This window comes from Melozone crissalis, unplaced genomic scaffold (genome assembly GCF_028551555.1).
Source record: "Melozone crissalis strain CALT ecotype California unplaced genomic scaffold, PUWL_Pcris_2 ptg000036l_1, whole genome shotgun sequence".
NCBI classification, from domain to species: Eukaryota; Metazoa; Chordata; class Aves; order Passeriformes; family Passerellidae; genus Melozone; species Melozone crissalis.
The window spans coordinates 7,922,271-8,042,146 of record NW_026535814.1 but is presented as its reverse complement, the minus strand read 5'-3'; the positions used below and the strand labels follow the sequence as shown (position 1 = coordinate 8,042,146).

Genomic DNA, 119,876 nt, shown 5'->3' with positions numbered 1-119,876 from the left:
CTTTCTGCAAAAGATGAAAGTTTAAAAAAATTAGGAGATGTAGGGATCAACTTTTAAGGACTATAGAACGTAGAGAGCTTGGATAGTAGAGGATTGTTTAGCTTAGGATAGAGTGTTGTTAATTTAGGGAAGCTTTGAAGTAGAAATGAAAGAATTGTCATAATAAGAATTAAGCAGTGAGAGGAAAAGCTGGGCTGCAGTAGAACTGGAGCCTGCAGGCGCTCCAAGCTGTCAGCCTGAGCAGGCCACCTGCAGGACAGAATGCTGAAGATGGAGAAGCAGCGAGGGGATACTTGGTTTCAGCCCGAGTGTCAATAAAAGTCGAAAATATCCACAGTGTTGTAAGACTCCCTTCCTTGCCAGGCTGCAGCTAAGTGGACAGTCCCTTTCAGAGGCCCAAAGAACATAGGGAGGTAAGCAGCTTTGCTTACCGCAAGTGTGGCATGCCTGCGGGAAGCTGAGAGACCTACAGGTAATGAACACCGGGTAATGAGCTCCCATTCAGGACAACACTAGGAGGCAGATGTGCAGTCCTTTCTGGGCCTCTTGTCTTGAAGATGTCAGGCTGATCAGCAGCAATCACCATTTTGTTGCCACCCTCCTCTCACTATGTCACCTGTGGGACGGAATGGCATTCTCACAGCGGCATCTGGCATTTCCTCCCTGCTTCTCTTCTCCCCCCTTTTCACCCCAGACCCCCAGGGACCCTCTGGGCCAGCCTCATCCCCCACAGGGGTGTGCAACCGCCCGGGCCTCCTGCAGAGCCCCATTCCCACTCTGCTGCCTCCTTGGCCTTTTCCCACATCTGGGCCAGCCTGCTGTTGCCAGGTGTTGGAAACATGCACACACCATAGCACGCCTGTCTTTGAGCAATTTGATGCAGGAGCCCCTGCTGAGCACGGCTCCCCACCCCGGCCCTTTTCCCACCGAGCTGGGGCTCCGCTTCGCCTCCATCTGCTGGCATACGCACTGTTAGGGACTGCTCAGGGACTGGGTGCTCCTTGAAGGTTGCCCACAGGCGTGGAACTCAGGCCTGTGGGCAACCTTCAAGGAGCACCCAGTCCCTGAGCAGTCCCTAACAGCAGTCCCCATGCCTCCTACCCCTAAGGCTGCCTCAGCCTTCTGAACACAATTTTTCTTACTCTAATGGCTTCCTGTGCTTTACTTCATACTGTAAGCAGAAGCACACCGTTTTGATTGTCTTTCTTCTAGAATTAATAAAACTAAGTTGGAAATACTCCTAGATTTTGCCATTTAAAACTTGAGGCAAGTGCACAAAGTAGAGAAGCTTTCTGTGCAGCTTTTCAGTTAATTTGAGGTCTCCTTCCTCTTCACTCCCTTTCAGCACATCTGTTGATTTTCCTTTGCTCTCATCTTTTAAGCTTCATCCCTTGTCTATCGATCTGCAAAAATAGCCTGTAAATGCGACGCAAATTTACTATCCTTTGTAGTTTTCCTCTTCTGGAAAAGCTGAGGCTCGTGTGATCTTCTCCTGTGATCTAGACTTTGATTCCCATCTTGGCTCTGGCTAAGAGCAGAAGAAATGTAATTTAGTAGCTGCTAGTATGATCTGCTAGCAAAGGTCACATTTAGAGCTAAGCATGATGCTTCTCTGCCTCCGTTGAATACACATCTTTGTGTCTAGGCCTGGTGACTTCCAGGAGCACCTGGAAGCTACTGCCAAGGACAAAAGTCTCCCTCTTGCTGGTTTTGACACTGATTTGTTGGTAGGATTTTGATCTACGTCGACAGTCATCTACAGGAACTGGATCCTTGACACAAAGTGCCTTCAAGCAACATTTCTAAGCATAGTGGGCAATGAAGTCCAGATACTAATGAGTTGTGGTTTGTTTTGCCTCTGTCTAACATATGGTACACTATCCCACAACATGTCATGTTTGAGTGTTTCAGGCATTTAAAACTTAGCTTTATTCTTGTCAACACTTTTCTTTCCTCCCTTCAGAAACCTGCATGTCCAGGTACTAATTTCTTTCTCAGCTTGTTGAAAAGTTACCAGTCAGACAAGACTTGTTTCTTGACCCAGAGATGGGGCAAGCATCACCGTTAGGCCGGACGTGACATACACACGTGATCACGGTCCAAGAAGAAAAAGGTTTGTTTTTTTCATTCTGCATGTTCTCCAGCTTATACACTCTTAACAAAGCGTGATCTCAAGTCACTAACTACATCACAATAACTTCTTCTATCCAGTGGTGCAAAGCAATTAACGTCAATATAACTGGCAAAAGTTTTACAGAAATTTATGAGGCACGTATGCACATCTACTTAGGCACCTAGTCTAGCATACGCAAGTTTTCCATTATCTCTTCTAATGGGTTTCCATGCTGACAGCCTTGTCTTCTTCCTTGCTATGGATACACTCAAAAACCATCAACTGCTATTTCTTCCATGAACTCGGCTGTGCTTGCAGGCCAGCTGCCAAGCCCCTCCATAGGTCAGCATGCGCCCGCGTGTTCAAGGAGCAACTGCAGCCTACAATAGTCCTGGAAATTTATTGTCTTTGCTTTGTTTGCCATCTAAATGTCACTGAAGAAGTTAGTGACATTTTCCAAACCAGCTAGGATGCCACCTAGAAGAAGCAGACTTGCTTTCAGTCAAAGCTTTGGGGACCAAAAGTCATGTTTGCTTGCATTGCTTGAATGCTGCTTGGATTGGCGCATTTTCTGAGTTCCCCTGGGATGCCTTGAGCACTGCCTTTGTGAGTGAGGAGAATTTCCCAGGCTTTTCTTTTGCATTAGCTGTACAGAAGGTTGTCTTGCTGGGCACAAGAAAGCCCCAGAGCAGCTGCCTTTGTGAGGTCAAGCCAGAGGTGCCACGTCACAGTGCTGTCAGCACAGCGTTGTCCCGGTGCGCGCCAGGCCTGGTCGTCCAGAGCAGCTCTTCCGCTGGCTCCCTGCAGGAGGATCCTTGTGCTCAAGGAGCTCTCAGCAGACGGCCTGCACCCCGAGAGGAGTCTTGGCTTTCCCTTGGGTGGTACTCAGCGTGCAAACGCGCACAGCGCTGCCAAAATGATCGGGCAAGTCTGTGCCGCCGTTTGCACCGTCTTTTCTGTTGTCTATTCTGGCTACTACCTGACCCAGCTGACTCGTAAGTAAAGGTTTCTCCTGGGGCTGGCATCCCCCGACTTTTGCTTGGCTCTGCTCTTTATGCCGCACCAGTGGCCCAGTTTCTGTGGGAACAAAATGGCCCTGAAGGTGCCACCGCTTTGGTCAATGTCCTGCCAGCAGCATCAGCTCCAAAGGGGGCATCTGTACTGGGTGGCGCGTGCAGAGTATTTGCCATGCAACCTGCAGCGGTTGCCTTCCTTCCCCGGGAGAGTGCGTGGCAGCGGAGTCCGTCATTTCCTCGGCTTGCTGCTTCAAGCAAGACAAGCTGCAAATTGCAGACCCTGAGGGGAGATCCTCAGAAGTACTTCTACCAACTCAGTGGTTCTCTCCAGGAGTGAAGGAAAGCACCTTTTGCTCCATATTCTGCCCCTTAGAGGCCTTGGCTGCATGACTTGAGCCTTTGATGCTGTGCCAAGACTGCGATTGCCTTGGCGATGCAGCAGAAACTGCAGTGCAGGGAGGGTTTGCTACTGAGCCCAGCAGCTGTTCCTGGGCTGCTTCAGCAGGGAGCTGCCACAGGGAAGGGACCCTTTGTGGAAGCTTTGCTGGGCTATCATCTTCAGCCAAGGGATGGGAATTAGGGCATGCCATTTAAAAGAATGTATAAGGAAAATGCAGGAAAGAGAAGAGGGAAATGCAGCTTGAGCTGTTGGGCACAAGAGGAGCTCAAAGTTTTGAAGAGCAGCGGGCATTTCCAGCACCGTCTTCCTATTTCTCTCCTTGCAAAAGAGGCCCAAATGCAGACAGAGCCTCCTCTAGCGTCCTTGTTGTTCTCTTGCTTGCTGTGGGAAAGAGCTGTTGCTCCTGGAGGCATGTTGGGAAAGGGAAATGCTCTGTGTTGGGGCTGCCTTGTGCTGTGGGAGTGGCCAGCACAGGCACTTTTCTAAGGGCCTCTGGTTCCTTTTGCCTTGCTGGCTGCAGGTCACCTGACACGCGGATGGAGACATGCCTGTCCTTTGGTGAGTGGCAAAGGAAGCTGTGCCGTTGCTGGCGTGTGAGAATGGTGCAGCAATTCTGCCAGCTTGGCCTGTTGCAGCCCAGTGTGGAGTGCCGGCGTGGGAGGCTGAAGGAAAGGCCAGCTGCCCGCTGGCATCAGCAGTAGCAAAGGGAGCACTGGCTGTTTGCTGATTTTCCAGTGAAGAGCCTTTCAAGAGATGAAAGGCAAATGGGACAGCTCCGAGGCATCTTGCTGCTTCTAGGCAGCAGGGAAGCTCAAATGCACAGCAAGATGGAGTAGCAGCTCATTCAGCCAACTTCCTCGGGTTTGCGTGACTCAGAGGCCCACTTGTATCCAAGTCTATGATTTGCCCTTCTTCTGGGTCCTTTCCCAGCTCAATAGAAAGCAGCTCCTAAGGCACTGGCTTTTGCCCATCTCTCTCACTTCTGTCTGCCTGCAGGGCACAACAGCAGGGTCAGCAGCTCCTCTGGCTGCCTCTGTCATTGAGGAAGAGGCTGAAGAGGAGCAAAGGAAGATGAAGCCTTCAGCTGCTGTCCCTTCACAGCCTGAACTTGCTGAGCCAGTAAGTGACAGCTGAGCTTGGCACTGCCTTTGGTGCAGGGCCAGGCTTCCCCGTTTTGGAGCAGCCCTTGTTGCTCGTGGCGGAAGATGCTGGCGGCCGTGTGCCTGCTGAGGCGTAGTGCGGCTTCAGGCAAGCCGCGGAGCCCTGGCCAATGGGTTCTGAAGTTTGACATTTAAGCTGGGATGCTGAGAGGGTGCCAGAGTGTCTCTTGGGATCAGACAGGAGGCAGCATTCAGTGACTCTCAGTGTAGGAGTCAGCCCCTTGTGCCCGTGGTCAGTGCAGGCTGCCAGTGGTCAGCGGACAGCGCGGCCCAAATTCGCAGTTGACAGCCTTGCAGGGTACCTGGGAGACACTGGGCCCTGGAAGGGACCTGCCCTCTCCGTGGACTAATTAGCTTCAGGCTGTGCTTCCCTTCCAGCCGGTCAGAGCAGAGTTTGGAGAGGAGAATCCTCGGCAGGCCTGCACTGTAAAAGGGCCGGTGGGTCTGGGCAGGGCTGGAAGGCGGCTCCCAAGGGCCGCTCCCTAAAGGCTGCCATAGAGAAGGGAAATCCGTGAAACAGATCAGAGAAGGGACACGCTGCGGGCTTCTGAGCAGACTGTTGCGTGCCAACTCCGGGCTGATTTCATTGCCCAGGAAAAGACAGGAGGAGGAAAGCAGCAAGGCTCTGGGGCCCTGCTCTGATCTCTTTGTGGATCTTGGCAGCCCCATCGATACCTTGTTGCCAGTGTCTTGCAGAACAGCTGAAGACGTGGAGCATGGAGGTGGTCGGGAGGGGCTGGATGCCAGTAGCCTTTGGGCTTCTCCCGAAGGTGCCTTTGAGAAGGGGACATGGGAACTGCCCCAGCTGGAGAGGCCTGGCCGTGGCTGGCAGCACCTTCCCAAGGCCTTGCTTTTGCCGTGCGCTTAGGGGGGGCATGTGTGCCAGCCACCCTTCTGACGGGCAATCCTTTCTTGTCCCAGCGCAAGACAGGCTCTGCCATTCAGCCTGGTGCCGCCGGACCAGCGTGGCCTGCAGCAGCCAGCTCAACCCCCGCTGCCGGCACTTCCTGCAGCAGCGCAGCCCAGCAGCCCGAGATGAGGGAGGGCCTGAAGAGACTGAGTACGTCCGGTGCATTTCTTGTCTGCCAGAGCAGGGTGTTGTGCGCGTGTCTGGGTGTAGGCTGCGCCAGATGCTGCCCCTCGGTCTCAGAGGCACTTAGGCCTCTCTGCAGAAGGTGTTGTTGTGCTCTGAGGCAGCGCGGCAGCGCTCAGGGAGTCCCTGCTGCCTGTGAGGGCGGCTGGGCCTGCCTTGGCCCTGCCTGGGCTGCCTTGTGGGCCAAAGACAAAAGCAGAGATTGTTTCTGCTTGAGCAGAAGGCTGGCACCTAGCAAGTGACTATTGCCCAGGCAGCTGTCTGGCGCCAGCTGTTTTCTGGCTCTGGTTCTTACTCCTCCTCCGGCCCAGACACTTTGTGCCCCTGGCAGTGGACCTGCCAGTGATGGTGGGTGTGAGTGAGGAGGCTGCAAAGGCCCTTGGTTACCTCTTAGGGCCCCCTTCTTAAGGGCTCATCATTTTGGCTTATCGCGTGGGATGCTGCTCTTGAAAGAAATCAAGGCCTTCTTGGAAAGGCCACCTGATGAAAGGTGGAGAAGATGGCCCTCCCACTTGCTGGTCTCAGCAGCTGGAAGCCGAGGGACCGCAAAGGGCCCAGAGCTGCGGGCAGTGGGGCTGCCTTTGGGACGCTCTGGGCAGCGGCGTCTCTGTGTGCCAGTGAGCACCCTGCACTGCTTTTGTCTTTCAGGGAGCATCGTGAGTCCGGGCCGGCCAACAGGCAAATACACGGCATTTGAGGAACTCGGGCGAGGGTAAGCGTGACGTCAGCTCATTTTACAAAAGTGTGGACCAGGTCTTTGGCTGGTGCAATATCAAGCGTGAAGTCAGGCAAGCCCCAATCATGGTCAGGCTCTGGCTTGACCTCGTGTGGCCTGCCCGGACTGCTTGGTCAGAGCAATCCAAAGGCCTCATCAAAGACAAGTTGATGCTGGCAGTGTCTTGCTTGCAGCAGTGAGGAGCAGGAGCTGGGAAAACCCCTGCCCCTGCAGCTTTCGGGCCTGAAAGAGCACCTTGCCATCCAAGAAAGGTCAGATTGTCAAGGACAGTCTTCTGACTCAAATTGTTCTCCCTTTTTTGACACACACATGCATGCACACCCGCACAAGGAGAGAGTTCCCCTTAGGTTGTGAAATGACCTGGCAGGGCGTGCGCCTTGGAGATTTCCAGCGGCCCTTGGTCTTCATGCTGCACCTTAGTGTTCCCTCGGACAGCCTGCGCCGCATGGCAGAGGGCTGATAGGCTGAGGTGCCGTTGGCAGAAGAGATGCTGCAGCCAGGCATTTTTTCTGAGGAAGGCGTCCAGGCAGCCTGGGGAGATCTGCTACCTGGGCTTGCTTTCACTGCCAAAGGGATAAAGGTGTCTTTCTGCTGCTTTTGTCTTTCTAGGGGGTTTGGAGCTGTTTATAAAGCCCTTGACACCAGCAGCGGACAACAGGTAAAGTGCCAACAGCCCCATGCCATTTTGCAGCTCCGGAGCACTTTGCCCGCTGCTGTGAGCTCTGCTTGGAGGTTTGGGTGGCAGCTCCATGTCTGCAGCAGAGGCTGTTCCTCTGAAATGCAGTCTAGGCTCAGGGGGCAGAATGCATTTGGGCTGGCCTTTGGTGCTTCTGCTAAGCTCTGCTGTCTAGTGACAAGGCGCTTTGGCCCAGCGTGCTGCCTCATTGCACCAGCACTCGCTCCGTGCTCCTTGTGATCTCGAGCAGGGTGCGTCTTCTCAAGGTACCGATGGCCAATGTCATTGCAGGTGGCAATCAAGATCATGTCACTCGAGGAGGAGATGTCCGAGGAGCTGGCTGCCAATGAAATCCTGGCCATGAGGGACAACAGGAGTCCCAATATCGTTACCTACTTAGACAGGTTGGCATATTCTGGTGTCAATGTAGCTTTAGCTGGTGCAAGCGCAAAGAGACGATGCCCTTTGGTCACTGGCAGAGAACAGAGCTGGGGATGATTTCTCTGCTGGTCTCCAGAGCGTGGGAGGAGGTGGAGCTGCTGTTCAATAGTCTCTTGTGGCCCACGTAGCTTGGAGAGCAGCTGCAAAAACCTGGCTCAGGCCCTGGGGTGACTGAGGCTGTGCCCATTCTGTTTCTCCATGCCGTAGTTTTCTTCTTTCAGCTACCTGGTGGATGCGGAGCTCTGGCTGGCCATGGAGTTCATGGACGGCGGCACCTTGTTTGATGTGCTGAGGGCAGTGTACCTGGAGGAAGGACAGATAGGCGCTGTCTGTCGGGAGGTGAGGGATCCCGCTTGTGCTTGCCCAAGCCTGCCCGGATGCTGCTTGCCAGCTGGAGCTTAAGGAGAGCCGAGATTTCTTGCTCTCACCCTTCTTTTGCTGCTGCTGCTGCTGTTGCTGCTCTCATGCCACACAGGAGAAGAAAGAGCATGGGAAGTGTACTGCCTGCCGGTGCCCTCGCACTCCTCAGGCTCTGTTCTTGCACTCTTCCATCCTGTCTGTTGTCTGGCCTTGGTGCTCGCTCACTGGCTCAATTTCTCTTTCTTCCTCTTCTCAGCTTTGCCTGGGAATGTTTGCCTGGAGCCTGTCTGTCTGTCCTACATTGCTTGCCACTGGAAGGCAGCATGCGGGTGGCAGAATTTCAAGCTAAGGGCAAAGAGCTGTCCTCAGCTTCAAAGGATAGCATTGCAGCCTGGATGGCGATGCATTCTGGAACAGCTCGAAGGTGCTGCTGTCACCAGCAGCTTCCTCTTCTGCTGCCACTAGGCTTCCCCAAAATTCTTTACCGTGCCGCCTCCCAGCCAAAGGTGACGCGCTTCCTACCCAAGGCCGGTGGAACTTTTGGGAGCCCAGGTGCCTTTGCTTGGAAATCTAGAAAAAACTTCCAAGAGTGTTGAAGCAGCAAGCTCTTCATGATGACAGCAGCGTGATGTTTCGCCCTGGCTCACAATTCCCTGAGAAAGCCGCCAATCCCGTTGAGCTCTTTCCTTGCGGGTGGGATGAAATCAGATCCTGCACGTTAACTTTCCCTCCCTCCTTCTTCTCTCTCAGTGCCTGCAAGGACTGCATTTCCTTCATTGCCGCCAAGTCATCCACAGAGACATCAAAAGTTGCAACGTCCTTGTGAGCACGGACGGATCCGTCAAGTTGGGTGGGTGTCCCTGCTGGGCTGCAGCATGTCCAGCATATGCCGTGCGCTTGCATTTTGGTGACGGCCACTGGGGCAGAAGCGCGGCTTGGCCAGTGCGTGAATCGTCAGGGTGTTTTTGAAGCGGCCGATGCCTTATTTGCCTGGCTCCAGGCACGTGGAAAGAGGGCTCAGCTGCTTTTTCAGCTAGATTCAGCATGGCCTGGTCAGGCTTGGAGTGGGCAATGGTTTTGGCCGCTTTGCCAGTGGTAGCTGGCTTTGACAGGCTTTGTTTTTGTCCTCAGGTGACTTTGGCCTCTGTGCTCAGCTCAGCCCTGAGCACAGCAAGCGCAGCTCCAGCGTCGGCACTCCCAGCTGGATGGCACCGGAGGTGGTGAGAGGAGAAGCCTACGGCCCCAAAGTGGACATCTGGTCCCTGGGGATCATGGGGCTGGAAATGGTGGAAGGGGAAGCTCCTTACCAGCGGGAAGCCCGTCTCCGGGTAAGGTGCAGCTTAGCAAGAGGGCTCTGTGTGGAGAGAGCTGTGTGTGGCTAGCAAAGGAGCAGGTGGAGTGTCCTCTTGCATCCATGTGCTGTAGGTTTTTGAACTGCTAGAAAGGAACGGGCCCCCAAAACTGCAGAACCCCAGGCACCACTCGGCTCTCCTGCGCGACTTCCTCCGCTGCTGCCTGCAGGCAGATGAGGACAGGCGCTGGTCTGCCCAGGAGCTCCTACAGGTAAGGAAAAGCAAAGGGGCAAAAAGGCCTGGCAGCTGAGGACACCTGCATGAAGGGATGAGGAGGAGGAGTGTGGGCCACGTGGCACAGAAAGCTGCCAGGACAGGAAGGCGCAAGGTGACATGCTGCCCTCGGTGCTCGATGTGTGTCTTGCTGATAGCCAGGGAATCCTGCTTGAGCCCGCGAGGATGTGATCCTGGAAAGTAAGAGTTCCTTTCTTTGTTCTTTTTCCTCTGGGCAGCATCCCTTTGTGACCTCAGGCGATCCTGCCTCCAGCCTGGCTGCTCTGATCATCTCAGCCAAGCGAGTGCAGGAAGACTGGAGAGGAGACACCTGCGCCTGAGGAGGCCCTGATGCCCCGCCAGCCGAGAGGAGGGAAAAGGGGATGCGTCATCTTTAGGCCGAGCTTCAGCCATCCCCCGAGTTTGAAGAGGAGCTGTGCTGTAGATAGGAAACACGAGAGTGTAAATATTTGCTCAGTTTAGCTCTTAGGTTAGCTGTTAGGTTAGCTGTTAGGTTAGCTGTTAGGTTAGGTTAGGTTAGGTTAGGTTAGGTTAGGTTAGGTTGGGTTAGATATGTTGTTAGGTTCAATTTAAAGCTCTGTTGTTTTTCTTTCTGCAAAAGATGAAAGTTTAAAAAAATTAGGAGATGTAGGGATCAACTTTTAAGGACTATAGAACGTAGAGAGCTTGGATAGTAGAGGATTGTTTAGCTTAGGATAGAGTGTTGTTAATTTAGGGAAGCTTTGAAGTAGAAATGAAAGAATTGTCATAATAAGAATTAAGCAGTGAGAGGAAAAGCTGGGCTGCAGTAGAACTGGAGCCTGCAGGCGCTCCAAGCTGTCAGCCTGAGCAGGCCACCTGCAGGACAGAATGCTGAAGATGGAGAAGCAGCGAGGGGATACTTGGTTTCAGCCCGAGTGTCAATAAAAGTCGAAAATATCCACAGTGTTGTAAGACTCCCTTCCTTGCCAGGCTGCAGCTAAGTGGACAGTCCCTTTCAGAGGCCCAAAGAACATAGGGAGGTAAGCAGCTTTGCTTACCGCAAGTGTGGCATGCCTGCGGGAAGCTGAGAGACCTACAGGTAATGAACACCGGGTAATGAGCTCCCATTCAGGACAACACTAGGAGGCAGATGTGCAGTCCTTTCTGGGCCTCTTGTCTTGAAGATGTCAGGCTGATCAGCAGCAATCACCATTTTGTTGCCACCCTCCTCTCACTATGTCACCTGTGGGACGGAATGGCATTCTCACAGCGGCATCTGGCATTTCCTCCCTGCTTCTCTTCTCCCCCCTTTTCACCCCAGACCCCCAGGGACCCTCTGGGCCAGCCTCATCCCCCACAGGGGTGTGCAACCGCCCGGGCCTCCTGCAGAGCCCCATTCCCACTCTGCTGCCTCCTTGGCCTTTTCCCACATCTGGGCCAGCCTGCTGTTGCCAGGTGTTGGAAACATGCACACACCATAGCACGCCTGTCTTTGAGCAATTTGATGCAGGAGCCCCTGCTGAGCACGGCTCCCCACCCTGGCTCTTTTCCCACCGAGCTGGGGCTCCGCTTCGCCTCCATCTGCTGGCATACGCACTGTTAGGGACTGCTCAGGGACTGGGTGCTCCTTGAAGGTTGCCCACAGGCGTGGAACTCAGGCCTGTGGGCAACCTTCAAGGAGCACCCAGTCCCTGAGCAGTCCCTAACAGCAGTCCCCATGCCTCCTACCCCTAAGGCTGCCTCAGCCTTCTGAACACAATTTTTCTTACTCTAATGGCTTCCTGTGCTTTACTTCATACTGTAAGCAGAAGCACACCGTTTTGATTGTCTTTCTTCTAGAATTAATAAAACTAAGTTGGAAATACTCCTAGATTTTGCCATTTAAAACTTGAGGCAAGTGCACAAAGTAGAGAAGCTTTCTGTGCAGCTTTTCAGTTAATTTGAGGTCTCCTTCCTCTTCACTCCCTTTCAGCACATCTGTTGATTTTCCTTTGCTCTCATCTTTTAAGCTTCATCCCTTGTCTATCGATCTGCAAAAATAGCCTGTAAATGCGACGCAAATTTACTATCCTTTGTAGTTTTCCTCTTCTGGAAAAGCTGAGGCTCGTGTGATCTTCTCCTGTGATCTAGACTTTGATTCCCATCTTGGCTCTGGCTAAGAGCAGAAGAAATGTAATTTAGTAGCTGCTAGTATGATCTGCTAGCAAAGGTCACATTTAGAGCTAAGCATGATGCTTCTCTGCCTCCGTTGAATACACATCTTTGTGTCTAGGCCTGGTGACTTCCAGGAGCACCTGGAAGCTACTGCCAAGGACAAAAGTCTCCCTCTTGCTGGTTTTGACACTGATTTGTTGGTAGGATTTTGATCTACGTCGACAGTCATCTACAGGAACTGGATCCTTGACACAAAGTGCCTTCAAGCAACATTTCTAAGCATAGTGGGCAATGAAGTCCAGATACTAATGAGTTGTGGTTTGTTTTGCCTCTGTCTAACATATGGTACACTATCCCACAACATGTCATGTTTGAGTGTTTCAGGCATTTAAAACTTAGCTTTATTCTTGTCAACACTTTTCTTTCCTCCCTTCAGAAACCTGCATGTCCAGGTACTAATTTCTTTCTCAGCTTGTTGAAAAGTTACCAGTCAGACAAGACTTGTTTCTTGACCCAGAGATGGGGCAAGCATCACCGTTAGGCCGGACGTGACATACACACGTGATCACGGTCCAAGAAGAAAAAGGTTTGTTTTTTTCATTCTGCATGTTCTCCAGCTTATACACTCTTAACAAAGCGTGATCTCAAGTCACTAACTACATCACAATAACTTCTTCTATCCAGTGGTGCAAAGCAATTAACGTCAATATAACTGGCAAAAGTTTTACAGAAATTTATGAGGCACGTATGCACATCTACTTAGGCACCTAGTCTAGCATACGCAAGTTTTCCATTATCTCTTCTAATGGGTTTCCATGCTGACAGCCTTGTCTTCTTCCTTGCTATGGATACACTCAAAAACCATCAACTGCTATTTCTTCCATGAACTCGGCTGTGCTTGCAGGCCAGCTGCCAAGCCCCTCCATAGGTCAGCATGCGCCCGCGTGTTCAAGGAGCAACTGCAGCCTACAATAGTCCTGGAAATTTATTGTCTTTGCTTTGTTTGCCATCTAAATGTCACTGAAGAAGTTAGTGACATTTTCCAAACCAGCTAGGATGCCACCTAGAAGAAGCAGACTTGCTTTCAGTCAAAGCTTTGGGGACCAAAAGTCATGTTTGCTTGCATTGCTTGAATGCTGCTTGGATTGGCGCATTTTCTGAGTTCCCCTGGGATGCCTTGAGCACTGCCTTTGTGAGTGAGGAGAATTTCCCAGGCTTTTCTTTTGCATTAGCTGTACAGAAGGTTGTCTTGCTGGGCACAAGAAAGCCCCAGAGCAGCTGCCTTTGTGAGGTCAAGCCAGAGGTGCCACGTCACAGTGCTGTCAGCACAGCGTTGTCCCGGTGCGCGCCAGGCCTGGTCGTCCAGAGCAGCTCTTCCGCTGGCTCCCTGCAGGAGGATCCTTGTGCTCAAGGAGCTCTCAGCAGACGGCCTGCACCCCGAGAGGAGTCTTGGCTTTCCCTTGGGTGGTACTCAGCGTGCAAACGCGCACAGCGCTGCCAAAATGATCGGGCAAGTCTGTGCCGCCGTTTGCACCGTCTTTTCTGTTGTCTATTCTGGCTACTACCTGACCCAGCTGACTCGTAAGTAAAGGTTTCTCCTGGGGCTGGCATCCCCCGACTTTTGCTTGGCTCTGCTCTTTATGCCGCACCAGTGGCCCAGTTTCTGTGGGAACAAAATGGCCCTGAAGGTGCCACCGCTTTGGTCAATGTCCTGCCAGCAGCATCAGCTCCAAAGGGGGCATCTGTACTGGGTGGCGCGTGCAGAGTATTTGCCATGCAACCTGCAGCGGTTGCCTTCCTTCCCCGGGAGAGTGCGTGGCAGCGGAGTCCGTCATTTCCTCGGCTTGCTGCTTCAAGCAAGACAAGCTGCAAATTGCAGACCCTGAGGGGAGATCCTCAGAAGTACTTCTACCAACTCAGTGGTTCTCTCCAGGAGTGAAGGAAAGCACCTTTTGCTCCATATTCTGCCCCTTAGAGGCCTTGGCTGCATGACTTGAGCCTTTGATGCTGTGCCAAGACTGCGATTGCCTTGGCGATGCAGCAGAAACTGCAGTGCAGGGAGGGTTTGCTACTGAGCCCAGCAGCTGTTCCTGGGCTGCTTCAGCAGGGAGCTGCCACAGGGAAGGGACCCTTTGTGGAAGCTTTGCTGGGCTATCATCTTCAGCCAAGGGATGGGAATTAGGGCATGCCATTTAAAAGAATGTATAAGGAAAATGCAGGAAAGAGAAGAGGGAAATGCAGCTTGAGCTGTTGGGCACAAGAGGAGCTCAAAGTTTTGAAGAGCAGCGGGCATTTCCAGCACCGTCTTCCTATTTCTCTCCTTGCAAAAGAGGCCCAAATGCAGACAGAGCCTCCTCTAGCGTCCTTGTTGTTCTCTTGCTTGCTGTGGGAAAGAGCTGTTGCTCCTGGAGGCATGTTGGGAAAGGGAAATGCTCTGTGTTGGGGCTGCCTTGTGCTGTGGGAGTGGCCAGCACAGGCACTTTTCTAAGGGCCTCTGGTTCCTTTTGCCTTGCTGGCTGCAGGTCACCTGACACGCGGATGGAGACATGCCTGTCCTTTGGTGAGTGGCAAAGGAAGCTGTGCCGTTGCTGGCGTGTGAGAATGGTGCAGCAATTCTGCCAGCTTGGCCTGTTGCAGCCCAGTGTGGAGTGCCGGCGTGGGAGGCTGAAGGAAAGGCCAGCTGCCCGCTGGCATCAGCAGTAGCAAAGGGAGCACTGGCTGTTTGCTGATTTTCCAGTGAAGAGCCTTTCAAGAGATGAAAGGCAAATGGGACAGCTCCGAGGCATCTTGCTGCTTCTAGGCAGCAGGGAAGCTCAAATGCACAGCAAGATGGAGTAGCAGCTCATTCAGCCAACTTCCTCGGGTTTGCGTGACTCAGAGGCCCACTTGTATCCAAGTCTATGATTTGCCCTTCTTCTGGGTCCTTTCCCAGCTCAATAGAAAGCAGCTCCTAAGGCACTGGCTTTTGCCCATCTCTCTCACTTCTGTCTGCCTGCAGGGCACAACAGCAGGGTCAGCAGCTCCTCTGGCTGCCTCTGTCATTGAGGAAGAGGCTGAAGAGGAGCAAAGGAAGATGAAGCCTTCAGCTGCTGTCCCTTCACAGCCTGAACTTGCTGAGCCAGTAAGTGACAGCTGAGCTTGGCACTGCCTTTGGTGCAGGGCCAGGCTTCCCCGTTTTGGAGCAGCCCTTGTTGCTCGTGGCGGAAGATGCTGGCGGCCGTGTGCCTGCTGAGGCGTAGTGCGGCTTCAGGCAAGCCGCGGAGCCCTGGCCAATGGGTTCTGAAGTTTGACATTTAAGCTGGGATGCTGAGAGGGTGCCAGAGTGTCTCTTGGGATCAGACAGGAGGCAGCATTCAGTGACTCTCAGTGTAGGAGTCAGCCCCTTGTGCCCGTGGTCAGTGCAGGCTGCCAGTGGTCAGCGGACAGCGCGGCCCAAATTCGCAGTTGACAGCCTTGCAGGGTACCTGGGAGACACTGGGCCCTGGAAGGGACCTGCCCTCTCCGTGGACTAATTAGCTTCAGGCTGTGCTTCCCTTCCAGCTGGTCAGAGCAGAGTTTGGAGAGGAGAATCCTCGGCAGGCCTGCACTGTAAAAGGGCCGGTGGGTCTGGGCAGGGCTGGAAGGCGGCTCCCAAGGGCCGCTCCCTAAAGGCTGCCATAGAGAAGGGAAATCCGTGAAACAGATCAGAGAAGGGACACGCTGCGGGCTTCTGAGCAGACTGTTGCGTGCCAACTCCGGGCTGATTTCATTGCCCAGGAAAAGACAGGAGGAGGAAAGCAGCAAGGCTCTGGGGCCCTGCTCTGATCTCTTTGTGGATCTTGGCAGCCCCATCGATACCTTGTTGCCAGTGTCTTGCAGAACAGCTGAAGACGTGGAGCATGGAGGTGGTCGGGAGGGGCTGGATGCCAGTAGCCTTTGGGCTTCTCCCGAAGGTGCCTTTGAGAAGGGGACATGGGAACTGCCCCAGCTGGAGAGGCCTGGCCGTGGCTGGCAGCACCTTCCCAAGGCCTTGCTTTTGCCGTGCGCTTAGGGGGGGCATGTGTGCCAGCCACCCTTCTGACGGGCAATCCTTTCTTGTCCCAGCGCAAGACAGGCTCTGCCATTCAGCCTGGTGCCGCCGGACCAGCGTGGCCTGCAGCAGCCAGCTCAACCCCCGCTGCCGGCACTTCCTGCAGCAGCGCAGCCCAGCAGCCCGAGATGAGGGAGGGCCTGAAGACACTGAGTACGTCCGGTGCATTTCTTGTCTGCCAGAGCAGGGTGTTGTGCGCGTGTCTGGGTGTAGGCTGCGCCAGATGCTGCCCCTCGGTCTCAGAGGCACTTAGGCCTCTCTGCAGAAGGTGTTGTTGTGCTCTGAGGCAGCGCGGCAGCGCTCAGGGAGTCCCTGCTGCCTGTGAGGGCGGCTGGGCCTGCCTTGGCCCTGCCTGGGCTGCCTTGTGGGCCAAAGACAAAAGCAGAGATTGTTTCTGCTTGAGCAGAAGGCTGGCACCTAGCAAGTGACTATTGCCCAGGCAGCTGTCTGGCGCCAGCTGTTTTCTGGCTCTGGTTCTTACTTCTCCTCCGGCCCAGACACTTTGTGCCCCTGGCAGTGGACCTGCCAGTGATGGTGGGTGTGAGTGAGGAGGCTGCAAAGGCCCTTGGTTACCTCTTAGGGCCCCCTTCTTAAGGGCTCATCATTTTGGCTTATCGCGTGGGATGCTGCTCTTGAAAGAAATCAAGGCCTTCTTGGAAAGGCCACCTGATGAAAGGTGGAGAAGATGGCCCTCCCACTTGCTGGTCTCAGCAGCTGGAAGCCGAGGGACCGCAAAGGGCCCAGAGCTGCGGGCAGTGGGGCTGCCTTTGGGACGCTCTGGGCAGCGGCGTCTCTGTGTGCCAGTGAGCACCCTGCACTGCTTTTGTCTTTCAGGGAGCATCGTGAGTCCGGGCCGGCCAACAGGCAAATACACGGCATTTGAGGAACTCGGGCGAGGGTAAGCGTGACGTCAGCTCATTTTACAAAAGTGTGGACCAGGTCTTTGGCTGGTGCAATATCAAGCGTGAAGTCAGGCAAGCCCCAATCATGGTCAGGCTCTGGCTTGACCTCGTGTGGCCTGCCCGGACTGCTTGGTCAGAGCAATCCAAAGGCCTCATCAAAGACAAGTTGATGCTGGCAGTGTCTTGCTTGCAGCAGTGAGGAGCAGGAGCTGGGAAAACCCCTGCCCCTGCAGCTTTCGGGCCTGAAAGAGCACCTTGCCATCCAAGAAAGGTCAGATTGTCAAGGACAGTCTTCTGACTCAAATTGTTCTCCCTTTTTTGACACACACATGCATGCACACCCGCACAAGGAGAGAGTTCCCCTTAGGTTGTGAAATGACCTGGCAGGGCGTGCGCCTTGGAGATTTCCAGCGGCCCTTGGTCTTCATGCTGCACCTTAGTGTTCCCTCGGACAGCCTGCGCCGCATGGCAGAGGGCTGATGGGCTGAGGTGCCGTTGGCAGAAGAGATGCTGCAGCCAGGCATTTTTTCTGAGGAAGGCGTCCAGGCAGCCTGGGGAGATCTGCTACCTGGGCTTGCTTTCACTGCCAAAGGGATAAAGGTGTCTTTCTGCTGCTTTTGTCTTTCTAGGGGGTTTGGAGCTGTTTATAAAGCCCTTGACACCAGCAGCGGACAACAGGTAAAGTGCCAACAGCCCCATGCCATTTTGCAGCTCCGGAGCGCTTTGCCCGCTGCTGTGAGCTCTGCTTGGAGGTTTGGGTGGCAGCTCCATGTCTGCAGCAGAGGCTGTTCCTCTGAAATGCAGTCTAGGCTCAGGGGGCAGAATGCATTTGGGCTGGCCTTTGGTGCTTCTGCTAAGCTCTGCTGTCTAGTGACAAGGCGCTTTGGCCCAGCGTGCTGCCTCATTGCACCAGCACTCGCTCCGTGCTCCTTGTGATCTCGAGCAGGGTGCGTCTTCTCAAGGTACCGGTGGCCAATGTCATTGCAGGTGGCAATCAAGATCATGTCACTCGAGGAGGAGATGTCCGAGGAGCTGGCTGCCAATGAAATCCTGGCCATGAGGGACAACAGGAGTCCCAATATCGTTACCTACTTAGACAGGTTGGCATATTCTGGTGTCAATGTAGCTTTAGCTGGTGCAAGCGCAAAGAGACGATGCCCTTTGGTCACTGGCAGAGAACAGAGCTGGGGATGATTTCTCTGCTGGTCTCCAGAGCGTGGGAGGAGGTGGAGCTGCTGTTCAATAGTCTCTTGTGGCCCACGTAGCTTGGAGAGCAGCTGCAAAAACCTGGCTCAGGCCCTGGGGTGACTGAGGCTGTGCCCATTCTGTTTCTCCATGCCGTAGTTTTCTTCTTTCAGCTACCTGGTGGATGCGGAGCTCTGGCTGGCCATGGAGTTCATGGACGGCGGCACCTTGTTTGATGTGCTGAGGGCAGTGTACCTGGAGGAAGGACAGATAGGCGCTGTCTGTCGGGAGGTGAGGGATCCCGCTTGTGCTTGCCCAAGCCTGCCCGGATGCTGCTTGCCAGCTGGAGCTTAAGGAGAGCCGAGATTTCTTGCTCTCACCCTTCTTTTGCTGCTGCTGCTGCTGTTGCTGCTCTCATGCCACACAGGAGAAGAAAGAGCATGGGAAGTGTACTGCCTGCCGGTGCCCTCGCACTCCTCAGGCTCTGTTCTTGCACTCTTCCATCCTGTCTGTTGTCTGGCCTTGGTGCTCGCTCACTGGCTCAATTTCTCTTTCTTCCTCTTCTCAGCTTTGCCTGGGAATGTTTGCCTGGAGCCTGTCTGTCTGTCCTACATTGCTTGCCACTGGAAGGCAGCATGCGGGTGGCAGAATTTCAAGCTAAGGGCAAAGAGCTGTCCTCAGCTTCAAAGGATAGCATTGCAGCCTGGATGGCGATGCATTCTGGAACAGCTCGAAGGTGCTGCTGTCACCAGCAGCTTCCTCTTCTGCTGCCACTAGGCTTCCCCAAAATTCTTTACCGTGCCGCCTCCCAGCCAAAGGTGACGCGCTTCCTACCCAAGGCCGGTGGAACTTTTGGGAGCCCAGGTGCCTTTGCTTGGAAATCTAGAAAAAACTTCCAAGAGTGTTGAAGCAGCAAGCTCTTCATGATGACAGCAGCGTGATGTTTCGCCCTGGCTCACAATTCCCTGAGAAAGCCGCCAATCCCGTTGAGCTCTTTCCTTGCGGGTGGGATGAAATCAGATCCTGCACGTTAACTTTCCCTCCCTCCTTCTTCTCTCTCAGTGCCTGCAAGGACTGCATTTCCTTCATTGCCGCCAAGTCATCCACAGAGACATCAAAAGTTGCAACGTCCTTGTGAGCACGGACGGATCCGTCAAGTTGGGTGGGTGTCCCTGCTGGGCTGCAGCATGTCCAGCATATGCCGTGCGCTTGCATTTTGGTGACGGCCACTGGGGCAGAAGCGCGGCTTGGCCAGTGCGTGAATCGTCAGGGTGTTTTTGAAGCGGCCGATGCCTTATTTGCCTGGCTCCAGGCACGTGGAAAGAGGGCTCAGCTGCTTTTTCAGCTAGATTCAGCATGGCCTGGTCAGGCTTGGAGTGGGCAATGGTTTTGGCCGCTTTGCCAGTGGTAGCTGGCTTTGACAGGCTTTGTTTTTGTCCTCAGGTGACTTTGGCCTCTGTGCTCAGCTCAGCCCTGAGCACAGCAAGCGCAGCTCCAGCGTCGGCACTCCCAGCTGGATGGCACCGGAGGTGGTGAGAGGAGAAGCCTACGGCCCCAAAGTGGACATCTGGTCCCTGGGGATCATGGGGCTGGAAATGGTGGAAGGGGAAGCTCCTTACCAGCGGGAAGCCCGTCTCCGGGTAAGGTGCAGCTTAGCAAGAGGGCTCTGTGTGGAGAGAGCTGTGTGTGGCTAGCAAAGGAGCAGGTGGAGTGTCCTCTTGCATCCATGTGCTGTAGGTTTTTGAACTGCTAGAAAGGAACGGGCCCCCAAAACTGCAGAACCCCAGGCACCACTCGGCTCTCCTGCGCGACTTCCTCCGCTGCTGCCTGCAGGCAGATGAGGACAGGCGCTGGTCTGCCCAGGAGCTCCTACAGGTAAGGAAAAGCAAAGGGGCAAAAAGGCCTGGCAGCTGAGGACACCTGCATGAAGGGATGAGGAGGAGGAGTGTGGGCCACGTGGCACAGAAAGCTGCCAGGACAGGAAGGCGCAGGGTGACATGCTGCCCTCGGTGCTCGATGTGTGTCTTGCTGATAGCCAGGGGATCCTGCTTGAGCCCGCGAGGATGTGATCCTGGAAAGTAAGAGTTCCTTTCTTTGTTCTTTTTCCTCTGGGCAGCATCCCTTTGTGACCTCAGGCGATCCTGCCTCCAGCCTGGCTGCTCTGATCATCTCAGCCAAGCGAGTGCAGGAAGACTGGAGAGGAGACACCTGCGCCTGAGGAGGCCCTGATGCCCCGCCAGCCGAGAGGAGGGAAAAGGGGATGCGTCATCTTTAGGCCGAGCTTCAGCCATCCCCCGAGTTTGAAGAGGAGCTGTGCTGTAGATAGGAAACACGATAGTGTAAATATTTGCTCAGTTTAGCTCTTAGGTTAGCTGTTAGGTTAGCTGTTAGGTTAGCGGTTAGGTTAGGTTAGGTTAGGTTAGGTTAGGTTAGGTTAGGTTGGGTTAGATATGTTGTTAGGTTCAATTTAAAGCTCTGTTGTTTTTCTTTCTGCAAAAGATGAAAGTTTAAAAAAATTAGGAGATGTAGGGATCAACTTTTAAGGACTATAGAACGTAGAGAGCTTGGATAGTAGAGGATTGTTTAGCTTAGGATAGAGTGTTGTTAATTTAGGGAAGCTTTGAAGTAGAAATGAAAGAATTGTCATAATAAGAATTAAGCAGTGAGAGGAAAAGCTGGGCTGCAGTAGAACTGGAGCCTGCAGGCGCTCCAAGCTGTCAGCCTGAGCAGGCCACCTGCAGGACAGAATGCTGAAGATGGAGAAGCAGCGAGGGGATACTTGGTTTCAGCCCGAGTGTCAATAAAAGTCGAAAATATCCACAGTGTTGTAAGACTCCCTTCCTTGCCAGGCTGCAGCTAAGTGGACAGTCCCTTTCAGAGGCCCAAAGAACATAGGGAGGTAAGCAGCTTTGCTTACCGCAAGTGTGGCATGCCTGCGGGAAGCTGAGAGACCTACAGGTAATGAACACCGGGTAATGAGCTCCCATTCAGGACAACACTAGGAGGCAGATGTGCAGTCCTTTCTGGGCCTCTTGTCTTGAAGATGTCAGGCTGATCAGCAGCAATCACCATTTTGTTGCCACCCTCCTCTCACTATGTCACCTGTGGGACGGAATGGCATTCTCACAGCGGCATCTGGCATTTCCTCCCTGCTTCTCTTCTCCCCCCTTTTCACCCCAGACCCCCAGGGACCCTCTGGGCCAGCCTCATCCCCCACAGGGGTGTGCAACCGCCCGGGCCTCCTGCAGAGCCCCATTCCCACTCTGCTGCCTCCTTGGCCTTTTCCCACATCTGGGCCAGCCTGCTGTTGCCAGGTGTTGGAAACATGCACACACCATAGCACGCCTGTCTTTGAGCAATTTGATGCAGGAGCCCCTGCTGAGCACGGCTCCCCACCCCGGCCCTTTTCCCACCGAGCTGGGGCTCCGCTTCGCCTCCATCTGCTGGCATACGCACTGTTAGGGACTGCTCAGGGACTGGGTGCTCCTTGAAGGTTGCCCACAGGCGTGGAACTCAGGCCTGTGGGCAACCTTCAAGGAGCACCCAGTCCCTGAGCAGTCCCTAACAGCAGTCCCCATGCCTCCTACCCCTAAGGCTGCCTCAGCCTTCTGAACACAATTTTTCTTACTCTAATGGCTTCCTGTGCTTTACTTCATACTGTAAGCAGAAGCACACCGTTTTGATTGTCTTTCTTCTAGAATTAATAAAACTAAGTTGGAAATACTCCTAGATTTTGCCATTTAAAACTTGAGGCAAGTGCACAAAGTAGAGAAGCTTTCTGTGCAGCTTTTCAGTTAATTTGAGGTCTCCTTCCTCTTCACTCCCTTTCAGCACATCTGTTGATTTTCCTTTGCTCTCATCTTTTAAGCTTCATCCCTTGTCTATCGATCTGCAAAAATAGCCTGTAAATGCGACGCAAATTTACTATCCTTTGTAGTTTTCCTCTTCTGGAAAAGCTGAGGCTCGTGTGATCTTCTCCTGTGATCTAGACTTTGATTCCCATCTTGGCTCTGGCTAAGAGCAGAAGAAATGTAATTTAGTAGCTGCTAGTATGATCTGCTAGCAAAGGTCACATTTAGAGCTAAGCATGATGCTTCTCTGCCTCCGTTGAATACACATCTTTGTGTCTAGGCCTGGTGACTTCCAGGAGCACCTGGAAGCTACTGCCAAGGACAAAAGTCTCCCTCTTGCTGGTTTTGACACTGATTTGTTGGTAGGATTTTGATCTACGTCGACAGTCATCTACAGGAACTGGATCCTTGACACAAAGTGCCTTCAAGCAACATTTCTAAGCATAGTGGGCAATGAAGTCCAGATACTAATGAGTTGTGGTTTGTTTTGCCTCTGTCTAACATATGGTACACTATCCCACAACATGTCATGTTTGAGTGTTTCAGGCATTTAAAACTTAGCTTTATTCTTGTCAACACTTTTCTTTCCTCCCTTCAGAAACCTGCATGTCCAGGTACTAATTTCTTTCTCAGCTTGTTGAAAAGTTACCAGTCAGACAAGACTTGTTTCTTGACCCAGAGATGGGGCAAGCATCACCGTTAGGCCAGACGTGACATACACACGTGATCACGGTCCAAGAAGAAAAAGGTTTGTTTTTTTCATTCTGCATGTTCTCCAGCTTATACACTCTTAACAAAGCGTGATCTCAAGTCACTAACTACATCACAATAACTTCTTCTATCCAGTGGTGCAAAGCAATTAACGTCAATATAACTGGCAAAAGTTTTACAGAAATTTATGAGGCACGTATGCACATCTACTTAGGCACCTAGTCTAGCATACGCAAGTTTTCCATTATCTCTTCTAATGGGTTTCCATGCTGACAGCCTTGTCTTCTTCCTTGCTATGGATACACTCAAAAACCATCAACTGCTATTTCTTCCATGAACTCGGCTGTGCTTGCAGGCCAGCTGCCAAGCCCCTCCATAGGTCAGCATGCGCCCGCGTGTTCAAGGAGCAACTGCAGCCTACAATAGTCCTGGAAATTTATTGTCTTTGCTTTGTTTGCCATCTAAATGTCACTGAAGAAGTTAGTGACATTTTCCAAACCAGCTAGGATGCCACCTAGAAGAAGCAGACTTGCTTTCAGTCAAAGCTTTGGGGACCAAAAGTCATGTTTGCTTGCATTGCTTGAATGCTGCTTGGATTGGCGCATTTTCTGAGTTCCCCTGGGATGCCTTGAGCACTGCCTTTGTGAGTGAGGAGAATTTCCCAGGCTTTTCTTTTGCATTAGCTGTACAGAAGGTTGTCTTGCTGGGCACAAGAAAGCCCCAGAGCAGCTGCCTTTGTGAGGTCAAGCCAGAGGTGCCACGTCACAGTGCTGTCAGCACAGCGTTGTCCCGGTGCGCGCCAGGCCTGGTCGTCCAGAGCAGCTCTTCCGCTGGCTCCCTGCAGGAGGATCCTTGTGCTCAAGGAGCTCTCAGCAGACGGCCTGCACCCCGAGAGGAGTCTTGGCTTTCCCTTGGGTGGTACTCAGCGTGCAAACGCGCACAGCGCTGCCAAAATGATCGGGCAAGTCTGTGCCGCCGTTTGCACCGTCTTTTCTGTTGTCTATTCTGGCTACTACCTGACCCAGCTGACTCGTAAGTAAAGGTTTCTCCTGGGGCTGGCATCCCCCGACTTTTGCTTGGCTCTGCTCTTTATGCCGCACCAGTGGCCCAGTTTCTGTGGGAACAAAATGGCCCTGAAGGTGCCACCGCTTTGGTCAATGTCCTGCCAGCAGCATCAGCTCCAAAGGGGGCATCTGTACTGGGTGGCGCGTGCAGAGTATTTGCCATGCAACCTGCAGCGGTTGCCTTCCTTCCCCGGGAGAGTGCGTGGCAGCGGAGTCCGTCATTTCCTCGGCTTGCTGCTTCAAGCAAGACAAGCTGCAAATTGCAGACCCTGAGGGGAGATCCTCAGAAGTACTTCTACCAACTCAGTGGTTCTCTCCAGGAGTGAAGGAAAGCACCTTTTGCTCCATATTCTGCCCCTTAGAGGCCTTGGCTGCATGACTTGAGCCTTTGATGCTGTGCCAAGACTGCGATTGCCTTGGCGATGCAGCAGAAACTGCAGTGCAGGGAGGGTTTGCTACTGAGCCCAGCAGCTGTTCCTGGGCTGCTTCAGCAGGGAGCTGCCACAGGGAAGGGACCCTTTGTGGAAGCTTTGCTGGGCTATCATCTTCAGCCAAGGGATGGGAATTAGGGCATGCCATTTAAAAGAATGTATAAGGAAAATGCAGGAAAGAGAAGAGGGAAATGCAGCTTGAGCTGTTGGGCACAAGAGGAGCTCAAAGTTTTGAAGAGCAGCGGGCATTTCCAGCACCGTCTTCCTATTTCTCTCCTTGCAAAAGAGGCCCAAATGCAGACAGAGCCTCCTCTAGCGTCCTTGTTGTTCTCTTGCTTGCTGTGGGAAAGAGCTGTTGCTCCTGGAGGCATGTTGGGAAAGGGAAATGCTCTGTGTTGGGGCTGCCTTGTGCTGTGGGAGTGGCCAGCACAGGCACTTTTCTAAGGGCCTCTGGTTCCTTTTGCCTTGCTGGCTGCAGGTCACCTGACACGCGGATGGAGACATGCCTGTCCTTTGGTGAGTGGCAAAGGAAGCTGTGCCGTTGCTGGCGTGTGAGAATGGTGCAGCAATTCTGCCAGCTTGGCCTGTTGCAGCCCAGTGTGGAGTGCCGGCGTGGGAGGCTGAAGGAAAGGCCAGCTGCCCGCTGGCATCAGCAGTAGCAAAGGGAGCACTGGCTGTTTGCTGATTTTCCAGTGAAGAGCCTTTCAAGAGATGAAAGGCAAATGGGACAGCTCCGAGGCATCTTGCTGCTTCTAGGCAGCAGGGAAGCTCAAATGCACAGCAAGATGGAGTAGCAGCTCATTCAGCCAACTTCCTCGGGTTTGCGTGACTCAGAGGCCCACTTGTATCCAAGTCTATGATTTGCCCTTCTTCTGGGTCCTTTCCCAGCTCAATAGAAAGCAGCTCCTAAGGCACTGGCTTTTGCCCATCTCTCTCACTTCTGTCTGCCTGCAGGGCACAACAGCAGGGTCAGCAGCTCCTCTGGCTGCCTCTGTCATTGAGGAAGAGGCTGAAGAGGAGCAAAGGAAGATGAAGCCTTCAGCTGCTGTCCCTTCACAGCCTGAACTTGCTGAGCCAGTAAGTGACAGCTGAGCTTGGCACTGCCTTTGGTGCAGGGCCAGGCTTCCCCGTTTTGGAGCAGCCCTTGTTGCTCGTGGCGGAAGATGCTGGCGGCCGTGTGCCTGCTGAGGCGTAGTGCGGCTTCAGGCAAGCCGCGGAGCCCTGGCCAATGGGTTCTGAAGTTTGACATTTAAGCTGGGATGCTGAGAGGGTGCCAGAGTGTCTCTTGGGATCAGACAGGAGGCAGCATTCAGTGACTCTCAGTGTAGGAGTCAGCCCCTTGTGCCCGTGGTCAGTGCAGGCTGCCAGTGGTCAGCGGACAGCGCGGCCCAAATTCGCAGTTGACAGCCTTGCAGGGTACCTGGGAGACACTGGGCCCTGGAAGGGACCTGCCCTCTCCGTGGACTAATTAGCTTCAGGCTGTGCTTCCCTTCCAGCTGGTCAGAGCAGAGTTTGGAGAGGAGAATCCTCGGCAGGCCTGCACTGTAAAAGGGCCGGTGGGTCTGGGCAGGGCTGGAAGGCGGCTCCCAAGGGCCGCTCCCTAAAGGCTGCCATAGAGAAGGGAAATCCGTGAAACAGATCAGAGAAGGGACACGCTGCGGGCTTCTGAGCAGACTGTTGCGTGCCAACTCCGGGCTGATTTCATTGCCCAGGAAAAGACAGGAGGAGGAAAGCAGCAAGGCTCTGGGGCCCTGCTCTGATCTCTTTGTGGATCTTGGCAGCCCCATCGATACCTTGTTGCCAGTGTCTTGCAGAACAGCTGAAGACGTGGAGCATGGAGGTGGTCGGGAGGGGCTGGATGCCAGTAGCCTTTGGGCTTCTCCCGAAGGTGCCTTTGAGAAGGGGACATGGGAACTGCCCCAGCTGGAGAGGCCTGGCCGTGGCTGGCAGCACCTTCCCAAGGCCTTGCTTTTGCCGTGCGCTTAGGGGGGGCATGTGTGCCAGCCACCCTTCTGACGGGCAATCCTTTCTTGTCCCAGCGCAAGACAGGCTCTGCCATTCAGCCTGGTGCCGCCGGACCAGCGTGGCCTGCAGCAGCCAGCTCAACCCCCGCTGCCGGCACTTCCTGCAGCAGCGCAGCCCAGCAGCCCGAGATGAGGGAGGGCCTGAAGACACTGAGTACGTCCGGTGCATTTCTTGTCTGCCAGAGCAGGGTGTTGTGCGCGTGTCTGGGTGTAGGCTGCGCCAGATGCTGCCCCTCGGTCTCAGAGGCACTTAGGCCTCTCTGCAGAAGGTGTTGTTGTGCTCTGAGGCAGCGCGGCAGCGCTCAGGGAGTCCCTGCTGCCTGTGAGGGCGGCTGGGCCTGGCTTGGCCCTGCCTGGGCTGCCTTGTGGGCCAAAGACAAAAGCAGAGATTGTTTCTGCTTGAGCAGAAGGCTGGCACCTAGCAAGTGACTATTGCCCAGGCAGCTGTCTGGCGCCAGCTGTTTTCTGGCTCTGGTTCTTACTTCTCCTCCGGCCCAGACACTTTGTGCCCCTGGCAGTGGACCTGCCAGTGATGGTGGGTGTGAGTGAGGAGGCTGCAAAGGCCCTTGGTTACCTCTTAGGGCCCCCTTCTTAAGGGCTCATCATTTTGGCTTATCGCGTGGGATGCTGCTCTTGAAAGAAATCAAGGCCTTCTTGGAAAGGCCACCTGATGAAAGGTGGAGAAGATGGCCCTCCCACTTGCTGGTCTCAGCAGCTGGAAGCCGAGGGACCGCAAAGGGCCCAGAGCTGCGGGCAGTGGGGCTGCCTTTGGGACGCTCTGGGCAGCGGCGTCTCTGTGTGCCAGTGAGCACCCTGCACTGCTTTTGTCTTTCAGGGAGCATCGTGAGTCCGGGCCGGCCAACAGGCAAATACACGGCATTTGAGGAACTCGGGCGAGGGTAAGCGTGACGTCAGCTCATTTTACAAAAGTGTGGACCAGGTCTTTGGCTGGTGCAATATCAAGCGTGAAGTCAGGCAAGCCCCAATCATGGTCAGGCTCTGGCTTGACCTCGTGTGGCCTGCCCGGACTGCTTGGTCAGAGCAATCCAAAGGCCTCATCAAAGACAAGTTGATGCTGGCAGTGTCTTGCTTGCAGCAGTGAGGAGCAGGAGCTGGGAAAACCCCTGCCCCTGCAGCTTTCGGGCCTGAAAGAGCACCTTGCCATCCAAGAAAGGTCAGATTGTCAAGGACAGTCTTCTGACTCAAATTGTTCTCCCTTTTTTGACACACACATGCATGCACACCCGCACAAGGAGAGAGTTCCCCTTAGGTTGTGAAATGACCTGGCAGGGCGTGCGCCTTGGAGATTTCCAGCGGCCCTTGGTCTTCATGCTGCACCTTAGTGTTCCCTCGGACAGCCTGCGCCGCATGGCAGAGGGCTGATGGGCTGAGGTGCCGTTGGCAGAAGAGATGCTGCAGCCAGGCATTTTTTCTGAGGAAGGCGTCCAGGCAGCCTGGGGAGATCTGCTACCTGGGCTTGCTTTCACTGCCAAAGGGATAAAGGTGTCTTTCTGCTGCTTTTGTCTTTCTAGGGGGTTTGGAGCTGTTTATAAAGCCCTTGACACCAGCAGCGGACAACAGGTAAAGTGCCAACAGCCCCATGCCATTTTGCAGCTCCGGAGCGCTTTGCCCGCTGCTGTGAGCTCTGCTTGGAGGTTTGGGTGGCAGCTCCATGTCTGCAGCAGAGGCTGTTCCTCTGAAATGCAGTCTAGGCTCAGGGGGCAGAATGCATTTGGGCTGGCCTTTGGTGCTTCTGCTAAGCTCTGCTGTCTAGTGACAAGGCGCTTTGGCCCAGCGTGCTGCCTCATTGCACCAGCACTCGCTCCGTGCTCCTTGTGATCTCGAGCAGGGTGCGTCTTCTCAAGGTACCGGTGGCCAATGTCATTGCAGGTGGCAATCAAGATCATGTCACTCGAGGAGGAGATGTCCGAGGAGCTGGCTGCCAATGAAATCCTGGCCATGAGGGACAACAGGAGTCCCAATATCGTTACCTACTTAGACAGGTTGGCATATTCTGGTGTCAATGTAGCTTTAGCTGGTGCAAGCGCAAAGAGACGATGCCCTTTGGTCACTGGCAGAGAACAGAGCTGGGGATGATTTCTCTGCTGGTCTCCAGAGCGTGGGAGGAGGTGGAGCTGCTGTTCAATAGTCTCTTGTGGCCCACGTAGCTTGGAGAGCAGCTGCAAAAACCTGGCTCAGGCCCTGGGGTGACTGAGGCTGTGCCCATTCTGTTTCTCCATGCCGTAGTTTTCTTCTTTCAGCTACCTGGTGGATGCGGAGCTCTGGCTGGCCATGGAGTTCATGGACGGCGGCACCTTGTTTGATGTGCTGAGGGCAGTGTACCTGGAGGAAGGACAGATAGGCGCTGTCTGTCGGGAGGTGAGGGATCCCGCTTGTGCTTGCCCAAGCCTGCCCGGATGCTGCTTGCCAGCTGGAGCTTAAGGAGAGCCGAGATTTCTTGCTCTCACCCTTCTTTTGCTGCTGCTGCTGCTGTTGCTGCTCTCATGCCACACAGGAGAAGAAAGAGCATGGGAAGTGTACTGCCTGCCGGTGCCCTCGCACTCCTCAGGCTCTGTTCTTGCACTCTTCCATCCTGTCTGTTGTCTGGCCTTGGTGCTCGCTCACTGGCTCAATTTCTCTTTCTTCCTCTTCTCAGCTTTGCCTGGGAATGTTTGCCTGGAGCCTGTCTGTCTGTCCTACATTGCTTGCCACTGGAAGGCAGCATGCGGGTGGCAGAATTTCAAGCTAAGGGCAAAGAGCTGTCCTCAGCTTCAAAGGATAGCATTGCAGCCTGGATGGCGATGCATTCTGGAACAGCTCGAAGGTGCTGCTGTCACCAGCAGCTTCCTCTTCTGCTGCCACTAGGCTTCCCCAAAATTCTTTACCGTGCCGCCTCCCAGCCAAAGGTGACGCGCTTCCTACCCAAGGCCGGTGGAACTTTTGGGAGCCCAGGTGCCTTTGCTTGGAAATCTAGAAAAAACTTCCAAGAGTGTTGAAGCAGCAAGCTCTTCATGATGACAGCAGCGTGATGTTTCGCCCTGGCTCACAATTCCCTGAGAAAGCCGCCAATCCCGTTGAGCTCTTTCCTTGCGGGTGGGATGAAATCAGATCCTGCACGTTAACTTTCCCTCCCTCCTTCTTCTCTCTCAGTGCCTGCAAGGACTGCATTTCCTTCATTGCCGCCAAGTCATCCACAGAGACATCAAAAGTTGCAACGTCCTTGTGAGCACGGACGGATCCGTCAAGTTGGGTGGGTGTCCCTGCTGGGCTGCAGCATGTCCAGCATATGCCGTGCGCTTGCATTTTGGTGACGGCCACTGGGGCAGAAGCGCGGCTTGGCCAGTGCGTGAATCGTCAGGGTGTTTTTGAAGCGGCCGATGCCTTATTTGCCTGGCTCCAGGCACGTGGAAAGAGGGCTCAGCTGCTTTTTCAGCTAGATTCAGCATGGCCTGGTCAGGCTTGGAGTGGGCAATGGTTTTGGCCGCTTTGCCAGTGGTAGCTGGCTTTGACAGGCTTTGTTTTTGTCCTCAGGTGACTTTGGCCTCTGTGCTCAGCTCAGCCCTGAGCACAGCAAGCGCAGCTCCAGCGTCGGCACTCCCAGCTGGATGGCACCGGAGGTGGTGAGAGGAGAAGCCTACGGCCCCAAAGTGGACATCTGGTCCCTGGGGATCATGGGGCTGGAAATGGTGGAAGGGGAAGCTCCTTACCAGCGGGAAGCCCGTCTCCGGGTAAGGTGCAGCTTAGCAAGAGGGCTCTGTGTGGAGAGAGCTGTGTGTGGCTAGCAAAGGAGCAGGTGGAGTGTCCTCTTGCATCCATGTGCTGTAGGTTTTTGAACTGCTAGAAAGGAACGGGCCCCCAAAACTGCAGAACCCCAGGCACCACTCGGCTCTCCTGCGCGACTTCCTCCGCTGCTGCCTGCAGGCAGATGAGGACAGGCGCTGGTCTGCCCAGGAGCTCCTACAGGTAAGGAAAAGCAAAGGGGCAAAAAGGCCTGGCAGCTGAGGACACCTGCATGAAGGGATGAGGAGGAGGAGTGTGGGCCACGTGGCACAGAAAGCTGCCAGGACAGGAAGGCGCAGGGTGACATGCTGCCCTCGGTGCTCGATGTGTGTCTTGCTGATAGCCAGGGGATCCTGCTTGAGCCCGCGAGGATGTGATCCTGGAAAGTAAGAGTTCCTTTCTTTGTTCTTTTTCCTCTGGGCAGCATCCCTTTGTGACCTCAGGCGATCCTGCCTCCAGCCTGGCTGCTCTGATCATCTCAGCCAAGCGAGTGCAGGAAGACTGGAGAGGAGACACCTGCGCCTGAGGAGGCCCTGATGCCCCGCCAGCCGAGAGGAGGGAAAAGGGGATGCGTCATCTTTAGGCCGAGCTTCAGCCATCCCCCGAGTTTGAAGAGGAGCTGTGCTGTAGATAGGAAACACGATAGTGTAAATATTTGCTCAGTTTAGCTCTTAGGTTAGCTGTTAGGTTAGCTGTTAGGTTAGCGGTTAGGTTAGGTTAGGTTAGGTTAGGTTAGGTTAGGTTAGGTTGGGTTAGATATGTTGTTAGGTTCAATTTAAAGCTCTGTTGTTTTTCTTTCTGCAAAAGATGAAAGTTTAAAAAAATTAGGAGATGTAGGGATCAACTTTTAAGGACTATAGAACGTAGAGAGCTTGGATAGTAGAGGATTGTTTAGCTTAGGATAGAGTGTTGTTAATTTAGGGAAGCTTTGAAGTAGAAATGAAAGAATTGTCATAATAAGAATTAAGCAGTGAGAGGAAAAGCTGGGCTGCAGTAGAACTGGAGCCTGCAGGCGCTCCAAGCTGTCAGCCTGAGCAGGCCACCTGCAGGACAGAATGCTGAAGATGGAGAAGCAGCGAGGGGATACTTGGTTTCAGCCCGAGTGTCAATAAAAGTCGAAAATATCCACAGTGTTGTAAGACTCCCTTCCTTGCCAGGCTGCAGCTAAGTGGACAGTCCCTTTCAGAGGCCCAAAGAACATAGGGAGGTAAGCAGCTTTGCTTACCGCAAGTGTGGCATGCCTGCGGGAAGCTGAGAGACCTACAGGTAATGAACACCGGGTAATGAGCTCCCATTCAGGACAACACTAGGAGGCAGATGTGCAGTCCTTTCTGGGCCTCTTGTCTTGAAGATGTCAGGCTGATCAGCAGCAATCACCATTTTGTTGCCACCCTCCTCTCACTATGTCACCTGTGGGACGGAATGGCATTCTCACAGCGGCATCTGGCATTTCCTCCCTGCTTCTCTTCTCCCCCCTTTTCACCCCAGACCCCCAGGGACCCTCTGGGCCAGCCTCATCCCCCACAGGGGTGTGCAACCGCCCGGGCCTCCTGCAGAGCCCCATTCCCACTCTGCTGCCTCCTTGGCCTTTTCCCACATCTGGGCCAGCCTGCTGTTGCCAGGTGTTGGAAACATGCACACACCATAGCACGCCTGTCTTTGAGCAATTTGATGCAGGAGCCCCTGCTGAGCACGGCTCCCCACCCCGGCCCTTTTCCCACCGAGCTGGGGCTCCACTTCGCCTCCATCTGCTGGCATACGCACTGTTAGGGACTGCTCAGGGCCTGGGTGCTCCTTGAAGGTTGCCCACAGGCGTGGAACTCAGGCCTGTGGGCAACCTTCAAGGAGCACCCAGTCCCTGAGCAGTCCCTAACAGCAGTCCCCATGCCTCCTACCCCTAAGGCTGCCTCAGCCTTCTGAACACAATTTTTCTTACTCTAATGGCTTCCTGTGCTTTACTTCATACTGTAAGCAGAAGCACACCGTTTTGATTGTCTTTCTTCTAGAATTAATAAAACTAAGTTGGAAATACTCCTAGATTTTGCCATTTAAAACTTGAGGCAAGTGCACAAAGTAGAGAAGCTTTCTGTGCAGCTTTTCAGTTAATTTGAGGTCTCCTTCCTCTTCACTCCCTTTCAGCACATCTGTTGATTTTCCTTTGCTCTCATCTTTTAAGCTTCATCCCTTGTCTATCGATCTGCAAAAATAGCCTGTAAATGCGACGCAAATTTACTATCCTTTGTAGTTTTCCTCTTCTGGAAAAGCTGAGGCTCGTGTGATCTTCTCCTGTGATCTAGACTTTGATTCCCATCTTGGCTCTGGCTAAGAGCAGAAGAAATGTAATTTAGTAGCTGCTAGTATGATCTGCTAGCAAAGGTCACATTTAGAGCTAAGCATGATGCTTCTCTGCCTCCGTTGAATACACATCTTTGTGTCTAGGCCTGGTGACTTCCAGGAGCACCTGGAAGCTACTGCCAAGGACAAAAGTCTCCCTCTTGCTGGTTTTGACACTGATTTGTTGGTAGGATTTTGATCTACGTCGACAGTCATCTACAGGAACTGGATCCTTGACACAAAGTGCCTTCAAGCAACATTTCTAAGCATAGTGGGCAATGAAGTCCAGATACTAATGAGTTGTGGTTTGTTTTGCCTCTGTCTAACATATGGTACACTATCCCACAACATGTCATGTTTGAGTGTTTCAGGCATTTAAAACTTAGCTTTATTCTTGTCAACACTTTTCTTTCCTCCCTTCAGAAACCTGCATGTCCAGGTACTAATTTCTTTCTCAGCTTGTTGAAAAGTTACCAGTCAGACAAGACTTGTTTCTTGACCCAGAGATGGGGCAAGCATCACCGTTAGGCCGGACGTGACATACACACGTGATCACGGTCCAAGAAGAAAAAGGTTTGTTTTTTTCATTCTGCATGTTCTCCAGCTTATACACTCTTAACAAAGCGTGATCTCAAGTCACTAACTACATCACAATAACTTCTTCTATCCAGTGGTGCAAAGCAATTAACGTCAATATAACTGGCAAAAGTTTTACAGAAATTTATGAGGCACGTATGCACATCTACTTAGGCACCTAGTCTAGCATACGCAAGTTTTCCATTATCTCTTCTAATGGGTTTCCATGCTGACAGCCTTGTCTTCTTCCTTGCTATGGATACACTCAAAAACCATCAACTGCTATTTCTTCCATGAACTCGGCTGTGCTTGCAGGCCAGCTGCCAAGCCCCTCCATAGGTCAGCATGCGCCCGCGTGTTCAAGGAGCAACTGCAGCCTACAATAGTCCTGGAAATTTATTGTCTTTGCTTTGTTTGCCATCTAAATGTCACTGAAGAAGTTAGTGACATTTTCCAAACCAGCTAGGATGCCACCTAGAAGAAGCAGACTTGCTTTCAGTCAAAGCTTTGGGGACCAAAAGTCATGTTTGCTTGCATTGCTTGAATGCTGCTTGGATTGGCGCATTTTCTGAGTTCCCCTGGGATGCCTTGAGCACTGCCTTTGTGAGTGAGGAGAATTTCCCAGGCTTTTCTTTTGCATTAGCTGTACAGAAGGTTGTCTTGCTGGGCACAAGAAAGCCCCAGAGCAGCTGCCTTTGTGAGGTCAAGCCAGAGGTGCCACGTCACAGTGCTGTCAGCACAGCGTTGTCCCGGTGCGCGCCAGGCCTGGTCGTCCAGAGCAGCTCTTCCGCTGGCTCCCTGCAGGAGGATCCTTGTGCTCAAGGAGCTCTCAGCAGACGGCCTGCACCCCGAGAGGAGTCTTGGCTTTCCCTTGGGTGGTACTCAGCGTGCAAACGCGCACAGCGCTGCCAAAATGATCGGGCAAGTCTGTGCCGCCGTTTGCACCGTCTTTTCTGTTGTCTATTCTGGCTACTACCTGACCCAGCTGACTCGTAAGTAAAGGTTTCTCCTGGGGCTGGCATCCCCCGACTTTTGCTTGGCTCTGCTCTTTATGCCGCACCAGTGGCCCAGTTTCTGTGGGAACAAAATGGCCCTGAAGGTGCCACCGCTTTGGTCAATGTCCTGCCAGCAGCATCAGCTCCAAAGGGGGCATCTGTACTGGGTGGCGCGTGCAGAGTATTTGCCATGCAACCTGCAGCGGTTGCCTTCCTTCCCCGGGAGAGTGCGTGGCAGCGGAGTCCGTCATTTCCTCGGCTTGCTGCTTCAAGCAAGACAAGCTGCAAATTGCAGACCCTGAGGGGAGATCCTCAGAAGTACTTCTACCAACTCAGTGGTTCTCTCCAGGAGTGAAGGAAAGCACCTTTTGCTCCATATTCTGCCCCTTAGAGGCCTTGGCTGCATGACTTGAGCCTTTGATGCTGTGCCAAGACTGCGATTGCCTTGGCGATGCAGCAGAAACTGCAGTGCAGGGAGGGTTTGCTACTGAGCCCAGCAGCTGTTCCTGGGCTGCTTCAGCAGGGAGCTGCCACAGGGAAGGGACCCTTTGTGGAAGCTTTGCTGGGCTATCATCTTCAGCCAAGGGATGGGAATTAGGGCATGCCATTTAAAAGAATGTATAAGGAAAATGCAGGAAAGAGAAGAGGGAAATGCAGCTTGAGCTGTTGGGCACAAGAGGAGCTCAAAGTTTTGAAGAGCAGCGGGCATTTCCAGCACCGTCTTCCTATTTCTCTCCTTGCAAAAGAGGCCCAAATGCAGACAGAGCCTCCTCTAGCGTCCTTGTTGTTCTCTTGCTTGCTGTGGGAAAGAGCTGTTGCTCCTGGAGGCATGTTGGGAAAGGGAAATGCTCTGTGTTGGGGCTGCCTTGTGCTGTGGGAGTGGCCAGCACAGGCACTTTTCTAAGGGCCTCTGGTTCCTTTTGCCTTGCTGGCTGCAGGTCACCTGACACGCGGATGGAGACATGCCTGTCCTTTGGTGAGTGGCAAAGGAAGCTGTGCCGTTGCTGGCGTGTGAGAATGGTGCAGCAATTCTGCCAGCTTGGCCTGTTGCAGCCCAGTGTGGAGTGCCGGCGTGGGAGGCTGAAGGAAAGGCCAGCAGTAGCAAAGGGAGCACTGGCTGTTTGCTGATTTTCCAGTGAAGAGCCTTTCAAGAGATGAAAGGCAAATGGGACAGCTCCGAGGCATCTTGCTGCTTCTAGGCAGCAGGGAAGCTCAAATGCACAGCAAGATGGAGTAGCAGCTCATTCAGCCAACTTCCTCGGGTTTGCGTGACTCAGAGGCCCACTTGTATCCAAGTCTATGATTTGCCCTTCTTCTGGGTCCTTTCCCAGCTCAATAGAAAGCAGCTCCTAAGGCACTGGCTTTTGCCCATCTCTCTCACTTCTGTCTGCCTGCAGGGCACAACAGCAGGGTCAGCAGCTCCTCTGGCTGCCTCTGTCATTGAGGAAGAGGCTGAAGAGGAGCAAAGGAAGATGAAGCCTTCAGCTGCTGTCCCTTCACAGCCTGAACTTGCTGAGCCAGTAAGTGACAGCTGAGCTTGGCACTGCCTTTGGTGCAGGGCCAGGCTTCCCCGTTTTGGAGCAGCCCTTGTTGCTCGTGGCGGAAGATGCTGGCGGCCGTGTGCCTGCTGAGGCGTAGTGCGGCTTCAGGCAAGCCGCGGAGCCCTGGCCAATGGGTTCTGAAGTTTGACATTTAAGCTGGGATGCTGAGAGGGTGCCAGAGTGTCTCTTGGGATCAGACAGGAGGCAGCATTCAGTGACTCTCAGGAGTCAGCCCCTTGTGCCCGTGGTCAGTGCAGGCTGCCAGTGGTCAGCGGACAGCGCGGCCCAAATTCGCAGTTGACAGCCTTGCAGGGTACCTGGGAGACACTGGGCCCTGGAAGGGACCTGCCCTCTCCGTGGACTAATTAGCTTCAGGCTGTGCTTCCCTTCCAGCCGGTCAGAGCAGAGTTTGGAGAGGAGAATCCTCGGCAGGCCTGCACTGTAAAAGGGCCGGTGGGTCTGGGCAGGGCTGGAAGGCGGCTCCCAAGGGCCGCTCCCTAAAGGCTGCCATAGAGAAGGGAAATCCGTGAAACAGATCAGAGAAGGGACACGCTGCGGGCTTCTGAGCAGACTGTTGCGTGCCAACTCCGGGCTGATTTCATTGCCCAGGAAAAGACAGGAGGAGGAAAGCAGCAAGGCTCTGGGGCCCTGCTCTGATCTCTTTGTGGATCTTGGCAGCCCCATCGATACCTTGTTGCCAGTGTCTTGCAGAACAGCTGAAGACGTGGAGCATGGAGGTGGTCGGGAGGGGCTGGATGCCAGTAGCCTTTGGGCTTCTCCCGAAGGTGCCTTTGAGAAGGGGACATGGGAACTGCCCCAGCTGGAGAGGCCTGGCCGTGGCTGGCAGCACCTTCCCAAGGCCTTGCTTTTGCCGTGCGCTTAGGGGGGGCATGTGTGCCAGCCACCCTTCTGACGGGCAATCCTTTCTTGTCCCAGCGCAAGACAGGCTCTGCCATTCAGCCTGGTGCCGCCGGACCAGCGTGGCCTGCAGCAGCCAGCTCAACCCCCGCTGCCGGCACTTCCTGCAGCAGCGCAGCCCAGCAGCCCGAGATGAGGGAGGGCCTGAAGACACTGAGTACGTCCGGTGCATTTCTTGTCTGCCAGAGCAGGGTGTTGTGCGCGTGTCTGGGCGTAGGCTGCGCCAGATGCTGCCCCTCGGTCTCAGAGGCACTTAGGCCTCTCTGCAGAAGGTGTTGTTGTGCTCTGAGGCAGCGCGGCAGCGCTCAGGGAGTCCCTGCTGCCTGTGAGGGCGGCTGGGCCTGGCTTGGCCCTGCCTGGGCTGCCTTGTGGGCCAAAGACAAAAGCAGAGATTGTTTCTGCTTGAGCAGAAGGCTGGCACCTAGCAAGTGACTATTGCCCAGGCAGCTGTCTGGCGCCAGCTGTTTTCTGGCTCTGGTTCTTACTCCTCCTCCGGCCCAGACACTTTGTGCCCCTGGCAGTGGACCTGCCAGTGATGGTGGGTGTGAGTGAGGAGGCTGCAAAGGCCCTTGGTTACCTCTTAGGGCCCCCTTCTTAAGGGCTCATCATTTTGGCTTATCGCGTGGGATGCTGCTCTTGAAAGAAATCAAGGCCTTCTTGGAAAGGCCACCTGATGAAAGGTGGAGAAGATGGCCCTCCCACTTGCTGGTCTCAGCAGCTGGAAGCCGAGGGACCGCAAAGGGCCCAGAGCTGCGGGCAGTGGGGCTGCCTTTGGGACGCTCTGGGCAGCGGCGTCTCTGTGTGCCAGTGAGCGCCCTGCACTGCTTTTGTCTTTCAGGGAGCATCGTGAGTCCGGGCCGGCCAACAGGCAAATACACGGCATTTGAGGAACTCGGGCGAGGGTAAGCGTGACGTCAGCTCATTTTACAAAAGTGTGGACCAGGTCTTTGGCTGGTGCAATATCAAGCGTGAAGTCAGGCAAGCCCCAATCATGGTCAGGCTCTGGCTTGACCTCGTGTGGCCTGCCCGGACTGCTTGGTCAGAGCAATCCAAAGGCCTCATCAAAGACAAGTTGATGCTGGCAGTGTCTTGCTTGCAGCAGTGAGGAGCAGGAGCTGGGAAAACCCCTGCCCCTGCAGCTTTCGGGCCTGAAAGAGCACCTTGCCATCCAAGAAAGGTCAGATTGTCAAGGACAGTCTTCTGACTCAAATTGTTCTCCCTTTTTTGACACACACATGCATGCACACCCGCACAAGGAGAGAGTTCCCCTTAGGTTGTGAAATGACCTGGCAGGGCGTGCGCCTTGGAGATTTCCAGCGGCCCTTGGTCTTCATGCTGCACCTTAGTGTTCCCTCGGACAGCCTGCGCCGCATGGCAGAGGGCTGATGGGCTGAGGTGCCGTTGGCAGAAGAGATGCTGCAGCCAGGCATTTTTTCTGAGGAAGGCGTCCAGGCAGCCTGGGGAGATCTGCTACCTGGGCTTGCTTTCACTGCCAAAGGGATAAAGGTGTCTTTCTGCTGCTTTTGTCTTTCTAGGGGGTTTGGAGCTGTTTATAAAGCCCTTGACACCAGCAGCGGACAACAGGTAAAGTGCCAACAGCCCCATGCCATTTTGCAGCTCCGGAGCGCTTTGCCCGCTGCTGTGAGCTCTGCTTGGAGGTTTGGGTGGCAGCTCCATGTCTGCAGCAGAGGCTGTTCCTCTGAAATGCAGTCTAGGCTCAGGGGGCAGAATGCATTTGGGCTGGCCTTTGGTGCTTCTGCTAAGCTCTGCTGTCTAGTGACAAGGCGCTTTGGCCCAGCGTGCTGCCTCATTGCACCAGCACTCGCTCCGTGCTCCTTGTGATCTCGAGCAGGGTGCGTCTTCTCAAGGTACCGGTGGCCGATGTCATTGCAGGTGGCAATCAAGATCATGTCACTCGAGGAGGAGATGTCCGAGGAGCTGGCTGCCAATGAAATCCTGGCCATGAGGGACAACAGGAGTCCCAATATCGTTACCTACTTAGACAGGTTGGCATATTCTGGTGTCAATGTAGCTTTAGCTGGTGCAAGCGCAAAGAGACGATGCCCTTTGGTCACTGGCAGAGAACAGAGCTGGGGATGATTTCTCTGCTGGTCTCCAGAGCGTGGGAGGAGGTGGAGCTGCTGTTCAATAGTCTCTTGTGGCCCACGTAGCTTGGAGAGCAGCTGCAAAAACCTGGCTCAGGCCCTGGGGTGACTGAGGCTGTGCCCATTCTGTTTCTCCATGCCGTAGTTTTCTTCTTTCAGCTACCTGGTGGATGCGGAGCTCTGGCTGGCCATGGAGTTCATGGACGGCGGCACCTTGTTTGATGTGCTGAGGGCAGTGTACCTGGAGGAAGGACAGATAGGCGCTGTCTGTCGGGAGGTGAGGGATCCCGCTTGTGCTTGCCCAAGCCTGCCCGGATGCTGCTTGCCAGCTGGAGCTTAAGGAGAGCCGAGATTTCTTGCTCTCACCCTTCTTTTGCTGCTGCTGCTGCTGTTGCTGCTCTCATGCCACACAGGAGAAGAAAGAGCATGGGAAGTGTACTGCCTGCCGGTGCCCTCGCACTCCTCAGGCTCTGTTCTTGCACTCTTCCATCCTGTCTGTTGTCTGGCCTTGGTGCTCGCTCACTGGCTCAATTTCTCTTTCTTCCTCTTCTCAGCTTTGCCTGGGAATGTTTGCCTGGAGCCTGTCTGTCTGTCCTACATTGCTTGCCACTGGAAGGCAGCATGCGGGTGGCAGAATTTCAAGCTAAGGGCAAAGAGCTGTCCTCAGCTTCAAAGGATAGCATTGCAGCCTGGATGGCGATGCATTCTGGAACAGCTCGAAGGTGCTGCTGTCACCAGCAGCTTCCTCTTCTGCTGCCACTAGGCTTCCCCAAAATTCTTTACCGTGCCGCCTCCCAGCCAAAGGTGACGCGCTTCCTACCCAAGGCCGGTGGAACTTTTGGGAGCCCAGGTGCCTTTGCTTGGAAATCTAGAAAAAACTTCCAAGAGTGTTGAAGCAGCAAGCTCTTCATGATGACAGCAGCGTGATGTTTCGCCCTGGCTCACAATTCCCTGAGAAAGCCGCCAATCCCGTTGAGCTCTTTCCTTGCGGGTGGGATGAAATCAGATCCTGCACGTTAACTTTCCCTCCCTCCTTCTTCTCTCTCAGTGCCTGCAAGGACTGCATTTCCTTCATTGCCGCCAAGTCATCCACAGAGACATCAAAAGTTGCAACGTCCTTGTGAGCACGGACGGATCCGTCAAGTTGGGTGGGTGTCCCTGCTGGGCTGCAGCATGTCCAGCATATGCCGTGCGCTTGCATTTTGGTGACGGCCACTGGGGCAGAAGCGCGGCTTGGCCAGTGCGTGAATCGTCAGGGTGTTTTTGAAGCGGCCGATGCCTTATTTGCCTGGCTCCAGGCACGTGGAAAGAGGGCTCAGCTGCTTTTTCAGCTAGATTCAGCATGGCCTGGTCAGGCTTGGAGTGGGCAATGGTTTTGGCCGCTTTGCCAGTGGTAGCTGGCTTTGACAGGCTTTGTTTTTGTCCTCAGGTGACTTTGGCCTCTGTGCTCAGCTCAGCCCTGAGCACAGCAAGCGCAGCTCCAGCGTCGGCACTCCCAGCTGGATGGCACCGGAGGTGGTGAGAGGAGAAGCCTACGGCCCCAAAGTGGACATCTGGTCCCTGGGGATCATGGGGCTGGAAATGGTGGAAGGGGAAGCTCCTTACCAGCGGGAAGCCCGTCTCCGGGTAAGGTGCAGCTTAGCAAGAGGGCTCTGTGTGGAGAGAGCTGTGTGTGGCTAGCAAAGGAGCAGGTGGAGTGTCCTCTTGCATCCATGTGCTGTAGGTTTTTGAACTGCTAGAAAGGAACGGGCCCCCAAAACTGCAGAACCCCAGGCACCACTCGGCTCTCCTGCGCGACTTCCTCCGCTGCTGCCTGCAGGCAGATGAGGACAGGCGCTGGTCTGCCCAGGAGCTCCTACAGGTAAGGAAAAGCAAAGGGGCAAAAAGGCCTGGCAGCTGAGGACACCTGCATGAAGGGATGAGGAGGAGGAGTGTGGGCCACGTGGCACAGAAAGCTGCCAGGACAGGAAGGCGCAGGGTGACATGCTGCCCTCGGTGCTCGATGTGTGTCTTGCTGATAGCCAGGGGATCCTGCTTGAGCCCGCGAGGATGTGATCCTGGAAAGTAAGAGTTCCTTTCTTTGTTCTTTTTCCTCTGGGCAGCATCCCTTTGTGACCTCAGGCGATCCTGCCTCCAGCCTGGCTGCTCTGATCATCTCAGCCAAGCGAGTGCAGGAAGACTGGAGAGGAGACACCTGCGCCTGAGGAGGCCCTGATGCCCCGCCAGCCGAGAGGAGGGAAAAGGGGATGCGTCATCTTTAGGCCGAGCTTCAGCCATCCCCCGAGTTTGAAGAGGAGCTGTGCTGTAGATAGGAAACACGATAGTGTAAATATTTGCTCAGTTTAGCTCTTAGGTTAGCTGTTAGGTTAGCTGTTAGGTTAGCGGTTAGGTTAGGTTAGGTTAGGTTAGGTTAGGTTAGGTTAGGTTGGGTTAGATATGTTGTTAGGTTCAATTTAAAGCTCTGTTGTTTTTCTTTCTGCAAAAGATGAAAGTTTAAAAAAATTAGGAGATGTAGGGATCAACTTTTAAGGACTATAGAACGTAGAGAGCTTGGATAGTAGAGGATTGTTTAGCTTAGGATAGAGTGTTGTTAATTTAGGGAAGCTTTGAAGTAGAAATGAAAGAATTGTCATAATAAGAATTAAGCAGTGAGAGGAAAAGCTGGGCTGCAGTAGAACTGGAGCCTGCAGGCGCTCCAAGCTGTCAGCCTGAGCAGGCCACCTGCAGGACAGAATGCTGAAGATGGAGAAGCAGCGAGGGGATACTTGGTTTCAGCCCGAGTGTCAATAAAAGTCGAAAATATCCACAGTGTTGTAAGACTCCCTTCCTTGCCAGGCTGCAGCTAAGTGGACAGTCCCTTTCAGAGGCCCAAAGAACATAGGGAGGTAAGCAGCTTTGCTTACCGCAAGTGTGGCATGCCTGCGGGAAGCTGAGAGACCTACAGGTAATGAACACCGGGTAATGAGCTCCCATTCAGGACAACACTAGGAGGCAGATGTGCAGTCCTTTCTGGGCCTCTTGTCTTGAAGATGTCAGGCTGATCAGCAGCAATCACCATTTTGTTGCCACCCTCCTCTCACTATGTCACCTGTGGGACGGAATGGCATTCTCACAGCGGCATCTGGCATTTCCTCCCTGCTTCTCTTCTCCCCCCTTTTCACCCCAGACCCCCAGGGACCCTCTGGGCCAGCCTCATCCCCCACAGGGGTGTGCAACCGCCCGGGCCTCCTGCAGAGCCCCATTCCCACTCTGCTGCCTCCTTGGCCTTTTCCCACATCTGGGCCAGCCTGCTGTTGCCAGGTGTTGGAAACATGCACACACCATAGCACGCCTGTCTTTGAGCAATTTGATGCAGGAGCCCCTGCTGAGCACGGCTCCCCACCCCGGCCCTTTTCCCACCGAGCTGGGGCTCCACTTCGCCTCCATCTGCTGGCATACGCACTGTTAGGGACTGCTCAGGGCCTGGGTGCTCCTTGAAGGTTGCCCACAGGCGTGGAACTCAGGCCTGTGGGCAACCTTCAAGGAGCACCCAGTCCCTGAGCAGTCCCTAACAGCAGTCCCCATGCCTCCTACCCCTAAGGCTGCCTCAGCCTTCTGAACACAATTTTTCTTACTCTAATGGCTTCCTGTGCTTTACTTCATACTGTAAGCAGAAGCACACCGTTTTGATTGTCTTTCTTCTAGAATTAATAAAACTAAGTTGGAAATACTCCTAGATTTTGCCATTTAAAACTTGAGGCAAGTGCACAAAGTAGAGAAGCTTTCTGTGCAGCTTTTCAGTTAATTTGAGGTCTCCTTCCTCTTCACTCCCTTTCAGCACATCTGTTGATTTTCCTTTGCTCTCATCTTTTAAGCTTCATCCCTTGTCTATCGATCTGCAAAAATAGCATGTAAATGCGACGCAAATTTACTATCCTTTGTAGTTTTCCTCTTCTGGAAAAGCTGAGGCTCGTGTGATCTTCTCCTGTGATCTAGACTTTGATTCCCATCTTGGCTCTGGCTAAGAGCAGAAGAAATGTAATTTAGTAGCTGCTAGTATGATCTGCTAGCAAAGGTCACATTTAGAGCTAAGCATGATGCTTCTCTGCCTCCGTTGAATACACATCTTTGTGTCTAGGCCTGGTGACTTCCAGGAGCACCTGGAAGCTCCTGCCAAGGACAAAAGTCTCCCTCTTGCTGGTTTTGACACTGATTTGTTGGTAGGATTTTGATCTACGTCGACAGTCATCTACAGGAACTGGATCCTTGACACAAAGTGCCTTCAAGCAACATTTCTAAGCATAGTGGGCAATGAAGTCCAGATACTAATGAGTTGTGGTTTGTTTTGCCTCTGTCTAACATATGGTACACTATCCCACAACATGTCATGTTTGAGTGTTTCAGGCATTTAAAACTTAGCTTTATTCTTGTCAACACTTTTCTTTCCTCCCTTCAGAAACCTGCATGTCCAGGTACTAATTTCTTTCTCAGCTTGTTGAAAAGTTACCAGTCAGACAAGACTTGTTTCTTGACCCAGAGATGGGGCAAGCATCACCGTTAGGCCGGACGTGGCATACACACGTGATCACGGTCCAAGAAGAAAAAGGTTTGTTTTTTTCATTCTGCATGTTCTCCAGCTTATACACTCTTAACAAAGCATGATCTCAAGTCACTAACTACATCACAATAACTTCTTCTATCCAGTGGTGCAAAGCAATTAACGTCAATATAACTGGCAAAAGTTTTACAGAAATTTATGAGGCACGTATGCACATCTACTTAGGCACCTAGTCTAGCATACGCAAGTTTTCCATTATCTCTTCTAATGGGTTTCCATGCTGACAGCCTTGTCTTCTTCCTTGCTATGGATACACTCAAAAACCATCAACTGCTATTTCTTCCATGAACTCGGCTGTGCTTGCAGGCCAGCTGCCAAGCCCCTCCATAGGTCAGCATGCGCCCGCGTGTTCAAGGAGCAACTGCAGCCTACAATAGTCCTGGAAATTTATTGTCTTTGCTTTGTTTGCCATCTAAATGTCACTGAAGAAGTTAGTGACATTTTCCAAACCAGCTAGGATGCCACCTAGAAGAAGCAGACTTGCTTTCAGTCAAAGCTTTGGGGACCAAAAGTCATGTTTGCTTGCATTGCTTGAATGCTGCTTGGATTGGCGCATTTTCTGAGTTCCCCTGGGATGCCTTGAGCACTGCCTTTGTGAGTGAGGAGAATTTCCCAGGCTTTTCTTTTGCATTAGCTGTACAGAAGGTTGTCTTGCTGGGCACAAGAAAGCCCCAGAGCAGCTGCCTTTGTGAGGTCAAGCCAGAGGTGCCACGTCACAGTGCTGTCAGCACAGCGTTGTCCCGGTGCGCGCCAGGCCTGGTCGTCCAGAGCAGCTCTTCCGCTGGCTCCCTGCAGGAGGATCCTTGTGCTCAAGGAGCTCTCAGCAGACGGCCTGCACCCCGAGAGGAGTCTTGGCTTTCCCTTGGGTGGTACTCAGCGTGCAAACGCGCACAGCGCTGCCAAAATGATCGGGCAAGTCTGTGCCGCCGTTTGCACCATCTTTTCTGTTGTCTATTCTGGCTACTACCTGACCCAGCTGACTCGTAAGTAAAGGTTTCTCCTGGGGCTGGCATCCCCCGACTTTTGCTTGGCTCTGCTCTTTATGCCGCACCAGTGGCCCAGTTTCTGTGGGAACAAAATGGCCCTGAAGGTGCCACCGCTTTGGTCAATGTCCTGCCAGCAGCATCAGCTCCAAAGGGGGCATCTGTACTGGGTGGCGCGTGCAGAGTATTTGCCATGCAACCTGCAGCGGTTGCCTTCCTTCCCCGGGAGAGTGCGTGGCAGCGGAGTCCGTCATTTCCTCGGCTTGCTGCTTCAAGCAAGACAAGCTGCAAATTGCAGACCCTGAGGGGAGATCCTCAGAAGTACTTCTACCAACTCAGTGGTTCTCTCCAGGAGTGAAGGAAAGCACCTTTTGCTCCATATTCTGCCCCTTAGAGGCCTTGGCTGCATGACTTGAGCCTTTGATGCTGTGCCAAGACTGCGATTGCCTTGGCGATGCAGCAGAAACTGCAGTGCAGGGAGGGTTTGCTACTGAGCCCAGCAGCTGTTCCTGGGCTGCTTCAGCAGGGAGCTGCCACAGGGAAGGGACCCTTTGTGGAAGCTTTGCTGGGCTATCATCTTCAGCCAAGGGATGGGAATTAGGGCATGCCATTTAAAAGAATGTATAAGAAAAATGCAGGAAAGAGAAGAGGGAAATGCAGCTTGAGCTGTTGGGCACAAGAGGAGCTCAAAGTTTTGAAGAGCAGCGGGCATTTCCAGCACCGTCTTCCTATTTCTCTCCTTGCAAAAGAGGCCCAAATGCAGACAGAGCCTCCTCTAGCGTCCTGGTTGTTCTCTTGCTTGCTGTGGGAAAGAGCTGTTGCTCCTGGAGGCATGTTGGGAAAGGGAAATGCTCTGTGTTGGGGCTGCCTTGTGCTGTGGGAGTGGCCAGCACAGGCACTTTTCTAAGGGCCTCTGGTTCCTTTTGCCTTGCTGGCTGCAGGTCACCTGACACGCGGATGGAGACATGCCTGTCCTTTGGTGAGTGGCAAAGGAAGCTGTGCCGTTGCTGGCGTGTGAGAATGGTGCAGCAATTCTGCCAGCTTGGCCTGTTGCAGCCCAGTGTGGAGTGCCGGCGTGGGAGGCTGAAGGAAAGGCCAGCTGCCCGCTGGCATCAGCAGTAGCAAAGGGAGCACTGGCTGTTTGCTGATTTTCCAGTGAAGAGCCTTTCAAGAGATGAAAGGCAAATGGGACAGCTCCGAGGCATCTTGCTGCTTCTAGGCAGCAGGGAAGCTCAAATGCACAGCAAGATGGAGTAGCAGCTCATTCAGCCAACTTCCTCGGGTTTGCGTGACTCAGAGGCCCACTTGTATCTAAGTCTATGATTTGCCCTTCTTCTGGGTCCTTTCCCAGCTCAATAGAAAGCAGCTCCTAAGGCACTGGCTTTTGCCCATCTCTCTCACTTCTGTCTGCCTGCAGGGCACAACAGCAGGGTCAGCAGCTCCTCTGGCTGCCTCTGTCATTGAGGAAGAGGCTGAAGAGGAGCAAAGGAAGATGAAGCCTTCAGCTGCTGTCCCTTCACAGCCTGAACTTGCTGAGCCAGTAAGTGACAGCTGAGCTTGGCACTGCCTTTGGTGCAGGGCCAGGCTTCCCCGTTTTGGAGCAGCCCTTGTTGCTCGTGGCGGAAGATGCTGGCGGCCGTGTGCCTGCTGAGGCGTAGTGCGGCTTCAGGCAAGCCGCAGAGCCCTGGCCAATGGGTTCTGAAGTTTGACATTTAAGCTGGGATGCTGAGAGGGTGCCAGAGTGTCTCTTGGGATCAGACAGGAGGCAGCATTCAGTGACTCTCAGTGTAGGAGTCAGCCCCTTGTGCCCATGGTCAGTGCAGGCTGCCAGTGGTCAGCGGACAGCGCGGCCCAAATTCGCAGTTGACAGCCTTGCAGGGTACCTGGGAGACACTGGGCCCTGGAAGGGACCTGCCCTCTCCGTGGACTAATTAGCTTCAGGCTGTGCTTCCCTTCCAGCCGGTCAGAGCAGAGTTTGGAGAGGAGAATCCTCGGCAGGCCTGCACTGTAAAAGGGCCGGTGGGTCTGGGCAGGGCTGGAAGGCGGCTCCCAAGGGCCGCTCCCTAAAGGCTGCCATAGAGAAGGGAAATCCGTGAAACAGATCAGAGAAGGGACACGCTGCGGGCTTCTGAGCAGACTGTTGCGTGCCAACTCCGGGCTGATTTCATTGCCCAGGAAAAGACAGGAGGAGGAAAGCAGCAAGGCTCTGGGGCCCTGCTCTGATCTCTTTGTGGATCTTGGCAGCCCCATCGATACCTTGTTGCCAGTGTCTTGCAGAACAGCTGAAGACGTGGAGCATGGAGGTGGTCGGGAGGGGCTGGATGCCAGTAGCCTTTGGGCTTCTCCCGAAGGTGCCTTTGAGAAGGGGACATGGGAACTGCCCCAGCTGGAGAGGCCTGGCCGTGGCTGGCAGCACCTTCCCAAGGCCTTGCTTTTGCCGTGCGCTTAGGGGGGGCATGTGTGCCAGCCACCCTTCTGACGGGCAATCCTTTCTTGTCCCAGCGCAAGACAGGCTCTGCCATTCAGCCTGGTGCCGCCGGACCAGCGTGGCCTGCAGCAGCCAGCTCAACCCCCGCTGCCGGCACTTCCTGCAGCAGCGCAGCCCAGCAGCCCGAGATGAGGGAGGGCCTGAAGACACTGAGTACGTCCGGTGCATTTCTTGTCTGCCAGAGCAGGGTGTTGTGCGCGTGTCTGGGCGTAGGCTGCGCCAGATGCTGCCCCTCGGTCTCAGAGGCACTTAGGCCTCTCTGCAGAAGGTGTTGTTGTGCTCTGAGGCAGCGCGGCAGCGCTCAGGGAGTCCCTGCTGCCTGTGAGGGCGGCTGGGCCTGGCTTGGCCCTGCCTGGGCTGCCTTGTGGGCCAAAGACAAAAGCAGAGATTGTTTCTGCTTGAGCAGAAGGCTGGCACCTAGCAAGTGACTATTGCCCAGGCAGCTGTCTGGCGCCAGCTGTTTTCTGGCTCTGGTTCTTACTCCTCCTCCGGCCCAGACACTTTGTGCCCCTGGCAGTGGACCTGCCAGTGATGGTGGGTGTGAGTGAGGAGGCTGCAAAGGCCCTTGGTTACCTCTTAGGGCCCCCTTCTTAAGGGCTCATCATTTTGGCTTATCGCGTGGGATGCTGCTCTTGAAAGAAATCAAGGCCTTCTTGGAAAGGCCACCTGATGAAAGGTGGAGAAGATGGCCCTCCCACTTGCTGGTCTCAGCAGCTGGAAGCCGAGGGACCGCAAAGGGCCCAGAGCTGCGGGCAGTGGGGCTGCCTTTGGGACGCTCTGGGCAGCGGCGTCTCTGTGTGCCAGTGAGCGCCCTGCACTGCTTTTGTCTTTCAGGGAGCATCGTGAGTCCGGGCCGGCCAACAGGCAAATACACGGCATTTGAGGAACTCGGGCGAGGGTAAGCGTGACGTCAGCTCATTTTACAAAAGTGTGGACCAGGTCTTTGGCTGGTGCAATATCAAGCGTGAAGTCAGGCAAGCCCCAATCATGGTCAGGCTCTGGCTTGACCTCGTGTGGCCTGCCCGGACTGCTTGGTCAGAGCAATCCAAAGGCCTCATCAAAGACAAGTTGATGCTGGCAGTGTCTTGCTTGCAGCAGTGAGGAGCAGGAGCTGGGAAAACCCCTGCCCCTGCAGCTTTCGGGCCTGAAAGAGCACCTTGCCATCCAAGAAAGGTCAGATTGTCAAGGACAGTCTTCTGACTCAAATTGTTCTCCCTTTTTTGACACACACATGCATGCACACCCGCACAAGGAGAGAGTTCCCCTTAGGTTGTGAAATGACCTGGCAGGGCGTGCGCCTTGGAGATTTCCAGCGGCCCTTGGTCTTCATGCTGCACCTTAGTGTTCCCTCGGACAGCCTGCGCCGCATGGCAGAGGGCTGATGGGCTGAGGTGCCGTTGGCAGAAGAGATGCTGCAGCCAGGCATTTTTTCTGAGGAAGGCGTCCAGGCAGCCTGGGGAGATCTGCTACCTGGGCTTGCTTTCACTGCCAAAGGGATAAAGGTGTCTTTCTGCTGCTTTTGTCTTTCTAGGGGGTTTGGAGCTGTTTATAAAGCCCTTGACACCAGCAGCGGACAACAGGTAAAGTGCCAACAGCCCCATGCCATTTTGCAGCTCCGGAGCGCTTTGCCCGCTGCTGTGAGCTCTGCTTGGAGGTTTGGGTGGCAGCTCCATGTCTGCAGCAGAGGCTGTTCCTCTGAAATGCAGTCTAGGCTCAGGGGGCAGAATGCATTTGGGCTGGCCTTTGGTGCTTCTGCTAAGCTCTGCTGTCTAGTGACAAGGCGCTTTGGCCCAGCGTGCTGCCTCATTGCACCAGCACTCGCTCCGTGCTCCTTGTGATCTCGAGCAGGGTGCGTCTTCTCAAGGTACCGGTGGCCGATGTCATTGCAGGTGGCAATCAAGATCATGTCACTCGAGGAGGAGATGTCCGAGGAGCTGGCTGCCAATGAAATCCTGGCCATGAGGGACAACAGGAGTCCCAATATCGTTACCTACTTAGACAGGTTGGCATATTCTGGTGTCAATGTAGCTTTAGCTGGTGCAAGCGCAAAGAGACGATGCCCTTTGGTCACTGGCAGAGAACAGAGCTGGGGATGATTTCTCTGCTGGTCTCCAGAGCGTGGGAGGAGGTGGAGCTGCTGTTCAATAGTCTCTTGTGGCCCACGTAGCTTGGAGAGCAGCTGCAAAAACCTGGCTCAGGCCCTGGGGTGACTGAGGCTGTGCCCATTCTGTTTCTCCATGCCGTAGTTTTCTTCTTTCAGCTACCTGGTGGATGCGGAGCTCTGGCTGGCCATGGAGTTCATGGACGGCGGCACCTTGTTTGATGTGCTGAGGGCAGTGTACCTGGAGGAAGGACAGATAGGCGCTGTCTGTCGGGAGGTGAGGGATCCCGCTTGTGCTTGCCCAAGCCTGCCCGGATGCTGCTTGCCAGCTGGAGCTTAAGGAGAGCCGAGATTTCTTGCTCTCACCCTTCTTTTGCTGCTGCTGCTGCTGTTGCTGCTCTCATGCCACACAGGAGAAGAAAGAGCATGGGAAGTGTACTGCCTGCCGGTGCCCTCGCACTCCTCAGGCTCTGTTCTTGCACTCTTCCATCCTGTCTGTTGTCTGGCCTTGGTGCTCGCTCACTGGCTCAATTTCTCTTTCTTCCTCTTCTCAGCTTTGCCTGGGAATGTTTGCCTGGAGCCTGTCTGTCTGTCCTACATTGCTTGCCACTGGAAGGCAGCATGCGGGTGGCAGAATTTCAAGCTAAGGGCAAAGAGCTGTCCTCAGCTTCAAAGGATAGCATTGCAGCCTGGATGGCGATGCATTCTGGAACAGCTCGAAGGTGCTGCTGTCACCAGCAGCTTCCTCTTCTGCTGCCACTAGGCTTCCCCAAAATTCTTTACCGTGCCGCCTCCCAGCCAAAGGTGACGCGCTTCCTACCCAAGGCCGGTGGAACTTTTGGGAGCCCAGGTGCCTTTGCTTGGAAATCTAGAAAAAACTTCCAAGAGTGTTGAAGCAGCAAGCTCTTCATGATGACAGCAGCGTGATGTTTCGCCCTGGCTCACAATTCCCTGAGAAAGCCGCCAATCCCGTTGAGCTCTTTCCTTGCGGGTGGGATGAAATCAGATCCTGCACGTTAACTTTCCCTCCCTCCTTCTTCTCTCTCAGTGCCTGCAAGGACTGCATTTCCTTCATTGCCGCCAAGTCATCCACAGAGACATCAAAAGTTGCAACGTCCTTGTGAGCACGGACGGATCCGTCAAGTTGGGTGGGTGTCCCTGCTGGGCTGCAGCATGTCCAGCATATGCCGTGCGCTTGCATTTTGGTGACGGCCACTGGGGCAGAAGCGCGGCTTGGCCAGTGCGTGAATCGTCAGGGTGTTTTTGAAGCGGCCGATGCCTTATTTGCCTGGCTCCAGGCACGTGGAAGGAGAGCTCAGCTGCTTTTTCAGCTAGATTCAGCATGGCCTGGTCAGGCTTGGAGTGGGCAATGGTTTTGGCCGCTTTGCCAGTGGTAGCTGGCTTTGACAGGCTTTGTTTTTGTCCTCAGGTGACTTTGGCCTCTGTGCTCAGCTCAGCCCTGAGCACAGCAAGCGCAGCTCCAGCGTCGGCACTCCCAGCTGGATGGCACCGGAGGTGGTGAGAGGAGAAGCCTACGGCCCCAAAGTGGACATCTGGTCCCTGGGGATCATGGGGCTGGAAATGGTGGAAGGGGAAGCTCCTTACCAGCGGGAAGCCCGTCTCCGGGTAAGGTGCAGCTTAGCAAGAGGGCTCTGTGTGGAGAGAGCTGTGTGTGGCTAGCAAAGGAGCAGGTGGAGTGTCCTCTTGCATCCATGTGCTGTAGGTTTTTGAACTGCTAGAAAGGAACGGGCCCCCAAAACTGCAGAACCCCAGGCACCACTCGGCTCTCCTGCGCGACTTCCTCCGCTGCTGCCTGCAGGCAGATGAGGACAGGCGCTGGTCTGCCCAGGAGCTCCTACAGGTAAGGAAAAGCAAAGGGGCAAAAAGGCCTGGCAGCTGAGGACACCTGCATGAAGGGATGAGGAGGAGGAGTGTGGGCCACGTGGCACAGAAAGCTGCCAGGACAGGAAGGCGCAGGGTGACATGCTGCCCTCGGTGCTCGATGTGTGTCTTGCTGGTAGCCAGGGAATCCTGCTTGAGCCCGCGAGGATGTGATCCTGGAAAGTAAGAGTTCCTTTCTTTGTTCTTTTTCCTCTGGGCAGCATCCCTTTGTGACCTCAGGCGATCCTGCCTCCAGCCTGGCTGCTCTGATCATCTCAGCCAAGCGAGTGCAGGAAGACTGGAGAGGAGACACCTGCGCCTGAGGAGGCCCTGATGCCCCGCCAGCCGAGAGGAGGGAAAAGGGGATGCGTCATCTTTAGGCCGAGCTTCAGCCATCCCCCGAGTTTGAAGAGGAGCTGTGCTGTAGATAGGAAACACGATAGTGTAAATATTTGCTCAGTTTAGCTCTTAGGTTAGCTGTTAGGTTAGCTGTTAGGTTAGCGGTTAGGTTAGGTTAGGTTAGGTTAGGTTAGGTTAGGTTGGGTTAGATATGTTGTTAGGTTCAATTTAAAGCTCTGTTGTTTTTCTTTCTGCAAAAGATGAAAGTTTAAAAAAATTAGGAGATGTAGGGATCAACTTTTAAGGACTATAGAACGTAGAGAGCTTGGATAGTAGAGGATTGTTTAGCTTAGGATAGAGTGTTGTTAATTTAGGGAAGCTTTGAAGTAGAAATGAAAGAATTGTCATAATAAGAATTAAGCAGTGAGAGGAAAAGCTGGGCTGCAGTAGAACTGGAGCCTGCAGGCGCTCCAAGCTGTCAGCCTGAGCAGGCCACCTGCAGGACAGAATGCTGAAGATGGAGAAGCAGCGAGGGGATACTTGGTTTCAGCCCGAGTGTCAATAAAAGTCGAAAATATCCACAGTGTTGTAAGACTCCCTTCCTTGCCAGGCTGCAGCTAAGTGGACAGTCCCTTTCAGAGGCCCAAAGAACATAGGGAGGTAAGCAGCTTTGCTTACCGCAAGTGTGGCATGCCTGCGGGAAGCTGAGAGACCTACAGGTAATGAACACCGGGTAATGAGCTCCCATTCAGGACAACACTAGGAGGCAGATGTGCAGTCCTTTCTGGGCCTCTTGTCTTGAAGATGTCAGGCTGATCAGCAGCAATCACCATTTTGTTGCCACCCTCCTCTCACTATGTCACCTGTGGGACGGAATGGCATTCTCACAGCGGCATCTGGCATTTCCTCCCTGCTTCTCTTCTCCCCCCTTTTCACCCCAGACCCCCAGGGACCCTCTGGGCCAGCCTCATCCCCCACAGGGGTGTGCAACCGCCCGGGCCTCCTGCAGAGCCCCATTCCCACTCTGCTGCCTCCTTGGCCTTTTCCCACATCTGGGCCAGCCTGCTGTTGCCAGGTGTTGGAAACATGCACACACCATAGCACGCCTGTCTTTGAGCAATTTGATGCAGGAGCCCCTGCTGAGCACGGCTCCCCACCCCGGCCCTTTTCCCACCGAGCTGGGGCTCCACTTCGCCTCCATCTGCTGGCATACGCACTGTTAGGGACTGCTCAGGGACTGGGTGCTCCTTGAAGGTTGCCCACAGGCGTGGAACTCAGGCCTGTGGGCAACCTTCAAGGAGCACCCAGTCCCTGAGCAGTCCCTAACAGCAGTCCCCATGCCTCCTACCCCTAAGGCTGCCTCAGCCTTCTGAACACAATTTTTCTTACTCTAATGGCTTCCTGTGCTTTACTTCATACTGTAAGCAGAAGCACACCGTTTTGATTGTCTTTCTTCTAGAATTAATAAAACTAAGTTGGAAATACTCCTAGATTTTGCCATTTAAAACTTGAGGCAAGTGCACAAAGTAGAGAAGCTTTCTGTGCAGCTTTTCAGTTAATTTGAGGTCTCCTTCCTCTTCACTCCCTTTCAGCACATCTGTTGATTTTCCTTTGCTCTCATCTTTTAAGCTTCATCCCTTGTCTATCGATCTGCAAAAATAGCATGTAAATGCGACGCAAATTTACTATCCTTTGTAGTTTTCCTCTTCTGGAAAAGCTGAGGCTCGTGTGATCTTCTCCTGTGATCTAGACTTTGATTCCCATCTTGGCTCTGGCTAAGAGCAGAAGAAATGTAATTTAGTAGCTGCTAGTATGATCTGCTAGCAAAGGTCACATTTAGAGCTAAGCATGATGCTTCTCTGCCTCCGTTGAATACACATCTTTGTGTCTAGGCCTGGTGACTTCCAGGAGCACCTGGAAGCTACTGCCAAGGACAAAAGTCTCCCTCTTGCTGGTTTTGACACTGATTTGTTGGTAGGATTTTGATCTACGTCGACAGTCATCTACAGGAACTGGATCCTTGACACAAAGTGCCTTCAAGCAACATTTCTAAGCATAGTGGGCAATGAAGTCCAGATACTAATGAGTTGTGGTTTGTTTTGCCTCTGTCTAACATATGGTACACTATCCCACAACATGTCATGTTTGAGTGTTTCAGGCATTTAAAACTTAGCTTTATTCTTGTCAACACTTTTCTTTCCTCCCTTCAGAAACCTGCATGTCCAGGTACTAATTTCTTTCTCAGCTTGTTGAAAAGTTACCAGTCAGACAAGACTTGTTTCTTGACCCAGAGATAGGGCAAGCATCACCGTTAGGCCGGACGTGGCATACACACGTGATCACGGTCCAAGAAGAAAAAGGTTTGTTTTTTTCATTCTGCATGTTCTCCAGCTTATACACTCTTAACAAAGCGTGATCTCAAGTCACTAACTACATCACAATAACTTCTTCTATCCAGTGGTGCAAAGCAATTAACGTCAATATAACTGGCAAAAGTTTTACAGAAATTTATGAGGCACGTATGCACATCTACTTAGGCACCTAGTCTAGCATACGCAAGTTTTCCATTATCTCTTCTAATGGGTTTCCATGCTGACAGCCTTGTCTTCTTCCTTGCTATGGATACACTCAAAAACCATCAACTGCTATTTCTTCCATGAACTCGGCTGTGCTTGCAGGCCAGCTGCCAAGCCCCTCCATAGGTCAGCATGCGCCCGCGTGTTCAAGGAGCAACTGCAGCCTACAATAGTCCTGGAAATTTATTGTCTTTGCTTTGTTTGCCATCTAAATGTCACTGAAGAAGTTAGTGACATTTTCCAAACCAGCTAGGATGCCACCTAGAAGAAGCAGACTTGCTTTCAGTCAAAGCTTTGGGGACCAAAAGTCATGTTTGCTTGCATTGCTTGAATGCTGCTTGGATTGGCGCATTTTCTGAGTTCCCCTGGGATGCCTTGAGCACTGCCTTTGTGAGTGAGGAGAATTTCCCAGGCTTTTCTTTTGCATTAGCTGTACAGAAGGTTGTCTTGCTGGGCACAAGAAAGCCCCAGAGCAGCTGCCTTTGTGAGGTCAAGCCAGAGGTGCCACGTCACAGTGCTGTCAGCACAGCGTTGTCCCGGTGCGCGCCAGGCCTGGTCGTCCAGAGCAGCTCTTCCGCTGGCTCCCTGCAGGAGGATCCTTGTGCTCAAGGAGCTCTCAGCAGACGGCCTGCACCCCGAGAGGAGTCTTGGCTTTCCCTTGGGTGGTACTCAGCGTGCAAACGCGCACAGCGCTGCCAAAATGATCGGGCAAGTCTGTGCCGCCGTTTGCACCGTCTTTTCTGTTGTCTATTCTGGCTACTACCTGACCCAGCTGACTCGTAAGTAAAGGTTTCTCCTGGGGCTGGCATCCCCCGACTTTTGCTTGGCTCTGCTCTTTATGCCGCACCAGTGGCCCAGTTTCTGTGGGAACAAAATGGCCCTGAAGGTGCCACCGCTTTGGTCAATGTCCTGCCAGCAGCATCAGCTCCAAAGGGGGCATCTGTACTGGGTGGCGCGTGCAGAGTATTTGCCATGCAACCTGCAGCGGTTGCCTTCCTTCCCCGGGAGAGTGCGTGGCAGCGGAGTCCGTCATTTCCTCGGCTTGCTGCTTCAAGCAAGACAAGCTGCAAATTGCAGACCCTGAGGGGAGATCCTCAGAAGTACTTCTACCAACTCAGTGGTTCTCTCCAGGAGTGAAGGAAAGCACCTTTTGCTCCATATTCTGCCCCTTAGAGGCCTTGGCTGCATGACTTGAGCCTTTGATGCTGTGCCAAGACTGCGATTGCCTTGGCGATGCAGCAGAAACTGCAGTGCAGGGAGGGTTTGCTACTGAGCCCAGCAGCTGTTCCTGGGCTGCTTCAGCAGGGAGCTGCCACAGGGAAGGGACCCTTTGTGGAAGCTTTGCTGGGCTATCATCTTCAGCCAAGGGATGGGAATTAGGGCATGCCATTTAAAAGAATGTATAAGAAAAATGCAGGAAAGAGAAGAGGGAAATGCAGCTTGAGCTGTTGGGCACAAGAGGAGCTCAAAGTTTTGAAGAGCAGCGGGCATTTCCAGCACCGTCTTCCTATTTCTCTCCTTGCAAAAGAGGCCCAAATGCAGACAGAGCCTCCTCTAGCGTCCTTGTTGTTCTCTTGCTTGCTGTGGGAAAGAGCTGTTGCTCCTGGAGGCATGTTGGGAAAGGGAAATGCTCTGTGTTGGGGCTGCCTTGTGCTGTGGGAGTGGCCAGCACAGGCACTTTTCTAAGGGCCTCTGGTTCCTTTTGCCTTGCTGGCTGCAGGTCACCTGACACGCGGATGGAGACATGCCTGTCCTTTGGTGAGTGGCAAAGGAAGCTGTGCCGTTGCTGGCGTGTGAGAATGGTGCAGCAATTCTGCCAGCTTGGCCTGTTGCAGCCCAGTGTGGAGTGCCGGCGTGGGAGGCTGAAGGAAAGGCCAGCTGCCCGCTGGCATCAGCAGTAGCAAAGGGAGCACTGGCTGTTTGCTGATTTTCCAGTGAAGAGCCTTTCAAGAGATGAAAGGCAAATGGGACAGCTCCGAGGCATCTTGCTGCTTCTAGGCAGCAGGGAAGCTCAAATGCACAGCAAGATGGAGTAGCAGCTCATTCAGCCAACTTCCTCGGGTTTGCGTGACTCAGAGGCCCACTTGTATCTAAGTCTATGATTTGCCCTTCTTCTGGGTCCTTTCCCAGCTCAATAGAAAGCAGCTCCTAAGGCACTGGCTTTTGCCCATCTCTCTCACTTCTGTCTGCCTGCAGGGCACAACAGCAGGGTCAGCAGCTCCTCTGGCTGCCTCTGTCATTGAGGAAGAGGCTGAAGAGGAGCAAAGGAAGATGAAGCCTTCAGCTGCTGTCCCTTCACAGCCTGAACTTGCTGAGCCAGTAAGTGACAGCTGAGCTTGGCACTGCCTTTGGTGCAGGGCCAGGCTTCCCCGTTTTGGAGCAGCCCTTGTTGCTCGTGGCGGAAGATGCTGGCGGCCGTGTGCCTGCTGAGGCGTAGTGCGGCTTCAGGCAAGCCGCGGAGCCCTGGCCAATGGGTTCTGAAGTTTGACATTTAAGCTGGGATGCTGAGAGGGTGCCAGAGTGTCTCTTGGGATCAGACAGGAGGCAGCATTCAGTGACTCTCAGTGTAGGAGTCAGCCCCTTGTGCCCGTGGTCAGTGCAGGCTGCCAGTGGTCAGCGGACAGCGCGGCCCAAATTCGCAGTTGACAGCCTTGCAGGGTACCTGGGAGACACTGGGCCCTGGAAGGGACCTGCCCTCTCCGTGGACTAATTAGCTTCAGGCTGTGCTTCCCTTCCAGCCGGTCAGAGCAGAGTTTGGAGAGGAGAATCCTCGGCAGGCCTGCACTGTAAAAGGGCCGGTGGGTCTGGGCAGGGCTGGAAGGCGGCTCCCAAGGGCCGCTCCCTAAAGGCTGCCATAGAGAAGGGAAATCCGTGAAACAGATCAGAGAAGGGACACGCTGCGGGCTTCTGAGCAGACTGTTGCGTGCCAACTCCGGGCTGATTTCATTGCCCAGGAAAAGACAGGAGGAGGAAAGCAGCAAGGCTCTGGGGCCCTGCTCTGATCTCTTTGTGGATCTTGGCAGCCCCATCGATACCTTGTTGCCAGTGTCTTGCAGAACAGCTGAAGACGTGGAGCATGGAGGTGGTCGGGAGGGGCTGGATGCCAGTAGCCTTTGGGCTTCTCCCGAAGGTGCCTTTGAGAAGGGGACATGGGAACTGCCCCAGCTGGAGAGGCCTGGCCGTGGCTGGCAGCACCTTCCCAAGGCCTTGCTTTTGCCGTGCGCTTAGGGGGGGCATGTGTGCCAGCCACCCTTCTGACGGGCAATCCTTTCTTGTCCCAGCGCAAGACAGGCTCTGCCATTCAGCCTGGTGCCGCCGGACCAGCGTGGCCTGCAGCAGCCAGCTCAACCCCCCCTGCCGGCACTTCCTGCAGCAGCGCAGCCCAGCAGCCCGAGATGAGGGAGGGCCTGAAGACACTGAGTACGTCCGGTGCATTTCTTGTCTGCCAGAGCAGGGTGTTGTGCGCGTGTCTGGGTGTAGGCTGCGCCAGATGCTGCCCCTCGGTCTCAGAGGCACTTAGGCCTCTCTGCAGAAGGTGTTGTTGTGCTCTGAGGCAGCGCGGCAGCGCTCAGGGAGTCCCTGCTGCCTGTGAGGGCGGCTAGGCCTGGCTTGGCCCTGCCTGGGCTGCCTTGTGGGCCAAAGACAAAAGCAGAGATTGTTTCTGCTTGAGCAGAAGGCTGGCACCTAGCAAGTGACTATTGCCCAGGCAGCTGTCTGGCGCCAGCTGTTTTCTGGCTCTGGTTCTTACTCCTCCTCCGGCCCAGACACTTTGTGCCCCTGGCAGTGGACCTGCCAGTGATGGTGGGTGTGAGTGAGGAGGCTGCAAAGGCCCTTGGTTACCTCTTAGGGCCCCCTTCTTAAGGGCTCATCATTTTGGCTTATCGCGTGGGATGCTGCTCTTGAAAGAAATCAAGGCCTTCTTGGAAAGGCCACCTGATGAAAGGTGGAGAAGATGGCCCTCCCACTTGCTGGTCTCAGCAGCTGGAAGCCGAGGGACCGCAAAGGGCCCAGAGCTGCGGGCAGTGGGGCTGCCTTTGGGACGCTCTGGGCAGCGGCGTCTCTGTGTGCCAGTGAGCGCCCTGCACTGCTTTTGTCTTTCAGGGAGCATCGTGAGTCCGGGCCGGCCAACAGGCAAATACACGGCATTTGAGGAACTCGGGCGAGGGTAAGCGTGACGTCAGCTCATTTTACAAAAGTGTGGACCAGGTCTTTGGCTGGTGCAATATCAAGCGTGAAGTCAGGCAAGCCCCAATCATGGTCAGGCTCTGGCTTGACCTCGTGTGGCCTGCCCGGACTGCTTGGTCAGAGCAATCCAAAGGCCTCATCAAAGACAAGTTGATGCTGGCAGTGTCTTGCTTGCAGCAATGAGGAGCAGGAGCTGGGAAAACCCCTGCCCCTGCAGCTTTCGGGCCTGAAAGAGCACCTTGCCATCCAAGAAAGGTCAGATTGTCAAGGACAGTCTTCTGACTCAAATTGTTCTCCCTTTTTTTGACACACACATGCATGCACACCCGCACAAGGAGAGAGTTCCCCTTAGGTTGTGAAATGACCTGGCAGGGCGTGCGCCTTGGAGATTTCCAGCGGCCCTTGGTCTTCATGCTGCACCTTAGTGTTCCCTCGGACAGCCTGCGCCGCATGGCAGAGGGCTGATGGGCTGAGGTGCCGTTGGCAGAAGAGATGCTGCAGCCAGGCATTTTTTCTGAGGAAGGCGTCCAGGCAGCCTGGGGAGATCTGCTACCTGGGCTTGCTTTCACTGCCAAAGGGATAAAGGTGTCTTTCTGCTGCTTTTGTCTTTCTAGGGGGTTTGGAGCTGTTTATAAAGCCCTTGACACCAGCAGCGGACAACAGGTAAAGTGCCAACAGCCCCATGCCATTTTGCAGCTCCGGAGCGCTTTGCCCGCTGCTGTGAGCTCTGCTTGGAGGTTTGGGTGGCAGCTCCATGTCTGCAGCAGAGGCTGTTCCTCTGAAATGCAGTCTAGGCTCAGGGGGCAGAATGCATTTGGGCTGGCCTTTGGTGCTTCTGCTAAGCTCTGCTGTCTAGTGACAAGGCGCTTTGGCCCAGCGTGCTGCCTCATTGCACCAGCACTCGCTCCGTGCTCCTTGTGATCTCGAGCAGGGTGCGTCTTCTCAAGGTACCGATGGCCAATGTCATTGCAGGTGGCAATCAAGATCATGTCACTCGAGGAGGAGATGTCCGAGGAGCTGGCTGCCAATGAAATCCTGGCCATGAGGGACAACAGGAGTCCCAATATCGTTACCTACTTAGACAGGTTGGCATATTCTGGTGTCAATGTAGCTTTAGCTGGTGCAAGCGCAAAGAGACGATGCCCTTTGGTCACTGGCAGAGAACAGAGCTGGGGATGATTTCTCTGCTGGTCTCCAGAGCGTGGGAGGAGGTGGAGCTGCTGTTCAATAGTCTCTTGTGGCCCACGTAGCTTGGAGAGCAGCTGCAAAAACCTGGCTCAGGCCCTGGGGTGACTGAGGCTGTGCCCATTCTGTTTCTCCATGCCGTAGTTTTCTTCTTTCAGCTACCTGGTGGATGCGGAGCTCTGGCTGGCCATGGAGTTCATGGACGGCGGCACCTTGTTTGATGTGCTGAGGGCAGTGTACCTGGAGGAAGGACAGATAGGCGCTGTCTGTCGGGAGGTGAGGGATCCCGCTTGTGCTTGCCCAAGCCTGCCCGGATGCTGCTTGCCAGCTGGAGCTTAAGGAGAGCCGAGATTTCTTGCTCTCACCCTTCTTTTGCTGCTGCTGCTGCTGTTGCTGCTCTCATGCCACACAGGAGAAGAAAGAGCATGGGAAGTGTACTGCCTGCCGGTGCCCTCGCACTCCTCAGGCTCTGTTCTTGCACTCTTCCATCCTGTCTGTTGTCTGGCCTTGGTGCTCGCTCACTGGCTCAATTTCTCTTTCTTCCTCTTCTCAGCTTTGCCTGGGAATGTTTGCCTGGAGCCTGTCTGTCTGTCCTACATTGCTTGCCACTGGAAGGCAGCATGCGGGTGGCAGAATTTCAAGCTAAGGGCAAAGAGCTGTCCTCAGCTTCAAAGGATAGCATTGCAGCCTGGATGGCGATGCATTCTGGAACAGCTCGAAGGTGCTGCTGTCACCAGCAGCTTCCTCTTCTGCTGCCACTAGGCTTCCCCAAAATTCTTTACCGTGCCGCCTCCCAGCCAAAGGTGACGCGCTTCCTACCCAAGGCCGGTGGAACTTTTGGGAGCCCAGGTGCCTTTGCTTGGAAATCTAGAAAAAACTTCCAAGAGTGTTGAAGCAGCAAGCTCTTCATGATGACAGCAGCGTGATGTTTCGCCCTGGCTCACAATTCCCTGAGAAAGCCGCCAATCCCGTTGAGCTCTTTCCTTGCGGGTGGGATGAAATCAGATCCTGCACGTTAACTTTCCCTCCCTCCTTCTTCTCTCTCAGTGCCTGCAAGGACTGCATTTCCTTCATTGCCGCCAAGTCATCCACAGAGACATCAAAAGTTGCAACGTCCTTGTGAGCACGGACGGATCCGTCAAGTTGGGTGGGTGTCCCTGCTGGGCTGCAGCATGTCCAGCATATGCTGTGCGCTTGCATTTTGGTGACGGCCACTGGGGCAGAAGCGCGGCTTGGCCAGTGCGTGAATCGTCAGGGTGTTTTTGAAGCGGCCGATGCCTTATTTGCCTGGCTCCAGGCACGTGGAAAGAGGGCTCAGCTGCTTTTTCAGCTAGATTCAGCATGGCCTGGTCAGGCTTGGAGTGGGCAATGGTTTTGGCCGCTTTGCCAGTGGTAGCTGGCTTTGACAGGCTTTGTTTTTGTCCTCAGGTGACTTTGGCCTCTGTGCTCAGCTCAGCCCTGAGCACAGCAAGCGCAGCTCCAGCGTCGGCACTCCCAGCTGGATGGCACCGGAGGTGGTGAGAGGAGAAGCCTACGGCCCCAAAGTGGACATCTGGTCCCTGGGGATCATGGGGCTGGAAATGGTGGAAGGGGAAGCTCCTTACCAGCGGGAAGCCCGTCTCCGGGTAAGGTGCAGCTTAGCAAGAGGGCTCTGTGTGGAGAGAGCTGTGTGTGGCTAGCAAAGGAGCAGGTGGAGTGTCCTCTTGCATCCATGTGCTGTAGGTTTTTGAACTGCTAGAAAGGAACGGGCCCCCAAAACTGCAGAACCCCAGGCACCACTCGGCTCTCCTGCGCGACTTCCTCCGCTGCTGCCTGCAGGCAGATGAGGACAGGCGCTGGTCTGCCCAGGAGCTCCTACAGGTAAGGAAAAGCAAAGGGGCAAAAAGGCCTGGCAGCTGAGGACACCTGCATGAAGGGATGAGGAGGAGGAGTGTGGGCCACGTGGCACAGAAAGCTGCCAGGACAGGAAGGCGCAGGGTGACATGCTGCCCTCGGTGCTCGATGTGTGTCTTGCTGGTAGCCAGGGAATCCTGCTTGAGCCCGCGAGGATGTGATCCTGGAAAGTAAGAGTTCCTTTCTTTGTTCTTTTTCCTCTGGGCAGCATCCCTTTGTGACCTCAGGCGATCCTGCCTCCAGCCTGGCTGCTCTGATCATCTCAGCCAAGCGAGTGCAGGAAGACTGGAGAGGAGACACCTGCGCCTGAGGAGGCCCTGATGCCCCGCCAGCCGAGAGGAGGGAAAAGGGGATGCGTCATCTTTAGGCCGAGCTTCAGCCATCCCCCGAGTTTGAAGAGGAGCTGTGCTGTAGATAGGAAACACGATAGTGTAAATATTTGCTCAGTTTAGCTCTTAGGTTAGCTGTTAGGTTAGCTGTTAGGTTAGCTGTTAGGTTAGGTTAGGTTAGGTTAGGTTAGGTTAGGTTAGGTTGGGTTAGATATGTTGTTAGGTTCAATTTAAAGCTCTGTTGTTTTTCTTTCTGCAAAAGATGAAAGTTTAAAAAAATTAGGAGATGTAGGGATCAACTTTTAAGGACTATAGAACGTAGAGAGCTTGGATAGTAGAGGATTGTTTAGCTTAGGATAGAGTGTTGTTAATTTAGGGAAGCTTTGAAGTAGAAATGAAAGAATTGTCATAATAAGAATTAAGCAGTGAGAGGAAAAGCTGGGCTGCAGTAGAACTGGAGCCTGCAGGCGCTCCAAGCTGTCAGCCTGAGCAGGCCACCTGCAGGACAGAATGCTGAAGATGGAGAAGCAGCGAGGGGATACTTGGTTTCAGCCCGAGTGTCAATAAAAGTCGAAAATATCCACAGTGTTGTAAGACTCCCTTCCTTGCCAGGCTGTAGCTAAGTGGACAGTCCCTTTCAGAGGCCCAAAGAACATAGGGAGGTAAGCAGCTTTGCTTACCGCAAGTGTGGCATGCCTGCGGGAAGCTGAGAGACCTACAGGTAATGAACACCGGGTAATGAGCTCCCATTCAGGACAACACTAGGAGGCAGATGTGCAGTCCTTTCTGGGCCTCTTGTCTTGAAGATGTCAGGCTGATCAGCAGCAATCACCATTTTGTTGCCACCCTCCTCTCACTATGTCACCTGTGGGACGGAATGGCATTCTCACAGCGGCATCTGGCATTTCCTCCCTGCTTCTCTTCTCCCCCCTTTTCACCCCAGACCCCCAGGGACCCTCTGGGCCAGCCTCATCCCCCACAGGGGTGTGCAACCGCCCGGGCCTCCTGCAGAGCCCCATTCCCACTCTGCTGCCTCCTTGGCCTTTTCCCACATCTGGGCCAGCCTGCTGTTGCCAGGTGTTGGAAACATGCACACACCATAGCACGCCTGTCTTTGAGCAATTTGATGCAGGAGCCCCTGCTGAGCACGGCTCCCCACCCCGGCCCTTTTCCCACCGAGCTGGGGCTCCGCTTCGCCTCCATCTGCTGGCATACGCACTGTTAGGGACTGCTCAGGGACTGGGTGCTCCTTGAAGGTTGCCCACAGGCGTGGAACTCAGGCCTGTGGGCAACCTTCAAGGAGCACCCAGTCCCTGAGCAGTCCCTAACAGCAGTCCCCATGCCTCCTACCCCTAAGGCTGCCTCAGCCTTCTGAACACAATTTTTCTTACTCTAATGGCTTCCTGTGCTTTACTTCATACTGTAAGCAGAAGCACACCGTTTTGATTGTCTTTCTTCTAGAATTAATAAAACTAAGTTGGAAATACTCCTAGATTTTGCCATTTAAAACTTGAGGCAAGTGCACAAAGTAGAGAAGCTTTCTGTGCAGCTTTTCAGTTAATTTGAGGTCTCCTTCCTCTTCACTCCCTTTCAGCACATCTGTTGATTTTCCTTTGCTCTCATCTTTTAAGCTTCATCCCTTGTCTATCGATCTGCAAAAATAGCATGTAAATGCGACGCAAATTTACTATCCTTTGTAGTTTTCCTCTTCTGGAAAAGCTGAGGCTCGTGTGATCTTCTCCTGTGATCTAGACTTTGATTCCCATCTTGGCTCTGGCTAAGAGCAGAAGAAATGTAATTTAGTAGCTGCTAGTATGATCTGCTAGCAAAGGTCACATTTAGAGCTAAGCATGATGCTTCTCTGCCTCCGTTGAATACACATCTTTGTGTCTAGGCCTGGTGACTTCCAGGAGCACCTGGAAGCTACTGCCAAGGACAAAAGTCTCCCTCTTGCTGGTTTTGACACTGATTTGTTGGTAGGATTTTGATCTACGTCGACAGTCATCTACAGGAACTGGATCCTTGACACAAAGTGCCTTCAAGCAACATTTCTAAGCATAGTGGGCAATGAAGTCCAGATACTAATGAGTTGTGGTTTGTTTTGCCTCTGTCTAACATATGGTACACTATCCCACAACATGTCATGTTTGAGTGTTTCAGGCATTTAAAACTTAGCTTTATTCTTGTCAACACTTTTCTTTCCTCCCTTCAGAAACCTGCATGTCCAGGTACTAATTTCTTTCTCAGCTTGTTGAAAAGTTACCAGTCAGACAAGACTTGTTTCTTGACCCAGAGATGGGGCAAGCATCACCGTTAGGCCGGACGTGGCATACACACGTGATCACGGTCCAAGAAGAAAAAGGTTTGTTTTTTTCATTCTGCATGTTCTCCAGCTTATACACTCTTAACAAAGCGTGATCTCAAGTCACTAACTACATCACAATAACTTCTTCTATCCAGTGGTGCAAAGCAATTAACGTCAATATAACTGGCAAAAGTTTTACAGAAATTTATGAGGCACGTATGCACATCTACTTAGGCACCTAGTCTAGCATACGCAAGTTTTCCATTATCTCTTCTAATGGGTTTCCATGCTGACAGCCTTGTCTTCTTCCTTGCTATGGATACACTCAAAAACCATCAACTGCTATTTCTTCCATGAACTCGGCTGTGCTTGCAGGCCAGCTGCCAAGCCCCTCCATAGGTCAGCATGCGCCCGCGTGTTCAAGGAGCAACTGCAGCCTACAATAGTCCTGGAAATTTATTGTCTTTGCTTTGTTTGCCATCTAAATGTCACTGAAGAAGTTAGTGACATTTTCCAAACCAGCTAGGATGCCACCTAGAAGAAGCAGACTTGCTTTCAGTCAAAGCTTTGGGGACCAAAAGTCATGTTTGCTTGCATTGCTTGAATGCTGCTTGGATTGGCGCATTTTCTGAGTTCCCCTGGGATGCCTTGAGCACTGCCTTTGTGAGTGAGGAGAATTTCCCAGGCTTTTCTTTTGCATTAGCTGTACAGAAGGTTGTCTTGCTGGGCACAAGAAAGCCCCAGAGCAGCTGCCTTTGTGAGGTCAAGCCAGAGGTGCCACGTCACAGTGCTGTCAGCACAGCGTTGTCCCGGTGCGCGCCAGGCCTGGTCGTCCAGAGCAGCTCTTCCGCTGGCTCCCTGCAGGAGGATCCTTGTGCTCAAGGAGCTCTCAGCAGACGGCCTGCACCCCGAGAGGAGTCTTGGCTTTCCCTTGGGTGGTACTCAGCGTGCAAACGCGCACAGCGCTGCCAAAATGATCGGGCAAGTCTGTGCCGCCGTTTGCACCGTCTTTTCTGTTGTCTATTCTGGCTACTACCTGACCCAGCTGACTCGTAAGTAAAGGTTTCTCCTGGGGCTGGCATCCCCCGACTTTTGCTTGGCTCTGCTCTTTATGCCGCACCAGTGGCCCAGTTTCTGTGGGAACAAAATGGCCCTGAAGGTGCCACCGCTTTGGTCAATGTCCTGCCAGCAGCATCAGCTCCAAAGGGGGCATCTGTACTGGGTGGCGCGTGCAGAGTATTTGCCATGCAACCTGCAGCGGTTGCCTTCCTTCCCCGGGAGAGTGCGTGGCAGCGGAGTCCGTCATTTCCTCGGCTTGCTGCTTCAAGCAAGACAAGCTGCAAATTGCAGACCCTGAGGGGAGATCCTCAGAAGTACTTCTACCAACTCAGTGGTTCTCTCCAGGAGTGAAGGAAAGCACCTTTTGCTCCATATTCTGCCCCTTAGAGGCCTTGGCTGCATGACTTGAGCCTTTGATGCTGTGCCAAGACTGCGATTGCCTTGGCGATGCAGCAGAAACTGCAGTGCAGGGAGGGTTTGCTACTGAGCCCAGCAGCTGTTCCTGGGCTGCTTCAGCAGGGAGCTGCCACAGGGAAGGGACCCTTTGTGGAAGCTTTGCTGGGCTATCATCTTCAGCCAAGGGATGGGAATTAGGGCATGCCATTTAAAAGAATGTATAAGAAAAATGCAGGAAAGAGAAGAGGGAAATGCAGCTTGAGCTGTTGGGCACAAGAGGAGCTCAAAGTTTTGAAGAGCAGCGGGCATTTCCAGCACCGTCTTCCTATTTCTCTCCTTGCAAAAGAGGCCCAAATGCAGACAGAGCCTCCTCTAGCGTCCTTGTTGTTCTCTTGCTTGCTGTGGGAAAGAGCTGTTGCTCCTGGAGGCATGTTGGGAAAGGGAAATGCTCTGTGTTGGGGCTGCCTTGTGCTGTGGGAGTGGCCAGCACAGGCACTTTTCTAAGGGCCTCTGGTTCCTTTTGCCTTGCTGGCTGCAGGTCACCTGACACGCGGATGGAGACATGCCTGTCCTTTGGTGAGTGGCAAAGGAAGCTGTGCCGTTGCTGGCGTGTGAGAATGGTGCAGCAATTCTGCCAGCTTGGCCTGTTGCAGCCCAGTGTGGAGTGCCGGCGTGGGAGGCTGAAGGAAAGGCCAGCTGCCCGCTGGCATCAGCAGTAGCAAAGGGAGCACTGGCTGTTTGCTGATTTTCCAGTGAAGAGCCTTTCAAGAGATGAAAGGCAAATGGGACAGCTCCGAGGCATCTTGCTGCTTCTAGGCAGCAGGGAAGCTCAAATGCACAGCAAGATGGAGTAGCAGCTCATTCAGCCAACTTCCTCGGGTTTGCGTGACTCAGAGGCCCACTTGTATCTAAGTCTATGATTTGCCCTTCTTCTGGGTCCTTTCCCAGCTCAATAGAAAGCAGCTCCTAAGGCACTGGCTTTTGCCCATCTCTCTCACTTCTGTCTGCCTGCAGGGCACAACAGCAGGGTCAGCAGCTCCTCTGGCTGCCTCTGTCATTGAGGAAGAGGCTGAAGAGGAGCAAAGGAAGATGAAGCCTTCAGCTGCTGTCCCTTCACAGCCTGAACTTGCTGAGCCAGTAAGTGACAGCTGAGCTTGGCACTGCCTTTGGTGCAGGGCCAGGCTTCCCCGTTTTGGAGCAGCCCTTGTTGCTCGTGGCGGAAGATGCTGGCGGCCGTGTGCCTGCTGAGGCGTAGTGCGGCTTCAGGCAAGCCGCAGAGCCCTGGCCAATGGGTTCTGAAGTTTGACATTTAAGCTGGGATGCTGAGAGGGTGCCAGAGTGTCTCTTGGGATCAGACAGGAGGCAGCATTCAGTGACTCTCAGTGTAGGAGTCAGCCCCTTGTGCCCGTGGTCAGTGCAGGCTGCCAGTGGTCAGCGGACAGCGCGGCCCAAATTCGCAGTTGACAGCCTTGCAGGGTACCTGGGAGACACTGGGCCCTGGAAGGGACCTGCCCTCTCCGTGGACTAATTAGCTTCAGGCTGTGCTTCCCTTCCAGCCGGTCAGAGCAGAGTTTGGAGAGGAGAATCCTCGGCAGGCCTGCACTGTAAAAGGGCCGGTGGGTCTGGGCAGGGCTGGAAGGCGGCTCCCAAGGGCCGCTCCCTAAAGGCTGCCATAGAGAAGGGAAATCCGTGAAACAGATCAGAGAAGGGACACGCTGCGGGCTTCTGAGCAGACTGTTGCGTGCCAACTCCGGGCTGATTTCATTGCCCAGGAAAAGACAGGAGGAGGAAAGCAGCAAGGCTCTGGGGCCCTGCTCTGATCTCTTTGTGGATCTTGGCAGCCCCATCGATACCTTGTTGCCAGTGTCTTGCAGAACAGCTGAAGACGTGGAGCATGGAGGTGGTCGGGAGGGGCTGGATGCCAGTAGCCTTTGGGCTTCTCCCGAAGGTGCCTTTGAGAAGGGGACATGGGAACTGCCCCAGCTGGAGAGGCCTGGCCGTGGCTGGCAGCACCTTCCCAAGGCCTTGCTTTTGCCGTGCGCTTAGGGGGGGCATGTGTGCCAGCCACCCTTCTGACGGGCAATCCTTTCTTGTCCCAGCGCAAGACAGGCTCTGCCATTCAGCCTGGTGCCGCCGGACCAGCGTGGCCTGCAGCAGCCAGCTCAACCCCCGCTGCCGGCACTTCCTGCAGCAGCGCAGCCCAGCAGCCCGAGATGAGGGAGGGCCTGAAGACACTGAGTACGTCCGGTGCATTTCTTGTCTGCCAGAGCAGGGTGTTGTGCGCGTGTCTGGGTGTAGGCTGCGCCAGATGCTGCCCCTCGGTCTCAGAGGCACTTAGGCCTCTCTGCAGAAGGTGTTGTTGTGCTCTGAGGCAGCGCGGCAGCGCTCAGGGAGTCCCTGCTGCCTGTGAGGGCGGCTGGGCCTGGCTTGGCCCTGCCTGGGCTGCCTTGTGGGCCAAAGACAAAAGCAGAGATTGTTTCTGCTTGAGCAGAAGGCTGGCACCTAGCAAGTGACTATTGCCCAGGCAGCTGTCTGGCGCCAGCTGTTTTCTGGCTCTGGTTCTTACTCCTCCTCCGGCCCAGACACTTTGTGCCCCTGGCAGTGGACCTGCCAGTGATGGTGGGTGTGAGTGAGGAGGCTGCAAAGGCCCTTGGTTACCTCTTAGGGCCCCCTTCTTAAGGGCTCATCATTTTGGCTTATCGCGTGGGATGCTGCTCTTGAAAGAAATCAAGGCCTTCTTGGAAAGGCCACCTGATGAAAGGTGGAGAAGATGGCCCTCCCACTTGCTGGTCTCAGCAGCTGGAAGCCGAGGGACCGCAAAGGGCCCAGAGCTGCGGGCAGTGGGGCTGCCTTTGGGACGCTCTGGGCAGCGGCGTCTCTGTGTGCCAGTGAGCACCCTGCACTGCTTTTGTCTTTCAGGGAGCATCGTGAGTCCGGGCCGGCCAACAGGCAAATACACGGCATTTGAGGAACTCGGGCGAGGGTAAGCGTGACGTCAGCTCATTTTACAAAAGTGTGGACCAGGTCTTTGGCTGGTGCAATATCAAGCGTGAAGTCAGGCAAGCCCCAATCATGGTCAGGCTCTGGCTTGACCTCGTGTGGCCTGCCCGGACTGCTTGGTCAGAGCAATCCAAAGGCCTCATCAAAGACAAGTTGATGCTGGCAGTGTCTTGCTTGCAGCAATGAGGAGCAGGAGCTGGGAAAACCCCTGCCCCTGCAACTTTCGGGCCTGAAAGAGCACCTTGCCATCCAAGAAAGGTCAGATTGTCAAGGACAGTCTTCTGACTCAAATTGTTCTCCCTTTTTTGACACACACATGCATGCACACCCGCACAAGGAGAGAGTTCCCCTTAGGTTGTGAAATGACCTGGCAGGGCGTGCGCCTTGGAGATTTCCAGCGGCCCTTGGTCTTCATGCTGCACCTTAGTGTTCCCTCGGACAGCCTGCGCCGCATGGCAGACGGCTGATGGGCTGAGGTGCCGTTGGCAGAAGAGATGCTGCAGCCAGGCATTTTTTCTGAGGAAGGCGTCCAGGCAGCCTGGGGAGATCTGCTACCTGGGCTTGCTTTCACTGCCAAAGGGATAAAGGTGTCTTTCTGCTGCTTTTGTCTTTCTAGGGGGTTTGGAGCTGTTTATAAAGCCCTTGACACCAGCAGCGGACAACAGGTAAAGTGCCAACAGCCCCATGCCATTTTGCAGCTCCGGAGCGCTTTGCCCGCTGCTGTGAGCTCTGCTTGGAGGTTTGGGTGGCAGCTCCATGTCTGCAGCAGAGGCTGTTCCTCTGAAATGCAGTCTAGGCTCAGGGGGCAGAATGCATTTGGGCTGGCCTTTGGTGCTTCTGCTAAGCTCTGCTGTCTAGTGACAAGGCGCTTTGGCCCAGCGTGCTGCCTCATTGCACCAGCACTCGCTCCGTGCTCCTTGTGATCTCGAGCAGGGTGCGTCTTCTCAAGGTACCGGTGGCCAATGTCATTGCAGGTGGCAATCAAGATCATGTCACTCGAGGAGGAGATGTCCGAGGAGCTGGCTGCCAATGAAATCCTGGCCATGAGGGACAACAGGAGTCCCAATATCGTTACCTACTTAGACAGGTTGGCATATTCTGGTGTCAATGTAGCTTTAGCTGGTGCAAGCGCAAAGAGACGATGCCCTTTGGTCACTGGCAGAGAACAGAGCTGGGGATGATTTCTCTGCTGGTCTCCAGAGCGTGGGAGGAGGTGGAGCTGCTGTTCAATAGTCTCTTGTGGCCCACGTAGCTTGGAGAGCAGCTGCAAAAACCTGGCTCAGGCCCTGGGGTGACTGAGGCTGTGCCCATTCTGTTTCTCCATGCCGTAGTTTTCTTCTTTCAGCTACCTGGTGGATGCGGAGCTCTGGCTGGCCATGGAGTTCATGGACGGCGGCACCTTGTTTGATGTGCTGAGGGCAGTGTACCTGGAGGAAGGACAGATAGGCGCTGTCTGTCGGGAGGTGAGGGATCCCGCTTGTGCTTGCCCAAGCCTGCCCGGATGCTGCTTGCCAGCTGGAGCTTAAGGAGAGCCGAGATTTCTTGCTCTCACCCTTCTTTTGCTGCTGCTGCTGCTGTTGCTGCTCTCATGCCACACAGGAGAAGAAAGAGCATGGGAAGTGTACTGCCTGCCGGTGCCCTCGCACTCCTCAGGCTCTGTTCTTGCACTCTTCCATCCTGTCTGTTGTCTGGCCTTGGTGCTCGCTCACTGGCTCAATTTCTCTTTCTTCCTCTTCTCAGCTTTGCCTGGGAATGTTTGCCTGGAGCCTGTCTGTCTGTCCTACATTGCTTGCCACTGGAAGGCAGCATGCGGGTGGCAGAATTTCAAGCTAAGGGCAAAGAGCTGTCCTCAGCTTCAAAGGATAGCATTGCAGCCTGGATGGCGATGCATTCTGGAACAGCTCGAAGGTGCTGCTGTCACCAGCAGCTTCCTCTTCTGCTGCCACTAGGCTTCCCCAAAATTCTTTACCGTGCCGCCTCCCAGCCAAAGGTGACGCGCTTCCTACCCAAGGCCGGTGGAACTTTTGGGAGCCCAGGTGCCTTTGCTTGGAAATCTAGAAAAAACTTCCAAGAGTGTTGAAGCAGCAAGCTCTTCATGATGACAGCAGCGTGATGTTTCGCCCTGGCTCACAATTCCCTGAGAAAGCCGCCAATCCCGTTGAGCTCTTTCCTTGCGGGTGGGATGAAATCAGATCCTGCACGTTAACTTTCCCTCCCTCCTTCTTCTCTCTCAGTGCCTGCAAGGACTGCATTTCCTTCATTGCCGCCAAGTCATCCACAGAGACATCAAAAGTTGCAACGTCCTTGTGAGCACGGACGGATCCGTCAAGTTGGGTGGGTGTCCCTGCTGGGCTGCAGCATGTCCAGCATATGCCATGCGCTTGCATTTTGGTGACAGCCACTGGGGCAGAAGCGCGGCTTGGCCAGTGCGTGAATCGTCAGGGTGTTTTTGAAGCGGCCGATGCCTTATTTGCCTGGCTCCAGGCACGTGGAAGGAGAGCTCAGCTGCTTTTTCAGCTAGATTCAGCATGGCCTGGTCAGGCTTGGAGTGGGCAATGGTTTTGGCCGCTTTGCCAGTGGTAGCTGGCTTTGACAGGCTTTGTTTTTGTCCTCAGGTGACTTTGGCCTCTGTGCTCAGCTCAGCCCTGAGCACAGCAAGCGCAGCTCCAGCGTCGGCACTCCCAGCTGGATGGCACCGGAGGTGGTGAGAGGAGAAGCCTACGGCCCCAAAGTGGACATCTGGTCCCTGGGGATCATGGGGCTGGAAATGGTGGAAGGGGAAGCTCCTTACCAGCGGGAAGCCCGTCTCCGGGTAAGGTGCAGCTTAGCAAGAGGGCTCTGTGTGGAGAGAGCTGTGTGTGGCTAGCAAAGGAGCAGGTGGAGTGTCCTCTTGCATCCATGTGCTGTAGGTTTTTGAACTGCTAGAAAGGAACGGGCCCCCAAAACTGCAGAACCCCAGGCACCACTCGGCTCTCCTGCGCGACTTCCTCCGCTGCTGCCTGCAGGCAGATGAGGACAGGCGCTGGTCTGCCCAGGAGCTCCTACAGGTAAGGAAAAGCAAAGGGGCAAAAAGGCCTGGCAGCTGAGGACACCTGCATGAAGGGATGAGGAGGAGGAGTGTGGGCCACGTGGCACAGAAAGCTGCCAGGACAGGAAGGCGCAGGGTGACATGCTGCCCTCGGTGCTCGATGTGTGTCTTGCTGATAGCCAGGGAATCCTGCTTGAGCCCGCGAGGATGTGATCCTGGAAAGTAAGAGTTCCTTTCTTTGTTCTTTTTCCTCTGGGCAGCATCCCTTTGTGACCTCAGGCGATCCTGCCTCCAGCCTGGCTGCTCTGATCATCTCAGCCAAGCGAGTGCAGGAAGACTGGAGAGGAGACACCTGCGCCTGAGGAGGCCCTGATGCCCCGCCAGCCGAGAGGAGGGAAAAGGGGATGCGTCATCTTTAGGCCGAGCTTCAGCCATCCCCCGAGTTTGAAGAGGAGCTGTGCTGTAGATAGGAAACACGATAGTGTAAATATTTGCTCAGTTTAGCTCTTAGGTTAGCTGTTAGGTTAGCTGTTAGGTTAGCTGTTAGGTTAGGTTAGGTTAGGTTAGGTTAGGTTAGGTTAGGTTGGGTTAGATATGTTGTTAGGTTCAATTTAAAGCTCTGTTGTTTTTCTTTCTGCAAAAGATGAAAGTTTAAAAAAATTAGGAGATGTAGGGATCAACTTTTAAGGACTATAGAACGTAGAGAGCTTGGATAGTAGAGGATTGTTTAGCTTAGGATAGAGTGTTGTTAATTTAGGGAAGCTTTGAAGTAGAAATGAAAGAATTGTCATAATAAGAATTAAGCAGTGAGAGGAAAAGCTGGGCTGCAGTAGAACTGGAGCCTGCAGGCGCTCCAAGCTGTCAGCCTGAGCAGGCCACCTGCAGGACAGAATGCTGAAGATGGAGAAGCAGCGAGGGGATACTTGGTTTCAGCCCGAGTGTCAATAAAAGTCGAAAATATCCACAGTGTTGTAAGACTCCCTTCCTTGCCAGGCTGTAGCTAAGTGGACAGTCCCTTTCAGAGGCCCAAAGAACATAGGGAGGTAAGCAGCTTTGCTTACCGCAAGTGTGGCATGCCTGCGGGAAGCTGAGAGACCTACAGGTAATGAACACCGGGTAATGAGCTCCCATTCAGGACAACACTAGGAGGCAGATGTGCAGTCCTTTCTGGGCCTCTTGTCTTGAAGATGTCAGGCTGATCAGCAGCAATCACCATTTTGTTGCCACCCTCCTCTCACTATGTCACCTGTGGGACGGAATGGCATTCTCACAGCGGCATCTGGCATTTCCTCCCTGCTTCTCTTCTCCCCCCTTTTCACCCCAGACCCCCAGGGACCCTCTGGGCCAGCCTCATCCCCCACAGGGGTGTGCAACCGCCCGGGCCTCCTGCAGAGCCCCATTCCCACTCTGCTGCCTCCTTGGCCTTTTCCCACATCTGGGCCAGCCTGCTGTTGCCAGGTGTTGGAAACATGCACACACCATAGCACGCCTGTCTTTGAGCAATTTGATGCAGGAGCCCCTGCTGAGCACGGCTCCCCACCCCGGCCCTTTTCCCACCGAGCTGGGGCTCCGCTTCGCCTCCATCTGCTGGCATACGCACTGTTAGGGACTGCTCAGGGACTGGGTGCTCCTTGAAGGTTGCCCACAGGCGTGGAACTCAGGCCTGTGGGCAACCTTCAAGGAGCACCCAGTCCCTGAGCAGTCCCTAACAGCAGTCCCCATGCCTCCTACCCCTAAGGCTGCCTCAGCCTTCTGAACACAATTTTTCTTACTCTAATGGCTTCCTGTGCTTTACTTCATACTGTAAGCAGAAGCACACCGTTTTGATTGTCTTTCTTCTAGAATTAATAAAACTAAGTTGGAAATACTCCTAGATTTTGCCATTTAAAACTTGAGGCAAGTGCACAAAGTAGAGAAGCTTTCTGTGCAGCTTTTCAGTTAATTTGAGGTCTCCTTCCTCTTCACTCCCTTTCAGCACATCTGTTGATTTTCCTTTGCTCTCATCTTTTAAGCTTCATCCCTTGTCTATCGATCTGCAAAAATAGCCTGTAAATGCGACGCAAATTTACTATCCTTTGTAGTTTTCCTCTTCTGGAAAAGCTGAGGCTCGTGTGATCTTCTCCTGTGATCTAGACTTTGATTCCCATCTTGGCTCTGGCTAAGAGCAGAAGAAATGTAATTTAGTAGCTGCTAGTATGATCTGCTAGCAAAGGTCACATTTAGAGCTAAGCATGATGCTTCTCTGCCTCCGTTGAATACACATCTTTGTGTCTAGGCCTGGTGACTTCCAGGAGCACCTGGAAGCTCCTGCCAAGGACAAAAGTCTCCCTCTTGCTGGTTTTGACACTGATTTGTTGGTAGGATTTTGATCTACGTCGACAGTCATCTACAGGAACTGGATCCTTGACACAAAGTGCCTTCAAGCAACATTTCTAAGCATAGTGGGCAATGAAGTCCAGATACTAATGAGTTGTGGTTTGTTTTGCCTCTGTCTAACATATGGTACACTATCCCACAACATGTCATGTTTGAGTGTTTCAGGCATTTAAAACTTAGCTTTATTCTTGTCAACACTTTTCTTTCCTCCCTTCAGAAACCTGCATGTCCAGGTACTAATTTCTTTCTCAGCTTGTTGAAAAGTTACCAGTCAGACAAGACTTGTTTCTTGACCCAGAGATGGGGCAAGCATCACCGTTAGGCCGGACGTGGCATACACACGTGATCACGGTCCAAGAAGAAAAAGGTTTGTTTTTTTCATTCTGCATGTTCTCCAGCTTATACACTCTTAACAAAGCGTGATCTCAAGTCACTAACTACATCACAATAACTTCTTCTATCCAGTGGTGCAAAGCAATTAACGTCAATATAACTGGCAAAAGTTTTACAGAAATTTATGAGGCACGTATGCACATCTACTTAGGCACCTAGTCTAGCATACGCAAGTTTTCCATTATCTCTTCTAATGGGTTTCCATGCTGACAGCCTTGTCTTCTTCCTTGCTATGGATACACTCAAAAACCATCAACTGCTATTTCTTCCATGAACTCGGCTGTGCTTGCAGGCCAGCTGCCAAGCCCCTCCATAGGTCAGCATGCGCCCGCGTGTTCAAGGAGCAACTGCAGCCTACAATAGTCCTGGAAATTTATTGTCTTTGCTTTGTTTGCCATCTAAATGTCACTGAAGAAGTTAGTGACATTTTCCAAACCAGCTAGGATGCCACCTAGAAGAAGCAGACTTGCTTTCAGTCAAAGCTTTGGGGACCAAAAGTCATGTTTGCTTGCATTGCTTGAATGCTGCTTGGATTGGCGCATTTTCTGAGTTCCCCTGGGATGCCTTGAGCACTGCCTTTGTGAGTGAGGAGAATTTCCCAGGCTTTTCTTTTGCATTAGCTGTACAGAAGGTTGTCTTGCTGGGCACAAGAAAGCCCCAGAGCAGCTGCCTTTGTGAGGTCAAGCCAGAGGTGCCACGTCACAGTGCTGTCAGCACAGCGTTGTCCCGGTGCGCGCCAGGCCTGGTCGTCCAGAGCAGCTCTTCCGCTGGCTCCCTGCAGGAGGATCCTTGTGCTCAAGGAGCTCTCAGCAGACGGCCTGCACCCCGAGAGGAGTCTTGGCTTTCCCTTGGGTGGTACTCAGCGTGCAAACGCGCACAGCGCTGCCAAAATGATCGGGCAAGTCTGTGCCGCCGTTTGCACCGTCTTTTCTGTTGTCTATTCTGGCTACTACCTGACCCAGCTGACTCGTAAGTAAAGGTTTCTCCTGGGGCTGGCATCCCCCGACTTTTGCTTGGCTCTGCTCTTTATGCCGCACCAGTGGCCCAGTTTCTGTGGGAACAAAATGGCCCTGAAGGTGCCACCGCTTTGGTCAATGTCCTGCCAGCAGCATCAGCTCCAAAGGGGGCATCTGTACTGGGTGGCGCGTGCAGAGTATTTGCCATGCAACCTGCAGCGGTTGCCTTCCTTCCCCGGGAGAGTGCGTGGCAGCGGAGTCCGTCATTTCCTCGGCTTGCTGCTTCAAGCAAGACAAGCTGCAAATTGCAGACCCTGAGGGGAGATCCTCAGAAGTACTTCTACCAACTCAGTGGTTCTCTCCAGGAGTGAAGGAAAGCACCTTTTGCTCCATATTCTGCCCCTTAGAGGCCTTGGCTGCATGACTTGAGCCTTTGATGCTGTGCCAAGACTGCGATTGCCTTGGCGATGCAGCAGAAACTGCAGTGCAGGGAGGGTTTGCTACTGAGCCCAGCAGCTGTTCCTGGGCTGCTTCAGCAGGGAGCTGCCACAGGGAAGGGACCCTTTGTGGAAGCTTTGCTGGGCTATCATCTTCAGCCAAGGGATGGGAATTAGGGCATGCCATTTAAAAGAATGTATAAGGAAAATGCAGGAAAGAGAAGAGGGAAATGCAGCTTGAGCTGTTGGGCACAAGAGGAGCTCAAAGTTTTGAAGAGCAGCGGGCATTTCCAGCACCGTCTTCCTATTTCTCTCCTTGCAAAAGAGGCCCAAATGCAGACAGAGCCTCCTCTAGCGTCCTTGTTGTTCTCTTGCTTGCTGTGGGAAAGAGCTGTTGCTCCTGGAGGCATGTTGGGAAAGGGAAATGCTCTGTGTTGGGGCTGCCTTGTGCTGTGGGAGTGGCCAGCACAGGCACTTTTCTAAGGGCCTCTGGTTCCTTTTGCCTTGCTGGCTGCAGGTCACCTGACACGCGGATGGAGACATGCCTGTCCTTTGGTGAGTGGCAAAGGAAGCTGTGCCGTTGCTGGCGTGTGAGAATGGTGCAGCAATTCTGCCAGCTTGGCCTGTTGCAGCCCAGTGTGGAGTGCCGGCGTGGGAGGCTGAAGGAAAGGCCAGCTGCCCGCTGGCATCAGCAGTAGCAAAGGGAGCACTGGCTGTTTGCTGATTTTCCAGTGAAGAGCCTTTCAAGAGATGAAAGGCAAATGGGACAGCTCCGAGGCATCTTGCTGCTTCTAGGCAGCAGGGAAGCTCAAATGCACAGCAAGATGGAGTAGCAGCTCATTCAGCCAACTTCCTCGGGTTTGCGTGACTCAGAGGCCCACTTGTATCTAAGTCTATGATTTGCCCTTCTTCTGGGTCCTTTCCCAGCTCAATAGAAAGCAGCTCCTAAGGCACTGGCTTTTGCCCATCTCTCTCACTTCTGTCTGCCTGCAGGGCACAACAGCAGGGTCAGCAGCTCCTCTGGCTGCCTCTGTCATTGAGGAAGAGGCTGAAGAGGAGCAAAGGAAGATGAAGCCTTCAGCTGCTGTCCCTTCACAGCCTGAACTTGCTGAGCCAGTAAGTGACAGCTGAGCTTGGCACTGCCTTTGGTGCAGGGCCAGGCTTCCCCGTTTTGGAGCAGCCCTTGTTGCTCGTGGCGGAAGATGCTGGCGGCCGTGTGCCTGCTGAGGCGTAGTGCGGCTTCAGGCAAGCCGCAGAGCCCTGGCCAATGGGTTCTGAAGTTTGACATTTAAGCTGGGATGCTGAGAGGGTGCCAGAGTGTCTCTTGGGATCAGACAGGAGGCAGCATTCAGTGACTCTCAGTGTAGGAGTCAGCCCCTTGTGCCCGTGGTCAGTGCAGGCTGCCAGTGGTCAGCGGACAGCGCGGCCCAAATTCGCAGTTGACAGCCTTGCAGGGTACCTGGGAGACACTGGGCCCTGGAAGGGACCTGCCCTCTCCGTGGACTAATTAGCTTCAGGCTGTGCTTCCCTTCCAGCCGGTCAGAGCAGAGTTTGGAGAGGAGAATCCTCGGCAGGCCTGCACTGTAAAAGGGCCGGTGGGTCTGGGCAGGGCTGGAAGGCGGCTCCCAAGGGCCGCTCCCTAAAGGCTGCCATAGAGAAGGGAAATCCGTGAAACAGATCAGAGAAGGGACACGCTGCGGGCTTCTGAGCAGACTGTTGCGTGCCAACTCCGGGCTGATTTCATTGCCCAGGAAAAGACAGGAGGAGGAAAGCAGCAAGGCTCTGGGGCCCTGCTCTGATCTCTTTGTGGATCTTGGCAGCCCCATCGATACCTTGTTGCCAGTGTCTTGCAGAACAGCTGAAGACGTGGAGCATGGAGGTGGTCGGGAGGGGCTGGATGCCAGTAGCCTTTGGGCTTCTCCCGAAGGTGCCTTTGAGAAGGGGACATGGGAACTGCCCCAGCTGGAGAGGCCTGGCCGTGGCTGGCAGCACCTTCCCAAGGCCTTGCTTTTGCCGTGCGCTTAGGGGGGGCATGTGTGCCAGCCACCCTTCTGACGGGCAATCCTTTCTTGTCCCAGCGCAAGACAGGCTCTGCCATTCAGCCTGGTGCCGCCGGACCAGCGTGGCCTGCAGCAGCCAGCTCAACCCCCCCTGCCGGCACTTCCTGCAGCAGCGCAGCCCAGCAGCCCGAGATGAGGGAGGGCCTGAAGACACTGAGTACGTCCGGTGCATTTCTTGTCTGCCAGAGCAGGGTGTTGTGCGCGTGTCTGGGTGTAGGCTGCGCCAGATGCTGCCCCTCGGTCTCAGAGGCACTTAGGCCTCTCTGCAGAAGGTGTTGTTGTGCTCTGAGGCAGCGCGGCAGCGCTCAGGGAGTCCCTGCTGCCTGTGAGGGCGGCTGGGCCTGGCTTGGCCCTGCCTGGGCTGCCTTGTGGGCCAAAGACAAAAGCAGAGATTGTTTCTGCTTGAGCAGAAGGCTGGCACCTAGCAAGTGACTATTGCCCAGGCAGCTGTCTGGCGCCAGCTGTTTTCTGGCTCTGGTTCTTACTCCTCCTCCGGCCCAGACACTTTGTGCCCCTGGCAGTGGACCTGCCAGTGATGGTGGGTGTGAGTGAGGAGGCTGCAAAGGCCCTTGGTTACCTCTTAGGGCCCCCTTCTTAAGGGCTCATCATTTTGGCTTATCGCGTGGGATGCTGCTCTTGAAAGAAATCAAGGCCTTCTTGGAAAGGCCACCTGATGAAAGGTGGAGAAGATGGCCCTCCCACTTGCTGGTCTCAGCAGCTGGAAGCCGAGGGACCGCAAAGGGCCCAGAGCTGCGGGCAGTGGGGCTGCCTTTGGGACGCTCTGGGCAGCGGCGTCTCTGTGTGCCAGTGAGCACCCTGCACTGCTTTTGTCTTTCAGGGAGCATCGTGAGTCCGGGCCGGCCAACAGGCAAATACACGGCATTTGAGGAACTCGGGCGAGGGTAAGCGTGACGTCAGCTCATTTTACAAAAGTGTGGACCAGGTCTTTGGCTGGTGCAATATCAAGCGTGAAGTCAGGCAAGCCCCAATCATGGTCAGGCTCTGGCTTGACCTCGTGTGGCCTGCCCGGACTGCTTGGTCAGAGCAATCCAAAGGCCTCATCAAAGACAAGTTGATGCTGGCAGTGTCTTGCTTGCAGCAATGAGGAGCAGGAGCTGGGAAAACCCCTGCCCCTGCAACTTTCGGGCCTGAAAGAGCACCTTGCCATCCAAGAAAGGTCAGATTGTCAAGGACAGTCTTCTGACTCAAATTGTTCTCCCTTTTTTTGACACACACATGCATGCACACCCGCACAAGGAGAGAGTTCCCCTTAGGTTGTGAAATGACCTGGCAGGGCGTGCGCCTTGGAGATTTCCAGCGGCCCTTGGTCTTCATGCTGCACCTTAGTGTTCCCTCGGACAGCCTGCGCCGCATGGCAGAGGGCTGATGGGCTGAGGTGCCGTTGGCAGAAGAGATGCTGCAGCCAGGCATTTTTTCTGAGGAAGGCGTCCAGGCAGCCTGGGGAGATCTGCTACCTGGGCTTGCTTTCACTGCCAAAGGGATAAAGGTGTCTTTCTGCTGCTTTTGTCTTTCTAGGGGGTTTGGAGCTGTTTATAAAGCCCTTGACACCAGCAGCGGACAACAGGTAAAGTGCCAACAGCCCCATGCCATTTTGCAGCTCCGGAGCGCTTTGCCCGCTGCTGTGAGCTCTGCTTGGAGGTTTGGGTGGCAGCTCCATGTCTGCAGCAGAGGCTGTTCCTCTGAAATGCAGTCTAGGCTCAGGGGGCAGAATGCATTTGGGCTGGCCTTTGGTGCTTCTGCTAAGCTCTGCTGTCTAGTGACAAGGCGCTTTGGCCCAGCGTGCTGCCTCATTGCACCAGCACTCGCTCCGTGCTCCTTGTGATCTCGAGCAGGGTGCGTCTTCTCAAGGTACCGGTGGCCAATGTCATTGCAGGTGGCAATCAAGATCATGTCACTCGAGGAGGAGATGTCCGAGGAGCTGGCTGCCAATGAAATCCTGGCCATGAGGGACAACAGGAGTCCCAATATCGTTACCTACTTAGACAGGTTGGCATATTCTGGTGTCAATGTAGCTTTAGCTGGTGCAAGCGCAAAGAGACGATGCCCTTTGGTCACTGGCAGAGAACAGAGCTGGGGATGATTTCTCTGCTGGTCTCCAGAGCGTGGGAGGAGGTGGAGCTGCTGTTCAATAGTCTCTTGTGGCCCACGTAGCTTGGAGAGCAGCTGCAAAAACCTGGCTCAGGCCCTGGGGTGACTGAGGCTGTGCCCATTCTGTTTCTCCATGCCGTAGTTTTCTTCTTTCAGCTACCTGGTGGATGCGGAGCTCTGGCTGGCCATGGAGTTCATGGACGGCGGCACCTTGTTTGATGTGCTGAGGGCAGTGTACCTGGAGGAAGGACAGATAGGCGCTGTCTGTCGGGAGGTGAGGGATCCCGCTTGTGCTTGCCCAAGCCTGCCCGGATGCTGCTTGCCAGCTGGAGCTTAAGGAGAGCCGAGATTTCTTGCTCTCACCCTTCTTTTGCTGCTGCTGCTGCTGTTGCTGCTCTCATGCCACACAGGAGAAGAAAGAGCATGGGAAGTGTACTGCCTGCCGGTGCCCTCGCACTCCTCAGGCTCTGTTCTTGCACTCTTCCATCCTGTCTGTTGTCTGGCCTTGGTGCTCGCTCACTGGCTCAATTTCTCTTTCTTCCTCTTCTCAGCTTTGCCTGGGAATGTTTGCCTGGAGCCTGTCTGTCTGTCCTACATTGCTTGCCACTGGAAGGCAGCATGCGGGTGGCAGAATTTCAAGCTAAGGGCAAAGAGCTGTCCTCAGCTTCAAAGGATAGCATTGCAGCCTGGATGGCGATGCATTCTGGAACAGCTCGAAGGTGCTGCTGTCACCAGCAGCTTCCTCTTCTGCTGCCACTAGGCTTCCCCAAAATTCTTTACCGTGCCGCCTCCCAGCCAAAGGTGACGCGCTTCCTACCCAAGGCCGGTGGAACTTTTGGGAGCCCAGGTGCCTTTGCTTGGAAATCTAGAAAAAACTTCCAAGAGTGTTGAAGCAGCAAGCTCTTCATGATGACAGCAGCGTGATGTTTCGCCCTGGCTCACAATTCCCTGAGAAAGCCGCCAATCCCGTTGAGCTCTTTCCTTGCGGGTGGGATGAAATCAGATCCTGCACGTTAACTTTCCCTCCCTCCTTCTTCTCTCTCAGTGCCTGCAAGGACTGCATTTCCTTCATTGCCGCCAAGTCATCCACAGAGACATCAAAAGTTGCAACGTCCTTGTGAGCACGGACGGATCCGTCAAGTTGGGTGGGTGTCCCTGCTGGGCTGCAGCATGTCCAGCATATGCCGTGCGCTTGCATTTTGGTGACAGCCACTGGGGCAGAAGCGCGGCTTGGCCAGTGCGTGAATCGTCAGGGTGTTTTTGAAGCGGCCGATGCCTTATTTGCCTGGCTCCAGGCACGTGGAAGGAGAGCTCAGCTGCTTTTTCAGCTAGATTCAGCATGGCCTGGTCAGGCTTGGAGTGGGCAATGGTTTTGGCCGCTTTGCCAGTGGTAGCTGGCTTTGACAGGCTTTGTTTTTGTCCTCAGGTGACTTTGGCCTCTGTGCTCAGCTCAGCCCTGAGCACAGCAAGCGCAGCTCCAGCGTCGGCACTCCCAGCTGGATGGCACCGGAGGTGGTGAGAGGAGAAGCCTACGGCCCCAAAGTGGACATCTGGTCCCTGGGGATCATGGGGCTGGAAATGGTGGAAGGGGAAGCTCCTTACCAGCGGGAAGCCCGTCTCCGGGTAAGGTGCAGCTTAGCAAGAGGGCTCTGTGTGGAGAGAGCTGTGTGTGGCTAGCAAAGGAGCAGGTGGAGTGTCCTCTTGCATCCATGTGCTGTAGGTTTTTGAACTGCTAGAAAGGAACGGGCCCCCAAAACTGCAGAACCCCAGGCACCACTCGGCTCTCCTGCGCGACTTCCTCCGCTGCTGCCTGCAGGCAGATGAGGACAGGCGCTGGTCTGCCCAGGAGCTCCTACAGGTAAGGAAAAGCAAAGGGGCAAAAAGGCCTGGCAGCTGAGGACACCTGCATGAAGGGATGAGGAGGAGGAGTGTGGGCCACGTGGCACAGAAAGCTGCCAGGACAGGAAGGCGCAGGGTGACATGCTGCCCTCGGTGCTCGATGTGTGTCTTGCTGATAGCCAGGGAATCCTGCTTGAGCCCGCGAGGATGTGATCCTGGAAAGTAAGAGTTCCTTTCTTTGTTCTTTTTCCTCTGGGCAGCATCCCTTTGTGACCTCAGGCGATCCTGCCTCCAGCCTGGCTGCTCTGATCATCTCAGCCAAGCGAGTGCAGGAAGACTGGAGAGGAGACACCTGCGCCTGAGGAAGCCCTGATGCCCCGCCAGCCGAGAGGAGGGAAAAGGGGATGCGTCATCTTTAGGCCGAGCTTCAGCCATCCCCCGAGTTTGAAGAGGAGCTGTGCTGTAGATAGGAAACACGATAGTGTAAATATTTGCTCAGTTTAGCTCTTAGGTTAGCTGTTAGGTTAGCTGTTAGGTTAGCGGTTAGGTTAGGTTAGGTTAGGTTAGGTTAGGTTGGGTTAGATATGTTGTTAGGTTCAATTTAAAGCTCTGTTGTTTTTCTTTCTGCAAAAGATGAAAGTTTAAAAAAATTAGGAGATGTAGGGATCAACTTTTAAGGACTATAGAACGTAGAGAGCTTGGATAGTAGAGGATTGTTTAGCTTAGGATAGAGTGTTGTTAATTTAGGGAAGCTTTGAAGTAGAAATGAAAGAATTGTCATAATAAGAATTAAGCAGTGAGAGGAAAAGCTGGGCTGCAGTAGAACTGGAGCCTGCAGGCGCTCCAAGCTGTCAGCCTGAGCAGGCCACCTGCAGGACAGAATGCTGAAGATGGAGAAGCAGCGAGGGGATACTTGGTTTCAGCCCGAGTGTCAATAAAAGTCGAAAATATCCACAGTGTTGTAAGACTCCCTTCCTTGCCAGGCTGCAGCTAAGTGGACAGTCCCTTTCAGAGGCCCAAAGAACATAGGGAGGTAAGCAGCTTTGCTTACCGCAAGTGTGGCATGCCTGCGGGAAGCTGAGAGACCTACAGGTAATGAACACCGGGTAATGAGCTCCCATTCAGGACAACACTAGGAGGCAGATGTGCAGTCCTTTCTGGGCCTCTTGTCTTGAAGATGTCAGGCTGATCAGCAGCAATCACCATTTTGTTGCCACCCTCCTCTCACTATGTCACCTGTGGGACGGAATGGCATTCTCACAGCGGCATCTGGCATTTCCTCCCTGCTTCTCTTCTCCCCCCTTTTCACCCCAGACCCCCAGGGACCCTCTGGGCCAGCCTCATCCCCCACAGGGGTGTGCAACCGCCCGGGCCTCCTGCAGAGCCCCATTCCCACTCTGCTGCCTCCTTGGCCTTTTCCCACATCTGGGCCAGCCTGCTGTTGCCAGGTGTTGGAAACATGCACACACCATAGCACGCCTGTCTTTGAGCAATTTGATGCAGGAGCCCCTGCTGAGCACGGCTCCCCACCCCGGCCCTTTTCCCACCGAGCTGGGGCTCTGCTTCGCCTCCATCTGCTGGCATACGCACTGTTAGGGACTGCTCAGGGACTGGGTGCTCCTTGAAGGTTGCCCACAGGCGTGGAACTCAGGCCTGTGGGCAACCTTCAAGGAGCACCCAGTCCCTGAGCAGTCCCTAACAGCAGTCCCCATGCCTCCTACCCCTAAGGCTGCCTCAGCCTTCTGAACACAATTTTTCTTACTCTAATGGCTTCCTGTGCTTTACTTCATACTGTAAGCAGAAGCACACCGTTTTGATTGTCTTTCTTCTAGAATTAATAAAACTAAGTTGGAAATACTCCTAGATTTTGCCATTTAAAACTTGAGGCAAGTGCACAAAGTAGAGAAGCTTTCTGTGCAGCTTTTCAGTTAATTTGAGGTCTCCTTCCTCTTCACTCCCTTTCAGCACATCTGTTGATTTTCCTTTGCTCTCATCTTTTAAGCTTCATCCCTTGTCTATCGATCTGCAAAAATAGCATGTAAATGCGACGCAAATTTACTATCCTTTGTAGTTTTCCTCTTCTGGAAAAGCTGAGGCTCGTGTGATCTTCTCCTGTGATCTAGACTTTGATTCCCATCTTGGCTCTGGCTAAGAGCAGAAGAAATGTAATTTAGTAGCTGCTAGTATGATCTGCTAGCAAAGGTCACATTTAGAGCTAAGCATGATGCTTCTCTGCCTCCGTTGAATACACATCTTTGTGTCTAGGCCTGGTGACTTCCAGGAGCACCTGGAAGCTCCTGCCAAGGACAAAAGTCTCCCTCTTGCTGGTTTTGACACTGATTTGTTGGTAGGATTTTGATCTACGTCGACAGTCATCTACAGGAACTGGATCCTTGACACAAAGTGCCTTCAAGCAACAACATTTCTAAGCATAGTGGGCAATGAAGTCCAGATACTAATGAGTTGTGGTTTGTTTTGCCTCTGTCTAACATATGGTACACTATCCCACAACATGTCATGTTTGAGTGTTTCAGGCATTTAAAACTTAGCTTTATTCTTGTCAACACTTTTCTTTCCTCCCTTCAGAAACCTGCATGTCCAGGTACTAATTTCTTTCTCAGCTTGTTGAAAAGTTACCAGTCAGACAAGACTTGTTTCTTGACCCAGAGATAGGGCAAGCATCACCGTTAGGCCGGACGTGGCATACACACGTGATCACGGTCCAAGAAGAAAAAGGTTTGTTTTTTTCATTCTGCATGTTCTCCAGCTTATACACTCTTAACAAAGCGTGATCTCAAGTCACTAACTACATCACAATAACTTCTTCTATCCAGTGGTGCAAAGCAATTAACGTCAATATAACTGGCAAAAGTTTTACAGAAATTTATGAGGCACGTATGCACATCTACTTAGGCACCTAGTCTAGCATACGCAAGTTTTCCATTATCTCTTCTAATGGGTTTCCATGCTGACAGCCTTGTCTTCTTCCTTGCTATGGATACACTCAAAAACCATCAACTGCTATTTCTTCCATGAACTCGGCTGTGCTTGCAGGCCAGCTGCCAAGCCCCTCCATAGGTCAGCATGCGCCCGCGTGTTCAAGGAGCAACTGCAGCCTACAATAGTCCTGGAAATTTATTGTCTTTGCTTTGTTTGCCATCTAAATGTCACTGAAGAAGTTAGTGACATTTTCCAAACCAGCTAGGATGCCACCTAGAAGAAGCAGACTTGCTTTCAGTCAAAGCTTTGGGGACCAAAAGTCATGTTTGCTTGCATTGCTTGAATGCTGCTTGGATTGGCGCATTTTCTGAGTTCCCCTGGGATGCCTTGAGCACTGCCTTTGTGAGTGAGGAGAATTTCCCAGGCTTTTCTTTTGCATTAGCTGTACAGAAGGTTGTCTTGCTGGGCACAAGAAAGCCCCAGAGCAGCTGCCTTTGTGAGGTCAAGCCAGAGGTGCCACGTCACAGTGCTGTCAGCACAGCGTTGTCCCGGTGCGCGCCAGGCCTGGTCGTCCAGAGCAGCTCTTCCGCTGGCTCCCTGCAGGAGGATCCTTGTGCTCAAGGAGCTCTCAGCAGACGGCCTGCACCCCGAGAGGAGTCTTGGCTTTCCCTTGGGTGGTACTCAGCGTGCAAACGCGCACAGCGCTGCCAAAATGATCGGGCAAGTCTGTGCCGCCGTTTGCACCGTCTTTTCTGTTGTCTATTCTGGCTACTACCTGACCCAGCTGACTCGTAAGTAAAGGTTTCTCCTGGGGCTGGCATCCCCCGACTTTTGCTTGGCTCTGCTCTTTATGCCGCACCAGTGGCCCAGTTTCTGTGGGAACAAAATGGCCCTGAAGGTGCCACCGCTTTGGTCAATGTCCTGCCAGCAGCATCAGCTCCAAAGGGGGCATCTGTACTGGGTGGCGCGTGCAGAGTATTTGCCATGCAACCTGCAGCGGTTGCCTTCCTTCCCCGGGAGAGTGCGTGGCAGCGGAGTCCGTCATTTCCTCGGCTTGCTGCTTCAAGCAAGACAAGCTGCAAATTGCAGACCCTGAGGGGAGATCCTCAGAAGTACTTCTACCAACTCAGTGGTTCTCTCCAGGAGTGAAGGAAAGCACCTTTTGCTCCATATTCTGCCCCTTAGAGGCCTTGGCTGCATGACTTGAGCCTTTGATGCTGTGCCAAGACTGCGATTGCCTTGGCGATGCAGCAGAAACTGCAGTGCAGGGAGGGTTTGCTGCTGAGCCCAGCAGCTGTTCCTGGGCTGCTTCAGCAGGGAGCTGCCACAGGGAAGGGACCCTTTGTGGAAGCTTTGCTGGGCTATCATCTTCAGCCAAGGGATGGGAATTAGGGCATGCCATTTAAAAGAATGTATAAGGAAAATGCAGGAAAGAGAAGAGGGAAATGCAGCTTGAGCTGTTGGGCACAAGAGGAGCTCAAAGTTTTGAAGAGCGGCGGGCATTTCCAGCACCGTCTTCCTATTTCTCTCCTTGCAAAAGAGGCCCAAATGCAGACAGAGCCTCCTCTAGCGTCCTTGTTGTTCTCTTGCTTGCTGTGGGAAAGAGCTGTTGCTCCTGGAGGCATGTTGGGAAAGGGAAATGCTCTGTGTTGGGGCTGCCTTGTGCTGTGGGAGTGGCCAGCACAGGCACTTTTCTAAGGGCCTCTGGTTCCTTTTGCCTTGCTGGCTGCAGGTCACCTGACACGCGGATGGAGACATGCCTGTCCTTTGGTGAGTGGCAAAGGAAGCTGTGCCGTTGCTGGCGTGTGAGAATGGTGCAGCAATTCTGCCAGCTTGGCCTGTTGCAGCCCAGTGTGGAGTGCCGGCGTGGGAGGCTAAAGGAAAGGCCAGCTGCCCGCTGGCATCAGCAGTAGCAAAGGGAGCACTGGCTGTTTGCTGATTTTCCAGTGAAGAGCCTTTCAAGAGATGAAAGGCAAATGGGACAGCTCCGAGGCATCTTGCTGCTTCTAGGCAGCAGGGAAGCTCAAATGCACAGCAAGATGGAGTAGCAGCTCATTCAGCCAACTTCCTCGGGTTTGCGTGACTCAGAGGCCCACTTGTATCCAAGTCTATGATTTGCCCTTCTTCTGGGTCCTTTCCCAGCTCAATAGAAAGCAGCTCCTAAGGCACTGGCTTTTGCCCATCTCTCTCACTTCTGTCTGCCTGCAGGGCACAACAGCAGGGTCAGCAGCTCCTCTGGCTGCCTCTGTCATTGAGGAAGAGGCTGAAGAGGAGCAAAGGAAGATGAAGCCTTCAGCTGCTGTCCCTTCACAGCCTGAACTTGCTGAGCCAGTAAGTGACAGCTGAGCTTGGCACTGCCTTTGGTGCAGGGCCAGGCTTCCCCGTTTTGGAGCAGCCCTTGTTGCTCGTGGCGGAAGATGCTGGCGGCCGTGTGCCTGCTGAGGCGTAGTGCGGCTTCAGGCAAGCCGCAGAGCCCTGGCCAATGGGTTCTGAAGTTTGACATTTAAGCTGGGATGCTGAGAGGGTGCCAGAGTGTCTCTTGGGATCAGACAGGAGGCAGCATTCAGTGACTCTCAGTGTAGGAGTCAGCCCCTTGTGCCCGTGGTCAGTGCAGGCTGCCAGTGGTCAGCGGACAGCGCGGCCCAAATTCGCAGTTGACAGCCTTGCAGGGTACCTGGGAGACACTGGGCCCTGGAAGGGACCTGCCCTCTCCGTGGACTAATTAGCTTCAGGCTGTGCTTCCCTTCCAGCCGGTCAGAGCAGAGTTTGGAGAGGAGAATCCTCGGCAGGCCTGCACTGTAAAAGGGCCGGTGGGTCTGGGCAGGGCTGGAAGGCGGCTCCCAAGGGCCGCTCCCTAAAGGCTGCCATAGAGAAGGGAAATCCGTGAAACAGATCAGAGAAGGGACACGCTGCGGGCTTCTGAGCAGACTGTTGCGTGCCAACTCCGGGCTGATTTCATTGCCCAGGAAAAGACAGGAGGAGGAAAGCAGCAAGGCTCTGGGGCCCTGCTCTGATCTCTTTGTGGATCTTGGCAGCCCCATCGATACCTTGTTGCCAGTGTCTTGCAGAACAGCTGAAGACGTGGAGCATGGAGGTGGTCGGGAGGGGCTGGATGCCAGTAGCCTTTGGGCTTCTCCCGAAGGTGCCTTTGAGAAGGGGACATGGGAACTGCCCCAGCTGGAGAGGCCTGGCCGTGGCTGGCAGCACCTTCCCAAGGCCTTGCTTTTGCCGTGCGCTTAGGGGGGGCATGTGTGCCAGCCACCCTTCTGACGGGCAATCCTTTCTTGTCCCAGCGCAAGACAGGCTCTGCCATTCAGCCTGGTGCCGCCGGACCAGCGTGGCCTGCAGCAGCCAGCTCAACCCCCGCTGCCGGCACTTCCTGCAGCAGCGCAGCCCAGCAGCCCGAGATGAGGGAGGGCCTGAAGACACTGAGTACGTCCGGTGCATTTCTTGTCTGCCAGAGCAGGGTGTTGTGCGCGTGTCTGGGTGTAGGCTGCGCCAGATGCTGCCCCTCGGTCTCAGAGGCACTTAGGCCTCTCTGCAGAAGGTGTTGTTGTGCTCTGAGGCAGCGTGGCAGCGCTCAGGGAGTCCCTGCTGCCTGTGAGGGCGGCTAGGCCTGGCTTGGCCCTGCCTGGGCTGCCTTGTGGGCCAAAGACAAAAGCAGAGATTGTTTCTGCTTGAGCAGAAGGCTGGCACCTAGCAAGTGACTATTGCCCAGGCAGCTGTCTGGCGCCAGCTGTTTTCTGGCTCTGGTTCTTACTCCTCCTCCGGCCCAGACACTTTGTGCCCCTGGCAGTGGACCTGCCAGTGATGGTGGGTGTGAGTGAGGAGGCTGCAAAGGCCCTTGGTTACCTCTTAGGGCCCCCTTCTTAAGGGCTCATCATTTTGGCTTATCGCGTGGGATGCTGCTCTTGAAAGAAATCAAGGCCTTCTTGGAAAGGCCACCTGATGAAAGGTGGAGAAGATGGCCCTCCCACTTGCTGGTCTCAGCAGCTGGAAGCCGAGGGACCGCAAAGGGCCCAGAGCTGCGGGCAGTGGGGCTGCCTTTGGGACGCTCTGGGCAGCGGCGTCTCTGTGTGCCAGTGAGCGCCCTGCACTGCTTTTGTCTTTCAGGGAGCATCGTGAGTCCGGGCCGGCCAACAGGCAAATACACGGCATTTGAGGAACTCGGGCGAGGGTAAGCGTGACGTCAGCTCATTTTACAAAAGTGTGGACCAGGTCTTTGGCTGGTGCAATATCAAGCGTGAAGTCAGGCAAGCCCCAATCATGGTCAGGCTCTGGCTTGACCTCGTGTGGCCTGCCCGGACTGCTTGGTCAGAGCAATCCAAAGGCCTCATCAAAGACAAGTTGATGCTGGCAGTGTCTTGCTTGCAGCAGTGAGGAGCAGGAGCTGGGAAAACCCCTGCCCCTGCAGCTTTCGGGCCTGAAAGAGCACCTTGCCATCCAAGAAAGGTCAGATTGTCAAGGACAGTCTTCTGACTCAAATTGTTCTCCCTTTTTTGACACACACATGCATGCACACCCGCACAAGGAGAGAGTTCCCCTTAGGTTGTGAAATGACCTGGCAGGGCGTGCGCCTTGGAGATTTCCAGCGGCCCTTGGTCTTCATGCTGCACCTTAGTGTTCCCTCGGACAGCCTGCGCCGCATGGCAGAGGGCTGATGGGCTGAGGTGCCGTTGGCAGAAGAGATGCTGCAGCCAGGCATTTTTTCTGAGGAAGGCGTCCAGGCAGCCTGGGGAGATCTGCTACCTGGGCTTGCTTTCACTGCCAAAGGGATAAAGGTGTCTTTCTGCTGCTTTTGTCTTTCTAGGGGGTTTGGAGCTGTTTATAAAGCCCTTGACACCAGCAGCGGACAACAGGTAAAGTGCCAACAGCCCCATGCCATTTTGCAGCTCCGGAGCGCTTTGCCCGCTGCTGTGAGCTCTGCTTGGAGGTTTGGGTGGCAGCTCCATGTCTGCAGCAGAGGCTGTTCCTCTGAAATGCAGTCTAGGCTCAGGGGGCAGAATGCATTTGGGCTGGCCTTTGGTGCTTCTGCTAAGCTCTGCTGTCTAGTGACAAGGCGCTTTGGCCCAGCGTGCTGCCTCATTGCACCAGCACTCGCTCCGTGCTCCTTGTGATCTCGAGCAGGGTGCGTCTTCTCAAGGTACCGGTGGCCAATGTCATTGCAGGTGGCAATCAAGATCATGTCACTCGAGGAGGAGATGTCCGAGGAGCTGGCTGCCAATGAAATCCTGGCCATGAGGGACAACAGGAGTCCCAATATCGTTACCTACTTAGACAGGTTGGCATATTCTGGTGTCAATGTAGCTTTAGCTGGTGCAAGCGCAAAGAGACGATGCCCTTTGGTCACTGGCAGAGAACAGAGCTGGGGATGATTTCTCTGCTGGTCTCCAGAGCGTGGGAGGAGGTGGAGCTGCTGTTCAATAGTCTCTTGTGGCCCACGTAGCTTGGAGAGCAGCTGCAAAAACCTGGCTCAGGCCCTGGGGTGACTGAGGCTGTGCCCATTCTGTTTCTCCATGCCGTAGTTTTCTTCTTTCAGCTACCTGGTGGATGCGGAGCTCTGGCTGGCCATGGAGTTCATGGACGGCGGCACCTTGTTTGATGTGCTGAGGGCAGTGTACCTGGAGGAAGGACAGATAGGCGCTGTCTGTCGGGAGGTGAGGGATCCCGCTTGTGCTTGCCCAAGCCTGCCCGGATGCTGCTTGCCAGCTGGAGCTTAAGGAGAGCCGAGATTTCTTGCTCTCACCCTTCTTTTGCTGCTGCTGCTGCTGTTGCTGCTCTCATGCCACACAGGAGAAGAAAGAGCATGGGAAGTGTACTGCCTGCCGGTGCCCTCGCACTCCTCAGGCTCTGTTCTTGCACTCTTCCATCCTGTCTGTTGTCTGGCCTTGGTGCTCGCTCACTGGCTCAATTTCTCTTTCTTCCTCTTCTCAGCTTTGCCTGGGAATGTTTGCCTGGAGCCTGTCTGTCTGTCCTACATTGCTTGCCACTGGAAGGCAGCATGCGGGTGGCAGAATTTCAAGCTAAGGGCAAAGAGCTGTCCTCAGCTTCAAAGGATAGCATTGCAGCCTGGATGGCGATGCATTCTGGAACAGCTCGAAGGTGCTGCTGTCACCAGCAGCTTCCTCTTCTGCTGCCACTAGGCTTCCCCAAAATTCTTTACCGTGCCGCCTCCCAGCCAAAGGTGACGCGCTTCCTACCCAAGGCCGGTGGAACTTTTGGGAGCCCAGGTGCCTTTGCTTGGAAATCTAGAAAAAACTTCCAAGAGTGTTGAAGCAGCAAGCTCTTCATGATGACAGCAGCGTGATGTTTCGCCCTGGCTCACAATTCCCTGAGAAAGCCGCCAATCCCGTTGAGCTCTTTCCTTGCGGGTGGGATGAAATCAGATCCTGCACGTTAACTTTCCCTCCCTCCTTCTTCTCTCTCAGTGCCTGCAAGGACTGCATTTCCTTCATTGCCGCCAAGTCATCCACAGAGACATCAAAAGTTGCAACGTCCTTGTGAGCACGGACGGATCCGTCAAGTTGGGTGGGTGTCCCTGCTGGGCTGCAGCATGTCCAGCATATGCCGTGCGCTTGCATTTTGGTGACGGCCACTGGGGCAGAAGCGCGGCTTGGCCAGTGCGTGAATCGTCAGGGTGTTTTTGAAGCGGCCGATGCCTTATTTGCCTGGCTCCAGGCACGTGGAAAGAGGGCTCAGCTGCTTTTTCAGCTAGATTCAGCATGGCCTGGTCAGGCTTGGAGTGGGCAATGGTTTTGGCCGCTTTGCCAGTGGTAGCTGGCTTTGACAGGCTTTGTTTTTGTCCTCAGGTGACTTTGGCCTCTGTGCTCAGCTCAGCCCTGAGCACAGCAAGCGCAGCTCCAGCGTCGGCACTCCCAGCTGGATGGCACCGGAGGTGGTGAGAGGAGAAGCCTACGGCCCCAAAGTGGACATCTGGTCCCTGGGGATCATGGGGCTGGAAATGGTGGAAGGGGAAGCTCCTTACCAGCGGGAAGCCCGTCTCCGGGTAAGGTGCAGCTTAGCAAGAGGGCTCTGTGTGGAGAGAGCTGTGTGTGGCTAGCAAAGGAGCAGGTGGAGTGTCCTCTTGCATCCATGTGCTGTAGGTTTTTGAACTGCTAGAAAGGAACGGGCCCCCAAAACTGCAGAACCCCAGGCACCACTCGGCTCTCCTGCGCGACTTCCTCCGCTGCTGCCTGCAGGCAGATGAGGACAGGCGCTGGTCTGCCCAGGAGCTCCTACAGGTAAGGAAAAGCAAAGGGGCAAAAAGGCCTGGCAGCTGAGGACACCTGCATGAAGGGATGAGGAGGAGGAGTGTGGGCCACGTGGCACAGAAAGCTGCCAGGACAGGAAGGCGCAGGGTGACATGCTGCCCTCGGTGCTCGATGTGTGTCTTGCTGATAGCCAGGGGATCCTGCTTGAGCCCGCGAGGATGTGATCCTGGAAAGTAAGAGTTCCTTTCTTTGTTCTTTTTCCTCTGGGCAGCATCCCTTTGTGACCTCAGGCGATCCTGCCTCCAGCCTGGCTGCTCTGATCATCTCAGCCAAGCGAGTGCAGGAAGACTGGAGAGGAGACACCTGCGCCTGAGGAGGCCCTGATGCCCCGCCAGCCGAGAGGAGGGAAAAGGGGATGCGTCATCTTTAGGCCGAGCTTCAGCCATCCCCCGAGTTTGAAGAGGAGCTGTGCTGTAGATAGGAAACACGATAGTGTAAATATTTGCTCAGTTTAGCTCTTAGGTTAGCTGTTAGGTTAGCTGTTAGGTTAGCGGTTAGGTTAGGTTAGGTTAGGTTAGGTTAGGTTAGGTTAGGTTGGGTTAGATATGTTGTTAGGTTCAATTTAAAGCTCTGTTGTTTTTCTTTCTGCAAAAGATGAAAGTTTAAAAAAATTAGGAGATGTAGGGATCAACTTTTAAGGACTATAGAACGTAGAGAGCTTGGATAGTAGAGGATTGTTTAGCTTAGGATAGAGTGTTGTTAATTTAGGGAAGCTTTGAAGTAGAAATGAAAGAATTGTCATAATAAGAATTAAGCAGTGAGAGGAAAAGCTGGGCTGCAGTAGAACTGGAGCCTGCAGGCGCTCCAAGCTGTCAGCCTGAGCAGGCCACCTGCAGGACAGAATGCTGAAGATGGAGAAGCAGCGAGGGGATACTTGGTTTCAGCCCGAGTGTCAATAAAAGTCGAAAATATCCACAGTGTTGTAAGACTCCCTTCCTTGCCAGGCTGCAGCTAAGTGGACAGTCCCTTTCAGAGGCCCAAAGAACATAGGGAGGTAAGCAGCTTTGCTTACCGCAAGTGTGGCATGCCTGCGGGAAGCTGAGAGACCTACAGGTAATGAACACCGGGTAATGAGCTCCCATTCAGGACAACACTAGGAGGCAGATGTGCAGTCCTTTCTGGGCCTCTTGTCTTGAAGATGTCAGGCTGATCAGCAGCAATCACCATTTTGTTGCCACCCTCCTCTCACTATGTCACCTGTGGGACGGAATGGCATTCTCACAGCGGCATCTGGCATTTCCTCCCTGCTTCTCTTCTCCCCCCTTTTCACCCCAGACCCCCAGGGACCCTCTGGGCCAGCCTCATCCCCCACAGGGGTGTGCAACCGCCCGGGCCTCCTGCAGAGCCCCATTCCCACTCTGCTGCCTCCTTGGCCTTTTCCCACATCTGGGCCAGCCTGCTGTTGCCAGGTGTTGGAAACATGCACACACCATAGCACGCCTGTCTTTGAGCAATTTGATGCAGGAGCCCCTGCTGAGCACGGCTCCCCACCCCGGCCCTTTTCCCACCGAGCTGGGGCTCCACTTCGCCTCCATCTGCTGGCATACGCACTGTTAGGGACTGCTCAGGGCCTGGGTGCTCCTTGAAGGTTGCCCACAGGCGTGGAACTCAGGCCTGTGGGCAACCTTCAAGGAGCACCCAGTCCCTGAGCAGTCCCTAACAGCAGTCCCCATGCCTCCTACCCCTAAGGCTGCCTCAGCCTTCTGAACACAATTTTTCTTACTCTAATGGCTTCCTGTGCTTTACTTCATACTGTAAGCAGAAGCACACCGTTTTGATTGTCTTTCTTCTAGAATTAATAAAACTAAGTTGGAAATACTCCTAGATTTTGCCATTTAAAACTTGAGGCAAGTGCACAAAGTAGAGAAGCTTTCTGTGCAGCTTTTCAGTTAATTTGAGGTCTCCTTCCTCTTCACTCCCTTTCAGCACATCTGTTGATTTTCCTTTGCTCTCATCTTTTAAGCTTCATCCCTTGTCTATCGATCTGCAAAAATAGCCTGTAAATGCGACGCAAATTTACTATCCTTTGTAGTTTTCCTCTTCTGGAAAAGCTGAGGCTCGTGTGATCTTCTCCTGTGATCTAGACTTTGATTCCCATCTTGGCTCTGGCTAAGAGCAGAAGAAATGTAATTTAGTAGCTGCTAGTATGATCTGCTAGCAAAGGTCACATTTAGAGCTAAGCATGATGCTTCTCTGCCTCCGTTGAATACACATCTTTGTGTCTAGGCCTGGTGACTTCCAGGAGCACCTGGAAGCTACTGCCAAGGACAAAAGTCTCCCTCTTGCTGGTTTTGACACTGATTTGTTGGTAGGATTTTGATCTATGTCGACAGTCATCTACAGGAACTGGATCCTTGACACAAAGTGCCTTCAAGCAACATTTCTAAGCATAGTGGGCAATTTAGTCGAGATGCTAATGAGTTGTGGTTTGTTTTGCCTCTGCCTAACATATGGTACACTATCCCACAACATGTCATGTTTGAGTGTTTCAGGCATTTAAAACTTAGCTTTATTCTTGTCAACACTTTTCTTTCCTCCCTTCAGAAACCTGCATGTCCAGGTACTAATTTCTTTCTCAGCTTGTTGAAAAGTTACCAGTCAGACAAGACTTGTTTCTTGACCCAGAGATGAGGTAATTGTGAGGCATTTGACAAATTGAATTTTTTTTAGTCTTATGAGAATGGTTAGACCATGCAGACGTTATAATTCACGCTATCACAACTAGAATCTTACTCTTTCTCAGTTATAATACAATATAAGCTTTTCTTGTCCTATTTTGCTTTTTCTTATTCCATGCTATAGGTGCCTGCAAACCAATCATCTAGAACTCGTCCTCATGGTTCTGTATACAGTGCATACTTCATAGTTGTATTTCTCTTAATTATCTAGTCCTATTTGCAAGGGTATCTTTTGAAACTTTTTTCTAACTCCATTTCTCTCCCAACAATATATATCCTATTCAGTGGCATTTCTAATTCAGCATTTCTTGTCTCAAGGTACTCATTTGTAGGTGCATACTGTGTAGGCCTTCTGTCAGGCCCTGAGAACTGTCTTCCATTTCCCGCATTTACCAATATACAAGTTTTTTGCTTTAGAGTCCGCCTCTGAAATCAAAAATAAACACCTATCATGTAATTTCAAGATCTGAAGGGTAGTGTATGTTGGGATGGGGAGAGAGGGAAGAAGGGAAATAATCTAAAAGTAAACTAAATTTTAAAATGAGGCCCTCATCTAATATTCCAGTATTTGGATATGAAACTAACTCTCCTCCTTTCTTTGATCAAAGCCAAAAAAAAAATTTGTTTCTTTCATGTTATGAGCTACACAGAGGATTTCTGGAACTTATCCGTGAATTTGCCAAGGCTTGCTATTTCCTTGAGGTCCCTTGTCTTCCTGAGAATGTGGCACCTTTTTGAGTATAAATATAGCAGCTGGAAAAATTCTCTTTCTTCCTTGTTTTCCTTCTAGGAATTCTTTGGAGGATCTACAAGCTAATCTCTGAGAATCCTCTTTAGTTTTGGATTCAGCAGGCCCAGCCTTGGGTCATAAGATGCCTACTGTTAATTTCTTGGTATTAGGGAGTTGTGACCGTGTTCACAGGGGTCCGAGGAAGAGGTAAGAGATGAGGATCTGACTCCATGTTTCAGAAGGCTTGATTTATTATTTTATGATACATATTATATTAAAACTATACTAAAAGAGTAGAATAAAGGATTTCATCAGAAGGCTAGCTAAGAATAGAAAAAGAAGGAATCATAACAACGGCTTGTGTCTCGGATAGAAAGTCCAAGCCAGCTGACTGTGATTGGCCCTTAATTAGAAACAACCACCATGGGCCCATCAAAGATCCACCTGTTGCATTCCACAGAAGCAGATAACCATTGTTTGCATGTTGTTCCTGAGGCCTCTCAGCTTCTCAGAAGGACAAATACTAAGAAAAGGATTTTTAATAAAAGATGTCTGTGACAGGGAGCAGTGTTTGTTTTGTATCATTCTGATCTAAAATGGAAGCCTTGAACTGAAAAAGAATTTAAAAGTCTTAGTGCAAAGTCAGTGACTTGAAAGTTAGTGACTTCAAGTGGAGTCACTGCTTGCCATCCCAAATACCCACTTTGCAGACATTCAGGCTCAGAAGTGTTTATTTTTATTACCTGGCCACACTTTATCTAGTTGTAAGAATTTATCTTTTTGTTTAATTTTTAAGGTATATATATGAAGTATATATACCATATATATATATATATATATACACTCTATCTATAGTATATATAGTATATAGTATGTATACTATATACTATGTATCTCTCTGCTAGAGATCCACAATCCATCTGAATTTTCATTTGGTGGTGTGTTTTACGTGTGACTCCACTGTGTCGTGATAACTGGAAAAAACACACCTTTTCCTCTTACCTGTCTGTCGTGGTTTGACCGGAAATGGGACATCTGGGATATTTTGTTTTGCTGTGATTACCAATGGGTAATTGGAATTTAAGATGGGCACTTAGTTTGACCAGTGGGACATTTGGATCCGCCTCTTGAGACTACGAACTCAAGGGGTTAAAAGCAGGGCTCTTGGCCTTCGGAGCCCTCTTGGGATTTCCGGCGTGAAGAAGTCTCTCCCCCGGCCCAGTTTCTGGCTGGGCTGGGGGAGGGGAGAGCCACGTGGGCCATCTACGGTAGGCCCGGGTTCGGAGGAAGGGTGGCAGACCCTTGAGCGACCAGTTTATTCCCCCCCCCCCCAGAGAATGCAGCCCGTGCTCGAACTGTATATCTTGAAACTTGATATCATGTGCCGGCAGGCAGCACGGCTGGGAGGAGAAAGGGGGGGGGGGGGGGCAGCGGGCAGTCCGGCCGCCTGGGAGAACTTTTAACCCTTTGGGGAATGAAGGCTTCGCAGAACATTGCCTTTCCTGGGAAAGGGACAGGAGTGGAAGATGAAGGAAGAAAATTAGGCCAGTAAGGAGGGTCTGGCAAAGGGAGAAGAGAGATGTTGAAGGAATGGAGGAAGATGGAGTGGCAGGTTTTGCTGGACTCTTTTTTGTTGTATTTCCATGGACTGTTTCCTGGTGAGGCAGAGGCTGTATTGCAGGGGGAAGCGGAGGCTCGGCGTCAAGAGAGTTTGGTTTTGAGACCCCTCGGCCCCAGGGGGTATAGAAGACATGGGGGGGACAGAGGTCCCAGGATTGTGACTGTACTCTGCTTGGAACGAGACGAGGCATTCTTAAAAGGCCCTGAAGGCAGGCCCCTGCCCCATCCCATGCCAGGTGGTGAGAGCACCTCGGCATGGAAAGGAGATGTCACGAGGTAGCAAGATACCGGGCGGATTGCTGATTGTGACAAGAAGTCCGTGGCACAAGGAAGGACTCCGTCTATCCCTTATGAGCTGAAGATTTGATTTTTTTTTCCAAAGGGTGGTGCCAGACCGAGTGTGGATAATTTTTTGGGAAATGTAAATGTGTTTGGGAATTTGGTGGGAGGAGGATAAGGAAGTGTTTCTGTGTAGTTCTCATTCTCCTTGGTTTTTTCCCTGTGTGTGTGTAGGTTAGTAATTGTGTGTGTAGTTTAGTAATTGTGTGTGTAGTTTAGTTAATAAACTTCTCTTTATGTTTAAGTTGGAGCCTGCTTTGCTTATTTCCTGGCCACATCTCACAGCAGATATCAGGTAAAAGGTATATTTATGGGGGCCTTGGCTTTGCCAGGCCTAAACCATAACATTGTTTGGTTTCCCCTGACCGGGAATCGAATTTTAAGAGAGTGATGGGATGAAGCTGTGAGATGGGACCAAAGAGGAATAAGAACAAAGCATGTATTAAGTGGGTTTTTTTTTTTTTCTGTGTAGAAATGTTTTGTAATTTATTTAATAGTTTTAGTGTTTGTAGTCTCAAGAGGCGAAGGGTGGAATGTCGTGGTTTGACCGGAAATGGGACATCTGGGATATTTTGTTTTGCTGTGATTACCAATGGGTAATTGGAATTTAAGATGGGCACTTAGTTTGACCAGTGGGACATTTGGATCCGCCTCTTGAGACTACGAACTCAAGGGGTTAAAAGCAGGGCTCTTGGCCTTCGGAGCCCTCTTGGGATTTCCGGCGTGAAGAAGTCTCTCCCCCGGCCCAGTTTCTGGCTGGGCTGGGGGAGGGGAGAGCCACGTGGGCCATCTACGGTAGGCCCGGGTTCGGAGGAAGGGTGGCAGACCCTTGAGCGACCAGTTTATTCCCCCCCCCCCCAGAGAATGCAGCCCGTGCTCGAACTGTATATCTTGAAACTTGATATCATGTGCCGGCAGGCAGCACGGCTGGGAGGAGAAAGGGGGGGGGGGGGCAGCGGGCAGTCCGGCCGCCTGGGAGAACTTTTAACCCTTTGGGGAATGAAGGCTTCGCAGAACATTGCCTTTCCTGGGAAAGGGACAGGAGTGGAAGATGAAGGAAGAAAATTAGGCCAGTAAGGAGGGTCTGGCAAAGGGAGAAGAGAGATGTTGAAGGAATGGAGGAAGATGGAGTGGCAGGTTTTGCTGGACTCTTTTTTGTTGTATTTCCATGGACTGTTTCCTGGTGAGGCAGAGGCTGTATTGCAGGGGGAAGCGGAGGCTCGGCGTCAAGAGAGTTTGGTTTTGAGACCCCTCGGCCCCAGGGGGTATAGAAGACATGGGGGGGACAGAGGTCCCAGGATTGTGACTGTACTCTGCTTGGAACGAGACGAGGCATTCTTAAAAGGCCCTGAAGGCAGGCCCCTGCCCCATCCCATGCCAGGTGGTGAGAGCACCTCGGCATGGAAAGGAGATGTCACGAGGTAGCAAGATACCGGGCGGATTGCTGATTGTGACAAGAAGTCCGTGGCACAAGGAAGGACTCCGTCTATCCCTTATGAGCTGAAGATTTGATTTTTTTTTCCAAAGGGTGGTGCCAGACCGAGTGTGGATAATTTTTTGGGAAATGTAAATGTGTTTGGGAATTTGGTGGGAGGAGGATAAGGAAGTGTTTCTGTGTAGTTCTCATTCTCCTTGGTTTTTTCCCTGTGTGTGTGTAGGTTAGTAATTGTGTGTGTAGTTTAGTAATTGTGTGTGTAGTTTAGTTAATAAACTTCTCTTTATGTTTAAGTTGGAGCCTGCTTTGCTTATTTCCTGGCCACATCTCACAGCAGATATCAGGTAAAAGGTATATTTATGGGGGCCTTGGCTTTGCCAGGCCTAAACCATAACACTGTCAGTGTAATAAAGTCTTCATCCTTTGTGTCCCAACACATGGAGAATTGAATCCTAGCTGAAACTTAGCAGAGTGAAAAGTACACAAATGATTGCTTTATTCAAATCCAAATTCCATTTTATATGACTCCTGATTTTCTTTTTTTTTTTCCTAGTAAGTTCTCTTACAAATGTCATAATTGCTGCTATAAACCATGAATATGTACAATTTAGTTTTGCATTTAGGTATGATGAATGATAAAGGCAGACCAAAGGAATGTACCAAATATTAGAACAAAAGAATATCAAGATAGTTTCACTCCCTTTTATGCCCTTGTTGCTAACAATATTGGCTTGATACATTCTTAAGTATACCCCATTCTGCTTCTTTTTGATTGGTGTATAAATACATGGCAAGAAAAGTGGTTTCCCAGCCTTTTAGAAATAAAAACTTTTCCCATAAAGATTTTGGGATGTTCACTTCTTTTTCTTTTTCTTTTTCTTTTTCTTTTTCTTTTTCTTTTTCTTTTTCTTTTTCTTTTTCTTTTTCTTTTTCTTTTTCTTTTTCTTTTTCTTTCTCTTTCTCTTTCTTTTTCTCTTTCTCTTTTTCTTTTTCTTTTTCTTTTTCTTTTTCTTTTTCTTTTTCTTTTTCTTTCTCTTTCTCTTTCTCTTTTTCTTTTTCTTTTTCTTTTTCTTTTTCTTTTTTTTTTCTTTCTCTTTTTCTTTTACTTCTCTTTTTCTTTTTAATTTTATTTTATTTTTCTTTTCTATTCGTTATGCATGACTTAATGGAAAACCAATGAGAAGAATCCATTTCATCAGTGTTGGAAGCCAACTTGATGGGGTGAAATCTGGGAGTTCCCTTGGCTGATTCTGGAGAGCAAACAGGACTCATGTGTATCCATATAATTTTATTTCAGAGCCTTTTCTTCAAAATTATTTCTTTTTTTTTAACTCATATTTAGGCATAGGTTAGGTTCCTCGGGTGGTGGGCTACAAGGAAGAATTTCCTTCTGCCACAGGAGTCAGTGTTCCTGCTGCCTCACCTTCCCCCTCTCCTTTCCCTGCAGCATGGTGGAACCTCTGGAACCACTGTGCCAAGGAACAGCCCAACTGCCCAACGGCCACAAACTGCCCAACTGCCCAACGGCTGCAGCGCTGCGCCTGTCACCCTGTGGCCCCACTGCTCCTACAGCACTCTAGGGCTGTGTTTGTTCTCACATCTCTCTGGGTGTTGACAAAGTTTGTGTCTCCAACAGAAAGGTCTCAGCATGGACCATAGGAAGGTACTTGTATACTTTTAAGTAAAGAGGAGAGCTTTCCTCTACACATCGAATGTTTAACAAATGCAAGCACTGCATAATTTTAAGATGGCAATCTTGTAATTGCTCAAATGAGAAAAGTTTTTCATTTCTTCTTTCACCTAGAATAAAAATGATGGAGAAAAGAAGAGGAGTTTTTAGTGCAAAACAGTGCTCCAACTCTTGAGTCACCTTCCATTGTAGCTGTAGCAGAGCGCAGTAACCATCAATCCACTGTCATTGTCTCTGGGAGTCTGCCACCAAATCAAGAAGGGAAACAAAGCACCACAAATGAAATGCATGGCATGGCAGAGGCACAGAATACTGCAGGGCAGATGCAAGATCTCCAGTCTCACCAAAATATTTCTTCAAAAGATTTTGATGCCAGGGTCAGCTCCAGTAGTGGTAATCAATCAGAGCCAGAGCATGCTGAAAATGGTAAAGGAAAGGGTAAAAAGAACTGTCTTCAACCTAAGCTACTTTCATTTTACCATTGCGCATGTATCTTCATTCTGTTATAGTTTTGCTGCTGGGAAGTGAATTTTTGCAGGAAATAGTAGCCTACTGTCTACTTCAAATGTGTGGAAAAGGTGCAATCATCTAGTGAAAAAAAATACAACTGCCAGGAAGTTTCTTGGTCTTTTGTTAGGAATTGTGATGGTTTCAATGAGGAAAAAAGTATATAAGAATGATGTTTTATACTGGACTTGAAAAGAAAGGCCCAGAACAATCTGTAATACAGAGTGTAAGGAATATTTCTTGTAGCAAGATGAAAGCATTTTGAGTGCCCTGCTTATAAGTAGAAGATGCTGTTTCTTGCACAAAACCTGATTCTCTGTAAGCTATTTAATTTGTGGGAGAAAGTGCTGTTATTGCATGTTTGGGAAACCATTGCTCCTTGTGAAGTTAAGGTTTTGAAAAATGGAAGTCAAGCTGATATCAAACATTGACCTTCTTAGCTGGGTTTCACATTCATGTGATTTTGAGATTCATCCTGAGACCACCAGAGAGAAGAGGACAATAAACACAACCAACACTTGTGCACATGATGTCAGTGTATTGCTGCCTGCATTTTAACTGCTGGCAAGGCTGGATTCAAAAGCTTTTTTGTGAAAGTGACTGGCTCTTTTGCTGTTCATCAAAAATACAGATGCGTTCACTGTGCTGTAGTGCCTGAAAAACACTGAGGAAGAAAATGCTTGCCTGACTATACTCCTTGTTTTTTTCATTGCAACAGACTTCAGTTAACAATTAGCTGAATTTCCTCAAAATGCCCTGAAGGTGTGTTACTATAATTCATCTGGAAATGTTGCTCTAAAAGAATGCAATAAAATGTGTTTCGTTCAACAAAGGCAAGAGTTTGAACGAGGTCAATAGGCAGCCATCAAAAAACATATCTCTATCGATTTGTTAATTGCAGATGTATATACTTGGAGAAAAATGCAGAGAAATGCAGGCTTTTTTTTAATTGTTGTTGTTGTTATTTCCATTTCTTTCTACTTTTTGGGGTCTTTTTCCTCCTTTATAGTGTTTAGAGGACAAAAAACCCTTCAAAATGCTCAGGGAAGAGACAGCTCCTCCAAAAAGCAGAAAACAAACCTCAAAAGATCTGTGAACATCAAAAAGAAGAATAAAAGTAGTAAGTACAGCAGCTCAGTTGTGAAATAAAATGTGTGAAAGTACCATTTGTTTGAAATGAATATTAAAAAAGGTGAGTAGGAGCTAGGACGTAATAATCAGTCTTGCAAAGTTTTTTAAAGACTATATAGCTCCATAAATAGAAACATGTGGATAATTTTGGCACCTACATGAACACATTACAGTGCCTCTTTGCCTTATTTTCTGATGCAGGCAATTTATTTATGGCTGTGATTCTAAAGCAATAAGTGCACTGCTGTCGTGATCCAGTTGGAGAGTAGAGTGGACTATGGCTATACGAACCTTGAGCAGCTGGATCGTATTCAAGAATCTCCTTCCAGGAAGTGTGTCCCTACCCTACCTCCCTATGTTCACCCACACACACATTCAGTTAAACACCGGCCAGTTTTTGGGATGGATTGTGGAGCCACAGTCTCCTACTTTTATCAGCCTTCTAGGTCTGTAGGACTATGGTTCCCATAAATCCACAGAACAGATCTGAGTCTACGTGCACAACAACTAACTGGCTGGTGTTTCCAGTGCAAGGGTTCCCTTTCCCAGCATGCCAGAATTAGTGGGCTCCCATTACAGACAGGACCCGGTTTGAGGTCCTGTCCCTGGGCACCCATGGTGTAGAGAGCTGTGTGCCAAGCTGCTACACCAGGATGGATTCTGTCATGTTAGAGTAAGACAGGTCCTGGTAAGCTTTGGGTTGGGTGGGAAAGTTGCTTTGTTTTGTAACAATCTACCTTCCCACAGGAAAATGTGGGCAAAGTGGAGAGAGGGAATCTGATCTAAAAGAACATGATAGTCATTTGCCCAAAGGTTGCAAATGGAGTTTTCAAGTGTGTAAGTATCTTTTTTGAAACATGCCTCTTGTGGTCTTGTGGCATACTATAAGAAGGCTTTTGGAATTTTCTGGTTTTGAGCGTTTTTTAATTCTAAAATCACTCCATCCCCAGTTTGCCTAATTTTGCCATACATCCTGATAGTTTTCCTTTCTTGCTGTTTTACTCCTTGTTCTCTGTTTCTTGCTCAACCACTAAGATTTTAAATTTTTAAATCTTCCCCTTCCATTTTGCCGTAATGAACCAAGGCTTGTTTAGTATTTCTTGTAAGAAGAAGTTTCAGTGTGTTTGTGTCAGGCAAGATAGCGATAATAAACAGTAGTTGCTGTTTCTCAGCTTTGCTGCCTGCTACCTCAAAGTACATCACTAAGATTTGAGTACCTTCCCGTTCATAGAAGCCTCAGAAGGCTTGGGAACTACTGCAATGCAATAATTAACAGAAATTGTTTAACTTGCAGCTGACTTGCAAAATTTGAGTAGCACCGAGAGCATAACAGTTCTCCAAGCAAAAATGCAGGAAATCCAGAAACGCTACCGGCTGCTGAAAGCTGAGTTGGCTGCCATTGACCGGACAAAGCGTTTAAAGAAAAAAAAAAGAGGTGGAAAGTAAGTGCTGGGTACTAAAATACATCTTTAGAGAGCTAACTTGCATGTCATCTTACTAAGGTTTTTACAAGAGTTGGGTAATCTTTAGGGAGATTACTGCTGTTAGTATGTTTATGCTTACTGTTCTTCTGAAAACAGTGGATACAGTTATTTATGACCTTTAGAAGGTCCAGATCAGATACCCAATGATGATGTAAGGGGAGAAACATGAACAAGGCAGTCATTCTAGTTATTTCTGTTAAGGCAGAACTATTTTATACAGGAAACAATATACAGAAAAAAAAAAAAAAAACCTTTTCTAAGCAGCAAAGAAAGAATGGGTTTTAATAACTTTTTATTTTTTGTCAAGTGAGATACATTTCCTGTAGCATTGCCTGTGTGCTTAGGCACTTAGGATTTTCATCTTCCTTTCTCAAGCTGTTTTTCTCTGCTTCAATAAGGTGTGAGATAAGCATGTTTCCTTTATATATATTCCAAAGCTATAGTTTCAAGGATACAAGTAATATTCTAAAATTATACTTCACAAGGTTATTATTGCAGAGCTTTTTATGGATTAAATGCAAGCAAAAAGCAACATCCTTAACACTTTAGTTCCAATGCTCCTAAATCAACCAGGGTTAATTGCAAACAAGAGATAGATTCAAAAGATAGGTTCTTTTTCCATGCTTTATTTCCCTCAGTTATTATTAGAATTCACAGCTCTCCCATTGTCAGGGCCCACACATTTCGCATTCACAAATACACACGTTGCCTGTTTGTACCTGACACGAAACACAGCTTTGTATTTTACACCAAGAGCAAGGAAAAGGGACTCTATTCTGGAGAGAAGGAGTTTGTCCAGTCAAGAAAATGTGGCAAAGGGAGCTGTCTAATATTGTTTATTATCCAGGTTGGTTTTTTTTCCCATGGAATTGCTTCTTTTCATATACCCTCTGACATTAGTATTGTTGCTGTTACCATTTGGTTTTGTATCTCATTGCTGTTTCAAGTAAGTTGTTCTTATCTTAACCAGTGACCATTGCCTTTCATGTCTCCAATACTCCTCTCCAGCATGCTGCAGCAGCATGGGGGAGCAAGAGAGAACAGTGTGTAGTTTGGTAAAGTCTCAGTGGGGGCACTGAACTAGAGAGTATCATTCCTAAACCACAAAAGCCTTATTTGTGTCCCAGTGTAGGGCTTGAAGGGTTGAGATAATAACAGATCTGGCCAGTGTGAGCTGGAAACGATTTGATCTAAGCATTAGTTGTATTAGGTACAGAGCCAGTGGTCACAATGCTGCTGGGTCTACTCATGTGCGTGTGCTACCTAACTCCATGGTGGGTGGAGCATGACTGGGTGCCACCAAAGCCTCTCTATCATCCCCTCTGCAGCTAGACAGGAGAGAGAAAATATAACAAAAGGTTCATGAGCTGAGGACCAGGAGAGATCACTCACCAAATACTGTCACAGGCAAAACCAGCTAGAATTAGGGATATTAATGGAATTTATTACTAACAAAATCAGAGAAGGATAATAAGAAAAAAAACAAAAACACCTTCCTCCCACCTCTTCCACCTTCCCAGCTCTATGTCCTTCCCTTCAGCATCACAGGGAGACAGGGAATGGACAGTTCAGTTAGTTCATTGTGTGTTTCTGCTGCTGCTCAGGGAGAGGCATCCTTCTTCTGCTCCAGCATGAGGTCCCTCCCACTGGAGACAGTTCTCCATGAACTCCTCCAATGTGAGTCTATCCCGTCAACAACAGTTCTTCACAAACTGCTGCAACAGGGATTACTCTTCCACTGTGTATTTCAAGAACAGGCTGCTCTAGCATGGATCCTCCAAAGGGTCACACGTCCTGCCAGGAAATCTGCTCCAGCACGGGTTCCTCTCTCCATGGGTCTGTAGGTCCCTGTCAGGAACCTGCTTCAGCACAGGCCTCCCATGAATTCACAGCCTCTTCTTGGCATTCACCTGAGCCTGGCACTCCTCTGCAGACTGCAGGTGGATCACAACTCCCCACCTCCTTCCCCGCTTACCTTGGTGTCTGCAGAGTTGTTCCTCTCAAATATTCTTCTGCTCTTCTCTGGCCACAGTTGCATCTGTGCAAAAAGGTTTTTTTTTCCCTTCTTCTTGAATATGTTTTTGCAGAGTCATTACCGTGAGTTCTGATTGGCCCAGCCTTGTCTAGTGACACACCTGTCCTGGATCTAGCTGGCATTGTCTCTGCCAGACAGCAAGGAAGGTTCCAGCAGCCTCTTACAGAAGCCATCCCTGTATCCCTCCCAGTACCAAAATAGAAACTAAATACGTTTCCATATATGTACTGTGTGCCCATTGTGTTTCTTTTTCAAAGCATGGAGAGGGATCAGGATTGCTCCGTTGCACTCTCTGATATTAGCTCATAACATGATAATATCAAGGGTCATTTGGGATCTGAATTCAGTGTTGCTCTCCTACCCTTACCTAAGGTGCTACCCTTGGGAGCCAATTATTAAAAGCATCCAGAGAGAGGAAAGAGGAGGATGATTTTCCCCAACCTTTTGCCTCCGTTTACCCCTTCATGCCTATTACAACAGCTTTTAAGAATTCTGAATTCCCTTTGGATGTTAAGGAAAGTATGTTCTTATTGCTAGGTCTGCTAGGTCTGCTCAGTGCAGTGCACACCATATTTAGAGCCAAGAAAGATTTCTAGGGAGCTTATTCAGAGATCTGCCCTGAAGTAGGATAGTAATGAGGGGCATAGAATGTAGAAGGACACGAGCCAGTGTTGGGAGGACTTCTCCAATAGTTTAGCAGTTCACCCATGAACAACTACATGGGTAGTTTAGGTTATCACTTTAACAACCTGATAAAGTGGTGAAATATGTCAAAGCTCCAGAGAGGCACGAACTTACACAATGCATTCTGTCCTGGCTACTGTTTACTGGACACTGCTCAACAGCAGACATCATTCCCAGGGGTGGAGAAAGGAAGCAGACCAGCAGGCACCATGGCCACACAAACTGCTGCTGAACCAGAGGAACAACCAGTAGCAGTCGACCCTATACAGAAAAAGAAATCCAACATATAATCAGTTGACTGCATGAGGGATGAAGAGGAAGCAGAGCCCTCAAAACAAGAGGAAGAGGCAGGGCCAGAGATAATCACCCAATCCCAGTCCTCAGGTGAGCTATGAGATATACAAATAGATTTCAGCCTCTAGTCAGGAGAGCCCCTGGTGGTCTGGCTGGTCTAATTCTGGAATGCCATGGCCCTTGATATGAAACTGGATGGCGGTGAAGCCAAGAAGCTGGGATCTCTGTCCTGGAATATGGGCATTGACAAGATGATTGGGAAGAGCACAGAAACTCTCAGCCACTGGAGACAGTTTGTGTCAAGTGTGAGGGAAAGGTATTCTCTCAAGGATGATCTTACCTGGTCTCTCAGAGGACCCTTTGCTGTGGGATTGCTGAGGGTTGAAGAACAACAGGTACTGAGGGCTACTACAACAGTGCATTGTTGGCAATACCACACCAACCAGGACTCTGTGACCCCCATGCAGGAGATGATTTGAGAGATGGAGAGCCAGGGAGTGGTCAGCAAGATCCGCTGGCCCTTTACTAGTCCTATAAGGCCAATGTGTAAGCTCAATGGAGAGTGGAGACTGACAATAGACTGTTGCCACAGGGGTGGAAACACAGCCCCGCTATTTGCCATGGGCTGATCCAGGCTGTACTAGAAAAAGGCAAGGCTCCAGAACACTTTCAGTACATCAATGATATTATATGGGGCAACACAGCAAAGGAGGTTCTTGAGAAAGGGGAGAAGAAAATCCAGATCCTTCTGAAGGCTGGTTTTGCCACAAAGCAAAGAAAACTCAATGGATCTGCCCAGGAAATTCAGCTTTTAGAAGTAAAATGGCAAGAGGGATGTCATCAGATTACAATGGATGTGGTAAACAAACAAGCAGCTATGTACCCACCAACCAGCAGAAAGCAAGCGCAGGTTTTCCTAGCCCCTACAGGTTTGTGGAGGATGCATGTTATAGATTACAGTCAGATTGTAAGCCGTCTCAATATTATGTGACATGGAAGAAGAATAATTTAAATATATTATTCTTTAAATAATAATTTAAAGAAGAATTAATTTAAAATTAATAATTTAATTTTAATAATTAAAAGCCTGAAAAATAACAGGCTTTTGAATGATCTAAACAGGAGATTCTTCATGCAGTAACCTTTGGGCCAGTCAGGATAGGAGCACATGTGAAAAATTTGCTCTACACTGCAGATAGGGAGAATAGTCTTTCCTGGAGTCTCTGGCAAAAAGTAGCCAGGGAGACTTCAGGATGACCAGCGGGGTTCTGGACTCAGAGATACAAGAGATGTATGGTGTGTTATACCCCACATGAAAAAGAGATCCTGCAGCTTATGAAGGGTTTTGAGGTGCTTTGGAAGTGATTGGCACCCAAGCACAGCTCCTCCTGGCACCCTGACTGCCAGTGCTGGGCTGGATGTTTAAAAGAAAGTCCCTGCCACTGCCACATATCATGGCAGTGATGCTACATGGAGTAAGTGAGTTGTGATGATCACTCAGCAAGCTCAATAGGAAATACCAGTCACCTAGGAATGTTGGAAATCAAGGAAGCCAAACATTTTGGACTATCATCATCAGAGGAGGACGAAAAGGTGATGTACTGAGGAGGCTCCATTGTATAATCAGCTACCAGAAAAAGGAAAACGGCCTCACCATTGACAGCTCCTGCCATATTGTTGCAGTGTGATGTCATGGTTTGCCTCAGATACCCCAGGTTCCTCCCTGATAATTCTCTGCCAGGTGTGTCAATCATCCATCCTTTCCACACCCTGACCCCTGCTGAGTGCTGTCTGTCAATCTTGGCATTCCAGAAGGGACGTCCAGTGATCGGCAGAGTTCAAAAGATGCCTCCACCTCTGGAGGACATTGGGCCATCCAGGTGCCATTTGTCCCTTAAGACTTCCCCCCCCTACCTGGTTGGTGGGATCCCTACCCCTTCCCACCCCTTCTCCCCGGGGTTAAAAGGAACAGCAGCAACACAGTTCAGGGAGTTCTGTTGGAGCTGTTGCTGGGTTCAGAGGCCTGTGGGCCAGGAATAAAGCTCTGGATCAAAGCCCTCCAGCAGAACCCGCCTCCTTTTCCTTCACCATTGCCTTGAAGCTTCTCTGCCAAAGGTAAACCTGAGCTCCTGCAAGCCTGGACTTGGCTTCAAGTGCCCAGCTGCAGCATCCAGCTAGCCAAAGGTGTCTGTGAGGTGAAAGCACCACAGTTGCTGCCTTTTGGTCAAGCAGCAGGGGCCAGACAAGGTCAGGCAGGTCCCATTTGTTTATATTGGTATTATTATTCCAATACCATATCTTGGGGATAAATCAAAAATAGGAAGCTGCTATATGGAGTACTACATGGCAAGTTGCAGAAGCTACTACACAACAAGGTGGATCAAGTAAATTTGCAGACCTGAAAGCCATCCAGATGGCTTTAGATATCACTAAACAAGAGACATGGTCAGTGCCCTTCCTCTACACTGACCACTGAACACTATGTAGGGGTGGGTGGATCAATGGAAAAATAGAAACTTTAGTAGAACAGAGGTTAACCTGTCTGGGCTGCCGAAGATTGACAAGACGTCACTGCTTGGAGAGAAAAGCTGGCTGTAAAAGCACATCACATAGATGTGCTTTTACATGCAGCTGTGAGCTGGGCTACTGAAGAACATCACAACAATGGACAGGTGGATTGGGTTGCCAAGATCAAAGTGTCTCAGGTGGATCTGAACTGGGAACATAAGGGTGAATTATTTCTGGCTCATTGGGCCCATGATGCTTCAGGTCATCAGAGAAGAGATGTAACAATACAGACGGGCTCGGGACTGAGGGGTGGACTTAACCACGGACACTATCTTCCAGATTACCCTTAGCTGTGAAACATGTACTGCAATCAAGCAGGCCTAGTAAAGCCTCTGTGGTATGGGGAACAATGCCCAAAATACACATATGGGAAGCCCTGGCTAGTTAGACTACACTTCCACAAACCAGTGAAGGCAAGCGCTATGTGCTGACAGGGGTGGAATCCACCATGGGGTGACTGGAGATGTACCCTGTGCCCAAACACCATCTTGGGCCCTGAAAAGCAAGGCCTGTGGTGATGTGGAGCCCCAGAAAAAGCTGAGTCAGACAAGACAGTGGGATTAATTTCAAAAGTAGTGTCATAGACCCCTGGGCCAGAGAGCACTGTAGAATTGAGTAGGTGTCATATTTCTTACTGTGCATCAGCCTCTGGCATGGTCAAAAAACTGTGCACAGTTTGGGAGAGCCTCAGTGGGGCACTGAACTGAGGAGTAACATTCCTAAATCATGACAATACACCAGTGCTTACTGAAGGAAAAACATTTTAACTGCTTATTAATCCTTATAACCTGTGTTTTCTTCTTCCTGTGCAGGGGCTGCTGCCACATCAAGTTCTTCACCAAATGGAATGCCAGGGGAATGCAGGTGACAGGAGGAATTGCCAAATCCCTTTGCACTTAATGGCTGCTGCAGGCCACTCTTTTTAATCAGTACTGAAAACAAAATATGAGGATCCATTAAAAGAAGCACACAAAACCAACCAACCACCCAAGCCAAATACTGACTAATGTTTATAGGTTTGAATTAGATTTAAAAAAGTTACCCTGGGTTTTGAGAACCCATTAATTGGGATAAAACTGCAGTACTTTGCCATACTTAAATGTATTTTTAAATTTTGTTTAAATACATTATAAAAAAAAAAGAAAACAGCTAAAAAATTAAGTATCAGTATTAAGTACTGATGTATGAAGATTGCATTCAATCTGCTTGAAGTATTTTTTCATAATGGATTAAACAGGTATATTTATGTATTTTCTTGTAACTGTTTTCCTGTGAAAACAACAAATATTTCATTTGTGATGCCTATTTTGAGCTTCTAGAAGGCTTCAAGAGAATGTGACCTTATATAAGTTTATAGAAAAAAGTCATGAAAGACATATTAGGTTTTGCAGAAAATGGAGAGCTATTCAATATATTGTACAAATATAAGCAAAGATCTCTGAAATAAAATGGCACAGTTTTTGAATTCCTGATTTTGTTTCTAATAGTTCAATTAACTAACCATAGTGTCTTCATGAAAATGACATCAAGCTACAGAATCTGTTGATAAATAATTAATTCAGATCCATTCTCTCTTTTAGCAGAAAGCAAAAGTGTGGTCCAGCATTAATGCAACACCTGTCAAAACAAAGCTGAATTTTGATTCCTGTTCATTATGGTAGTTTGAAAATGTCAAAGCAAGCTCCTAAAAATATTTGCTGAGTCCTTGAATCACCTGCCTTGAGGTCAGATTGGTTGGAATTGAAACTGGAATAAATATTCTAGTGTTCTCTGCTTACATTGTGTCTGACTGTATTTTAATTGACCAAAATATTGTTACACCTGCTAAAGGACACCTTACTGATGAGACTGCTAAAATACAATGGTAAGCTTTGGAAGCACTGACTGTGTTAAGCATTACCAGTGACCTGGGACAGACAGGAATCATTGTAAAAATTTCAGTGAGGATATTATACTCAAAACAGAATGAGCAAGTATTCTCAGAAGGGAACTTTCTCCATGCTAAGACAGCCAGGTAGTAGAACTAAAGATCACTACAACCAGTGCTATCCTAAAGAAAAACAGAAAGCAATGCAAACATAAATCTGAAGAGAATCACTACTGTGCATGTCATAACCACAAAGTTATTTAACCTGACAATTATCTTGCCCTAAACTTAAAGCCTCATTTAGTTTTCCATCTTTTTAAAGTCTAAGGTTATTATTTTAAGTTACCTACATGTGGTGGCATCCTGAATAGTATTCTGGAGAAGATCAGTGCCCACAAGAAGGCAGTGCAGTGTAATTAAGTGCTTGGATTTCTAGGGGAGGAAGAACAAAAACCATCACTACTTACTTACTGATTGGACAAGTTTATTAGCTGTGCTTCCAAAGCAACAGGCTACAGGAATAATGAATGCAAAGCAAACTAAATGCACCTGGAATACTTTGTATTCTCAGCTGACAGTGGAAAAATGTTTCATCTTAGAAAGGACTAACAGTACTTTGCGCGCACAAACCGTCTTTAGGAGGATCTCTGCAGACCTGAGTCAGGAATTGAAATGTCTTCTGAAGATCTAAGCACTCTTTCTGGAGTAGGTAGAACAAAACACAGCTAATCAAGCAAAAACTGAGGCAGTGTCAATTTGCTTGGGTTTTTTCAAGGCAACAAACAAGATGTTTGTGCTGTCAGAGTAACAGCTGCCTTTGAGTTAAGATCTACTCTTCTTCTCTCAGAAGCATGACTGTTTTCAAAACACTGAATGAAGTAGAAATCAAGTGCATACAAACTGGACAACTGGAACAAAACCAAAATATTATTCAACTATAGCCCAACACAGTAGTTCTGATCTGACTAGAAATCTTTGAAATGTTCTCATTTCTTGTGAAAAGACTCAAATGATTTCTAGGAAAGTGCTTGAGGCAAACACCCACAGATGATGCTTCAATCAAATCAAAGTTTAAAAAAAAAGTATCTTTTTATAATGCATGTATTAAAAAAAGCTGGAGGAAGAAATGGAGACGGAAAGGAAAAAAGCAAACACATTCAGGGAGTAATGGTATAGCTTGCTAGGACACAATCCAAACACAGATCACTTATTCAGAACACGTGAGCCAGAAGCAACACTCCCGCTGTGAGAGAAGAGGGACTCCCTCTCCCTTTTAACAGGCTACAGCAAGAGCTTGTCACTGCTTTGTGAGATCACACCAGCTAGCAAAAGGCAGCTTTTCTGTCAGATTAAGGCAAAAAGATCTAGTACAGCAGCTTCCTTGCAGAATCTTGCTCTTGAGCCCCCTTCTTCAACTTTCTCACTTCTGGTCACGGGAAGAAAAAGCACATCCTGTCCACAGGAGCCCATGCTGCATCCACCTTGTCTACAGTGACAGCAACCACCTGTGATTCCTCTCCAAAGATATTTACATATAGAAGCCAGCTGAGAGGTGTATTATGGAAGCATAAGCTACACTGGGAGCATGGCATCATAACAAAACAGCAATTACTTACAAAAGTTATCCTAAAATAGTAGCTTGCAATATCTGTACACTTATATATCACAGGAAAACAGATGGAGAAACAAGACTCCTGTTTACTCTAAAATAATTGTTCCAAACTACTCAAGCAGCCACAGGCACCTCCCACTCTCAGTATACATGTCATCATTGAGTGGTGAAAGCAGAGTCACCGCTGACACCAGTGAGAAGTTTTAACACCAGCCTTGGGGATTTTTAACCCCACAACATGAAGCACGTCAGGTCTGGCTGTTCTCACTTGCCAAATGCCATTGCAGGGCCTCTGCTGTAAGGAAGGATATCAGCTGACAAAATGGTCCACAAGAGCTGAACCTCAAGGCCAGCAGAACCAAAGGCTGCTGACAATGGCCACGTGTCCTTGGAAATGGGGAGTTCCATGTGCCAGGCTGGCCGGGATGTCACTGAGGAGCAGGACACGGAGGGATTTCAAAATGGACACAGGTAGGGAATGCCCTGCCCTGTCCCATCACTGATTCTGCTCATTTCCAAGTGCAGATAGGAGCACCCCACCAACCCCAGTAGCTGCAGCTATGTAAATCAAGGCCTGAGGGAGCACTCTGGTTTTCCTTAAGTAACCAGTTGGCACTCCTGGAAAAAAGACATGGTGCTAAGGACAGCTACTGCCTTGAACCCTGCTGTCTTCCTCAATCCTTCTGTAAGGAATCAGCATCTCAAATCAAATTGGGACAGCTTGGGGAGCATCCAGTTTCCTGCTGAAGTAGCAATAATGCACTGCAAAGCTCACAGGTTCATAAAAGCCCAGGAGACGGACGAGCAGACCAAACTGCTAGAGAGGTGGCAGAACAAAGCATCTTGTTGGCAATTCTTTCCAAAGTTGTGAACCTTTCCAAATCACATACAGAACACCATGATGAAAACATTCCACAAAATCCTTAAATGTCTAATTTGGTCCTGAAGGGTGGTAGGTATCAAGAAATCAACACGTTAGGGTGCCTCAAGCAATAATGAACCAAACTGGAGAAGACAAACATAAAGAAACCCATTGGGGTATTGAAGGTACAGTAGACAATTTGGTAAGGCAGCTACTTAGTGTTAGGTTGACAGGGACTGTGACAACTGAAATGTAAAATCTGCTTACAGATCAATGCACAGTTTTACAAAAGACTGCCTTTTTGGATCCCAAAACAGGGAAGTAGTACCAGATATTAATGACAAGGACATTTTTCTGAGTTAAGAAGAAGTAAATATAAATACTTATTGGGTTTAATGGACACATTTTCTGCATGGCCAGAGGCTTTTCCTTGTCACACCAACAAAGCTAGAGAAATACCTCCAGTTAAAAATAAAAATACTACTAAGATTAAGGATTCCTTTTGGGTTGCCAGTGGATAGAGATTCTCCTTTCATAGCTGAAACTGTACAAAATTTATGAAAAATGTCCCAGTTAATTGAAACTTATTCAGCCCATGGAGGTCTTACCCTAGCAGCAAGATTGACAGAGCAAATCAGAGCCTACAAAGACAAATGAGTAACATTTTCCAGGAAACCTCACTAAAGTGACCAAAAGTTATTTCCCTGCCACTGTTGAGAATCAGAATTCCAGTGGCTTTTAAAGAAAAAGTCATCCCACATGAAATGCTCTCTGGAAGACAATACCAAATTACAATCCTTTCTAGAGAAAGTTATGTGGTAGGAAATAAGAATTTAAGTCCCTTTTTACCATCTTTGTGAAAAGTGCTCTCATCTCTGCAGAAATTTTGTGTATGAGCATCACTGATGACTCTGGATGCTAAGGTACATTCTCATTAACCTGTGGACTGTGTCTTATGTCACAAAGCACAACAACAAGGCACTTAAAGTAGAAAGGACCATTTCAAGTACTCCTAAACACTGTTCCAGCAGTAAAAGGGGATGGGACCAGTGCATTCATGCATCTTCCCCCAAGGGCAGCTTGCCCCAACACACAAGAAACTGGAAGGGAAAATAGAGTCAGCCGGGAATATGAAGATTAGACTTGTTAAAGCATGGAAATATAACTTCTTTATGCAGTATAAAATTAGCTAGAAGAAATTCCATTAAAAGCAAGATAGGTCATGAAGGGGTAGCTATTAAAAATCCTCACTCTCAGCCCACCCTCACCCACAGCATTCCTGCATGCTCTGTCAACCAGCAGCCACCACCAGGCCAAGGGGAGGCTCCCCAGCACAATTCACCCCATGTGCCCCACGGCAGCGTTCCTGGGGCTGCTGCACTGCAGAGCTGCAGCAGCAACCCCTGACCCTGGCAAAAATGGACCCAAATTTCAGGGCTTAAGAGGTGACATTTTAATGAACTTCACTTGACGGAGAACAGAAAGGCAACGATGGCTCAGGTGTTCAATCAGAAAACACTTGAAAATCTCTCAGGTAGGGAATTACCATCATTGCATGGAGACAACTGAGAATTTGTAGAATCCTCTCTAAGGAAGAAAGGGGCATTCAAAGCCCCCTGTGAGTGTTCCCAAACATTTTCCTGCCTCAGACAATTTCATATTCTTCCCCAAAAGAATGTTAAGGTTTTTCTGGTCACAAGTCTACCGTTTAAGCTAAATAAATAAATGGCAGAAAACTTAGGAAAAGGTTTTTTTTCCAAGTTCCCAGAGATCTGTAAAGGAATCAAGATCTGTGTCTCTCTAGAAAGGCTGGTTGAGACAGACTGGTTTAAATATGCAAAGAAATGGACAGCATTTCCATAGGGCCACTTGAACCCAATTTCTCTTTAAAACCCATTGAAGTACCTTGACTCCAACACCACTCCACGTATTTTACAAAACTCTTGCAAAGATCTGGATATTCCTTGGCTCACTGACAAGGGAAGGCCATGACTTAAAATCTGTTTTGAGAGCTGCTTCAGATGACAGCTGAGAGCAGCTCATGTGCACTCCTCTGTAACCCTCCAAACCAAAGGGATTTGCTGACAGACTTGTCCAAACTTCAATGTCTTTCACCACTTAGGCAAAGATTTTGCATAAACAAGAAAAAGGTCAAAAAACACCCCAAAACTTATAAAGAATTTCCATCAGCCAAAATCGATTCTTAAAATGTGCATAACTTCATAGCACATGTAGTGGTCTTCCACCCCCTACTGATAAATTTATCTCAGTGGACAAACTTAAGACTTGAAGAACAGAATTGACAGAAGAAATCCACTCCAAATATCATAGAAGCAACAATGAGAGAAGGACTTATAAATAGTGAGATTTCTTTATTGTTAACATTCAACACTATCATCTTTTGACTTCTTAAACTTACTAAACTTCTTGGAATTAATCCAACATTTTAAGAAATATTCTACGGCTCAGTGCTAACATAACCTACTGTTCAATGCTAACTTAAAAAATCCTAAAACCTAATCTTCTTGTAAAAATAAAAAATTCAGAGTTAGCAGATGTCACGAGGCTGAAGCAGATGTCTGGTGCCAGTACTCCACTCACTGCTGGTCAAATTCAGAAATGCGCCTCTGAATATGGGCCAGCTTTTTGTGGAGGTACAGGCACCTGCTCTTCATTTCAGAGTAGCTGGGGCTACCCTGTGAAGGAGAAAGCAAAATTAGGGCATGCAAACACTTCCGCAGAGTCTAGAGTCTGATGTCCTTTGCTTTAAAAAAGCCTTGAGGCAGACTCAGCAGTTACTGTGGCCCTGCAGCTCTGGTGTCACACGTACCTGTTGTAACTGCTGATAATCGGCTAGGATTTGATGACGCAGCCTCTACAAGAAAATAAACATGAGGAATGTTTCTCCACCAGCATGAAATGCAAACTTTGGTAAAACACTAAAAGTTCATTCAGTCTAACTCTGGACATTTTCTTCTCTGTCAGCCACCATTCTTCTGGGACATTTGCAAGAACAAATCTCCCTCAACCAGCATCACCCAAGATCTGCAATTAAGCCTCTCAATAGCCAACAGAAGGAGCCCATGCTCTAAGACTCTGCTTGGGACACCTCTCCCCTTACTGTTTCTTCATAGACAGCTCAAAATAGGCATTTTGGGGCAAGTCTTGCAAAAATCAGACCCAGCCCAAGCAGTGTCTGAGCATATATGCCAATTCTGCAGGTTCCCATTGTTTCTCTGAGCAGTTGCAGGGAATCAAAAACACTGCTGTGCTGTGATGATGAAGCACAGCCTTCATGGTTTTGTCCTTCTTTACCTGATAGGCTTCAGAGCCTGGAGTCAGAGACTTCCATTGCTCCTGAAACTGTCTGAACTTCTTTGTGGTCTTGTCAATCAGAGAATGTAAATTCCGGTATTCCTCATACTCTGCATTGAATTCATCCTTGTAGCGCTGGCGTTGCTCCAAGGACACAATGGCTACGTATTTTCTAATGGGAAAAAATGAGGCCATTTTTCTATGAGTGAACTCTAAGAGAACATTCCAGTATGTTTCTAGTCCACAAAACACATGTGTAATATTACACCAAGCACAGGGTAATGCCAAACACAGACACCCAAGCTTTGAGTCTGATGCTCTGGGGCTGACAGTTTCTACTTTCAAGCTCATGTGCTTCAAGAGAATGCAGTCAGGTAACTCTAGGAATCTGTCACATTTCAATGACACTTAGTTACTAATAGTTTACATTGTGGAGGTTTTCTTCATTAGTAAGTGGAGCACACTTAGAAATCATTTCCTTTAATTTCAAATGTTAAAGGACAAACAAACCCAGCAGCCTCAGGAAGAGGAGATACATTACTAAATTAGAATCTCTTCCTCTGTAGGAAAAGCTTAAATTAGTTACATTTACTTGTGACAATACATCTGTAAAACATATTTGTCAGGGACTACATTTATGGAGTTGAGTGCACAGAGTTGGACTTTTGAGCTATATTCTATACTGTCTAACACCAAAGCAGTGTTAATGATAATATATGATTCTTCTAGTGGACAGCAGTTGCGTCACTGACCATGGAACTGAGGCATTTGTAACACAGCCACAAAAACAATCTCTATATCAGTCTGATACTACAACTACTACCCAAACGGCATCTGCACCTAAAGAGGGCAAATTCATTAATGCTTAAAGCCACTGATGGGAGTCAAATATTCTTCAATCCCTTCTCCCTCAAATCAACAGGCGTGAGGTTTATCAAACTCAAGATACAAATCCAATTGAAATGGCAATGAGAAGAATTGATGCCACTTCCCAACACTCTCACACCAATACTTCTGCTCCTCTGGGCCTGAAGATCTTGTTCTTTTTGGATGACAAAAACACCTTTCACATGGGAATAAATAATTCAAACCGTCCTGAGATTAATATTTACAAGCAGTAAATCCTCAACAAGATGAAGTTCAGTCCCAAGACAGAAAACAGTTTGTGCCAAGGATGCATCCCAGGCCAGATACACCTGATGAGTGTGCAGGATGAGTTTGAAAAGAAAACTACAGATGCCTTGCAACATTTTGGGAGGCACCGGAGCAATGTGAGCCAGGGCCCTGCCACACCTGCTCCAAAGGCCGCAGCTGCCCCAGAGCCCCAGAGCTGCAGGAGGCCTGACTGCCCTTGACAACATCCCTGCTCTCACACAAGCTGGCAGCAACGTCCAGTCCTTTATACCACACACACACACAGACGCACACACACACACACTCTCACACACACACACGCACACACACACACACACACACACACACACTCTCTCACACACTTCTCCCTCCTCCCCTGCACTGCAAATTCGATGAGGGGATGCAGCACCACTGCTGCAGCTGAGCCTGTGCAACTGCACTGCAGGAAGGGAGGAAGGGAGGGTCCGCCCGGGCCTAACCCGCCTCGGTGTTCATCTCTGCTCTGAGCTTTCCAGACCCAAATAAATCTGCTCAAACTCATCCTTTTAGCGCAGGAAAGAGCTGGAGACTGCATCCCACTGAGAGTGGCAAGAGTTAATGGCTACTTTGCTCACCTCAAGTAGTCTTGTTGGTCGCTTATTGCAGAGCATGCGGAGGCAATGGAAGTTCTCTCCTTTCTTGTTCCTGCAGAGAAGCAGAATTTTGACACCTGTCACCAGGAGATCTTCAAAAGGTCAAAAGAACCCCATTGGATAGTCTTGAAAAAGTCCTTCAGTGTTCTTCTCATAGCAAATTACTCAGAAGGATTAACAGCTTTTAACAGTAGGGCACATAAGACCTTCTCCAAAGTAGCCCTGCCTGGGGGGTAGATAGAGGGAATGGCCACTGTATTCTACAGGTTGTGGATTCCCACAGTGTTATCCCCAGCTCAGCTTTTCCTATTTGAGGCATGAGGCGGCATCTGCACAGCCATCTGCACAGTCACGCAGAAAATTATGCAGCTTCAAAAGACAACAGCTTGAGAGAAATCAACGTCGAGGTTCCAACAAAAAAGAAAGAAGAAAGCTTTCTTTTACTACCATGTTTCTAGCCCCACTTCCCTGCTAATTCCAGAGGCCCACAGTTCCGATGAGAGCCTGCACTCTTGTCAGCAGGAAAGCCAATTCCATTCTATAGGGCTTACTGGCACTAAGACTCCAATACCCAGCAGTCAAAACTCAGTGCTTCTCATTAATGTGGCAGGATGGGGCAGGAAACAGCTCTGCATTTGTGACTTGCCCTTTGCCTCTTGGGAAGCATTGCACACGTAACCTCGAAGCCCTCTTTCCTAAGAAATGTGGAAGAATTACCATGATAATAAACAGAAGTGCCATAAGGAAAAGTCAGCTGAAACAGGAAGGAATACTCAGGAGCTTGGAAATCTCTCTCTGCTTTCTATTTCAGGTTTTGTGTCAAGCATAAAAATCCCACATATTCCTTTCCATTCCTTATCAGCTTCCATTGCCATTGTTTACATAAAGTAATTTTGTTAAAACTCAGCCATTCTTGACAATTTCTAAGCTACCTGAGCTTCAATTCTTGAGGAAAGAGCTGTTTGTGATCGTCCACTTGCTTTTGTTGATTTTAGTTGCATAGCAGAAGTATAAAAAGGAAGTGTAAAAGTCGTAATACAACTGGACAGAAATACCAATAGTCACTGTATGTTCAATGCAACTTGGAAGAACAGCTTTGCTGTGAGCATTTCATTTCCAAAAGTGCATTTCCTCTCATGGCTCAGTCCATATGAAAGCTTCCTAAGCCCCAACTTGAAACACAGAACATATTTTTCCTTCATAGCTGGGCAGAATTTGGGAACTGGTTCTTCAAGAAAGCTGCTCATGTGTTTATAGATTCAAGCAGAAATCCTTCCAAAGGCATTCCAAGGTTTGCAGGGACCGTGTGTATGTCCAGAAGAAATGTGGAAAGACCATCTCAAAGCACCTGTTTCTACAAGCACACCACCATTTGCAAGAGGCATCTGCACACTCCAAACCTGCCTCCAGGCTAAACTCAACTTGTAATTTGCAAGGTCAACCTCCAAAAGGGACAACCCCCAGATTTAACAAAGCAACTGAACTCTGCCCTGCTGGCTGTGTACCTGTCATCAGAAATCAAGTGTTCTTTATGTGTTTCTGTTTAGCTTTTCAATGTTTTTTTCAGTATGTACTACTTCCACAGCTTTTGAAAAATGAAATTCTGCAGCAGGGATGGAGAGAAAACTCCCAGCCCAGTTAAAAGTAGAACTCCAGGAAACCACAGCCTAGGTTTTGCAGCTTTTGCAGTTTCCATGAAAAGGCTGAGTTTAATGAACAACCATGGAATCACTGAGATTTGATCAACATGCTTCAGTCAACCAGTTTGCATTACATGTTTGACAGGTTTTTGCCTTCAGCATGCAGTCTTGAAAATCTGCTGATTGAAAAAGTGCAGTCTCCGTCAACACTTGTCATTTTACTAGAAATCAGATGGAAAGAAAAATAATCCATTTCCTCTGGTGTCTGGCTCTTCCTTTTAACCAGCTTCTCCCAAAAGAAACCTATTTCAAATTCATTTGTTCTTGATTGGTTTTGCACTACTTTGAGAGAAAATTTCTAAAAATCTATGTACTTTTAGAGAAGGTTCCAGCAGCACAAGTTCTGGGCTTTGCTGTTTTTACCTTTTAAACCAAGAGTTACAATGTAACATAATGGGGAAAAAAATAAAAAAGTCTTGATTTTTCATGACCATCCAGCAGAGAGAATGGTATAGCAGTCATGTAGAGCAGTGCCTTCATGTATCCAGTGCCCACTTTCAAATCTCCCTTTCCACAAGGTGCAAGAGCACAATTAACTATTCCAGAATTCTGTCAAAGAAGGATGGTCCCATAAGATAAGCCACCACAACAGGAATTTGAGAGAAGCACAATTGGCAAGAAGAAAAGCATGAAGCCTTGGCCTAACAGAGG

At 51.3% G+C, this 119,876-nt stretch overlaps 9 protein-coding genes across 9 annotated transcripts; all 9 read left to right on the top strand.

The window, feature by feature from the left end:
* The first annotated feature begins 3,029 nt into the window (after positions 1–3,029).
* LOC128941705 (serine/threonine-protein kinase PAK 3-like) lies at positions 3,030–9,901 on the top strand. Its single transcript, XM_054283596.1, has 13 exons — positions 3,030–3,108; positions 4,050–4,087; positions 4,526–4,652; positions 4,713–4,724; positions 5,621–5,749; positions 6,431–6,494; positions 7,128–7,176; positions 7,486–7,598; positions 7,857–7,974; positions 8,746–8,845; positions 9,127–9,323; positions 9,421–9,558; positions 9,800–9,901. The coding sequence occupies exons 1-13, from the start codon at positions 3,030–3,032 to the stop codon at positions 9,899–9,901; spliced, it is 1,266 nt and encodes a 421-aa protein (XP_054139571.1).
* A 3,297-nt stretch (positions 9,902–13,198) lies between these two features.
* On the top strand, positions 13,199–20,070 carry LOC128941703 (serine/threonine-protein kinase PAK 3-like). The gene is made up of 13 exons (XM_054283594.1): positions 13,199–13,277; positions 14,219–14,256; positions 14,695–14,821; positions 14,882–14,893; positions 15,790–15,918; positions 16,600–16,663; positions 17,297–17,345; positions 17,655–17,767; positions 18,026–18,143; positions 18,915–19,014; positions 19,296–19,492; positions 19,590–19,727; positions 19,969–20,070. The coding sequence occupies exons 1-13, from the start codon at positions 13,199–13,201 to the stop codon at positions 20,068–20,070; spliced, it is 1,266 nt and encodes a 421-aa protein (XP_054139569.1).
* Positions 20,071–23,367: 3,297 nt separating this feature from the next.
* LOC128941702 (serine/threonine-protein kinase PAK 3-like) lies at positions 23,368–30,239 on the top strand. Its single transcript, XM_054283593.1, has 13 exons — positions 23,368–23,446; positions 24,388–24,425; positions 24,864–24,990; positions 25,051–25,062; positions 25,959–26,087; positions 26,769–26,832; positions 27,466–27,514; positions 27,824–27,936; positions 28,195–28,312; positions 29,084–29,183; positions 29,465–29,661; positions 29,759–29,896; positions 30,138–30,239. Exons 1-13 carry the CDS (start codon positions 23,368–23,370, stop codon positions 30,237–30,239), a joined length of 1,266 nt encoding a protein of 421 aa, XP_054139568.1.
* A 3,297-nt stretch (positions 30,240–33,536) lies between these two features.
* Positions 33,537–40,386, top strand: LOC128941704 (serine/threonine-protein kinase PAK 3-like). The gene is made up of 13 exons (XM_054283595.1): positions 33,537–33,615; positions 34,557–34,594; positions 35,016–35,142; positions 35,203–35,214; positions 36,106–36,234; positions 36,916–36,979; positions 37,613–37,661; positions 37,971–38,083; positions 38,342–38,459; positions 39,231–39,330; positions 39,612–39,808; positions 39,906–40,043; positions 40,285–40,386. The coding sequence occupies exons 1-13, from the start codon at positions 33,537–33,539 to the stop codon at positions 40,384–40,386; spliced, it is 1,266 nt and encodes a 421-aa protein (XP_054139570.1).
* Positions 40,387–43,683: 3,297 nt separating this feature from the next.
* LOC128941691 (serine/threonine-protein kinase PAK 3-like) lies at positions 43,684–50,555 on the top strand. The gene is made up of 13 exons (XM_054283580.1): positions 43,684–43,762; positions 44,704–44,741; positions 45,180–45,306; positions 45,367–45,378; positions 46,275–46,403; positions 47,085–47,148; positions 47,782–47,830; positions 48,140–48,252; positions 48,511–48,628; positions 49,400–49,499; positions 49,781–49,977; positions 50,075–50,212; positions 50,454–50,555. The coding sequence occupies exons 1-13, from the start codon at positions 43,684–43,686 to the stop codon at positions 50,553–50,555; spliced, it is 1,266 nt and encodes a 421-aa protein (XP_054139555.1).
* Positions 50,556–53,847: 3,292 nt separating this feature from the next.
* Positions 53,848–60,720, top strand: LOC128941694 (serine/threonine-protein kinase PAK 3-like). The gene is made up of 13 exons (XM_054283582.1): positions 53,848–53,926; positions 54,868–54,905; positions 55,344–55,470; positions 55,531–55,542; positions 56,439–56,567; positions 57,249–57,312; positions 57,947–57,995; positions 58,305–58,417; positions 58,676–58,793; positions 59,565–59,664; positions 59,946–60,142; positions 60,240–60,377; positions 60,619–60,720. Exons 1-13 carry the CDS (start codon positions 53,848–53,850, stop codon positions 60,718–60,720), a joined length of 1,266 nt encoding a protein of 421 aa, XP_054139557.1.
* A 3,297-nt stretch (positions 60,721–64,017) lies between these two features.
* LOC128941692 (serine/threonine-protein kinase PAK 3-like) lies at positions 64,018–70,889 on the top strand. Its single transcript, XM_054283581.1, has 13 exons — positions 64,018–64,096; positions 65,038–65,075; positions 65,514–65,640; positions 65,701–65,712; positions 66,609–66,737; positions 67,419–67,482; positions 68,116–68,164; positions 68,474–68,586; positions 68,845–68,962; positions 69,734–69,833; positions 70,115–70,311; positions 70,409–70,546; positions 70,788–70,889. The coding sequence occupies exons 1-13, from the start codon at positions 64,018–64,020 to the stop codon at positions 70,887–70,889; spliced, it is 1,266 nt and encodes a 421-aa protein (XP_054139556.1).
* Positions 70,890–74,186: 3,297 nt separating this feature from the next.
* LOC128941695 (serine/threonine-protein kinase PAK 3-like) lies at positions 74,187–81,059 on the top strand. Its single transcript, XM_054283583.1, has 13 exons — positions 74,187–74,265; positions 75,207–75,244; positions 75,683–75,809; positions 75,870–75,881; positions 76,778–76,906; positions 77,588–77,651; positions 78,286–78,334; positions 78,644–78,756; positions 79,015–79,132; positions 79,904–80,003; positions 80,285–80,481; positions 80,579–80,716; positions 80,958–81,059. The coding sequence occupies exons 1-13, from the start codon at positions 74,187–74,189 to the stop codon at positions 81,057–81,059; spliced, it is 1,266 nt and encodes a 421-aa protein (XP_054139558.1).
* Positions 81,060–84,349: 3,290 nt separating this feature from the next.
* On the top strand, positions 84,350–91,221 carry LOC128941639 (serine/threonine-protein kinase PAK 3-like). Its single transcript, XM_054283510.1, has 13 exons — positions 84,350–84,428; positions 85,370–85,407; positions 85,846–85,972; positions 86,033–86,044; positions 86,941–87,069; positions 87,751–87,814; positions 88,448–88,496; positions 88,806–88,918; positions 89,177–89,294; positions 90,066–90,165; positions 90,447–90,643; positions 90,741–90,878; positions 91,120–91,221. Exons 1-13 carry the CDS (start codon positions 84,350–84,352, stop codon positions 91,219–91,221), a joined length of 1,266 nt encoding a protein of 421 aa, XP_054139485.1.
* The last annotated feature ends 28,655 nt before the right edge of the window (positions 91,222–119,876 follow it).

Excerpts from the sequence above, each read along its gene's own strand:
- LOC128941704 (XM_054283595.1), top strand. The coding sequence starts at position 33,537 with ATGATCGGGCAAGTCTGTGCCGCCGTTTGCACCGTCTTTTCTGTTGTC. Across the intron at positions 37,662-37,970 it reads ACACCAGCAGCGGACAACAG|GTGGCAATCAAGATCATGTC; the intron begins GTAAAGTGCCAA and ends ATGTCATTGCAG. Across the intron at positions 40,044-40,284 it reads CTGCCCAGGAGCTCCTACAG|CATCCCTTTGTGACCTCAGG; the intron begins GTAAGGAAAAGC and ends TCCTCTGGGCAG.
- LOC128941703 (XM_054283594.1), top strand. The coding sequence starts at position 13,199 with ATGATCGGGCAAGTCTGTGCCGCCGTTTGCACCGTCTTTTCTGTTGTC. Across the intron at positions 15,919-16,599 it reads GGAGGGCCTGAAGACACTGA|GGAGCATCGTGAGTCCGGGC; the intron begins GTACGTCCGGTG and ends TTTGTCTTTCAG. Across the intron at positions 19,015-19,295 it reads GGACGGATCCGTCAAGTTGG|GTGACTTTGGCCTCTGTGCT; the intron begins GTGGGTGTCCCT and ends TTTTGTCCTCAG.
- LOC128941695 (XM_054283583.1), top strand. The coding sequence starts at position 74,187 with ATGATCGGGCAAGTCTGTGCCGCCGTTTGCACCGTCTTTTCTGTTGTC. Across the intron at positions 74,266-75,206 it reads CTACCTGACCCAGCTGACTC|GTCACCTGACACGCGGATGG; the intron begins GTAAGTAAAGGT and ends TGCTGGCTGCAG. Across the intron at positions 80,004-80,284 it reads GGACGGATCCGTCAAGTTGG|GTGACTTTGGCCTCTGTGCT; the intron begins GTGGGTGTCCCT and ends TTTTGTCCTCAG.
- LOC128941702 (XM_054283593.1), top strand. The coding sequence starts at position 23,368 with ATGATCGGGCAAGTCTGTGCCGCCGTTTGCACCGTCTTTTCTGTTGTC. Across the intron at positions 27,937-28,194 it reads ATCGTTACCTACTTAGACAG|CTACCTGGTGGATGCGGAGC; the intron begins GTTGGCATATTC and ends TTCTTCTTTCAG. Across the intron at positions 28,313-29,083 it reads TAGGCGCTGTCTGTCGGGAG|TGCCTGCAAGGACTGCATTT; the intron begins GTGAGGGATCCC and ends CTTCTCTCTCAG.
- LOC128941691 (XM_054283580.1), top strand. The coding sequence starts at position 43,684 with ATGATCGGGCAAGTCTGTGCCGCCGTTTGCACCATCTTTTCTGTTGTC. Across the intron at positions 47,149-47,781 it reads TTTGAGGAACTCGGGCGAGG|GGGGTTTGGAGCTGTTTATA; the intron begins GTAAGCGTGACG and ends TTGTCTTTCTAG. Across the intron at positions 49,978-50,074 it reads AGCGGGAAGCCCGTCTCCGG|GTTTTTGAACTGCTAGAAAG; the intron begins GTAAGGTGCAGC and ends CATGTGCTGTAG.
- LOC128941705 (XM_054283596.1), top strand. The coding sequence starts at position 3,030 with ATGATCGGGCAAGTCTGTGCCGCCGTTTGCACCGTCTTTTCTGTTGTC. Across the intron at positions 3,109-4,049 it reads CTACCTGACCCAGCTGACTC|GTCACCTGACACGCGGATGG; the intron begins GTAAGTAAAGGT and ends TGCTGGCTGCAG. Across the intron at positions 6,495-7,127 it reads TTTGAGGAACTCGGGCGAGG|GGGGTTTGGAGCTGTTTATA; the intron begins GTAAGCGTGACG and ends TTGTCTTTCTAG.
- LOC128941692 (XM_054283581.1), top strand. The coding sequence starts at position 64,018 with ATGATCGGGCAAGTCTGTGCCGCCGTTTGCACCGTCTTTTCTGTTGTC. Across the intron at positions 66,738-67,418 it reads GGAGGGCCTGAAGACACTGA|GGAGCATCGTGAGTCCGGGC; the intron begins GTACGTCCGGTG and ends TTTGTCTTTCAG. Across the intron at positions 70,312-70,408 it reads AGCGGGAAGCCCGTCTCCGG|GTTTTTGAACTGCTAGAAAG; the intron begins GTAAGGTGCAGC and ends CATGTGCTGTAG.
- LOC128941694 (XM_054283582.1), top strand. The coding sequence starts at position 53,848 with ATGATCGGGCAAGTCTGTGCCGCCGTTTGCACCGTCTTTTCTGTTGTC. Across the intron at positions 57,996-58,304 it reads ACACCAGCAGCGGACAACAG|GTGGCAATCAAGATCATGTC; the intron begins GTAAAGTGCCAA and ends ATGTCATTGCAG. Across the intron at positions 58,418-58,675 it reads ATCGTTACCTACTTAGACAG|CTACCTGGTGGATGCGGAGC; the intron begins GTTGGCATATTC and ends TTCTTCTTTCAG.
- LOC128941639 (XM_054283510.1), top strand. The coding sequence starts at position 84,350 with ATGATCGGGCAAGTCTGTGCCGCCGTTTGCACCGTCTTTTCTGTTGTC. Across the intron at positions 87,815-88,447 it reads TTTGAGGAACTCGGGCGAGG|GGGGTTTGGAGCTGTTTATA; the intron begins GTAAGCGTGACG and ends TTGTCTTTCTAG. Across the intron at positions 90,644-90,740 it reads AGCGGGAAGCCCGTCTCCGG|GTTTTTGAACTGCTAGAAAG; the intron begins GTAAGGTGCAGC and ends CATGTGCTGTAG.